The sequence below is a fragment of the Sphaeramia orbicularis genome, chromosome 13 (genome assembly GCF_902148855.1).
Source record: "Sphaeramia orbicularis chromosome 13, fSphaOr1.1, whole genome shotgun sequence".
Classification (NCBI taxonomy): Eukaryota; Metazoa; Chordata; class Actinopteri; order Kurtiformes; family Apogonidae; genus Sphaeramia; species Sphaeramia orbicularis.
Window position 1 is genome coordinate 45,588,444 of NC_043969.1, and position 129,775 is coordinate 45,718,218.

Below are 129,775 nucleotides of genomic sequence, written 5' to 3' on the forward strand. Positions count from 1 at the left end.
TCAGCAAATCACACACTCTTTGACGTTTGCTTTCCTGATTACTCATATGGGCAAAAGTTTCTGAAAAGGTATGGATAATAGTGTTAGGTATGATTATGACATCAATATACGTTTGGTTTCAAAACAATGACGTAGTGCCTGGTGAGAAAAAAACAACTAAATGTTCATTGTAAATTTTGCTTCCCCACCCTGTATAGAAATAATTTATTTTATATTCATAGTTTTTACTTCAAAAAAGCATCTGAAGCAGCATTTCAAAGGGTTGTAATAGAAAATAATCTAATTCGGTGACCTCACAGAGTAAATGAAACTATTTTACATAAAGCAAGTGACATTTCCTTCATATTCTACTGGACTTTTATTTATCCCATTTTCACTTGTGTAATTTTGTTTATTTGATAGTTTTGTCTGGAATTTACGTACTGACATTAAAAAAATGAACAGATGTAAAACAGAGTAGAAGATGATGGATGGATGGATGGATGGATGGATGGATAGTTTGTTAGATACTTATGTTTGGTTGTATTTCCTCTTTTCCTTTGTGCCTGCGGTGATGAAGGGGTTAAACAGGCTTCGGTGTCAATGAAGAGCACGTGCACCAGGTGAAAATACACGTTCCTTAATTAAATATTCACGAGCGTCTCTGACACCTGGATCCGGTTTCTTTTTCAGTCTCACATGGAAGATGTCAGTTCCAACAAACATACACAGCAATTTATTTATTAGAGGTTTATTTCAATTTTCACCCTGTTTTCTCTTCTTCTTTTTCTCATCATCTTCTCTTCGTGACTGTACCACGAGCCTGTGGACTGGAGAGGCTGTTGCCATAGTAACAGCAGTACTGAGGGAAGATCAAGCCAATGAGGATTCGGCAATTTTTCATAAGTTATTACCGGAAACAGCTGGTGTCTCCTTCAAAATAAAAATCCAAAGTCGATGAATAAATCAACAAGTCAGATGAGTTGGATGTGTTGGATCGCAGCTGATTTTTTACCCCAAACATCAACAACCAAAAATATTGTGTTGCCTTTTTATTTTACTTCTTTGGAAATCCCCTTTATTTCTTTTGGTTGAATATTATATATCCCCTTAAATGCTGTGGGTAACATTTAGTAACATCTAGTAACAGAGATGAAAAATAACATCCATAATTATGTTTTATTAGTGTATAATAACAAAAAAATAAGTACTGTTGTCTAAAATGAGTCCTTTATATGTATATTATTAGCCTACATAACTTTTTCTCCTTCTTTTAACGTCTTATACCAGTAATATCCAGTATAAACTCACAAAGACCGAAAGCATCTACTGATGTAAAATGTTTAATAACTGCTGATCCAGTAATAGGACCTAGCAAGTATGAAAACCTGGATATTATGGCTAAAAAATGTACATAAAATTTGACCTGTTGGTAAGTTTAAACAGACATAGGCTAATTTATTTTAGTTAGGTTGTGTATTTTTGAAATAATTCTATTTATCTTTTTAATGCATTTTTGTTTTTGATAAACTATGATGATGATGATGATGATGATGATGATGATTATATTGGTAGTAGTAGTAGTAGTACTACTACTAGTAGTAGTAGTAGCAGCAGCAGCTACTAGTAGTGGTAGTAGTTGGTAGTAGTAGAAGTAGGCTGGTAGTAGTTTTATATCTCAAAATTTCTTGTTGAATTTGACACTGTATTGGTTTTACTTTACAGTTGTGGTATTGTTGCAACTATAAGACACAATTATTCAGGGTAAATGTTTTAAAAATGTAATGTCTTCATATTTGGTCTCAGGAGGACATTGTCATCCCATATATTTATAATTTTTCAATTTTTTTCCCTATTATTTCTGATCCTTGGACCATCCAATGATCTGTACATTTAATTTAGTTTAATCTAATCTAATTTGATTTCATTTTTAACATATATTTTATTGTTTCATTTTTGAAATTTTTACTACACAAACATTTAGAACATAGTGTCCATTGTCGTTCTGTATATTATCCACTTTTTCTATTGATCTTCACGTTATTTATTTATTTATTTATTTTTAATTTAATTTAATTGTAATATTTTTGATTTGGTTTAATTTGATTTAATCTTTTAAGTGAATTAAATTTTATTGTATTATCTTTTTAATTGAATTGAACTGAACTGAACTGAATTGAACTGGATTGAATTGAATTTTTAGCCCTTCGCGTTTTATTGTGAAAGCGGAAGTGGTTCTGGTTACGTCCACCTTGACGCACACAGCAGGTCGGGAGCGGGAGAGCGGCTCGTGTCCGAGGCAGGTAAAGGTGTGTGTTGATGAATGAGGGGCAGAGCAGACGGAGTGGGGGTCTGAAGGACGAACGCAGAGCGGGTCGGAGGATCGGACGGAGCGGGGACCTGGAGCGGAGTCGGACCGTCGGGATGTCGGAGCGCATCGCGTCGTGCGGGAGTCTGTACGACAGCACCAACCTGCTGCTCCAGTACTGCAACAACGGTGAGCCACTGATCTGCACACTGACCCCACATGACCCACAACACCAGGAATATAGGAAAAAAACACATCCACAGCACAACACTGAACCCCAGACTGTGGAAAAGGAGAGGAGACGCACAGAAAATACGCACGAATGAGGTTTCAAACTGGATCTGAGGCTTTATCCGAGGAATTCAATTATATTTTTTAATTGTTTTTTCCCCAAAATTGATCGTTGAAGGCGTCATAAAAATATACTGTTGTTCATTTTGGTTTGAATTATGCTTTAAATAATAAAACTAAGCCTCTAAAATGAGTTTTCAGTCAGTGAATTAGTGGATGTTTGGGAAGAAAAGACTCAGATGTTCAACAGATACATGGGAATTCTGGGTAAATATAACTTGTTTTATTCTCCTTTTTTCCCTTATGGCTGATTTTTCTTGGCGCTTTTTGTAGAGATTTTTTTTTATTTTTTTTAACAATTAGCATTAACAGTATATGTACATAATAGTAAACAAACAAGGGTAGAAAGTTTCATAATTCACATAATCTTTTACATTACAAATATATAGAAATACATGTAAGTAAAAACATTAGGAAAGAGAAAAATAATAATAATAATAATAATAATAATAATAATAATAAAGAATATATAATAAAAATTAAAAAAAAAATTGTTGGAGGTATAAATAGAAATTATACAAATTAAATAAGATTATACATTTGACTTTTTTTTTTTTGGTTTTATTTGCTTTAGAATTTATGCACTTTTAGTAGAGATGGGAGATACAGACAAAACTGTTGTATCATAACCGTTTTCTTATAAGTCCATACTGATAATTATCATAAAAATGTCAAATCATTAGTTCTTTAATGGTTGAACAGTGATTTTTTTTATTTTTTTTTTAATAACCTGACAGAATGATGAAGAAACTGGGCAGTGAGATGGGGTTTGAAAAAAATAAACACCAAAAAAGAAAGAAGCATCATCAGCAAAGTAAATATATGAAAATGTTAAAGATATAAAAAGACTAAAAATTATCCATAAATATATTAAAAGATTAAAACAATGTCAAAGGTGTCAAAAGATAAAACGTAAAAAGGTGTAAAAAGACAAAAATGCTTTGAAAGTCTTAACAGAAACAGATGAGGACACTGATTTTATGATTCAACCCTCGTTTTATTGATGCATGAATATGTGATCTGAATTGTTTTGCAGATTTCAGTTTATTTGTGTTTTTTTTTTTTTTTGACTATTCTTCAGAAAAGTCAAACAACAGCTGAACATTCATAAATCTGAAGGTCGACCGTTCTAAACAATTATGATAAAATATTCATATTAAAATACAGATGAGTGAAACTACACATTAAACAAGACCAAGTTGTATGTTCTGGTGTAAAAACTCATCTCAATAACTATAATAATCATTTTTTAATCACCCAGCTCTACTTTACAGTTAAATATATTTGTATTTTTTCATTAAATGTCTGTTCTCAACCTGTCCACGGTGGTATGATGGCAGATGGGAGAGTTTGTCTGTTTGTTTTTTTAGTTTTGTCTTTTGGTTTTGATCACTTCCTGATGTGAGTCCATGTTGGTCTGTGGTTCTGGGGTTGGATTTGTGTCTCCGGTCCCTCCTCCCTTCTGGATCTCTGAGTTTCATCCTGATTTACATATTTAATGCAAATGTTCTGCTGCTGCTGGATTAGATAAAAACTGACAAAGGTGGACTCAGGTGGACTCAGGTGGATTCAGGTAGACTCGGGTAGATTCAGGTGGACTCATGTGGACTCATGTAGACTCAGGTGGATTAAGGTAGACTCAAATGGACTCAGGTGGACTCTGGTTGATTCAGGTAGACTCAGGTGGATTCATGTAGACTCAGGTGGACTCAGGTGGATTCAGGTGGACTCTGGTGGATTAAGGTAGACTCAGGTGGATTAAGGTAGACTCAAATGGACTCAGGTGGACTCAAGTGGATTAAGGTAGACTCAGGTGGATTAAGGTAGACTCAAATGGACTCAGGTGGACTCTGGTTGATTCAGGTAGACTCAGGTGGATTCATGTAGACTCAGGTAGATTCAGGTGGACTCATGTAGACTCAGGTGGATTAAGGTAGACTCAAATGGACTCAGGTGGACTCTGGTTGATTCAGGTAGACTCAGGTGGATTCATGTAGACTCAGGTGGACTCAGGTGGATTCAGGTGGACTCTGGTGGATTAAGGTAGACTCAGGTGGATTAAGGTAGACTCAAATGGACTCAGGTGGACTCTGGTTGATTCAGGTAGACTCAGGTGGATTCATGTAGACTCAGGTGGATTCACGTAGACTCAGGTGGATTCAGGTGGACTCAGGTGGATTAAGGTAGACTCAGGTGGATTCAGGTGGATTAAGGTAGACTGGTTGATTCAGGTAGACTCAGGTGGATTCATGTCGACTCAGGTGGATTCAGGTGGACTCTGGTGGATTAAGGTAGACTCAGGTGGATTAAGGTAGACTCAGGTGGATTCAGGTGGACTCAGGTGGATTAAGGTAGACTCAGGTGGATTCAGGTAGACTCTGGTGGATTAAGGTAGACTCAGGTGGATTAAGGTGGACTCAGGTGGATTAAGGTAGACTCAGGTGGACTCTGGTGAATTAAGGTAGACTCTGGTGGATTAAGGTAGACTCAGGTGGACTCTGGTGAATTAAGGTAGACTCAGATGGATTAAGTTAGACTCAGGTGGATTCAGGTGGATTCAGGTGGACTCAGGTGGATTAATGTAGACTCAGGTGGATTAAGGTAGACTCAAATGGACTCAGGTGGACTCTGGTTGATTCAGGTAGACTCAGGTGGATTCATGTAGACTCAGGTGGATTCACGTAGACTCAGGTGGATTCAGGTGGACTCAGGTGGATTAAGGTAGACTCAGGTGGATTCAGGTGGATTAAGGTAGACTCAGGTGGATTCAGGTAGACTCAGGTGGATTCATGTAGACTCAGGTGGATTCAGGTGGACTCTGGTGGATTAAGGTAGACTCAGGTGGATTAAGGTAGACTCAGGTGGATTCAGGTGGACTCAGGTGGATTAAGGTAGACTCGGGTGGATTCAGGTGGATTCAGGTGGATTAAGGTAGACTCTGGTGGATTCAGGTGGATTCAGGTGGATTAAGGTAGACTCTGGTGGATTAAGGTAGACTCAGGTGGATTAAGGTGGACTCAGGTGGATTAAGGTAGACTCAGGTGGACTCTGGTGAATTAAGGTAGACTCTGGTGGATTAAGGTAGACTCAGGTGGACTCTGGTGAATTAAGGTAGACTCAGATGGATTAAGGTAGACTCAGGTGGATTCAGGTGGATTCAGGTGGACTCAGGTGGATTAATGTAGACTCAGGTGGATTAAGGTAGACTCAAATGGACTCAGGTGGACTCTGGTTGATTCAGGTAGACTCAGGTGGATTCATGTAGACTCAGGTGGATTCACGTAGACTCAGGTGGATTCAGGTGGACTCAGGTGGATTAAGGTAGACTCAGGTGGATTCAGGTGGATTAAGGTAGACTGGTTGATTCAGGTAGACTCAGGTGGATTCATGTAGACTCAGGTGGATTCAGGTGGACTCTGGTGGATTAAGGTAGACTCAGGTGGATTAAGGTAGACTCAGGTGGATTCAGGTGGACTCAGGTGGATTAAGGTAGACTCAGGTGGATTCAGGTGGATTCAGGTGGATTAAGGTAGACTCTGGTGGATTAAGGTAGACTCAGGTGGATTAAGGTGGACTCAGGTGGATTAAAGTAGACTCAGGTGGACTCTGGTGAATTAAGGTAGACTCTGGTGGATTAAGGTAGACTCAGGTGGACTCTGGTGAATTAAGGTAGACTCAGATGGATTAAGGTAGACTCAGGTGGATTCAGGTGGATTCAGGTGGACTCAGGTGGATTAAGGTAGACTCAGGTGGACTCTGGTGAATTAAGGTAGACTCTGGTGGATTAAGGTAGACTCAGATGGATTAAGGTAGACTCAGGTGGATTCAGGTGGACTCAGGTGGATTAATGTAGGCTCAGGTGGATTAAGGTAGACTCAGGTGGATTAAGGCAGACTCAGGTGGATTCAGGTGGACTCAGGTGGATTCAGGTGGACTCAGGTGGACTCTGGTGAATTAAGGTAGACTCTGGTGGATTAAGGTAGACTCAGATGGATTAAGGTAGACTCAGGTGGATTCAGGTGGACTCAGGTGGATTAATGTAGGCTCAGGTGGATTAAGGTAGACTCAGGTGGATTAAGGCAGACTCAGGTGGATTAAGGCAGACTCAGGTGGATTCAGGTGGACTCAGGTGGACTCTGGTGAATTAAGGTAGACTCAGGTGGATTAAGGTAGACTCTGGTGGATTAAGGTAGACTCAGGTGGACTCTGGTGAATTAAGGTAGGCTCAGGTGGATTAAGGTAGACTCTGGTGGATTAAGGTAGACTCAGGTGGACTCTGGTGAATTAAGGTAGGCTCAGGTGGATTAAGGTAGACTCAGGTGGATTAAGGTAGACTCTGGTGGATTAAGGCAGACTCAGGTGGATTAAGGTAGACTCTGGTGGATTAAGGCAGACTCAGGTGGATTAAGGCAGACTCTGGTGGATTAAGGCAGACTCAGGTGGATTAAGGCAGACTCAGGTGGACTTGGGTGTTTCTTTTAGATGAATGAGTTTAGGAAGTTGGTTCTTTAACTCCGGTTTATGGGTGGTTTTTTTTTTGGTGTTAAATGTCTTTTAGTGTTAAGTGTTAAATGTTTGTTTTTTTTTTCTTTTTTTACGATATTTACAACCTACAAATATTAACATTATATTCAAATGTATTTTGCATAGATGTATGCACTTATTAATTTTAAAAACTGTGTTTAGAATATGACATAAATAATATCATAGTCAAATATCAATGTATTTGGAATAAATGTCGTTTATTTATAGTTTATAAAATGAAAACAGACTGACGGCACAAAACTGTCACTTTCCAAACATTCACACTCAGAAAACTCCTCTAATTTTTTTCTCATTTCAAAATACATTTTCCTAAAAATATAAGTAATTACCTACCCAAAAATATAAGTTTGGTTTAGATTATTGTAGTTTACTTTTTTCGACCGGATGTTAACCTTCCCCTGACTTCGCCTCATTATCTCTGTGTTCGGTCCTCAGGGGGTTTTCCCAGCTATTCATTTATGAAGGGAAAAAAATTGCACACCTTTAAATATATGCAGTGAAGTTTTAAAAATAAATAAATCAGAGGTATTAAGTGCCTGTTTCGGATATTGTTTTTTAATCAAGTGGTGTCTGTGTTTACTGGACCGACTCCAGGTCCATACAGTCTACTAAACATCTCAGACAGACGGACATATTGAGCGGCAGGTGCAGGAACAGTGAGGGGTCATGGGAGTCTTATCATGTTTGTGATCCAGAACCTCCTGCAGCTCCTCAAATTAGAATGATTTCAGTTGAATTGCAAAAAAGAGCCCAAACATTGCCCTTTACACAGCCTTAACTAATGTGACTGACTGTGAGATAAACTATGATATCAAAGAACAATATATCAAAAATAAGTATCTTTATTGTCTTAACTAAACGTCACAGTTAAAGGTCTTCACAAAAAGGGAAACAGGCGAGGGTTTGTTTGCTGACATTTCCTTATGTTGATGCTCAAAAGGGTAAAAGCTGCCCTCTTCCACTCAGAGGTCAGAGGTCAAGTGAACTCCATCTGCTGCAGCACAAACGGAAAGACAACAGAGGAGTTGGACTAAAGCATCGTACAAAACAGAGGTTATGTGTAGTGTTTCTACTTTCAAATATTAAAAAATGATCTGTAATTATCATCAGTGTTTAAAGAGCTGTGAAGTTCTGCCAAAGATGACAATGTACTGGACTGTAGAGATATGAACTGATATGAGTGGGATTTATGTGACCACTACAGGGAGTAGTGAGTCACTCTGCCAGACCAGATGGGATGAGAACCTTTAAGAAACAAGTGTTCACAGAAACCTCCGCCAAGCACCCCGAACAGTGTGCATGTGTGGATCGACTATTTCTTCTTAAATTAAACAGTTTCCAGGTTGTTCCATACAGCAGAAAAAGTTGAGGCTCGGTACCAGTCATGTGTATGTTAAATTATATTAAATTCCAAACAATATTTGTCGGGTTATAATGAAAAATGTGTCGTAAATGGGATTTTCAATGTTAAATTGAAACGTCCACAGAGTCCACATTCCACTGTGGGTGTGGACAATTTTGTGCCAGATACAAGAAATTGTTATAAGCTACGAGTGTATCAAATTTGAGGCTAATTGGAGTCGTTTTGAATTTTTTTTATTCATTTTCAAAAATTGCTCAATGATGAGAGCCAGGAAAATTTGAGATTTTGTGACCTTGCTGTGACCTTGAACTTTGGCCTACTTGGCCCAAAATTTAATGTGTTGGTCCCAGGGCCTAGGCCTATCTGTGGGTATGATTTGGTAAAGATGGTTGGAATAGTTTTCCCGTAAAGTTGCTAACAAACAAACAAACAAACACACAAACAAACAAACACACAAAGCAAAGTGATCACAATACCTCCTGGTGGAGGTAACAACCATTAGCATCAAAGAAAAGAAGTGATGGGGTTATGTGCATTTAAAGGGCCAGCGCTCCAAACACCTTTCCAGTGTCATTACTCAGAAATAGGGTTGAAGATGGACCTGTGGAGTTGAATTAATGAAGAATTCAGACCCAAACATTGCATTTATAGTTTATGTAGACCACAGGGAAATGTTTGAAAATGCAGAATTCCATTTAAAAAAAGCAAAATATCACTGCTTTAAACCTAATTTTTAGTCCTGTGTAGATGGTTGTTTGTGGTTTTAACTTTTATTATGGTCAGAACTTCAGAAATCACGATGTAAAAGAGTTAAAATGATCAAATGTTTGTTGAACATCGACAGTTTGGAGTGTCAGTATTACACAGGACCACTTTAAACTGACATGTAACATAATAGAAAATTGATAATAGATAATGAAACATGATAGAAGATTCAAGGACATAAAAGAGAAACAGATATGAATCAATAATTAAAAGGGGTCAAATAATAATAGAATAAAGCAGATTTAGAAAATAGATAAATTGTTCGTGTAAATATTACTTGTGGTCGTTGAAACTCGATGTTGAGGTGTGAACTGTGAACGCCGTTCACCGGCTGCCGAGGTGTTTTCTTTCTGGTTCTCGTTAACCATCAGTCGACGACACCGGACCAGGTTTGGTTAACATGATGTGACCCCCCCCCCACCCCCTTCATCTTTCCGGTCGGTCTGTCAGCCTCTTCCTCTGCCATCTGTCCTCAGACGAAACCAGATCCTCAGAGTTCACCAGATCTGCTGCCCTCGGCCACCTGCTCACGGTCGCTTCACTTTTATAGTTTTACTGCATTTTCAGAAAGTCTACGGGGTTAAGGCGACGCAATGTGACGACGGTTTACAGAGCAAACAGCAATAAAAATCAGATCAGATGGACTTTCACTGCTTTCACTCTTGACAGTAGAAACAGAAACTTAAATTCATTCTAGTTCAGGGGCCGCATACACCTCAATATATGATCTAAAGTGGGCCGGATCAGTAAAATAATAACATAATAACCTATAAATAATGAGAACTCCAAACTTTTCTCTTTGACAGTGAAAAAAGTAAAATTACATTATGACAATGTTTACATCTACAAACTATTCTTTAAAAAATTAGATTAACATGAACAACCTGAAATATATTAAGAAAAAAGTGCAATTTTAACAATATTATGCCTCAGTTTATCATTTACACATGTACATTACCACTTAGAGATCACAGTGAATCTACAAATACATAAACATTTAGTATAACAGGTATGATATTGATAAAACCGCATTTATTTTTCTTAAAACATTTCAGGGTATACATGGTTGTTCATGTTGTTCCATTTTATGTGAGAATATAGTTTATAAATGTAAACATTCATGTAATTTTCCTTTTTTTTTACACTAAAACAAAGACAGAAATTTGGTGTTGTCATCATTTATAAGTTATTATAATAGTATTTAACTGGTCTGACCTTCTTTAGATTGAACTGGTCTGTAAGTGGGCCCTGAACTAAAATGATTTTGACATCATTGATTGTTTAAGGAGTGATATTTTGCTTTTTAAAATAGAATTCTTCATTTTCAGACATTTCCCTGTGGTCTACATAAACTGTAAATCAGGGGTCTCAAACTCATTTTCTTTCAGGGGCCACATTCAGCCTGATTTAATCTCCAGTGGGCCGGACCAGTAAAATAATAACACAATAACCGATAAATAATGACATCTCCAAATTTTTGTCTTTGTTTTAGTGCAAAAAAAAAAACCCCAATTGAATTATGAAAATACTTATTTTTATGAACTATCCAAACAAAAAGGATGTGAATAACCTGAAAAAACTGAAATTTCTTAAGAAAAATAAGTGCAATTTTAACAATATCATGCCTCAACTTATCATTTTTACATGTGCATTACGGATCAGATCTACAAAGACACTAAACACTTAGTAACAGGCAGAAAATTGTTAGAATTGTGCTTAATTTTCTTAAGACATTTCAGGTTGTTCATATTTGTTGAGGTTATTCACATTTTATTGTTACAGGATAGTTTGTAAATGTCAATATTTTCATAATTTAATGTGATTTTTTTTTGCACTAAAAGACAAAAATTTGAAATTGTCAATATCTGAAGGCATAATGTTTTTGTTTTTTTTTCACATCAAACTGAGAAGAAAATATGGAGTCATTATTTTTTTGTAGGTTCTTATGCTTTTATTTTACTGGAGACCATATTGGTCTCTATGTGGAACCTGAACTAAAATGAGTTCGACAGTCGTAACAGTGGAATTTTTCCACTTTGCAAATTCATCCCACAGGCCGGATTGGAACCTTTGGCGGGCCGCATGTTTGAGACCCCTGCTGTAAATGCTCTGCTTGGGTCTGAATTCTTCATTAATTCAACTCCACAGGTCCATCTTCAACCCTATTTCTGACCACTTGCGTTCGTTAATACAACCAACAACTGAACATTTTTGGTAATCGCCTCGAAGTTTGGACACATTTTCAGTTTTTACTACAACCGCTGCTGCTGATAAAAAAATTATGTCGTACTTGGAGAAATGTTTGTTGGAAATCTGGACTTTATATGTGCAAATATCGTGACGTAACTAGTTACAAAATGTAACAAATTAAACAGGAATTAAAACAGGTTGTAGAAATCCACTCGATTTTTGCCAGCACCTGGAGGGTTCAAATTCAAACTGTATGAACTATTAGGGTCCAAATACACAAATAAATGAACCAAAGACTAATAAAAGTGGGTTTACATAAATACGACCCCTTTAATATCTTGCATTTCACATATTCATCCCACGGTCCGTATGTTTGACACCCCTGCTCTAGAATGAGCCTTAAAACCAGCTGAGACCTGTACCATAAAGGAAGTTCTGCAGAGGCCGGCTGTCCTGGTGTTACCTTCGACCAAACCAAACATTCATTTATCACATGGAAAAGGCAGCCAATCACAGACCTGGACAGGTCTAGATCAGCCTCATGCATCCCATAAAAGTCACGAGGAATGAATGAATGAAAGTGTAATATATGCAACACATGCACTTTAGTCAAAGCCTGGAGGGAAACGGACGACAAACTGCACTGTGAGAATGTGTGAGTTTATTTTCTGATTAGTATCAAGAGTCTGACTAATTATAATGGTGCTTTTGTTAAATAAATGTGTCTTGTGGTGTTTTAGACAATTTGGGGCTTATTATATTTTTCAGTTCAATCCACTCAGAGGAAGTAAAGAAGTAAAGTTAAAACAGACCTGGAACTGTTAATTATTCACAAGTAAAACATTTTAATGACTGTTTTATTTGTATACCTATTTCCTTCCTCACAGTCAGTCGCTGTCTGCACCTGAACACAGTTAGTTTCTTTAATTTTACTGTTTTTCTGCTGAATCTTCTAGTTCAGGGGTGTCCACACTTTGTCGGCTTGTGAGCTACATGTCTACAGTCGTGGAAAAAATTATTAGACCACCCCTTGTTTTCTTCAATTTCTTGTTCATTTTAATGCCTGGTACAACTAAAGGTACATTTGTTTGGACAAATATAATGATAACAACAAAAATAGCTCATAGTAGTTTAATTTCAGGGCTGATATCTATCCATTTTCCATGTTTTCTTGAAAATAACCAAAATCACTTCAGTTCTTATATCAATATCTATGGCATTGTACTGACAAAAACAGTGCTTTTAGGCATTCCATGTTTTCTTTTCTGTCTGTTTTAGTCACATGATACACACAGGAGTTAGTACTTGATTGCATAACCATTGTTTTTGATGACTTTTGATGGTCTAATAATTTTTTCCGTGAATGTATATTATCTAGCTATGGTAAAATATATAAAATATTCACTATATAGACAAAAGTATGTGGACATGTTGAATTCAGGTGTTTCTTTTCTAACAGGGGTATGGGATACAAAACAATAATGACAAATGTCGTAATATAGTTTTATATTGAGATAAATATCATTGCATTGGTTAGTTTGGTTTAAATTCTTATCTTTGTTTCCAAAATGCCTCAGAGATGGTTTTTACTTAATTTCTCTCAATACAGATTTTTTTTTTTTTTATTCATTCCGCTAGTTTTAAATATTCTACCTCTAAATTTCTATAGTATTTTTCGTGCTCTGACTGTAAATGAGAATTTTCTACCACAACTAACCATCTATGTTCTTCACATCTCACTTAGGAGGAAAAATCTCCCATTACACTAAAAGGAAATGTATATAATTATAAACTATATCCCATAAAAACCCAGTGCGACTTTGGTGTCAGTTCCCAAATTAAATGTTCTCTCTATTTAACCTTTCTTAAGTGACTTATCACCATTTATTATAATATTATCTTCTGTATTTTGAATTTTATCAGTATACATCAGGTATTTTCCTATATTTAATTCACTGATCATGTAAATGTTCATACAAGCTCACATTAAAATTGATGGAGAAAACTGCAGAAAAACTGACTTTTTCAGTAAAATTTAACTTTAACTGAACATAAATCAAGTGTCTCCATCCATTGTCATTGATCCAACTCCATGGGTTTTGCTGATGAATCAGTGTTGTAGAAGATGACAGTGTTTTCATGGTAACTATGGAGCCTCTGAACGTCCAAATGGGTCATATCTGATGACCATGAAAAGATGACAAACTGTATTTTACACTAATTATTTACATGTATTGATAGGATTAGTGGATCAACAGCTATTAAACACTTTAGATCAGTAGATGGTTTTGGTTAAAGCTGGATGTTTGGGTCTTTATGGGATATGGACAAAAATATTGGGACACTTCATGGCTACAGTTCATCCTGTTCATGCTGATTTGACATATAAACATCAATATTTTCTTCCCTCTACTTTCAATATTTCAATAGGCAAAGTGTGCATAATATACTCACCTGAATACAAGAAGGTTAAATGACCTGAGAGTAAAACATAAGCTGTTACTACACAGGTTTGGTTTGGTCTGAACATCACAACAGAATAAAGGCAGACACAGAGTTAGATGAACCACCAACTCATTATTCCAACAGTGAAATTGATCTCTAACATTGAAATCACTAGAGAATTCACCTGGTCCTTGGTTTGCATTAAATGAGTGCGATCCTCTGAATGCGTCCGTAAATCTACAGTCCAGACAGGACCAGGGTGAACTGTCTGAATGTGAAGGACCAGATGGACTCAGCTCAGACCTGCCGTCGTCTTAGTGTCAACATTACGCTGCTGTTGTCCATCAGTTCTCTGACCGTTTCTCCTTCAGATCTAATTGAATTCATCAGGGTGTGGAGAGCACTTCTCACATCCAGAATCTAATTTAGACAAGAAGAGGCACAAATTAGTTTTACTTTGGGCCGCTCTTCTCCTGCACACATATTTTATAATTCAGCCAGAAAAACCTCAAATACAAGCCTCAGTACAGGACAAGAGGATTAGATTAATGGAGTTTTTGCTGCTTTTGAATCTGAAAAATGTCTAAATCACTAAATACAGGTAGTTCCTCTGTAGATCTGTCTTTCTCAACAAAAACTCAAAACATAACCTGTTGGTATCTTGTTATATAATCACTGTTTTAGGAAAGAAAACTATATTTGAATCACAAATTAATGTTTCTCCACATTTAATCTTTCCTAAGTCTTTTATCACCATTTGTTATAATTAGGGCTGTCAAAATTAATGCATTAACACAGATTAATCCATTATCATGATTAATCTGATTAAAAATTTTAACGCAATTAATCCATCTGCAGCACAGAATGACTCTGAACGTCTGCCAACACATTTGGGTCAGTCTATCCAAGTAGAGTTAGCGCCGTCCATGAACAAACGGGCAGCAGAGCCAACCCATAAAGATGGAAGATGCTAAACAGCACGTTGGCCCTTTGGATAGAAATATGAGGACAAAAAAACCAAGACGGAACAGTCGACCGACAAAGTATTATACACACTCTGCAGGAAGGAGTCGGGGATTCTGCTAGTACTTACGCTATTTTTTTCCGTATAAAAGTCAGGTGTTTTCCTATAATATCCTTTACTTTACTGATTATGTAGATGTTCATAAAAACCCAGAAAAAAATCTAAAAGTTATTATACCAAAACAGAGAAAACTCAAGAAAAATTGACTTTTTTTAGCAAAATATATCAATAATTGAACATAAACCCAGAGTCTCCATCCACTGTCATTGATCCAACTCCAGGGGTTTAACTGGTGTTTACATGACCATAAAAGTCGGATATCTGGGGGTAATCGGATAACGGTAATAATCAGATCTAACACATTTTCATGCACTTAAGAAATTCGATAATCGAAAAACCCTGGTTTAGATGCCGCAGTCCATTATCAGATTTCTTTTGGAGTATGTACATACATATGTAGTGATGGTAGAGTTAAACTTCCTGTTACTATCTTCCACTCATGTTTGACTATATAACTTCTGTTCTCTACTATTCTTAATTGTTTGCACATGCGCAGATATAAAAGAACGAAATACATCAGATTAACCTGTATACATATGTGGAGACATCGGAGTATTAGGGAGAAATCTAGATGTGTTAATCTGATTTCTCATAATCAGATTACTGCTGTTATCGGATAAAGACAATCAGATTATCCTGATTACATGATCACTTGAATAATCTGAAAACTCCAGAAATCGGATAATGTGCGGAGTATTGTTGTGCATGTAAACAGGCTCACTATTGTAGAAGACAGTGTTTCCATGGTAACTAAGGTGCTTCTGAACATCCAGTTTGGTCATATTTGATGACCATGAAAAGATGACAAACTGCATTTTATCTGAATTATTTATGTATTGATGGGATTAGTGGATCAGATGTTATTGAATACCTTAGATCAGTAGGTGCTTTTGTCAGTGACTGTTGGTCTTTGAGGGTTAAAAATACACACATCCACACAGTGAATGTGACATTAACACTTCACTGTCGGTGTGAATAGAAGGTGTGCATCCTGCAGAGTTTTATAAAGATGTTGTAGTGCATGCTGGGAGATCTGAAATGAAATGACTGACTGCTGAAGTGGTGGTTGGAGTGTAACGGTGATAGGAGTCATGACTGCTTCAATGAGCTGAGATTTGCCTGGATTATGTCTAGAATGTAAAAGTGTAAAAATGTTGTTTATTTCGCAGGTTTTAAGAGAATTGCAGATTTGTAGTAATTGTAGATTTGAGGACAGGAAATAAAATCAGAGCTGTTCTGTAAAAGTTACCAGTGTTTTCAGTCGTGTCCACTGTATCCATGTCTGGTCCATCTGGACAAAGGATCACATGATGATCTTTAAAGGCGGCTTCAAATTGTAGGATGTGAATCATTGTTTTCTCACCTCTTATAAAATGAAACAGACATGAGGTCAGTTTCTGGAGGTTTAGTCTCTACGTGATGCTCTTTGTTGTTATATAAGACTAAAAACACTGCATTTTTGCATAATTTCTACACATTTTTGCTGCAGTGTTTTAACAAAACTCCAAACTGTAAATACATAATGGATGTTGCGGTGTTTTATTAATTACACTGACTGCAACGGCCTAATGTGTCCCAATGGAGGTTTTTAATTTTGATTGCTTTTTCATAAAGACCCAAACAGCCACTGGTAACCAAAACCATCTACTGATCTAAAACGTTTAATAACTTCTGAACCACTAAACCTATCAATATGTTGAAATAATTGGTGTTAAATACAGTTTGTCATCTTTTCATGGTCATCAGATGTGACCCATTTGGACGTTCAGAGGCTCCGTAGTTACCATGGAAACACTGTCATCTTCTACAACATTAATTCACCAGTAAAACCCATGGAGTTGGATCAATGACAGTGGATGGACACACTGGATTTATGTTCAGTTAACGATAGAGTTCGTTGAAAAAGTCACTTTTTCTTCAGTTTTCTCTCTTTCTGATATAATAACCCTAAACTTTAATCTGGGCTTTTATAAACATCTACATGATCAGTGAATTAAATATAGGAAAATACCAGATTTTCACTGAAAAAATGCAAAATACAGAGGATAATATAATAATAAATGCTGATAAATCACTTAAAAAAGGTTAAATATAGAGGAAAAATCAACTTGGGAACTGACACAAAAGTAGCGCTGGGTCTGTATGGGTTAAAATTTGCTTATGTACTATGTACTGTAATTTCCGGGCCATTGAGTGCACCCAAATATAAGCAACACACTGCCGTCTCCAACGTCTCACCATCGATTCATTGATGCCAAGCTTACGTGCAGCAGCTCTATTTCCTTCTTCGACAGCCGGATCGATCCCCTTTAACTTGAAAGCTGCCTCATAAGCATTGCCTCGTGTGTTTTCCATGATGACAGTGTGTGCATGATGCGCAAAATGACTGATCTGAAGAATTTAGTGTGAGTGCGTTTGATTTTACAGTGATTCGAAGGGTTTCATTGGTCCACTGTGACCTGTTCGGTAATTTCATTGGTCTGGTGTGACGAGCCTAAATGTATTGGCGGCATGAAGCTCGTTGGCCTGCAAAACATGAATTAACTGCATCATTGTTTAAGCTGCAGGGTTCAAAGCGTGTGAAAAAAGTAGCGGCTTATAGTCCGGAAATTATATATTATGTTAGAGCTGCAACCGATTAATCGATTAGGTGCTTGAAGCGAATGCAAAAATTCACAATTTGATTAATCGACTCAAATTGATTGAAGGGAAATATTTTATTGCAGTTTTCCTGAATTGAAGCTTCTTTGTGCGTCACAATAAGCATCCATGTGAAACACAACAGTGGAACCAATGTTTAACAGCAGAGAAATGAAGGAAACAAAGCTTTGATTCAGGAGAATTGTGGCTGAATGATTTTTTTGGATCACTTTGAGTTGATTAATCGGTAGCAGCTCTATATTATGTACATGCACGCAGTGAAATCAGGCTAAATATGACCTTTAATGTGATGGCAGATTATCTTGTTTTGCTCCTTCCTATAGTTTGGACAGACTTTTTATTATTTATTAGACATTGAAGAAAAATGCATTTGCAGTTATAGATGAAAAACAAGTGGTACCAGACACAACAAACCACACCTCTCGCACGTATTGTAGCTTATTTTGGCATCAATCCATCTGATATCATCACATCTATGTGTGTGCTGATGTCATCATATCAGTTGCCTCTATATATGTGCTAAGTTTGAAGTAAATTGAAACTAAATAGATGTTTTTATCGATTTTTCAAATTTCACCCATTATTAGTAAATGGAAAAAAAAAAGATTGTAAAAATTCATAAAAAATTGGAACTTTTACCTACTTTTCCCAAAATGTAACCACATCTATTCTGGGTCACTGGCAATCTATAAACCAAATTTGGTGCAAATTCAACCGATAGTTTTGCTGCTTAAGTGTTAACAAACAAACAAGCAAACTGAACCAAAAACAATACCTCTTGCCTTTGGGGTGTGGGGTAATAATCAACGATGAGCAGAACTTGTTACAGATGAGTGTCTAACCAGAGTTTAATCAGTACTAATCTGACATATGTGGACACTTCCTTGGATGATGTGTGTTTTACTTGTGTGTAGATGTAGATGTGAGGCCGTATGAGTCACGTGGTGGTCATTGATCCCAGCGTCCAGCTCTGCAGCATCTCTTCCTGGCGGTGCCTGGTCGTCCAGATGCTGATGCGGTGCAGTGTGTGTGCGTTCGTGTGTGGCCATGAGCCAGGCTCCGCCCCCTCAGCCTCCTCGCCAGTGGATAAAGAGCTGAAGGGGAGGGAGGGAAAAGATGATAGTAAAGGCTGGAAGGGAAACGAGGGAGTGGTCCAGGAAGTGAGGGAGGACGTGGAGGTGGAGGGGGGAGTGGCTCAGAGGATGGGAGAGGAGTTTATGGGAGGAAAAAAAAAAAAAATAGAGGAGCGAGTGATCGAGCAGTGGCTGCAGACGGGGAGGGGAGGGGAGTTGGCGTCGGGAAGCCTCGAGGGGTAGAAGAGTGGGAGCGAGTGGACGACCTGACGGACTGTTAGCGTTACGGACAGACTGACTGACGGACGGGAGGAGTGACCAGACGTCAGCGTGAAACAATGACAGGTAGGAGACACCGGCTCCTCCTTCATCAACTCCTCACTTCACTGCACCATGAATATTTCAGCGGTTTTCCCAGTGCCCTTTGTCGACCTCCTCATTGTCCTGCATCACACACACGTTACTCCTCGTTTCATTTTCCATCCTCCTTCTGTCTGTCTTGCATCCAGCTCCTCCTCCTCCTCCCCCTCCCCCTCCCCCTCCTCTTCAGCATCTGTCTGCTCTGTGGTCATTTGTCATGTTTCCTGACAGAAGCCATGTGTGTGCATCAGCTGGTTTTTAACTAACACTTACTCAGATTGAAAAGCGAAGGGATCTTATGATGCTGTGTGTGTGTGTGTGTGTGTGTGTGTGTGTGTCTGTTCTGTATTAAATCTGCAGCCTCTAGTTTTATTGGGAGGTGATGGATCCCGCTGAGGTAGAACCTGTCATATGAGGTGTGTGTTTGTGTGTGTGTTTGTGTTAATCCAAGGGTGAATTGCAAAGTGTCAGGGTTTTAACAGGTGTTCTGAGGAGACGAAGGTGAACCGTTTGTCTTTGCTCTCGTCTCATTATTCATCTGCTGTTTCCACTCACTGCGTAAAATTTAGCATCTGTAGTCTCACGCTAAGAAACAGGGATGAACTGATCCGACTTCATCAGGTCTGATTCCAGCTCCCAGACTTAAATTATCTGCCAACGCCAAGAACAGATCAGATTTAATATACTGTAAAAGTAACAATTCAGGGATGGTTTCATGTATAAAACAACATCAGGATTCACTTTCACCTTTCAAAATTTATTCTAGTTTTTATTACTCTTATTCTGAAAATCACCAAAAATCATAGATAGATAGATAGATAGATATTAAACACTCTTAAGACACAATTTGTACAATATGTACTAGACAATATATTATCATTATGATAATTAAAAGAAATATACATAAGTGTGCAAAACTATTGTACACTTATTAATGTATATTTCTTTAGTTCAATATAATTGTTTAATGATTTAATCAATCATTAAGTTCTTCAATGCTGATTCTGATGATACTCTAAGAACATACAGTCATGGAAAAAATTATTAGACCATCAAGTCATCAAAAACAATGGTTATACAATCAAGTACTCACTCCTGTGTGTATCATGTGACCAAAACAGACAAAAGAAAACATAGAATGCCTAAAAGCACTGTTTTTGTCAGTACAATGCCATAGATACTGATGTAAGAACTGAAGTCATTTTGGTTATTATCAAGAAAACCATGGAAAATGGATAGATATCAGCTCTGAAATGAAATTACTATGAGCTATTTTTGTTGTTATCATTATATTTGTCCGAACAAATGTACCTTTAGTTGTACCAGGCATTAAAATGAACAAGAAATTGAAGAAAACAAGGGTGGTCTAGTAGGTAGGTAGGTAGGTAGGTAGGTAGGTAGGTAGGTAGGTAGGTAGATAGATAGATAGATAGATAGATAGATAGATAGATAGATAGATAGATAGATAGATAGATAGATAGATAGATAGATAGATAGATAGATAGATAGATAGATAGATAGATAGATAGATAGATAGATAGATAGATAGATAGAAGTGCATATCAGATTTAATGTACTGTAAGTAACAATTCAGTATCTTATTATGTAAGAGTGAGATGGTTTCATGTATAAAACAACAGGATTCACTTTCACTATTCAACATTTATTCCAGTTTTTATTACACCAAACTCCAAACACCTAAATTCCTAATAAGTTGTTTCAGAGATGAATGAAAGTGAATATTCTTCTAATTTTCCTGTTTATATGTAGTAATAAAAAAGTGTTTTTCAGACAAAAAAAATGCACCTGTGGGATGAGTAGAACCTTCTCCAGAATCCAAAGAATCCTCTGATTAAGACACATCTTAATCAGAAAATGCGCATTTCATAAAAAGGCCTGATCCAGAATATGTCAAATTCCAAATATAGTCATTTTCAGAATAATAATACTAAGTACAGATTTCATGTACTGTGAGTAATAAAACATCCAGTTGTTATTATGTGCGATGATTTTGTGAATAAAACATCTGGTTCACCGTCACCATTGATGACATTTATTCCCGGTTTTTCTCTTATTCTGAAAAATGCAAGTTGTTTCTAAGATGAATGAAAATAAATATTCCTCTAATATTCCTGTTTATATGCAGCCATACATCTCCCATTAAAAATAGTGTTTTTTCAAAGTTTTCCACTGGTTTCAGACGTTCCACTGTTCTATTTTGTTCCTTCAAACACCTTCTAAAAATGTGCAGCTTTTCGATATTGACTCATATCTATAAACCTGTTGATTCCCAGTATAATTGTATACTGTATTTTCTGTATAATGTTCAACAGTAGGTGTGTTTCTCGTTTTAGAGAGTTCTCATTGTCTTTATTCTATCTGAGCGTGTGTCACAAACTGCAGTAAAACCTGCAAACTAGATGTGTTTTCTGATGCACCATATAGATTTTAATGATTCAAGTTTTCAAGGAGACTATTGTCATTCCGTACAGGTACATGATACATGAGAGGAATGAAATTAGTTCCTCAGATCCATGGAGAAAAAAAAAGAAAAGGCAAAGCCACAATAAAGAAAGTATAAGCAATAAAAACAGAATTTAGATAAAGTGCATAGAAACAGTCTGGATAATAAAGGTGTAGTTAAAATGTAACATGTGCCAGTGTAAGAGACTGCACTTACTCAGGAACATAAAAACAGATAGAATAACATCAGATGGCAGCAGTAGATCATTTACAGTCCAAGAAGTCTTTAACCTGGATTTTCAGTTTGTATGGAATGAGTGGGATCTTCACAAGAATCTATAGAACTGTAATAATATCCTCATAACCCACACATCTTAATCATGAAATGCACAATTTGGAAAAAGGCCTAATCCAGAATAATATCTAAACTAGACATCAGATTCTAAATACTGGCATTTTCAGAATATGCTTTGTAGATTTTAACTCATAAAGACTCAGTGGAACTTTTGTGGTGGTTCCAAACGATATTTTTCTCTATATTTAACTTTTATTAATCACCATTTATTATAGTATTATCCTCTGTATTTTGTGTTTTGTTTTTTTTCAGTAAAGTCAAGTTGAGTAAAGTCAAAGGTTACTCTATCAAAACAGAGAAAACTGAGGAGAAAGTGACTTTTCAGTCAAATATATCATTAACTGAATATAAGTTTCATTTTCGACTTCCGCCATTTCCTCTACTTGTTGCACAGGGTAAAGGATGCTGAAAAGCCAGGCTAGCTGTGAGCCAATGAGAGTCAAGCAGATGAACATGTTGACTATTCATGAGAATTGGCACAAATCGAGCTGAGTCTTCCAGCAGCCTTTCCATACCACATTAGAATGGCTTGCAACTTGGTAACCAAGGCACTTTTTTCCACAAAAAATGTTACAGACTCCATGGTAGAACTTCAGACATTACTACAAAAGTAATGAAATACAGTCACGGAAAAAATTCTTAGACCACCCCTTGTTTTCATCAATTTCTTGTTCATTTTAATGCTTGGTACAACTAAAGGTACATTTATTTGTTTGGACAAATATAATGATAACAACATAAATAGCGCATAGCAGTTTAATTTCAGAGCTGATGTCTATCCATTTTCCATGTTTTCTTGATAATAACCAAAATCACTTCAGTTCTTACATCAGTATCTATGGCATTGTACTGACAAAAACAGAGCTTTTAGGGATTCCATGTTTTCTTTTCTGTCTGTTTTAGTCACATGATACACACAGGAGTCAGTGCTTGATTGCATAACCATTGTTTTTGATGACTTTTGATGGTCTAATATTTTTTTCCACAACTATACATGTGGCAGGGCCCTTTCAAAAGAGAGAAGCATCATATTTGTATCTGACGGCCCAGTTCAGACAGGATCCTTATCAACACCAGAATCTGCCTGATCCGTTAAGGAAATCCAGTGACTGACAGATGGAGCTTTAGAGCTGAACTTAACCTCACACTTCACACAGATAATCAGGTCAGAGGTTCCAGACAGTCTCTTCCAGTTGTTTAGCAGAAGAGCTGCTCATGGGTCCTGTTTGGAGAAGTGAAGGACGATGCGATGACGCTAACAATGGCTAAACTGGGACAAAAACCAATGTGACTATGGACATGGATCCAGTAGATCTCAGGTAGATCACTGATAAAAAAAAGTATTGGAAAAGTTTTGGACTTTGTTTTGAAACGCTGTCTCTCGTCTCATCTTTTCTTTGTTTCTTCTGCTTCTCTGTTTCATACATTTTGCAGCCGTTGTAGATAAACTGGATGATTTCAGTTTAGAGTGAATCACGTCTCAGCATCTACTCCCACCTGCAATCTGTCCGTTTCTACTTCCATCATTCGCCGTTTATCTCCTGTTTCTGGACATTTTCTTATTTTCACTTATTAATAAACTCGTCAGATTTGATACAGATGTACGTAAGAGATCGTGGTTGATTTCAGGATTTAATTTGATTATTACGATTGGATTCAGGAGCTGTTTTATCAGGTAAAGCATTAAGTAATAAACATGTTCAGGCAGAGTTTTGTCACATAATCCTTCATTTATCACATAATTTGTGTTATTCTATCATGAAATATCCTTGAGCATAAGCCTGAGATTGAAATGAGCCTTTCATTATTAATTTTCATCGTCTGGATTGTAATTTACTGAGATGCTTTTAGAAGTTGGCAGTTCTTTAATAAGAGCAGACTATCCATCTCACGGTGGAAACTTCCTCATGTCAAACCAGGTTTAAAGGAATTATTAATAATAAGAAGCTTCCTGTAAATGAAGTCCAGCTGAAACATTTTCCACAGTCCCAGTAGCCAAAGCAGAACACAACTTCAGTTTTTTGGTTGATTTATGATGTTCAATGTGGGTATTTATGGAGTTAATGTGGTTTTGTGACTAGAGATGATGATGATGATGAGATAGGAAGAGAAGAAGATGAGATACAGAAGAAATGTAGAAAAATCTATTGGCAGAAAAGTAGTTTTTTTTGTAGAAAATCTGAGATGTTTTGACAGAAAAGTGGAGCTGGTTTTGCAGAAAAGAAAGGATGTTTAGAGAAAAGGAAAAAAGGAGAGATACTACAAAGACGATGTTTTTAGCAAAGAAGTGCAGATTTTTCTTTTCTTTTTTTTTTTTTTCAGAAAATTAGACATGTTTTAGCAAATGGTAAATAGAGCTGGTTTTGTAGAAAAGGATGGATGTTTGTAGAAAAGAAGATACTTTTAGTGAAAAAGAAGATTTCTTAGATGGATTGGCAAAACAGAGGAGATATTTCAACAGAAGAGATCATTTATTAAAAAAAAAAAAAAAAAAGAGACATGGTTTTGCTGAAAAATGTAGATGTTTCTGCAGAAAAGAACTGAAAGAAAATTAAATAAGGTGTGTTTTATCTGAAAGTGGAGATGTTCTGCAGTGAAGTTCACATGTGCTGACTGAGGCCGAAGCTGAGGCTGAAGCTGAATCTGAAGCTAAACCTGAGGCTGCTGCTGTAGCTGAAGTTGAAGCTGTGGCTAAAGCTGAAGCTGAGGCTGAAGCTGCCTCTTTGTGCAGTGTTTCAGTTAATCTCTCGTGCTGGACTTGTGTATGTAAATCTGCAGCTTGATTTCCCTGCGGCCTGTTTCCGTCTCATTTGACTGTGAGATGTGATACAGTAACAGTAACACAACTCCAATGTCCACCGCCTCTTCTGACTGATGCATGATGGGAGCAGAACGGTGGCTTTAAAAGGGCCCTGACCTGCAGCTGCAAGAGTTAACCTTGTAGTAATATCTGTGGTGTAAAACCTCATTAATATAAACATTTATTTTCATTATTGATCTATCTGTTGATTATATTTAACAGTTAATTTTCTGTAAAAAGTCAGAATAAATTGTTTAATTTCCTATAATTGTTCATTTAGCCTCACGTAAAACCCAAACAGTAGTTGGGTTTCCATCCAAATATCACATATTTAACTGAGCTGGTAGAAAATGGGCAGAAGAAAATGTGAATTGAAGCAGGTTTCCTTCTATTACTGTTATGCAAATGTTATGAAAATATTATATCACCATGATCTAAATCTTTGGCAGTTACATGTAGTGTTTCTGTTCAAGATCTGACGCCTTCTGCTCATATTATGGTGTTCCAGTATTTCCATCACACTCATCTTATCAAAAAACCTTAAACCTCTCTATAGCTTTAAAACTTTGATGTTGTTCTTATTAATTCATGTTTTATTTTGAAAGGATAGTTTCTAAATGTAAATATTTTCATAGTGTAATAACTACTAAACAACTTTGACATATTCTCAGTGCATTTTTTTGCACTGATGGGACAGACTGGACCATGTGGTGGGCCGGTTTTGGCCTACGGGCCGTATGTTTGACACCTCTGGTCTAGTGGCTCCAAAATACTGGAAAAAGAAGAAGAATCTGCAGATGTATGAAGCAGTGTTTCAACCCTGCAGGGTCGTCATCCCTGAGTTTATGTGGATCCGATCAAGTGGTAACACATGGACACATTTGGTGTTCAACAGTCTCTGTCATGTAATCAGAGTAACTTATATACATGTATTATACATATTTGAGTAGGTATTTATGAGCACTTTAACATTATGTATAAAAAATTTGGGGAGATAAAAGTTTTAGGTGAAAAATGTCAAATTACTGCTCAGTTACACGTGGACTTGAAACAGACAGCAGTTTTTTAAGCTTTACGCAAACATTCAAAACATGCCGTTCTCGACAGAAATTGATATGAAGTAGGACAAAACCTTTTAGATATTATGGTCAACTATGCTGAAAATAAATTTTGGAGTAAAATATTGACAAGTCTTAGTTTTATTGATAGAATGTGGTCAGACGTGGACACATTGCCATAGTAACACGTGGGCAACTCTGTACCATTGTATGTGTCACCCAAATGTATCAAAAGGTCATTACTTTATGAAAGTTTCACTCAAATATCTGAATTAATAGTAACTTGAAAATAAAAAAAATGGTATTTTTGTGGCAACACATGGACAGGGCCTTTTAAGCAACTCACAAATCTTCAGACTCACAACATTCATGAAATAAGTGACAAATCTAATACATGAAACTTAACAATCATCTATATAATCAACAGATTGAATACATTTTCTGATTTTTTTAGATTAAATTTTTTGCATCAAATTCGAGCTACATTATGAAGGAATGAGCGCTATTATAGGATTGTTATGTTTCTCTATGACTGATATTATACTGCTGTAATTTGGTAAAAACAAATATTTATTTTCCATGTGATTTCCCTTTACGGCATTTCTATTATATTCCATTTACTTCTGACTTAATTCCTACATAGTCCTATGTCAGAGAATGTTCTGTTTTGCGGATAATTGAAAATATCTAAATAAAAAGTTTAAAAAATAATAATAATTTGAGCTATATTTTTATGTTTGAGGCATGGCTATGGTGTAAAAAGTACAATTGATAAAATCCGTTGAAACTTTTTTTTCTACAAGTGGTATTTTAAAAAGGATAACAGCTCCATAAAATAGAGATCTTTAGCTAAAAAATGAGCCCACTTGATAAATGATGTGTGGAAATTTACTTTTTCATGTTGATGTTCACTTTTCCTTGATCCATATATTTATAAAAACTAAGACACTGAACCTGAATTTAAAAGAAAAGGAGGAAAGCACTGGAGTCGAGATGTTCTGCCCAAACACAAACTAGTTTGCGACTTTATCATCTGATAATCTGTTAATGTGGGCCACAGATTGATAATCCGTTCTGGACAGTTTGCCTTCGATAATCTGACCTCAGTGTCGACGGAGGACGATTAGTCTGGAAACCGTTCAACATCAGAGTATTAACAGGGATGTCAAACAGTCGCATGGACGAAGGATGGAGAAGAAGTATTTACTGTGATTTCCTTGTGGAAGGTGGATATTTACCACTTTTCCATCTGTGAAATGACAGTGTCTCCTGTGAATCATAATACAGTGACAATACCGGAGCCGTCTAATAATGGAATTTCCCCTTGTGGGACTAATGAAGGCTTATGTTATGTTATGTTATGTTATGTTATCAATGATATCTTTATAAATGGGATAGAAACATTACCTTTTGAAGGAGTTGTATGTAGTGTTTCTACTTTCAGATATTTAAAAAATGATCTGTAATTAACGTCAGTGTTTAGAGTAAAGAGCTGTGAAGTTCTGCCAATGTACTGGATTGTAGAGATATGAACTGATATGAACAGGATTTATGTGACCACTAGAGGGAGAAGTGAGTCACATAGTACCAGACCAGATGGGATGAGAACCTTTAAGAAACAATTTTAGGGTCAAAGAAAAGAAGTGATTAAAAATTGAAGCCACTGGACACAGCTGTAAATGAAAAGAATGGAGTTTGATGGTGAAATGTCAGCGTTTTATTCTACACAAGTGAGTTTGATTCTGAGGCTTATGAAAGTATAAAGTTATTATGGGATATTATCTTTGCTAAGTTGCTGTTGGTTGATCCACGGTTCAGGCTAAACTGTGACAGTTCTGACCTTGTTTGTTGGATTCCAAACAGATCTTTAGTTCAGCTACTGACAACACGACTTGAACAGAAAACAGAGATGATTAGTGGTTTTACTGTGGCTGTTTTCTGCCTAAAAACAGAGCTAAGCTAACAGAGCTACAATGTAAACTATCAGCTGATGCAGCACATGAAGATTGTATAACAGTGTTATTTTGAGCGACTGTTAAAGTAAACATCTATGAGTATAGTTTGAAGAAGAAAATGTGATGATACCATAATACAGATGTGTGGAAACAGTGAGTTGTATTCTTTATTCAGTGACTGATACAGTCTGTGGATACATAGGGGTGATTCCTTGGTGGTTCTGGTAGTTTTAAGTGTGTTCTGGTTCCAAACTGCCCCCTGGTGGACAGTGTTTGGAACAATACTACATAGGAGGATGGTTTTTAGTCCAAAGTGACAGTTTAAGGAACCAGATGGTTGTTTGTTGTTTTAACTTTTTTATGGTCAGAAATTCAGAAATCTAGACATAAAAAATTTAAAATGATCAAATGTTTGACATTGAAATGTACATGACCAAAATCTAGTAAACAAACAAGATAATAAACATTTTGTGTTTTCATTGTGTTTTTTAAAACCATATGTTTTGTCATTTATGTTACTTTTTGGTCAGTAAATAAATAAAATAAAACTGAAGTCTAAGAAACATTTCCATTCATAAAACCCTAGAAAACCCAATTTTCTTAATTTCATTCATTTTAGCAAATAATATCACTTCCATCTCTTTCATCACTGGTAAAATAACGACTAATTATTTACTTGGCAACTACTGAAATAATCAACATCTCCTTGGTTTGAGGGAGTATTTAAGATATCTCCAAATTCTCTGTTTTCAGCTTCTTAGATGTCAGTATTTTCTGGTTTCTTTCCATCCCTGTGATTCTGTAAACTGAATGTTTGTGGATCAGATATTTGAGGTTGACATCCCAGGCTCTGAAATACTTTTTAATCATTGTCTTTGAGACCCAGTCATTCATTGATGAGTTAATTATTAGTTGCTGTCAGCTTTTATCAGATCAGAGAGAACAGAACTTGTTTTTCTTCTCCATCCTCTCTCCTTTTCCTCTCCCATGTCGTCTGAACAGAACATGCTCACTCTGCTGCTGTTTTTCCTCTAGATCTAAATTATTCACATCCGTCATGTGTTGCTGTACGATACTGTATTGTCCTGGTAGAAACATAAAACCACGACTGACCAAGCATCAGCGCATGAGCTTGTCACATGACGCTTCTGAACATCAGCAGAAATATTCAGCTTTGTCCAATATGTTTTATGCATTTTTAGGAATATTTGTTGTTTTGATTTGCACTAATTTAACCTTTTGACTGAACTCTATGAGATTAATACAAGAAACAACACGAGAGGAAAAAAGTATCCAAAAAAATATAATATACACAGAGTGGTGCAGATTATTTTGATTAATGTGACATTTACTTACAGATTTATGTCCCTTAAAAGCTTCTCACTCAGAACCTGATTCAATCAGAAAAACATCTACGTCCAGATTTATCCTTTTCCATTCATTTAAAATGACTTTGAATGTATTTACAGAGACCAGATCCTTCAGTTTTATCTCCTTCTGTAGGTTGTTCCAGGCAGTGGGAGCAGAACATTTAAAAACTTTGTTTCCCAGTTTGGTTCTGACTTTTTTAGATTAGATTAGATTAGATTAGATTAGATTAGATAGAACTTTATCGATCCCTTAGGAACAAAATAGTGATACAAAAATATTTTTTAAAAAAAGTTATAATAAAATAATAGTTATAATAAAGTGCTAATAATAAGAACAAATAACTATCACGCAATTTTTGGAACATGTAGGGTTAACAGATCCTGGGAATGGAGATTGTAATTATTAAAGTTATTTCAACAGATGTAGATCATTAAATATGATGGAAACAGACCTAACATAAATTTATAAATAAAAGATAAATAAAAGAATATCAGTGTATTAGTCTGCGTATAAAAAGATCTGTCCATCCAACTTGAGTGTATATAAAATGCAGTGATGGGTGCAGAGATCTGATCTGACCTCTGCTGGACCTCAGTCTGACCTTTGACCTCTGACCTCCAGATGACACGGTGTCGGCGAGCAGTAACATGGACATGGAGGACCGGGTTTCCCACCTGGAGCAGCGTCTGCAGCTGCAGGAGGATGAGATCCAGCTGCTGAAGGCGGCGCTGGCCGACGCCCTGCGCCGACTCGGATACTGTGAGGAGCAGAGTCTGGGGGTGCCGCCAGGGGGGGTCCACGGTGGGAGAAGGCCCCTGGCCGCCACTGCTCCAGCGCCGTCCACTAAAGGTAAGAAAGGAGATGGTACTTCATGGACTGAAATCATGTGGGTTTTTCCACTGCCTCTATCCAGGGTGTCTATAGAACGCAAAAATTTCTAAATTCTAAATTAAGGGTCTTCATCAGTGGCAGCTCGTCAATAGAAGGCGCTAGGGCTCCGCCCACCTGTCTCACATGAAGAAGATGATAGGAATCACCTAAAATAATTTTACAAAATCATTAATATATAATAAACAAGCTATACATGATGCATATTATTTTAGCCTTTATTATACAATCCTAGTCTGTTTCCATCCATATGATCCTCTTAACACTTCAGATTGTCCCCAGGAGATGAACATCTTTTCCATTTAACTCCATTAGTACAGATTAGTAACATTTAGAGACCAGTCTGATTCTCTAGTGTCTCAACAGAGAATCTGTCATCTCACTTTTATATCTATGTGGTCATGCACTGGAAGATAAATAAAGTCTTTCAGTATCAAATGAATTGTTGATGTAGAAATTATACAAACTGGTACTAACTATAACATTAGATTAGATTAGATTAGATTAGATTAGATTGAACTTTGATGATCCCTTGGACAGAACCACTGGGAAATTAAGGTTCCAGTAGCAGCACAACAATGAATGTAGACATATAAGAAATATTAGAAGACAAAAGGAAAGAAAATTGTAATAACAGTCACTATAAAAACAGAAGTGAAAACAGGCAGTTGCACATTAGAAGTATGAGTAGTGATAAATAATAAAATAGAAATAATAATAATAGTAATAATAATAATAGGAGCTGATGTACCTGAAGAATACATCCCTATATTCCTGTTCTCCTCATGGTTTTTACGGAAAAACCAACAGCTACAAACTGACCAAACCTTCTACATGTTGAATACCAGTTCATCTCCTGGTTTTACTATCTCCACCCAGTTTCCTCCTGCAGGATCAAGTTTTACCACATGGACAAAGACCAGACTATCACCGCCTGTGGGTTTCTTGAGCGTACATACATCCTGGTTTAGAAACTTTAAATAAATAAGTAAATATACTTGACAGGTGGTTTTAGAGTCGGGTTATCCATTCAGGAAACGTTCATCCTGCAGATGGACTGTAAGAAACTCTGCTTTTATGAATCCACATCAATCCAACTCTAATCTGTGATTATCAGGGACGATGCACAGGTTACTAATATGGTGAAAAATGTTGTAGCAATAAATAAAAATATGACCAGGCATAAAATAATACAATTATTTATTGTTAATTCAGGGATGTACCGATAGCAAATTTCCTGATGCTGATACTGATAATTTTTTCTATTTCTTTATCTTATTTTTGTAGTTATTTATCCTCTTTTAACAAAGAAATCTTCATTATAAATATAAAATAGTTGCTATTTTACAGTTTTTCAGTTGTTCATCACTTTATATTTGAATGAGCAAATAAAAATATCTGTAAAATCCTGTGATATAACAGATATATGACACATAAGACCATATTTCTCACTAGTAAAAATCCCTGTTTTGTAAATTCCTGTTGGACATTCAGTATCTGATCATAATGTTTGTGATTTCAGTGCGTCAGCTGCTGCAGGCTCTTCCATCCAGACCTCTGAGTAATGGCTACGTCCAACAGAAACGCCTGCTGTCGTCCCCCTCGTCCCCCAAAAAAGAGGTGCTGCAGTCCATTAAGAGGTACAACAAATACCAAGGAACAACTAAAAAACACAGAAAAACCTAAAAATAAAACTTGCTCTTCATGTTAATTGTGTTTTAAAGGGATCATATTTTGTCAAACCCACTTTTAGTAGTCTTTGGTTCATTTATTTGTGTATTTGGACCCTAATAGTTCAGAAGTTTGAATTTGAACCTTCCAGGTGCTGCAAAGCTATCTTTATATTAATTCCGGCAACATTTAGTGGATTTCTACAACCTGTTTTAATTCCTGCTTAATTTGTTACGTTGTATAGTTACGTCATGACGTGCACATATAAGGTCCAGACTTCAGACGAACATTTCTTGGAGTACGCCATAATTGTTTGTCAGCAGCAGCGGTTGTAGTAAAAACTGAAAGTATGTCCAGATTTCGAGCTGATTACCTAAAATGTTCAGTTATTGGTTGTATTAACGAACACAAGTGGCTGAACGGGACAGAAAGCACAGTCAACAACCTGGAGGGGTTGGGGTATGAAGTGGTTCATTTGCATTTAAAGGGCCAGCGCTCAAAACCACCTTTATGGTGTCATTACTAATGAATAGGGTTGAAGATGGACCTGTGGAGTTGAATTAATGAAGAATTCAGACCCACGCAGAGCATTTACAGTTTATGCAGACCACAGGGAAATGTTTGAAAATGCATAATTCCATTTAAAAAAGCAAAATATCACTTCTTTAACTCAATTTCATTCTTTTACATCTTTTACGTCAAATTTTTTGTTTTTATTTTGTTGCGTCTTTTGCGTCAGTTTCATCTTGTTGCGTTTTTTTTTTTTTTTTTTTTACATTTTTTCTATCTTTTGCATCAATTCCATCCTTTTATGACTTTTTATCTTTATTCTCTTTTTATCTTTTATCACAGCAATGCGTAAGTTAAATGAAAATATGAGTAGAAAGTACCGATACTGGTGTTAACATGTAGGGAGTAAAAGTAGAGTAGCATTTACAGTTTATGTAGAGAACAAGGAAAAGTTTTAAAATGCATAATTCCATTTAAAAAAGCAAAATATCACTTCTTTAACTCAATTTCATTATTTTACATTTTTTACGTCAAATTTTATGTTGTTTTTATTTTGTTGCGTCAGTTTCATCTTGTTGCATTTTTATCACTTTTTTCTGTCTTTTGCATCAATGCCATCCTTTTATCACTTTTTATCTGTATTCGCTTTTTATCTTTTATCACAGCAATAAGTAAGTTGCATGAAAATATGAGTAGAAAGTACTGAAACTGGTGTTAACATGTAGGGAGTAAAAGTAGAACAGCATTTACAGGTTGTGTAGACCACAGGGAAATGATTTAAATGCTTAATTCCATTTTAAAAAAAGCAAAATATCACTCCTTTAATTAGGCCTGGGTGCTGGTGGGGAAACCATCTTAATGATATTATAGTGAACAGATATGGTGCTGGGTGATGAGGAGTATAATACTTTTTCTAGTGATGGGACTGAGGAGGAGAAATAAAAAGAAGTAATCATTTTTAAACTAATTCCACTTTATTCTTCCTCCTCCTCCTCAGGAAGAGCATGTCCACGGAGCGCCTAACCCTGATCAGGAGGGAACTGGGAGCAGAGAGTCGGAGTCGGACCACCTCCTCCAGCAGCTCCTCTGGAGGAAAAAGGTAACGAGAAAATGATTTAACCCATAAAGACTCAATGTTACTTTTGTGTCAGTTCAAAAATATTTTGTTCTCTATATTTAACTTAAGTGATTTATCACAATTTATTATGACATAATCCTCAGTATTTTGTGTTTTTTTTTAGTGAACATCAGGTATTTTCCTGTATTTGATTTCCTGATCATGTAGATGTTCATTAAAAGCTCAGATTAAAGTTGAGGATTACACTGGGTTACAAAAAAATGTTTTTTGCAAGTTGTCTAGGTTTTTTCAACTGAATTACGACCATTTTGCACCGCTAAATCCAAAAATGACATCTGTTTTTCTCAATCAGGTCAGGTTTTTTTGCTAATTTGATTTTGAAAAATTTGATCTTCTCACAAAATTGATTACATTTTTGTGACTTTATCAGTTCATTTTTTTTATATAGTTCTCACCCAAAATAGGTTTTAAGAGAAAAAAAATCATTTTCACAAGCACACTTTATGAAACTTGTGACTTGATTCCTGTTAGGTACAATGGTGTATTCACCGCAGATGTAGCAGAATACGTCAGACTTATTTTTGCAAGATCTTCCTGTCGAAGCCATTTCATTCACCTGTAATATTAAAAAAAACATTAATCATAAATTGGCAAAAGTAAAATCTTCAGAACTCGTTTATTGCAAGAAATATGAAAGAATTTTGTATCATATGATGTGAAAATGCCCATAAATGTAAGCAAAAATGTTAAAAAGCCAATATGTAGCATAGTTCAGAAAGTTGACCTGATTGAGCAAAATTAATGTGATTTTTGGATTCAGCACACCAAAATTATCCTAAATCAGCTCAAAAAACTTAATAAATTTGTTGTTGACCAGTGTTATTATGTCAACAACAGAGAAAACTGAAGGAAAAGTTACTTTTTCAGCAAAATCTCATTAACTGCACATAAAAACAAGTATTTCCATCTACTGTCATTGATCCAACTCCATGGGTTTTACTGGTGAATCAATGTTGTAGAAGATGACAGTGTTTCCATGGTAACTACAGATCCTGTGAACATCCAAATGGGTCATATCTGATGACCATGAAAAAATTAATAACTGTATTTTACACCAACTATTTACATGTATTGATAGGATTAGTGAGATCAACAGGTACATTTTAGATCAGTAGATGGTTTTGGTTGTCGGTGACTTTTTGGGTCTTTATGGGTTAAATTGACATGTGGACACTGAAAAACTATGACGTGAAACAGTACATCTATCGCTGCAACTGATGAGTAATTTCATGACTTAACAGTTATTTGTTTGGGCATTAAAATGTAATTAAAAATAGGTGCATATAGTTTAATTCCCCTGACCACAGTGCTGATGACCATCTGGACTTATCCTGCCTTCACATGCTATGGAAATTATAGAAAATACTCGTTCCAAACTCAAAAACTGCACATGATGTCGTATTTTCCACTGGAGAACTGAGAAAAAATTTGGATACGCAAGCTGCCGAGATGAAAATAACCTTTGACCTTTTCAAAATGGCAGCTCAAGTTAAAATGTGTTTGATATTGTAGGACTACAGTGACTGGAAAATAGAACTAAACATATTCACTGTAATGCTTATGATAATTTTCTTTAGGTTAAAATCAGAAATAGGTGACAAAACAAGTCTGATTTCAAAGTTGCTGCGATGGTTGAAAGTTTGTGAAGTTTAAAAGCGACTCGACAGCAGTGAGTTAAAAGAGGAAACTCAGCACAGAGAAAGTCTGGACATCATCACCTTCATCGTCTGCTGTGTTCCATCATCATCATCATCGTCATCACAGAGCTGTTATTCTGTCACCGTCAGCGCTTCCTGTTCGCCTGCAGTAAATCAGACGTCAACCTGAATCAGGTTCTTCAGTTAATGGGCTGTCGGTCCGAGTAAGGTCTGATGTGAGACTGACGGACAGTGAATGCAACACGAGGACAGTGAATGCAACACGAGGGTCACTCATCAGGAGCTGTTAGTTTTCATACAAATAATTATCAACAGTTATTCTTGTCTATTCTATTTACTTCATGTGACCTATGTGCAGATCTAATAGTTTAATTACAAAGTATCAGAAAATGACAAAACGACTGGTCATGTATTTTCTGATGACCCTGAAAATATTAAAGAAGACCACAAGCTCAAATACACAGGTCTAAATTCAGAGTTTAACAAAGTCCTGAAACAACAAAACAGAATATTTTAATGAGTTTTTTTTTGCTGAAAATGTGAACAAAATCAACCCCAAATATTGACGACATTATTGGAGTAATTATTATTATTCATATTTGTCATATTATTCCATATTTACACTGGTATTTAATATTTAGTATATCAGTATTTATGGTCTGTTTCTACGCCTGGGAACACATACCAGGTACTAAACCGGGCTAATGTATCAAAATATTAATGATCAAAAAGTCCTGCATTAATTTTTATTGTTAAAAATCATGAATTAAAGACTATTTTCTTGCTTCTTAGGTCAAAACTATGCTGTTAAAGTTTCCTTCTAACAAAATCAATATTTTATGTTAATAATGCCACAAATTGAAAAAACAGTGTGAAAGAACTGTAAACCTAACCCTACCCTGAGAAAAAACCGATGAGAATAATGTTAACATACTATTGAGAGAGCATTAAGTTTAACTTTATTCATATTATCGTCTGCAACTGTATTTTTAGATATTTTCTGCTCTTTTTTTTGTTTTTTTACATTATTTGATACTGAAAATCTGCACACAATTTATAATATATAACCAATAATATATAAAAGGAGAAAAAAAACCAAAAGCATTTTATTTGTTGAATATAAAACTCAAAATGTAAAAATAAATTGAATATCTATTCATGTAATTTATAAAAAATATTACCCTCTTCACTTCTCATATTCATATCCTTGTGTTTTTATTAATTTTTTTATTTTCATTTAAAAAAAAAAAATCCATCTTCCTCCTCCTCTTCCTCTGTCCGTCTTTCTGCTGACGGTATCGAATTCCCATCAGGGGTGTATTCTCAGTCTGAGGGGGTGGGCACAGGGGAGGGGCCTGGGAATGAGGAAGTGCGTTCTGATTGGATGCTCGACTCCTCGGGTTGGACTAAAAGTTAGCAGAGTGAGGAGGAAGTTGTTGTAGTGGAGATCAGGACAGGACGGGAGCAGCTGTGACTCTAACTGCTACGTATTCTAACGGGAACTGTCGCCATGAAGAGGTCTTTAAGGTAATTCATGGAGACTGGGTTTACTGGGATTACTGGGTTTACTGGGGGAAATGAAGGGAGGGTTTCTATGATAGTTTTTGTAACTTTAATCCTCAGTTGTTGCTTCTCATGTGTGATTTTTCTGCCTGATTCATAGTTTCATTTGTCTTTAAGCTGATGATAGATTTAACTGCACCAGGTTTCACAGTGTCATGTTGTGTGTTTGTTGTCACACTGTTGTGGGTCCGTCTGTCTGTCTGAGGAAGTTGGTGTTGTATGAAACTGTTGTCACGCAAACTGTGATGCGGTTCAGTTTCACCGTCTGCAGGGCTGTGGGGAGGGGCAGCAGGGCAACATGAATACAGAAACACAGGACGCACAACGAGAGCCAAGAGCTGCACGTACAGGGATTTCAATGAGGGCTTAGGTTCTGTTTGGGTTCCTGCATGTTTCAGAAGTTTTATAAACACTTAAGTGCATATACAGTGGAAAACAGCGGTGCTTATTTCAGTAAAAATGTGCAATGCCATGGAATTTTGGAAAAGCTGCAACACATTAAAGATAAACCAAAATAATAAGGTAAAAACTTGCAGAAGAAATAATTTAATTAGATTTATTTTACCTGAATCTGGTTTAAATAATGCATAAAATGGCTTTAATAATTAACAAAACCCTGCACATAGTACATTCAACTTGAAAGACATAGGAAAAATGCTGACTGAATAAATAATACCACATGAAAAAGGAAAATATGAGAAGAGAAAGTGTAAAAAAAAAAAAAGACGTATAAAAAACATGCACAAAACTAGTGGGATGAAAGCCACCAAAGTTAAACAATACTGCCAAAAAGTGCAAAAATAATCAAGTTTCTTGCATAAATGGAACAAATACTGTGTAAACGAGTTGATTTACTCTTAAACCCCTGAAAATTTTTGCATCAAAATTGAGTTTTCGTCTCATATATCAGAGCAAAGTACAAATATCTAGTTATATACAGTTTTATTAAATAACATTTTTATTGTAATTAAATGATTTTCATTCATTGTATAGAGCTTTATTTCCTAAAGTGAGCTGTTTGTATTGGTTCAGAAAATATCTAACTAGAACTAGTGTAAAAGTGTGTGCATTACTGTGATAGTGTGTGTATTTTGTACAGTTTGTATCTTTAAAAACCTGCGTATGATTGGTGGTTGGTGGCAGTAATCTATGCTATATACATGTTTCTATACAAATAAATAGTGAGTGATACTATTTGTGACGTAGATTCATTGATTGTAGAATACATGAAAAATCTTAAATTTCTAAGTGACATGGGGATAGGTCTAATGTAAAACAAGAAAAAAGCAACGTAAAAAAGGTAAAAATGACGTTTAAGATGTTACAAGACAAATTATGCAAAGAAAAATGAAAGATTACAGTAACATAAAAGGTGCAACATAGCAAAGATGATGTAAAGACACAAAAACTGATATAAAATCAGCCTTTCACAGTGTAAATCTTTTGTAATTCATGGCGTCTTTTCATAACTCTGCGTCTTCTTATGCGTCTGGAGCTGAAGCCCATGTCAATTAAAGAGGGAAACGCCTCTGAGTGCCTGCAGCATCAGGGGGCGGAGGCAGCCGTGGGACCGATGTTACGAGTACTCACTCCGCTCGGCTTGCAGGAACATGTATCGATCCACTCCTGCTTTACATGCAGCAACATAAAGACCTGATTGATTCAAGCCGGTGGCAGTAGTAAATTAAGGTTTTTGATGTATTAAACCTGCTGATTTCACCATATTTTTGTCCAGCATTAAACAGAAACTTAAAATAACATTGTTCTTTTAACCCATAAAGACCCAGTGTTACTTTTGTGGCAGTTCCCAAGTTTTTTCTCTAGATTTCACCTTTCTTAAATGATTTATCACCATTTATTATAATATTATCCTCTGTGTTGTGTTTTTTCAATGAAAACCATGTATTTTCTTGTATTTAATTCACTGATCATGTAGATGTTCTTTGAAGGTCAGATTAAAGTTGAGGGTTATCATATCAGAAACAGAGAAAACTGAAGAAAAAGTTACTTTTTCAGCAAAGATATAAATAACTGAACGTAAAAACAAGTGTCTCCATCCACTGTCATTGATCCAACTCCACGGGTTTTACTGGGGAATCAATGTTGTAGAAGATGACGGTGTTTCCATGGTAACTACTGAGCCTCTGAATGTCCAAATGGGTCATATCTGATGATCATGAAAAGATGAATAACTGCATTTTACACCAATTATTTACATGACTTGATAGAATTAATGGTTCAGAAGTTATTAAATACTTTAGATCAGTAGATGGTTTTGGTCGCCAGTTGCTGTTTAGGCCTTTATGGGTTAAACATCAGCTCTGATTGCATGTAAAAACAAGAAATAACTAAAAGATCCAGTTGTCCTCATGCAGAGTGATTCAGTTTTTACCTGATATAACCTTTGTAGAGTAAAACAGGTTTAGCAGTTTGAATAAACCCAAATTCACCTGAAGGAAATAAAGCTGATAAGATACTGATCTTTTTTTTTTCTTTTTTAGTCTGACAGATCAGATCTGCAAGAGATTTTTCTGGCGTACAGTGAAACAATGCTCAGCTTTACTGTTGATAATGATCAGATATTAAATGTATCTGAATCACTGCAGTCTTTTACCCATAATGCATCAGGAAATGGACACACACGGGCCATCAGAGACCACAGCATCCATCAGCATCAGCATAGAAACAGAGATTTACCAGAACATCCATCATTGCAGCGATTCCATGACTCTTTAACCCCTGAGACGTTATTTCAATGAAAATAAAAAATTAGCGTCTGTTTCAGTGTTAAAAGCAGCTGTGAGTATGTGCTTGTGTTCTTTTCTTCAGTGGTTTTGTTTTACTGTGTATTTTAGGGTAAAAACAGGTGGAATAACCAAAAAAGACAAAGAAGAATTGAAGTTCGACAGGTTTTTACTAAATAAGGCACTCAGAATGTGCATCAATAAGAGATTTAGGATGTTGAACATGAACACACTGAACAACAAGTATTTTACCCCCCCCCCCATTCCACAGGCAGTGGGGGGGTACACTGTGCTTGTTCAGATGTCTATGGAAAGGACAAAATCTATTCTGTCAGCACGTTCTGACATTTTTTCTATTCAGCAAACGGTTGAATTTATATGATTATTTTAAATAAATCATACAATCGGAACGCTCACTACTGACACGTCAGGAGCTAAAGGGTTAAAATGTGATTATAATGATCAGGAAAGTTGTATTTGTAGAGTCGTAGCAGAAGAAAACACGCTGATGTTTTCCAGACGCTCATTATCCTCTGCGTTCTCACAAAAGGCGTAATCATTATCTGAAAAGTGCCCATTACTGAGACCATTAAGATGACTCGAGGAAACGTCTGAGTCTTAAGAGGAAGGTCAGACGCATCAGGAGGGAAACCAGTGGGGGCTGAACTGGATAATGATATAGCTATGATGTGTCTCAATATTTTTGTCCATATATTTTCTAAACATCAATATTTCCTTAAAGTTAAATGGGAGATTTTTTGACACGTGAGATGAGAAGAAAGTAGATGGTTAGTTGTGGTAGAAAATTATTATTTACAGTTAGAAATTTAGAGGTAGAACATTTAAAATCATAAAACAAATCTATGTCAAGAGAAATTAAATAAAAACCATCTCTGAGACATTTTGGAAGCAAAGATAACAATTTAAACCAAACTAACCAATGCAATGATATTTATAACAATATAAAACTATATTATAACATTTGTCATTATTGTTTTGTATCCCAGACCCCTGTTAGAAAAGAAACACCTGAATTCAGCGTGTCCACATACTTTTGTCCTTATAGTGTATGACTTAGGCCATTATGCTACAAGGCTAACGATTTGCACAAGAGGATTAAACACTAATGCACCGACCACGTTCTGTTACATTAAAAACCACAGACGAATTTCAGCACTGTGATAAATATTAACACATACAGAGTCTTATGTAACTGTAATGTCGACCTGAAATAAGAAATAATCACACATTCAAATACCAAACTAATCTGAGCATTGACTGATGTAGATACATTAGTTAATGATGTACTTAAACCTGGTTAACTTCATCAAACATTAACATGAACTCATAAAGACCCAAACATCTACTGATCTAAAATATTTAATACCTGTTGATCCACTAACCCTATCAATACATGTAATAAATTGGTGTAAAATACAGTTTGTCATCTTTTCATGGTCATCAGATATGACCCATTTGGACGTTCAGAGGCTCCATAGTTACCGTGGAAACACCGTCATCTTCTACAACACTGACTCACCAGTAAATCCCATGGAGTTGGATCAGTGACAGTGGATGGACACATTTGGTTTATGTTTAGTTATTGATATATTTTACTTAAAAGGCGCTTTTTCTTCAGTTTTCTCTGTTTTGATATAATAACCTTTGAATTTACTCTGAGTTTTCATGAACATCTACATGATCAGTTAATTAAATACAGGGAAAAATAGATGATTTACACTGAAAAATGCAAAAGACGGGATAATATTACACTAAATAAGCAACTTTTACGTTACTGTAATCTTTCATTTTTCTTTGCATAATTTGTGCAGTGTAACATCTTATACATCATTTTAACCTTTTACGTTGTTTTTTTTAAATCTGTTTTGAATTTAAATAAGTGATAAATCAAAAGCAAAAGAAACGGTGTACTAGAACAGGTTGCATGACTCAAACATGATATAAAAAATATCAGGGCTGTCCAACAATTTAAAAGTTTTAATCAGATTAATCACAGGGTTGCTGCGGATTAATTTCAAATAATCACAATTAATTATTAATTGTGATATTTAATTAATATCATTCATTTTTAATCTATATTAATGGCGTTTCATTTTGCATGAACAGACTTAAGAAAGAAGGGAATATATATGCACTTAACATGTTTGCTGCAAGCTGGGTGATGCGTTAGCCGAGGTGCTAGCAGAATCCCTGACTAACGTATGCTTCATATTAATGTGGTATTTCAAGCTGGAAGTGCTTCGGTGAAAAGAAAACTCCTTCCTGCAGAGTGTGTATTATACTTTATGATGGTCGACTGTTCCATCTTGTTTTTTTTTTTTGTCCTCACATTTCCATCCAGAGGGCCAACGTACTGTTTAGTGTCTTCCATCTTTATGGGTTGGTTCTGCTGCCTGTCACTACTGGATCAGCTGACCATTTGTTCATGCATGACGCTAACTCTACTTGGACAAACTGACCCAAATGCGTTGGCAGAGATGTTCACAGTCATTCTGTGCTGCAGACGGGTTAATTGCGTTAAAATTTTTAGTCAGATTAATCACAATGGATTAATCTGCATTAATGTATTAATTTTGACAGCCCTATAAAAATTTATACAGTTTGTCAAATCTTAAATATAGTTTTAGTTTAGTTTAGTTTACTTTATTTCGAATGTGCAACAAGACAAAGTAAGCTAATCTTAGTCCTTAGAAATAAATATAAAATATAAATAAATATAATAAATAATAATAAATATACATAATAAATATAAAAAGTGCTGTGTGCATCCTGTTAAAAATGTGTTTTAAAAGTCTAACTGTTTCAAGGACTTTTGATACTTCAGCACCAGGTTCTCCTCCTACTTTTTAAAAAAATCTTTTTGTCTTTTCTTTGATTTCTCTTCATCTTTTTGACACCTGAGTCAGATGCTTAAAACTCTGAGGGCTCTTTTTACAAAGCCTTGATGGTTCTCAACCCAATGTTGGCTTTTCTCTTCATCATGTTTTCAGAGAGCGATTGGGCAGAAAATGCCACCGCCGCCGTCTGAATGAAAGCCCTGTTTGTGCGCCGTGTCTCTGTGGAAACCCGGTGACTGGCCTTCAGCCACATGGGCTTTTAGTTCCACAGTCATTTTCCCCGACCGGCCCTGTCCCACTGCCAGCTACCCAGCATGCACTGCACTAATTACTGGCTCCGAATCAATCTGTTCCTCTCATTGGTTAGAAACTGTCCACTCCTCCTCCTCCTCATCCTCCTCTTCTTCATGGCAGACCACACAGACACACAACACAATTGAAGAGACAAACAGGCCTTTATGTGGTTAGTTTAGAGGCGACACCCTGCCCAGAAACACAACACAACACACACACACACACACACAGTCAGCTCTTCAGATCAGTCGCCTGTTTGCATCTTTAATCTCCTTCAGATGCAGAACATTATGATCAAACGCACATGAAAGGTCGCATCCCTCTTCTCTGATCTTCATTCATTATTCATGTCTCTCATTCATACTGAGCACATTGTGGTTTTATTGAAAAACCCTCTGAAATACTTTGACTTGATCTAACGTAGACATGTGTTTCCAGGTTAACTCCCTGTTAAACAAATGTCAGGATGAGTCGACACACACCGGATCATCCTGTTACGCACCTGGTTCTTACTAACATGTCTTTGCAATGAGTAAATATTGGGATTGTTGTCCTTTAAAACCTCTATTTATGAAGTAACTGTACTTAAGTTCAAGTAATTTTCATGCATCTGTACTTTACTGAGTACATACTTTCTACTTTTACTCCCCACATGGTAACACCAGTATCAGTACTATCTACTCATATTTTCATTTAACTGACTTGTTGCTGTGATAAAAGATAAAAAGTGAATAAAGATAAAACAAGAAAAGTGCTCAGAGAGCGCAGACCTCCACCAAGACAGATCTGCCCATCCCGATCACCACCAAAATTTGATAATTTGTTCCTTGTGCCAGTATCAACATTTCCTGAAATTTCATGAAAATCTGTCCATAACTTTTTGAGTTATCTTGCTAACAAACAAACACGCAAACACACAACGCAAAGTGATCACAATACCTCCTGGCGGAGGTAAAAAGTGATATAAGGGGATGGAAATGACGCAAAAGGAAAGAATGTAAAAAACGCAACAAGATGAAACTGATGCAAAAGATGGAACAAGATAAAAATGACATGAAATGCGATGTAAGAATGACATTGAGTTAAGACACAAGATATGCAAACAATGGAGAAAAAGATGCAACTAGATGAAATTGATGCAATAAAATACGTAAAAGATGTAACAAAAAATGACATAGAAGAAACAAAGTGGAAATAGCATAAAAGGAAAAAAATAAACTATATAGGACAAAAATTATGTACAAGATGAAAACATGACATAATAAAGTCTACATTTACTTTTCTATTTTTACACCAGATACTTTTTCACATCAGTATCTGCACTTTTACTGGAGTAAAGAATGTGGATTTTAACGGCTGGTCTTTAATGACCCATTACAAAATAGTGAAAAATCTTTCATTAATTCTTTATTATGGAATAGTTTAAATAGTAACAGGTCATCATTTTTCTGTACATGTAGATAGAATCAGAAAAGTATAAAACAGATTAAATCTAAAATAAAAACCAGTAGAAATGGGTAAAAAAAACCACCAAACTTTAAAAATTTTTTTTTTCTTTTTTTTCCCAGCTCTTTAGCTTTATAACAGTAGAAACATTTAATTCTAAGGTTTAGCTTGTTTCTGGTTACGTGGCAGGAAATCACCTTTATATCTTTTTAAAACCATCTTTTCGTCTTACATTTTTCTTCATCATAAACCATGCTTTAGCTTTTAATTATGCTGTAGAAACCTTTAAAATCAGCTCAATATAAGCCTCTTCTTAAACCTCAGTTCATTTTTACTCTAAATATCAACTGGTTTTATTACTTAAAGAGGAAGAACAGTCTGTACTTTTATACTCTTTACACCTACCAGGTCAGTTACAGAGCATTAATCCATTAAAAATATCTCTTATTTTATTCATTTAAACCTGTCTCTTTAACTTTGCTTCATAATAAATACACTTAGATTCAATAAACTTGGATTTATTAACCTGATATTAGTCTTAACTGTGCAATGAGCTCCTGTTTTAACCTGGTTATTAAAGTCTGATTAGCTGCGATCTTCAGTTCGTCCTCTGTTCATATCCTCATGCATTTTCCTGTGACGTCTGCTTTGGCTGTTTGCAGTTTTGTTGTAAATTTGCAAACGGAGGGTAAATATTTGCTCCAGTCCAGTAAACTCCCCCTGAAGTCAAAGCCGTCATCCCTGTTGCTGAGCAGGAGACGCTGATCCTTCACTTTCCTCATATCTTATCTTATCTTCCCTCACTTTTACTACTTTACTGCTGTTGCCGTGGCGACATGCACCGCGGCCTCAGGCAGCCCGTCAGCATCCTGCCATTCCGATTGGCTGTCGGCGTCCTGTCACGGCAGACTGTCGAGTGTGCAGCTGAAAACTGTCTGAGGCTGTGATTGGTTGACAGATGGCTGATTCAGAGGAGATGGAAAGTGATGAAGCAGCGACACATGGAACCAGTGGACTCATCGTTTGTCAGTTCACCTCCATGGTCTCTTTTGTTTCTGTTTTGTCAGTGTGTGACACTTCGGTTTACACCAGCAACTCGTGGATTTATCCGTTTGCTTTCTGTCCATTCGATAAAAGACTCTGTCAACACGAGTCAATTATAGAGTCTGCACTGTTTCACCAAGAAAAACCTGATCATGTGTTTTGATGTCAACTGATGGAGATTCAAAGGTTTTTTTTTTTTTGTTTTTTTTTTTGTACTGTATATTCACTAGATACACAGGACATACAGAAAACTGGGATACCGTTTCTCGCTCATCTTGTTATTAAAGGCCATGCACTTTTTAAAACGGGTAAAAATGGAACAAGAATTAATTAAGTTCTATAAAGATTAAACTACTGTCATGGAAAAAATTATTAGACCATCAAAAGTCTCCAGAAACAATGGTTTTGCAATAAAGCACTAACTCCTGTGTAAATCATGTGATTAAAACAGACAGAAAAGAAAACATGGAATGCCTAAAAGCACTGTTTTTGTCAGTACGATGCCATAGGTATTGATGCAAGAACTGAAGTGATTTTGGTTATTATCAAGAAAAACATGGAAAATGAATAGATATCAGCTCTGAAATTAATCTCTTATGAGCTATTTTTATTGTCCAATATGTGATATTTGTCCGAACAAATGTACCTTTAGTTGTAACAGGCATTAAAATGAGCAAGAAATTGAAGAAAACAAGGGTGGTCTAATATTTTTTTTCCGCGACTATATAATAGAATATAAAGTGTATACATGAGTCTATTTACAGTGGCAGTGGTAGTGCAAAACAGTAACGGTTATGAGATGAGGTGGTGAATAATGGATCAAAACGGGAGCAGATATGACAGTTATAAAGGTTTTAAAGGCAGATAAAACCATAACCACAGAAACTAGATAATCTACAACTGAACAGCAACGGAAAAAATAATAATTCAGTTAAAGTTTAACTGAACATTGAGCTTTAGAGATGTTGTTTTTCTTCAAAGTCAGTATTTCCTGGTTTGCAGCCTCTATTATCCATCAGTGATGGCACAGGCAGATACTTACAGTTTGTAAAACAAGTTATCAGATAGGGATGTAGTATTTGAGATCTCAGAAAAAGAAGACTCAAGATGCAACACGATGAAAATGTCATAGCACATAAAATATGACATAAAAGTTGCAAAAAGATGCAAATGGTGAAAAAGTTGCAACAAGATGCAAATGATGTAAAAAAACAAAAAAAAAAAAAACACATGCAAATGTATAAAAAAAGAAACAAAATGCAAATTATGTAAAAGACGCAACAAGATACAAATGATATAAAAAAATGAAACAAAATGCAAATTATGTAAAAGACGCAACAAGATGCAAATGATCTATTTAAAAAATTCAACAAGATACAAATGTTGCAGCAATATGAAAATTACATAAAAAATGCAACAAGATAAAAATTGAGTAAAAAAAGTAACAAGATGCAAATGATATAAAAGGAGCAACAGGATAAAAATGATATAAAAAATGAAACAAAATGCAAATTATGTAAAAGACGCAGCAAGATGCAAATGATCTTTTTAAAAAAATGCAACAAGATACAAATGTTGCAGCAATATGAAAATTACATAAAAAATGCAACAAGATAAAAACTGAGTAAAAAAAGTAACAAGATGCAAATGATATAAAAGGAGCAACAGGATAAAAATGATATAAAAAATAAAAAACATAAGATGAAAATGAGATAAAAAATGCCACAAAATGCAAATGATACAAGATAAACGCAACAAGATGCAAATGATGTAAAAGCTGCAACAAGATTTTATTAAGGCCGCAACTGCATGCAAATATTGTAATGTTGCCTCTGAAATGAAGCAACAAGATGTGATTGAAATGTGGACTGTTTGGATAAAAATATTACGTTAACCTTTTAGGAATTACGACCATTTTAAAAAAGGTCAATTCATTTTCAGAGGATCAGAAGTAATAGGACAAACTAAGATTATTATAGAAGTGAGGAATGTTTTTAATACTTGGATGAAAAAATGATGCTTTTCCAGGTTTTTACTACAGCCGCTGTTCAGTCGTTGCTCTTTTGTGGATTTTTCTGCCTCCAGTTTAGTCAAAACGACCAAATTTGTGTCACCGTCCTGAATGTACATGTTTTTTATCGATGATGATGCTTCTACACATTAAACTTCCCAGAAATAATTAATAACCTTTGTCTTTTCTGTTTCAGCAAATCCAAAGAATGCAGCTTTAATGCAGGTAAAACCTTCTTTCGTGCTTTACGTTTTTCTCTAATCTTTATGTCTTAATATTGTATTTTTTTTCCTCTGATGTGCATTAAGATTCCACTTGGATTCCAGTTTTAGTCTTTTTAATGTTTTTATCACTAAGATACCCAGCAGCCATTAAAAGAAGCCCATTAAACTGAAGATCCATCTGCAGTTAGATTTACTAATGGATATTCTGACCATTATATGAAAAACCAAACATTTAACTTGGTTTTATTTTCTCTTCATTTCTTGCTTTTAATGGACGATGCATGAAAATAAGGAATATGTTAAACCCACTCTCCCAAATACACAATCTAATTTAAGAATGTAGAAAGTACGGAGTTAAAATGGAAAAATCCATCATGATAATTTAAAGTATTTCTTGTTCTTATCAGTCTGTATCAACATAAAGGTAGTCAAGCTAAGTGTATTGTCTTATGTTTATCTCTAAATATCCTGTTTTTGTCATTTTCATTTAAATTTTTGTTACAAAATTATAGTTTTTGTCTTAACTATAGTAATTCTGATTAGAAAACTACAACCCCCGCTTTGTTCACATTTGTTAAAATTTGGCCTCATACATAACTTCTGCTTTAAAGTATTTCATTTGAATAGAGTTGGAATTAATCAAATAAAGATACCAGATATTCCATACATTCATATCTGCGAATAAAATGAATGTGCAGATCAAGAGCCGGATCTAAAATTACTTAGCAAATGATTTTCATCAGACTAATCCATTAGATCGACCTTTCATAACCTTAGAGTGCAGACTTAAAATGGGTCATAGATGTGTTCGGATCACCAATTATCAGGTTAAAATACATGACAGTAATATATGTATATCTCCACTTGTAAATGTTGAAGCCAGGCCTCAGTTAAAAGACGTAATGAGACAAAAATTATGTAAAAAGGTAAAAATGATGTAAAAGACACAAGTTGAAAATGATGTAGAAAAAGTAAAAAATTTACATAAAAAAACAGACTTACAGACGCAGTTTGGGTCTTGAGGAGACACTGAATTTCTCTTTTTACTAGGTTTTATGAGTGGATGTCAGAACAATGCAGTCATTTTGCTGTGGTTTTTGTTGATTGTTTACTCTTAATGTTATTTTCTTGTGTCTCCTCCAGATGACGGCTATGTGAGGATGTTCCTCCGAGGTCGTCCCGTCACCATGCACCTCCCCGATGACCAGAGGGAGAGTTACAGCCTCGACCACAAGGTGGCGCTGCCCGACCGCAAGCTCAAACTGCAGTGGGTGTATCCTTCACAAAACTGTCTTTGTCAGCTCTGGACTGGTAGATTTAACCTAAATGTTGCTAAAAATCCATCCATTTACTTATTTAGAAGTGAAACAAACCTTCACTCCTTTGGAACCAGTGTCATTATAGATGTTAAATGTTGTTACCTGCTGGTCGTCTCCATCGTCAGCCATATTGTTCCCTAACGTACACATGCACCAGGTATGGTTACCGTGGTCGCGACTGCCGCTCCAACCTCTACCTGCTGCCGACTGGAGAGATCGTGTACTTCAACGCCTCCGTGGTGGTTCTGTACAACATCGAAGAGCAGCAGCAGAGACATTACCTGGGCCACAATGATGATGTCAAATGGTCAGATAACAAATCATTATATTTTACATTTCACATCAACAGTGAAAGATACCAGTGCACTGTATTAAAGAGATATCTACAAGGGATAGCATGCTAACCAGCTAGCCTCACACTATTCTGTTCATACCACTAGAGGGAGTAGTGAGTCAGTGTAGCCTCAAGGCTGCCCTCATATAGGATGAAGAGCAAGTAGATTCAAGAGGTTTTATTGTCATATTCACAGGAATAAGTATGAATAGACGAGGTGTATTAACAATAACTGGGAAAGAACACTATATAGGTACAGTATGTCTACAGCAGTGACTGATGGTCAGTGCCCTATGCATATGTTGTATCATTGCAAATGTACAGTATATTATATTGCATTGGCAACGCTAAGTAGTGTTGCTTTTTGGGTTGATGTCATCAGGTATTTGGAGAGGTAATACAGCCATGATTGGTGTCGACTGGATCAGGAACATGCTCTCCTCAGCTCTGATTATATTTTTCACTTCACATTATACATTGTGCCATATACGTCACAGTGCCATAGAAGTAATTTCTAGGTCTAAACAGTCTGTGACAGTGGAACCTAAATACTCATTTACTGTGAGTTCTCTCTTAAATAAGGAACCAATTAGAATTCAGAATGAGCTAAATTAATTTATTTAATTCAAAATACGATTAGTTTCTGCAGTCAGTGTTTTTACCTGAAATAGGCCGTGACTGTAATTGTCTTAAATACTGTTTCAGCTCCTGAACCATTTTACAGCACAGTATAGCTTCACTTCCTGCTCAGCTGTGTGTTGATACACAGTAAATCATGACTTTATTTACTTTTATCTGAACTGGACAGAACAGATAAAGGTCTGGCAATTGAAACATTAAGTATGAACATGTAAAACACTTCATAAAACTCTTATTCTATATCAGGGAAATCAATAAAGATCCATAATGTCAGCCTCATAGCATAATTGCCAAAGTCATATTTTTTCAGGTTATAGCCAATGATGAAAAGCAGTGTTAGGAGAGTAAAGTTATGCAGATATTACAGTTTGGTCAAAAATATTACTTAGGCAACTATGCTATGAGGCTAATAATAAGCTAACTAACATTACCTTATATGTTAATGTTATCAAGCACCAAACTGTGTTTTTTTTTTTTACCTTCAATCAGCCTTGTAGCTTTATTTTCCATCTTCATCCACTTCCTGTGCTTTCAATCATTTAATGTATAAAGTGGAGAGTAGAGTTATGCTATGAGGCTAACGATAAGCTAGCTAACATTAGCTAACATTACCAAGCACCAAACTTTTTTTTTTTTTTTTACCTTCAGTCAAGACTTGTAACTTTATTTTCCATCTTCATTCACTTCCTCTCCTTTTTATTATTTAATATAAAGTTGCATATAGTGGAGAGTAAAGTTATGCAGATATCACAGTTGGGCCAAAAATATGACTTTGGCAATTATGCTATTAGGCTAGCAACAAGCTAACTAACATTAGCTAATATGCTAATGTTATCAAACACCAAACTTTTTTTTTTTTACCTTCAATCAAGACTTGTAATTTTATTTTCCATCTTCATCCACTTCCTCTGCTTTTTATTATTTAGTATAAAGTCGTATATAGTGGAGAGACAATAAAGTTATGCAGATATCACAGTTTGTCCAAAAATATGACTTTGGCAATTATGCTATGAAGCTAACAAAAAGCTAAATAACATTAGCTAATATGCTAACATTATCAAGCACCAAACTTTGTCCTTTTTTTTTTTTTTTTTTTTTTTTTTTACCTTCAGTCAAGACTTGTAACTTTATTTTCCATCTTTATCCACTTCCTCAGCTTTTTATCATTTCATATGAAGTGGTAAAAAAACAACTGAATGTGTTTCATGGAGTCATAAACACAGAACTGCAACATACTGAGTACACAAATGAACAGAAGTGGACTGATAACAGGAAGTGACATCATGACATAGCCTCTCATTTTAACACATTATATTTTGATGAAGCAGAACAAATATTAACACAGACACATTTACCTTCTTCAGGATGTAAAATGTCTGTTTTATGATTAAATGGTGTTGTGTTAAGCTCTCAGCAAAGTGAACAGACTCATTTGACAAAAACAAATGTAATCTCCAGGTTTAGTTTAACTCTTGCTTTTGCTCCATGTATTTACTGTCATTTTTACTGAATACTGACTTGTAAATAATAGTCAGCCCTTTCATAAACAGGCTGTTTTAAGTCAGAAAAAGCCCCAGGCCTGGACTTAACCCTGAACCAGATCTTTGTTCTTGTTCTGTCTCTGATTACACTTTTATGACACACCTCACCCTCCCACAGGGAACCGAAAACATCTGAAAGCTGAAGAGACATGCTTCATGAAACGGTTTAGAGAAGAGGAATCCAACTAAATATATAATTATTGGTCACATCTTTAAATAATGAAGGCATGTGGGCCCTAAGAATAGATTTTAGAAACAATGAATCATGATTTCATCCTGATTTATGTCCTTTTTATCCAGATCCTGCCCACTGCTTTTTTTTTTTTTTTTTTTTTTGCCACTTACTTAAATAATTAAATTAAACTTTCAGCTCTTAATCCCATTTCTTTGTAATTTCATTTCCCACATTGAACAAAACAAAAACTGGATGCAGCCGACAGTGTTTGTCACTTCTTTTTCTTAGTTTACTTAATGCGTCGACTTCTTGAATGGGCTGTTGAGATGTAAACAAACTGAAGCCCAGATGCATGCTGGGAAAGCCACTCATCTCCACAGGGAACATTTGGGTTCTCCTTTCCCATGCTGTCATGTTATTATCCTTGTCTTCCTGCGATGAAAAGGCTCCTCTTTCAACCATTCTCTATTTTAGACTCAAAGTTGTCCTCTAAAACCGTTTTGGACGATAAATGCTCTGATCTTGTCTGTTTAAAGTCTTAAACGTCCTCTAATCTAATCACATTTGTAAACGTTAAGTCCTCAGCGGCGCTTTAATCTGGGGTTTTATGCTCTTTAAAAACATGAGGGGAAAGAGTTGAAGATGTAATAACATGATCATGTTTCTCTCATCGTAGCCTGACTGTGCATCCTGACATGGTTACCATAGCAACGGGGCAAGTGGCTGGAAACTCTAAAGATGGAAAGGTGATGCAAAAACCACACTTACATCCTCCCACAGAGGAAAAAAAAGTACCTCGAATTATAAAATGTTTAATTACTACAGAAGAAACCAGGTCTTTAATTGTATTAGATTTAGATTGTGTTTTGTCATTTTTGTTCTGTGTGCGGTGTTTTTCTGACCCTCTGTTGTCCTCCTCTTCAGCTTCTGGCTCCTCATATCCGGGTTTGGGACTCGGTGAGTCTCAACACGCTGCATGTGATTGGGATGGGAGTGTTCGACCGAGCCGTCACCTGCGTGGCCTTCTCCAAGTCGGTAAGAAACTCCACCCACCACGTCCTACACAGTTTACAAGGGTTCGAAGGTTCATCAAGGAGTTAGTAGTGGTTTAATCTGCACTTAATGTTGAATGAAAACATGATGATGGTGATGATGAGGATGATAATGTCATCCCAGGATTTTAATTTCTTTATACAGTACAGGCCAAAAGTTTGGACACACCTTCTCATTCTTCGCATTTTCTTTATTTTCATGACTATTTACATTGTAGATTCTCACTGAAGGCATCAAAACTATGAATGAACACATGTGGAATTATGTACTTAACAAAAAAGTGTGAAATAACTGAAAACATCTCTTATATTCTAGTTTCTTCAAAGTAGCCACCCTTAGCTCTGATGACTGCCTTGCACACCCTTGGCATTCTCTTGATGAGCATCAAGAGGTAGTCACCTGAAATGGTTTTCACTTCATAGCTGTGCCTTGTCAGGGTTACTTAGTGGAATTTCTTGCCTTATTGATGGGGTTGGGACCATCAGTTGTGTTGTGCAGAAGTCAGGTTGATGCACAGCTGACAGCCCTATTGGACAACTGTTAGAATACATATTATGGCGAGAACCAATCAGCTAAGTAAAGACAAACGAGTGGCCATCATTACTTTAAGAAATGAAGGTCAGTCAGTCTAGAAAATTTCAAAAACTTTGAATGTGTCCCCAAGTGCAGTCGCAAAAACCATCAAGCGCTCCAACGAAACTGGCTCACATGAGGACCGCCCCAGGAAAGGAAGACCAAGAGTCACCTCTGATGCTGAAGATAAGTTCATCTGAGTCACCAGCCTCAGAAATCGCAAATCAACAGCAGCTCAGAGTAGAGACCAGATGAATACCACACAGAGCTCTAGCAGCAGACACATCTCTATAACAACTGTTAAGAGGAGACTGCGTGAATCAGGCCTTCATGGTCAAATAGCTGCTAGGAAACCACTGCTCAGAAGAGGCAACAAACAGAAGAGATTTATTTGGGCCAAGAAACCCAAGGAATGGACATTAGACCAGTGGAAATCTGTGCTTTGGTCTGATGAGTCCAAATTTGAGATCTTTGGATCCAACCGCCGTGTCTTTGTGCGACGCAGAAAAGGTGAACGGATGGATGCTACATGCCTGGTTCCCACCATGAAGCATGGAGGGGGAGGTGTGATGGTGTGGGGGTGCTTTGCTGGTGACGCTGTTGGGGATTTATTCAAGATTGAAGGCAACCTGAATCAGCATGGCTACCACAGCATCCTGAAGTGACATGCCATTCCATCCGGTTTGCGTTTAGTTGGACCATCATTTATGTTTCAACAGGACAATGACCCCAAACACACCTCCAGGCTGTGTGAGGGATATTTGACCAAGAAGGAGAGTGATGGAGTGCTGCGCCAGATGACCTGGCCTCCACAGTCACCGGACCTGAACCCAATCGAGATGGTTTGGGGTGAGCTGGACCGCAGAGTGAAGGCAAAAGGACCAACAAGTGCTAAGCATCTCTGGGAACTTCTTCAAGACTGTTAGGAAACCATTTCAGGTGACTACCTCTGGAAGCTCATCAAGAGAATGCCAAGAGTGTGCAGAACAGTCATCAGAGCTAAGGGTGGCTACTTTGAAGAAACTAGAATATAAGAGATGTTTTCAGTTATTTCACACTTTTTTGTTAAGTACATAATTCCACATGTGTTCATTCATAGTTTTGATGCCTTCAGTGAGAATCTACAATGTAAATAGTCATGAAAATAAAGAAAATGCAAAGAATGAGAAGGTGTGTCCAAACTTTTGGCCTGTACTGTATATATTTTACCTTTTCCAATACTACTACTACTATTTCTTCTTCTTCTTCTTCTGCTTCTTCTTCTTCTGCTTCTTCTTCATCTTCTTCTGCTTCTGCTTCTGCTTCTGCTTCTCCTTCTCCTTCTCCTTCGTCGTCTTCTTCTTCTCTTCCTCCTCCTTTTTCTTCTTCTTCTTGTCCGTCTTCTCCTTCTCCTCCTTCCTCTTCTTTTTCTTCTTCTCCCTGTTCTTTTTCTTCTTCTCCTTTTTCTCCTCCTACTCATTGTACTTTCTTCTGAACATGCACTTATTCTTTTGTCATGTGTAAAAGCTCTTCATTTGTTCTGTCTTTTTAATTGTTGTAAATCTTTAATTTCAGAGATTTCACTTAGTTATGCAAAGGTTAAATGACATTCTTTGCTGATGTATGTAATTTATTGTTCATTAGGTTCAATTCTGTTCATGGATCATAGTAAAAGTTTTTCACAGCATGTTCTGTGTTTAGTTTTATGTGAAAATAAATTAGAATTAGAAATGGACTTAAAGTTATCATCCTCATATCATACTCATGTCAAACATTTTAACCTAATATAGTTCTAATTAAAATGTGACGTTCATTTGTGTTCTCTCCTCAGAACGGTGGTGCTTTCCTCTGTGCTGTGGACGACGCCAACGATCACATCCTGTCGGTCTGGAACTGGCAGAAGGAGAAGCAGCTGGCTGATGTGAAGGTACCTGAGAACATACAGAAAAACACTATTAGTTACTAAACTACAGCTTAAATAATGAATGAGTCCACACTAAGCAGAAGCTGTATTATACTTTTGCTTCTGCTCACTGTAGGATTGAGAAAAGTGTAGAAAAATAACTGAAGAGTGGAAGGTGACAGGTTTATTTCAGGGACCTCCCCTGGCTTTGTAATCACAACACAGTTATTCCTCTGGAAGCATTTCTTGCTTGATAAAAATCTAAATATAAATTGGTTATTTCTAGAAATATATTCATATAACGTGTTAATATGTGTATATGGCAAAGTTAAACAGTTTTGGAATCATATTTTGTCTTAAGTTTCATGTAAATGGGAAAAAAGTCATGAATTGTCTCCATGAATCTGTGTTAGGCTGAGATTTTTGTTGCATTTATCACCTGAAAAAAGTCTCTCTGGGGCGGTCGTGGTGGGTCATCCAATAACTGAAGGGTTGGCAGTTCAAATCTCGCTCTGTCCCTAGTCATATGCTGTTGTGTACTTGGGCAAGACACTTCCCCCACCTTGCCTCTAGTGCTGCTACTCACACTGGAGCATGTTGTGAATGTTAGGTGGTGGTCAGAGGGGCAGTTTGGCAGCTACACTTCCTGCTCTAGGGCAGCTGTGGCAACAAATGTAGTTTACCACCACCAGTCAGTCAGTGTGAACGTGTGAGTGAATGAATAATGAATCTGCTGTACGCGCTTTGAGTGTGTGTTAATAGAAAAGCACTATATAAATCCAATCTAATTATAAAACCTCGTGTAAGTGGGGAATGGGAAACTGAACTGAATCCAGCAGACTCCAATGATAAAAGCAGGAGTTTCATTTCACAGAAGCATCACCTCCATTGGTTTAATTGTAGTTTTGTGCTGTTTTTTGACGATTCAGTTCAGATTCTAATTGAGGAACGATATAACTGATTGAGGCAGTGTTTCTTTAAGGTAAAAGTACAGATTTTGTTAAAGGACACTGGTGGTTCTGTTAAGTTCACTTCCCCGAGTCCAACTATAGGACAATGAGAACCACACCTCTTATTATTAGACACTGTTTACATGGATTTTTGGTCGCCTCTGCATCAGCACCAGTCTGGTAGTGTACAGGAGCTCATGTTTTACCACCAGCATGACTCAAAAACATACTTTAATATGTTAAACTTCTAAACCTGTGAACCTCCTTCTGCTCTATGTTCATGCAGTGCTCCAACGAGTCTGTCCTGGGCGCCGTGTTCCATCCCATGGACGCCAACCTGATCGTCACCTGTGGAAAATCTCACATCAACTTCTGGACCATGGACGGAAACACCCTGACCAAGAGACAGGGCCTGTTCGAGGTAGGACAGGCATTTATTTCAGAATGAGAATACTTTATTAATCCCAGGGGGAAGTTATGGTGTGTTACAGTGGCTCCATTCAAGTAGAATGAAAAGTAGTAGGAAAGAAATTATTTAGATAGATAGATAGATAGATAGATAGATAGATAGATAGATAGATAGATAGATAGATAGATAGATAGATAGATAGATAGATAGATAGATAGATAGATAGATAGATAGATAGATAGATAGATAGATAGATAGATAGATAGATAGATATTAAAAGACTCTTAAGACAGTTTGTACAATATGTACTAGACACTTTATTATCAATATGATAATTAAAAGAAATATACATAAATAAGTGTACAAAACTATTGTACACTTATTAATGTATATTTCTTTAATTCAATACAATTAATTAATAATTTAATCAATCATTAAGTTATTTAATGCTGATTCTAATGATACTCTAATCTAAGAACATCACGGGGGTCCCCCAAGGCTCTGTGTTGGGCCCCCTCCTTTTTGCCATATACACCACCTCACTCGGTCAGATCATCCACTCACACGGCTTCTCATATCATTGCTATGCTGATGATACCCAGCTCTATCTGTCATTCCCACCTGATGACTCCACAGTCTCAGTGCGGATCTCAGATTGTCTCTCTGACATATCTGCATGGATGAAAGCCCATCACCTTCAGCTGAACCTGTCCAAAACTGAACTGCTGGTCTTCCCAGCTAAGCCAACCATACAGCAGGACATCTCCATCACTACTGACTCCATACCTCTGGCTCCTACCAGTGTAGTACGTAACTTGGGAGTCATGATTGATAATCAGTTGACCTTCACGGATCACGTTGCCTCTGTCACCCGATCATGCCGTTTCACTCTGTTCAACCTAAGAAAGATCAGGCCATACCTAACCGAACAGGCCACCCAGCTCCTGGTGCAGACTATGGTTATCTCCCGCCTTGACTACTGCAATGCTCTTCTAACGGGCCTCCCAGCTTGTGTTGTCAAACCACTACAGATGGTCCAGAATGCAGCAGCGCGTCTGGTCTTCAATCAGCCTAAAAGGGCATATGTCACCCCCTTACTCATTGAGTTACACTGGCTACCCATAGCTGCCCGCATCAAATTCAAATCTTTAATCCTAGCCTACAAAATTCTCCGTGGGTCTGCTCCTGTCTACTTAGGTGCACTAATAAAAGCTTATGTCGCCCCACGACCACTCCGCTCATCTGGGGAACGTAGTCTGGTGGTCCCCAGACCTTGTACAAGACAATCCAGGCTCTTTTCATGGGTCGTTCCACGTTGGTGGAACGCTCTACCAAGTGCTACAAGAACAGAGTCATCCCTGCCTATCTTCAAAAAGCTCCTGAAGACCCAGCTCTTCCGAGAGCACCTCCTGTCCTAGCACTTTCAAACATTCCATTTTAAATATTCTAATAAGGTTTTTCCCAGGACAACCACAGATTCTTTCACGATTATCTCTGGACCTGCTGCGGTGGTCCGGCCTCTTCCCTGCCCTCATCATCACCACTCACTTATCCTCAACCGCCTCCATGTGTCTCCCCCTACTCCCCCCTTCTCCCCCTCTCCCCCAGTCCCTATCTCTATCGCTCTCTCTTTTTCCCCTTCTCTACTCTCTCTCTTTAACCCCAACTGGTCAAGGCAGACGGCCATCCTCCAGGAGTCTGGGTCTGCTCCAGGTTTCTGCTGTTAAAGGGAAGTTTTTCCTCGCCACTGTCACCAGTCACAAGTGTTTGCTCCAGGAGGATTCTGTTGGGTTTCTGTAGAATTGACTTAGAGTCTGGTTTTGACCAACTCTATATATAAAATGTCAAGAGATAACTTTTTTGTGATCTGGCGCTATATAAATAAAATTTGATTGATTGAGTGATTTAATTGGTTTTCCCCTGTAAGTCGCTTTGGAAAAAAGCGTCTGCCAAATGCGTAAACATAAGAACATACAGTCACAGAAAATACTAGAAAAGCACTCGGAGAGCGCAGACCTCCAGCAAGGCAGTTCAGTCCCCCCGACCTCACCCCACTGATCACCACTCAAATTTAATCATTGGTTCCTTATACCAGTATCAACATTTCCTGAAAATTTCATCAAAATCCGTCCCTAACTTTTTCAGTTATGTTGCTAACTAACCAACAAACAATCAAATAAACCCTGGCAAAAACCATAACCTCCTTAGCGGAGGTAATTATTAGATATCAAAAGTCATCAAAAACAATGGTTATGCAATCAAGTACTAACTCCTGTGTGTATCATGTGACTAAAACAGACAGGAAAGAAAACATGGAATGCCTAAAAGCACTGTTTTTGTCAGTACAATGCCATAGATATTGATGGAGGAACTGAAGGGATTTTGGTTATTATCAAGAAAACATGGAAAATGGATAGATATCAGCTCTGAAATTAAACTAATATGAGCTATTTTTGGTGTTGTCATTATATTTGTCCAAACCAATGTACCTTTAGTTGTACCAGGCATTAAAATGAACAAGAAATTGAAGAAAAAAAGGGTGGTCTAATAATTTTTTCCGCGACTGTTTTATCTTCAGTTATCCCCTGTGTGAAGGTGAATGTGATGAATTCTGCCTTCATTAAGGTTATGATGTTAAGCGTACATTTAAACAGTGTTGGTTTGTGTCGTTAACGTTTGTTTAATTCTCTCTAGAAACACGAGAAACCGAAGTACGTGTTGTGTGTGGCGTTTGCTGAGAATGGAGACGCCATCACTGGAGATTCCAGCGGAAACATCTACATCTGGGCCAAAGGTAAATCTGAACATCTCACACACATCTCCAAACCTTTAGTTACTGGTATTAAGTTCTCAGTCAGTTTGGACCAGAAACATAGAAATGAAACAGTTCTAGTTTATTGCTTTTGTATTTTCAAGACTCTTCTCAATCTAGTTTAAATACAAAAATACAAATATTAGAAGTGCATTAAAAGTATTTCTCCTCTTTGCCTCAGGTTTTCTTTTACTGGAAGCTTAAAGTATTACATATATTATTGATAATATACTGTCAAATCAATCAAATAGATGTGATTCTCACTGAAGCGCATTGATACTATCCATCATAATGCTGACCTCCAGGAGGTTGATGGTATCTGTAATTATCACATGAATGTAACTGACACTAATGTAAAACCCCACTAACCTTCTGTGTGCTCTGATTGGCTGTGCTCTGTGATTGACAGGTGGTAACCGTATCAGTCAGGTGGTTTCCGGAGCCCACGAGGGAGGGATTTTCTCGGTGTGTGTCCTGAAGGACGGCACCATGGTGTCGGGAGGAGGGAAGGACCGGAAGGTGGTGCTGTGGGACCGAGACTACAGGAAACAGTCTGAGATGGAGGTGAGAGGACGTGGACTCTAAAACCAAGAGAGTTTACATCGTGTAGATTCATACTGAGTGTTAAGTGTGTTGTGTGCAGGTGGGGGAGTCCTTTGGTCCTGTTCGGGCTCTGGCTGAAGGGAAACAAGGAGAACTCTTCGTAGGAACCACCAAGAATGCGATCATTAAAGCATCTTTCCCTGATACGCTCACTGCTATTGTACAGGTGCAGACACAACACACAACACACAATGGTTTTTATGGAAGTCATTTGAAGCTGCAGTTCTTTTTTGGTGCTACTGAGCAAATATCAATGTGCACACCATGTCTATGTGCATCCATACTGTAAATATGTATAAATTATTTAAATTTAAAGCAAAATTTATATAAATATTCATATAAATAGCAGATTTTTTTTCTTTTTCTCTTTATATTTTTCATGTTTCGCTCTATATTTTCAACTGATCTTATCTTAAATACACCCTAATGTAATCAACAACAGTAAAATTAAAACTATCCAACGAAATATTAATTAAAATTGACCCTATCTTTACTTGCTAAAACTTTCATTTCTGCATAAATTTCAGGGTAATGACTCTTGTATTTACTTTAATATTTACTTGTTATTAAATGCACATTAAAGGTGGTTTATCATATTTACAACTATAGAAACACTTAATTTCTATGCTTGTCAAGAATTATCTTATCTTATCTTAAATACACCCTAATGTAATCAACAGTAAAATTAAAACTATCCAACGAAATATTAATTAAAATTGACCCTATCTTTATTTGCTAAAACTTTCAATTCTGCATACATTTCAGGACGATGACTCTTGTATTTACTTTAATATTTACTTATTATTAAATGCACATTAAAGGTGGTTTATCATATTTACAACTACAGTAACACTTCATTTCTATGCTTTTCAAGAATTATCTTATCTTAGCTTAGCTTAGCTTAGCTTAGTTTAGCTTAGCTACACCCTAATGTAATCAACAACAGCAAAATTAAAACTACCCAACAAAATATAAATGAAAATTGACCCTATCTTTACTAGCTAGAACTTTCATTTCTACATAAATTTCAGGGTAATGACTCTTGTATTTACTTTAATATTTACTTATTATTAAATGCACATTAAAGGTGGCGTATCATATTTACAACTATAGTAACACTTCATTTCTAGGCTTTTCAAGAAGTATCTTATCTTAGCTTATCTTAGCTTAGCTTAGCTTAGCTTAACTTAAATACACCCTAATGTAATCAACAACTGCAAAATTAAAACTACCCAACAAAATATAAATGTAAATTGACCTTATGTTTACTCACTAGAACTTTCATTTCTACATAAATTTCAGGATAATGTCTTTTGGTGCTTCAGTCTTAGTGATTTACATATCATTAAATGCACATTAAAGGTGGTTTATCACATTTACAACTACAGTAACACTTCATTTCTATGCTTCTCAAGAATTATCTTATCTTTTCTTATCTTATCTTATCTTATCCCTTAATTCCTTTTCATCATATTGTAAATTAAAAAAACAAGATTTCTGCACCCACCCTATGCAGGATTTAGTCCCATCAAAAGTCCATTAGGGGGTTAAATAGTATGTGACTGACAGCTGTGACTACCAGTCAGTGATCAGGCTCAGTCATAGACACTAACCCAGTCCATGTGATGTGTTCCAGGGTCACACCGATGAGCTGTGGGGTCTGGACGTCCATCCCACCATGGAGCAGTTCGTCACCTGCTCTCAGGATCGACACGTTCACCTCTGGGACACCAACTCCCATCAGCCCCTCTGGACCAAAACCATTGAGGTGAACAGTGCAGGAGTTAAACATTATATAATACTGACCTGAAATGGTGACTTCTGAAACTAATGAAAACCCTCTGTGCTCCAGGATCCAGGCAGGTCTGCAGGTTTCCATCCTAGTGGGTCTGTTCTGGCTGTGGGGACCATGACTGGACGGTGAGATGTCAAAGATTTCACTCTTCAAAGTCACCAAACAGTGGACTTCCTGTTGGGTTTAGTGTATGGGTCCTGGATGGTTTTTATAGGTCTGGACCTGATACATGAGTCCATCAAATCTGATTCCAAACGTCTTGGTGATATTTCAAGTAGGGGCGTCATTATTTATTATGGTGAAAATACTGGTTGGACTCATTTCAAATTTTTTATGTAGCCTCCTTGGGACAATGTCTACAAAGTTCGTTCACAGTTTTCACATATTTTGATATTTGTATTTTTGATGAATTTTTGAATTATTAATGGTTTGCTTATAATGGCCCATATTTTGGTGTCTTATAGCACGGAAATGGTTACAGATATCAATTTAGTTACTATTGAGCACTGCTAGGAAGTCATATATGGACTTTAATTTAGATCCATGATGTTTGACCTTCGGTGACCTTGAAGGGTCAAATGTAAGGTCCCTCAACGTCTACGTTTCAACAGTCTTCTCTGAAACTACTGGTTAGATTCATTTCAATTTTTTTATGTAGCTTTCTTGGGACAATGTCTACAAAGTTTGGTCACAGTTTTCAAAAATATTGATATTTGAATTTCTGACGAATTTCTTGAAATATTAAAAATTGGCCTTCACTTATAATGGTCCATATTTTGATGGCTTATAGCACGGAAATGGTTACAGATATCAATATAGTTACTATTGAGCACTGGTAGGAAGTCATATATGGACTTTCATTTGGATCCATGATGTTTACCTTGAGTGACCTTGAAGGGTCAAACTCAAGGTCCCCCAGTGTCTAGATTTCACCAATCTTGTCTGAAACTACTAGTTGGATTCATTTCATATGTTTTATGTGTTGTCCTCAGGACAATGTCTTCAAAGTTTGGTCATAGTTTTCAAAAATCCTGATGTTTGAATTTCTGACGAATTTTTTGAAATATTAAAAAATGGCCTTTACTTATAATGGTCCATATTTTGATGGCTTATAGCACGGAAATGGTAACAGATATCAATATAGTTACTGCTGAGTACTGATAGGAAGTCATATATTGACTTTAATTTTGTTCGTGAGTGATCTTGAAGGATCAAATTCAAGGTCCTCCAATGTCTAGATTTCAACAAGCTTCTCCGAAACTACTAGTCGGACTCATTTCAAATTTTTTATTTATCTTCTTTGGGACAATGTCTACAAAGTTTGGTCACAGTTTTCAAAAAACTTAATGTTTGAATTTCTAACTAATTTTTGAAATATTCGCCTTTACTTACAATGTCTGTATTTTGGCGGCTTATAGCACAGAAGTGGTTACAGATATCAATATAGTTACTGTTGAGCATTGATAGGAAGTCATATATGGACTTTCATTTGGATCCATGATCTTTGACCTTGAGTGACTTTGAAGTGTCAAACTCAACGTCCCCCAATGTCTAGATTTCAACAATCTTCTCTGAAACTACTAGTTGGATTCATTTCATTTGTTTTATGTGTCTTCCTTGGGACAATGTCTACGAAGTTTGGTCACAGTTTTCAGAAATGTTGATGTTCTAATTTTTTTTTTTTTTTTTTTTTTTTACGAATTTTTGAAACATTAGAAATTGGCCTTTACTTATAATGGTCCAAATTTTGATGGCTTATAACATGTAAATGATTACAGATATTAATATAGTTACTGCTGAGCACTGATAGAAGTCATATATAGACTTTGATTGAATTAGTTGCATCATCCTCCAGTGAAAGTACTGCCCACTTCTATTGAGAGATTGATCTCCTGTATCAACACCACAGGACTCTAACATAGAACCTGACAACCTCACAAAATCAACTTGTTATTGATTCTTGATAGAACATGCCGGTTTTTGTAGAGGAGCCATTTTTGGATATTCATGCCCAAGATGCTTTAAATACAAACATTTTCTGCCCCTTTTTAGAGTTTTTGACTGGCATTAGCATCTCAAAATGTAATTCTTAAGAATAATAAAAGTCTTTATAGATAGCACAGAACATTAAAGAACATGAATAAGTAATGAAAACACCCTGCGTCCAAACATTAGATGGTGAAATCCCTGTGATAAGGCGGACCGTTCTGTTTTGCAGGTGGTTGGTGCTGGACACTGACACTCGGGATCTTGTTTCTATGCACACCGACGGCAATGAGATCATCTCCAACATCAAGTACTCTCCAGGTATAACACTCCACCTCTGTCTAAAGCACTTAAACACACCACTGTCTGAACACGAGTCTGAAACATGAGCTCCCTGTGTCTTTAGATGGAAACTTCCTGGCTGTTGCTTCACACGACAACTTTGTTTACATCTACGCTGTGACGGAGAACGGACGGAAGTACAGCCGCGTGGGCAAATGCACCGTAAGCATCCGTTATGTCAGACGTATTTACAGGAACCACAGAGTCACATTTCTGTTTGTCTAAGCTTGATTGTGTTGAATGAATGAAGCCCACATTTACCTTATTGTGGTCTGTTCTTCAGGGCCACTCCAGCTTCGTCACCCATCTGGACTGGTCCAGTGACAGCCAGCATCTGGTCACCAACTCAGGAGACTACGAGATCCTCTTTTGTAGGTCTTTTCTGTTTCCTCTGGTCTGATAGAGCAGCAGGTCCCTCATGTTTTCTGCACATGTAGAGAGTTAGGATGAAGACAGGAAAGCTAATGAAAATCAACGCCACACATGAAAACAGGTTTTTATCTCACTAGCTACTGTGAAGGCGCTGTGTCCGGGGACGTCTTCGTTAGCAGTTTCTTCAAATGTCTTCTCTAACGAAACTACTAGTCAGATTCATTTCAAATTTTTTATGTAGTTTCCTTGTGTCAATGTCTACAAAGGTCATTGACAGTTTTGAGAAATTTTGATTTTGAATTTCTGATAAATTTTTGAAATACAGAAAAAATTGCCTTTACTTATAATGGTCCATATATTGATGGTTTATAACATGGAAATGGTTAGAGATATCAATATAGTTACTATTGAACACTGATAGGAAGTAATATATGGACTTTGATTTGGGGTCATGACCTTTAACCTTGAGTGACCTTGAAGGGTAAAACTCAAAGTCACCAATGTGTAGATTTCATCAATCTTGTTCCTTGAAACTACTGGTTGGGTTCAAATTTTATATGTTTATATGTGGCTTATTTGAGACAATGTCTACAAAGTTTGTTCACAGTTTTGAGAAATTTTGATTTTTGAATATTTGACAAATTTTTTTAAATATTAAAATTTTGCATTTACTTGTAATGGTCCATATTTTGATGGTTTATAACATATAAATGGTTAGAGATATCAATATAGTTCCTATTGATCACTGATAGAAGTCAAATATAGACTTTGACTGAATTAGTTGAGTTCTCCTCCAGTGAAAGTACAGCCCACTTCTACTGGGAGATTGATCTCCTGCATCAGGACCACAGGACTCTAACATAGCAGTAGAACCTGACAACCTCACAAACTCAAAAGTATTGATTCTTAATAGAACATCCCAGTCAAATACAGGGACATTGGTCCTATTTTCAATACTGTAGTGCACTTAAAGGTTGGGTCATTGTTATTAGAAATACCAGTGCCAGTTATAAGACGTTATAACTGTTTGTGAATTCCAGGGACATCCAGTGGTAAACATGTGACCAACATGGACACCGTCCGTAACATTGAATGGGCCACGTCCACCTGCACTCTGGGCTTCAATACCTTTGGTAGGTTTTAAATTCTTCTACAGATGTGAATGTTTTCATGTTCACTGTATGGACAAAAGGGGGAGGGGGAATGTGAGAGCGAATGAATAATGGGTCAATAATGTAAAGTGCTTTGGGTGCCTAGAAATAAAAAGCACTATAGAAATCCAATCCATTATTATTATTTTTATTATTATTATTATTATTATTATTATTATTATTATTATTATTATTGGGATGTGTTGAACTCAGGTGTTACTTTTCTAACAGGGGTCTGGGATACAAAACAATAATGACAAATGTCATAATCTACTTTTATTTTAGGATAAATATCATTGCATTGGTTAGTTTGGTTTAAATTGTTATCTTTGCTTCCAAAATGTCTCAGAGATGGTTTTTCCTTCATTTCTTTTCACACTGATTTTTTTTTTTATCCATGACTATGATTTAAAGTGTTCAACCTCTAAATTTTTAAAACATTTTCATGCTCTGACTGTAAATAATAATTTTCTACCACAAGTAACCATCTACTTTCTTCACATCTTTCCTAAGAAGAAAAATCTCCCATTAAACTTTAAGGGAATATTAATGTTTTTATCTCAAATCAGCAAGAGCAGGACGTCTTATGAGCTTTAAAATCATAGTTATGGATAAAAAAACAAAACAAAATCAATGTTGAGAGAAATCTCTGAGACATTTTGGAAGCAAAGACAACAATTTAAAGCAAACTAACTGATAGAAAAATTCTGTGATATACTCTGAGACAAAAGACGGAGTCACTGGATTCAGGAATTAGAATTACTCGCAAGGAGTCAAGTACATACTTTGAGATGCAGCAGTTGACTGACTGTCAACAGGAAGTGTAAGATCTTATGAAAGAACATGAGTATTACAATCATTGGACCAAGTGTACAAATATTATGACGATCAAGTTCACCATTGGCCTAGGTATTCAAAACACGGTGATGCATGGGTTCAGTGACCGCGTTTGTACTCTTCCCCCACCTGCCCCATGGCCTGGTCTTCTCAAGGGCAGCAGCCCACTCTGGACCCAAACTGGATGGACAACAAGTACGCTCTGGTCCCAAACTAGAACAAAACAAACAGATAGCAAAGAAATGGTAGACATATCCTGAGTGGATATGTCCGGGCATTCTTGCAAAATGTCATCATAACCCATCCATGACTCGTGCTCTGGACACCTGGTATTTACAGGATATAGTCTAATAGTCTAATTTTTCTAACACTAAGCAATGTAATGATATTCATCCCCAGATAAAACTAATTTCTGACATTTGTCATTATTGTTTTGTATCCCAGACCCCTGTTACAAAAGGAACACCTGAATTCAACGAGTCCACATACTTTTGTCCATATAGTGTACATTTGATCATAACATGAGCTGGTCTAGTATTAATCCATCCTTGAGTCTTTCTCTGAGTCTCCATGTCCTCTGTCCTTCTCAGGAATCTGGCCCGACGGAGCCGACGGCACAGACATCAACGGCGTGTGCAGGTCACATGACGGGGCTCTGCTGGCCTCTGCTGACGACTTCGGCAAAGTGCACTTGTTCTCGTTCCCCTGTTCTCAACCAAGGGTCAGTTTCACCTCCGTTCTGTGTTTTCATGCATCTGTGAGCTGATGTATCACATCAACACAGACTTCACACACTTTGCAACTCAACACTTTACATGAAGGGTTAGTTTTTAATGTAATTTTATTTGACTTTTTGTCTTTAATTTCAGTTTAATTTGCCTTAGTGTAAAAACACGTTTGCAGATTTTTTTGTTTTTCAAGGTTAGTTTTAATTATCTTTTTGTAACGTGGTGTATTCAGATCTTAACTGGAACGCCAATGCTTTCATCATGTGGACTGATAATAGAAAGGTGATGCACTTTTAATTTCGCTCTAATATCATTATCATCATCATATCATAGAATTTTTTTCTGAGTATAAACTCTAATTCTGTTCACAAATTATTTTAAATCTGTCAGTGAGCACATTTGTAGTAAGTAATTTCATTTATCTTTTCATTAATAAGTAAAGTAAAATGATATTACTGTAAATGTTAAATATTTTTAATAATTTTACTTCATGAGATATGTAAATGCACAAGTTAGCATGCTAGCTGAGACATCAGAATTTTAATGCAAATTAATGCTAAAATGACCTGATGTAGCTAACTTATGCTAACAGGCCTGGCGTTGTAATAAAGTACTGGTAAACTTCATGACAGAATTAAGACAAATGTTATAGTTAGTGTTTGAAAAGTGTGACTCAGTAGGTGAAGCAAGCTGTCAATCAAAGCCCACACAGAACTCACCTGTCAGTCTGAAGCCACACCTTTAACCTCCCCAGACGCCATTTTGTTTTGAATATGTTAAAGTTTCTACAATAATACATATGTCAATACAGGCATCATATACCTTGTTAGAAAGCTTAGGTTCTCCACAGCTAAGTCTCTATGTTTATTGTACAGTATTCCTGAACACCAAAACATAATTAGCCAAAGAATGACCTGAGTAGCAATTGAAGCTAATGAGGTTAGCATTTGTAGTTCAGGCTGTATTTAAGGAACATATGAATGGAAATTTTCTGAAACTACATGTTACTACCTTTCAAATGAGATGTCATCGATCCATTTTGTTCTTGTGGTTCTCCAACTATAACAGGGGTGTCAAACTCATTTTAGTTCAGGGGCCACATTAAGCCCAAATTGATCTTAAGTGGGCCGGACCAGTAAAACAGTGGCATTATAGCCTGTAAATAATGACGACTCCAAATTTTTCCTCTTTGTTTTAGTGCAATCAAAATTAAATTATAAAAATATGTACATTTGCAAACTATCCAAATAAAAATGATGTGAATAACCTGAAAAAAACTGAAATTTCTTGAGAAAATAAGTGTAATTTTAACAATATTTCACCTCAACTTACCATTTATACATGCATATTACAGATTGGGTCTACAAAGGCACAAAATATTTAATGACAGGAAGAATAATGTTTAAATTTTACTTTCAAAATTTCAGGTTTTTCGCATTTTATTGTTAAAGGATAGTTTGTAAATGCTAATATTTTCATCATTTACTGTAAGTTTTCACACTAAAACAAAGAGAAAATTTGGAGTTGTCATTACTTATTTATAGAGGGTGGGGAAGCAAAATTTACAATGAACATTTAGTTGTTTTTTCTCAGCAGGCACTACGTCAATTGTTTTGAAACCAAACGTATATTGATGTCATAATCATACCTAACACTATTATCCATACCTTTTCAGAAACTTTTGCCCATATGAGTAATCAGGAAAGCAAACGTCAAAGAGTGTGTGATTTGCTGAATGCACTCGTCACACCAAAGGAGATTTCAAAAATAGTTGGAGTGTCCATAAAGACTGTTTATAATGGAAAGAAGAGAATGACTATGAGCAAAACTATTACGAGAAAGTCTGGAAGATACTATTAAAGAAGAATGGGAGAAGTTGTCACCCGAATATTTGAGGAACACTTGCGCAAGTTTCAGGAAGCGTGTGAAGGCAGTTATTGAGAAAGAAGGAGGACACATAGAATAAAAACATTTTCTATTATGTACATTTTCTTGTGGCAAATAAATTCTCATGACTTTCAATAAACTAATTGGTCATACACTGTCTTTCAATCCCTGCCTCAAAATATTGTAAATTTTGCTTCCCCACCCTGTAGATGTAATGTAATATTATGTTTTTCACATTAAACTAAGAAAATTTGGAGTCATTATTTATAGGTTATTATGCTATTATTTTAGATGAGCTCACATTGGTCTGTATGTGGAACCTGAACTAAAATGACTTCGACATCCTTGATTGTTAATATCTTCAGTGTAGTTTTTGCACTTTGCAAATTCATCCCGTGGGCCAGATTGGACCCTTTGGCGGGCCGGTTTTGGCCCCCGGGCCACATGTTTGACGCCTGTGAACTATAAGCTTTTGAACTTGGTAAATAGGAGAAAATTTACAAATCTGGTGGAAGGAATGGGTTAATTTTGCATGGTTAAGGACATTAACATGACGTCTGATGGGATCATAGACACTATATAATTTTAGGGTGAAGAAACCATGATGGTTATAGTCTGTGATTTGACGGCCACTGTTTTGGAGCCACATTTGGATAAAAGGGGCGGAGCTATGGGGGCCCAATGGGTTATAGTCAACTAATGCTAACTGTTAGCATATTGACTGTGTAAAATGGTAAATTTCATCAAACATTGTGTAATAAAGTCATTTTACAGTCTTGTTAGTGGAACGTATGAAGCACAACTACAGTGTCTGTCAGGAAAGAATGTAAAAAACTAAATATTTTCCTCCGTCGTCTTCTTCGTGTTCCAGGCTCAGAGCCACGAGTACAGTGGCCACAGCAGTCATGTGACCAACGTTGCCTTCCTGCACGACGACAGTCACCTCATCTCCACCGGCGGGAAAGACACCAGCATCCTACAGTGGGTGGTTGCCTAGGTAACGCGCTGCCACACCCCCCCACACACACCCCGTCACCTCCTCACTGTTCCCCCTCCAGACCACCAGGGGGCAGCACCTCCTCTGTGCCTACCAGACGACCCGCAGATGTCACACGGAGGAGAGAACTGTGTTACTGTCATAAATGAAATAACGTTCAGTGTCCTGTTTGTCCTAGAATGTACGAAATAGAAAGTAAAATCCTTTTTTCCCAAATGGAACAGAAAACCTGGCTGAATGCTGCAAGCGTCGACCACGTTAGACCCCTTTTCCACCGAGGCTGGTTCGGAGCCGGAACCTGGACTCGTTTGTGCTTAAATAGTCGTCTAAAGCGGCGGTCTAAAGCCCAGATTAGATGAAAGATTCACAACGAGATGAGCTGGAAATGTAATGAGACAGGGTGGTGTACCGTTTCCATAGTAACGACTCCAACTTATCACTGGATATACTTTACTTTATGTTGGATTATTTATTACAGGTATTTATTTACACTATTGATGAAATGGTGAAAACGTTACAAAAATAAGAGGGTTCTGTTCTGGTATTTAGGGGAGTTGTTAACAGGTCTAATAAGGGAACAGAAGATATTGAGACACAATTTACTGGGAAATCAGATGAAAATAACACTGCACTGTATGGAAACAGCATCCATAAACACTGGGAGAACACACTGAAAAACTTCACGTCGTTGTATCCTTTACCTCTGACATTATAAACTGGTTTCTATCGTCATGAATCTCTGATCGAACTGGGCTTTAAACCACAAACTGTTTATATCAGAGGCAGGGGGCGGGGCTAGGGGCAGGGTTAAATGACAAAACGAGACCAACCACAACTCTGTGACGTCCACAGAGCTAAAGTCACCTCTAATTTGAAGATGAAAAAGCAGATTCAGTTTAGATTTAAAATCAAAGCAGCAGGTAAACCGTCTATGTACAATATAATTTAACAAATATTTAACCAGCATTCGTTTCCATGAGTCTGTTCTCAGTAAAATGACTTTATTTATGTCAGTCGTTGTTGAAACATAGACGGTAGCAACTAGCAGATCTACACATCTTCAAAATCTTGCAAATTTTTAATCTGACTCCATCTTAATAAATCAACAAAATTTAGATGTTTATAGAAAATTACCACCCAACAACAGAAGTATTTCCAGATTAACTCCTTGCGTATTTCTGATCTTCGAGTCCACGTCTTGAACCGGTACCGGGTCTGTCCTGGTGGAGAATGGGTCAGACTGGACCTGTGATCTTAGCGTTAGTACTAACTGTGCCTATACTGTAGACTCTCTAAACCCCCTTTAACGGGAGTTCCACCGATTTTAACGGACAGTGTTGATTGTACGTTTAACTCCTTATTTACAAACCAACGCATATGTTTACACAGATCAACATGGGAAATGTACTGATGAGCTCTGTAGTCGGTTACAAAACATGTTTAATGTACTAAAGCATGAAAATCTATTAATAGTTTGACTTAGTTTGCAAAATGCTGCTCATACACTACTGTTAAACCAGGGCTGGGCAACATGGACCATAAATGATCATGTTATTGTGGATGAACTTCAGGTAAAACTTCTTTATTAGAGCATATGTCTCATTATTTTGAGAAGATTTATCATTATTTTAAGTAAGTTTATTACACTGGTCAACAACAAATTTATTGTTTAAGTTTTCTGAGCTGATTTAGGATAATTTTGGTGTGCTGAATCCAAAAATCACATTAATTTTGCTCAGTCAGGTCAACTTTCTGAACTATGCTACATATTGGCTTTTTAACATTTTTGCTTACATTTATGGGCATTTTCACATCATATGATACAAAATTCTTTCATATTTCTTGCAATAAACGAGTTCTGAAGATTTACTTTTGCCAATTTATGATTGTTTTTTTTAATATTGCAGGTGAATGAAATGGCTTCGACTAGAAGATCTTGCAAAAATAAGCCTGACATATTCTGCTACATCTGCGGTGAATACACCATTGTACCTAACAGGAATCAAGTTACAAATTTCATAAAGTGTGCTTACCAATCTTATTTTGGTATTAATTATTATATTTTGTGAGAAGATCAAATTTTTCAAAATCAAATTAGCAAAAAAACCTGACCTGATTGAGAAAAACAGATGTCATTTTTGGATTTAGCGGTGCAAAATGGTCCTAATTCAGTTGAAAAAACCTAGAGAACTTGCAAAAAACATTTTTTTGTAACCCAGTGTTATTATTTAGAGGGTATTTCTCACTCTTTCAAGGAAGTTTCTCATTATTTTGATAATGTTTAGCAATATTTTATATAATTATTTTGACTTAAAAGTGTTTTTCATCAGTTATTCGTTTAAAAAGTAAGAATAATTTAAAATAAAGTAATGACTGGAGAAACATTAAAACTACATCGCAGGAGCAGATTTTGACCCCTAGAGGAACTGTTTCTGCATTTTTCGCATTGATTAAAAGCAAAAACTCACATTAATTCCACATATTGCCCAGCCCTGAATGAAAGTGAAGTGTTTTAAAGTCCAATCACCTCACGCTTTAGGAAACGCATGCTTGTGAATCTAACTTCTGTGACTTGGCGGACTCTTAAAATGGGTGGTATTCCCCTTTAAACTCTGAACTCTGACCCCACTGCCTTCTTCTGTTACCCATCATCCTCGTCTAAAGACCCTGAGGTGCAGATTGTGAGCTTGGGCCTCTAAAACGGTACTGATTTCCCATCTTCCCCCTGGGCTGCTGTGTTTCTGATTGTACTACTGTAACTGTAACTGCGCTCAGATGGCACTAGATGGCGCCACAATGCAAAAGAATGAGCATGACTGAGGCTGCCCTCCTCCTGTAGATGCTGTTAATGTTGCAAAGGTCTATACTATAGAGTAAATATTATATATATATACAGTATAATATTATGCAGTATATCCGAGTGGCTGTGTTATTTTAATATTTAACTGTAACTGATGGATGTTCTCCTTTAGCGATCGACAGAAGGGTGATGTCGCCTCCTGTGCTGTAGAAGTCAGCTTCAACTGTGCTTTGCCTTCTTCTGTTTTGTTAATAAAGTTTTTACTCCAGCACATTTTCTTCTGAGGTTTTTTTTCTCCACTGTAATGCTCAAATCTCAAGTAAAAATGTCTGATTGGAATTCATTAACTGTAGAGCATGACAGGGCTTTAGGGTAAAAAATAAAAGAACAAACAAACATAACTTTTTTTTTTGTGCTTTTTTATTCTTCTGTATGATACAGTTTTTAATTGTACAGCTGTTTTATGTCTTTATTCTTGTATTTTATTCTATCAATTAGCTTTTTTATTCTTCTGTACAATACTGTTTTTAATTGTACAGCTGTTTTTATGTCTTTAATTTATTCTAGTATTTTATTCTTTTATTTTGGTTTTTATTCATTCTTCTGTACAGCACTTGGGTCCACTGTGGTTGTTTTAAGGTGCTTTACAAAAGAAGTAGAAAGAGAGATCTTAATTAATCTCCTCTTGTAAGTCGCTTTGGAAAAAAGCGTCCACCAAATGCATGAATGTAAATGTTAATAACCAATTATATACACTACGATATTCTGAGAGATTCTGAGAAAATGAAAATGACAATATTTTTAGGTTATAAGATCAAAAATTTGCAAGAAAAAGTACATTCCCTGATCTTAAAATGGTAAATTTAAAAGACAAATAAATCATCCCAAATTTCCAGTGAATAAAATCAGATTAAAGTCATATATTTGCAAGAAAAATACTCATTCTCTGATGTTCTCTGACATTTATGAGAAAATTAAGTCAATTACCTGAGGAAAAACTTGTAGATAATGTGAGATTAACTCCTCAGATTAACCCTATAACGCCAAACATATCAAATTTGTTTTGAGTTTTGAAGCCCTCTACATGATCAATGTGATATTTTTTTTTCTTGAAAAACCTGATGTATACAATTAGATACATGGAATACCCAGATTATCCACCAGGGGGAGGAATTCACTCACCAGAGGCCTTTCCAGTCACACTACAAGACTGTCAATAATGAGGAAGGAGGAAGAACTGGGACCATTTTGAAAAGGAATTACTAATTTGTTAGACATGTTTGTGTTACGTTTTTGTTTGTTCACAAATAATATATGAGGCCCGATGTATCAAATATGATACAAAATTGAAACTCAAATATGGAAATTGATATTTGAAAAAAGATTGTGGGGTTGTTCAGAAGGATCAATAAAGGCTCCAGTTTCAAAGAACTGGAATTTTCTGTCAGTGATTTAATGGTTCAGGCTTTACAGGGTTCAAGTTGTAAATTTAAGAACGCCCGACAGCGACGACATGTAGTTTGGAACAAAATCACAGTTAAAATGATCAGAAAATGTTTTATTTTCTTATTTCACAGCTGTCATTACTCACTCTCTCCATTCAGTCTCAACAGTTTAATTGTAAAGTGATAAATGTTAAATACTTTGACTTTAGCGTTCGGACAGATTGATCTCAGTGCAACTTATGATTTAGTTTTGCCTCAGCAGCTTTTTCATGAACTTAATTAACAGAAAGACAAAATATCATCATCATGGGGGCGGGTTCATGGAGGCCACATCAGCAGCAGCAGCTCATTCACTACACATATGTACATTAAACTGTTTTGTGATTGGCTGATTTTATTCCACTGAACCGACTCCCACAACCAAAAACAGAAATAAAAGCATCATTTATAAGATACTATCAGTGGAAAAAAAAAAAGACTGTTTTAACCCAACCCTTAGGTTTCAGCTTCACAATCATACCCAAATAGTTGTTTTTCTGTTATTTCTTAAAAAAAAAAAAAAAAAAAAAGATATGACAATTTTCATGGCTTTTCAATGACTTTCACACAACAAACAATACAGGACTATGAGAAGTTCTTGGCAAAAATACAGCTTTGGAAATCATTTTTTTTTACACCACCTGTGATTTTTCTATACAAATTCAATGTAACAGCCATCATCCATTTAATGTTTTATTATTTTTATCCTTAAAGCTGCAGTTTTTGATCTTCTTGAGAGGAAACAACACTACTACCCCCTTCTCTGGACTCTGTTTTCAGTCTGTAGAAAATCTACGATAAATGATGTCTAATCTGAGGTGTTTTCCGTCAGGTAGGAGGGTCAACAGGTGATTGACAGCTGTAACTACCAGTCACAGTTGACATCAGTACAGATTCAGTCAGATGCGACTCTACAGCTCTTGACTGTGGCTTTTCTTTTCCAAAGTGACCGCATCAGGTTCATCCATCTTTTATTTTTTTTTTTCTCAAGTTTTTTTGTTTTAATTGAATTTTTATCTTGTAACAATCATAACTGTAATACTGAATGTAAATAAAATATAATAATCTTTATATTTTTTATTATTTTAATTGGATGAAAAGAAGCTGCCGAAGGAAAGTGTGTATTTTTTTTCCCCAGATCAGATGTTCGAATGTCTTTTTTGCTATGATGACATCTTATATTTTTTAAAGTATTTCATGTAAATTTTTTGTGTTATGTTCCCACATCAGCTGACAATTTCTTTACAGTCGAGTTAATGATGAATGTTGACTTTTAGTGCTTTATCAGCGGGACAACAGTTAATTCTTTCCAAAGTTGTACCACAAAATTACAGATAATTAACAGAGATCACATGCAGACAATTTGCCAGTAAAACTCCTTTAGTTCTAGGTTTTTTGTGTGTTTTTAATATTGTGCACATATTTCCTGTATTTTCCAGTTCTGTGCTAATAAAGAGACTAAGACATGAATTAAATTGAAGCTAACATGTTTTGGCAGTGACACAAATGGTGTTTCACAAGCTCTGCGGCTTTAGTTGAGATGTTCTTTTCTAATTTTGTTTCTGAGATACTTTAAGAAACAATTAGGGATTTTATAGTGGTGGGTAAAATCATTAGAATATGTGACAGTTTTGAAAATATTGACTTTTTTTTTTCCTCTTAAAACATGATTTCATTTCATAATGTTGATGAAACGGGCAGATGTATCCTCTGAACACAACAAATGTTAGATGAGGCGAGTCCTACTGTTTTTGTCCACTTTTAACTTTAATATTTCCTTAATAAACAGGATACAGTCATGGAAAACAATATTAGACCACCCCTTGTTTTCATCAATTTCTTGTTCATTATAATACCTGGTGCAAATAAAGGTTGTTGTTTGGACAAATATAATGATAAGAACAAAAATAGCTCATAGTAGTTTAATTTCAGAGCTGATATCTATCCATTTCCCATGTTTTCTTGATAATAGCCAAAATCACTTCAGTTCTTACATCAATATCTATGGCATTGTACTGACAAAAACAGTGCTTTTAGGCATTCCATGTTTTCTTTTCTGTCTGTTTTAGTCACACGATACACACAAGAGTTAGTACTTGACTGCATAAGCATTGTTTTTGATGACTTTTGATGGTCTAATAATTTCTTCCGTGACTGTAGTCCTTGTACATTCAACAGAATCACACAGCTGTGGCCAAAAACTCACCATCAGCATCAGTTTAACCACAAACACACCTGACAGTGATTCACAAGGAATTTGGATTCTTCTGTCAAGGAACATGATTGTGTCACATTGACAGTAAAATACTGTAGGTCTAGTTTGATTTTTGTTAAATGACCTAAATCTTCATATGTTGGTTATATTCTATGGTTTATAGAGTAGAATGATGACTTTGTAGGTATTTCATTCATTGAAACTTCTTAACCCATAAAGACCCAAACAGCTACTGTCGACCAAAAGCATCTACTGATCTAAACTGTTTAATACCTGTTGATCCATTAATCCTGTCAATACGTTGAAATAATTGGTGTAAAATTCAGTTTGTCATCTTTTCATGGTCATCAGATATGACCCATTTGGACGTTCAGAGGCTCCATAGTTACCGTGGAAACACCATCATCTTCTACAACATTGATTCACTGGTAGTAAAACCCATGGAGTTGGATCAATGACAGTGGATGGACACACTTGTTAATGATTTTGCTGAAAAAGTAACTTTTTCTTCAGTTTTCTCCATTTCTGATATAATAACCCTCAGCTTAATCTGAGCTGTTATGAACAGCTACATCATCAGTGAATTAAATATGGAAAAATACATGATTTAGACTGAAAAAAAAAGCAAATTGCAGAGGACAGTAATATAATAAATGGTGATGAGAGAAAAATTGATCTGGGAAGTAGCATTGGGTCTTCATGAGTTAAATATGCCAAGGATTTCTAATAATTTGGCCACTTCTGTTTTGTCACATTCATTGAAAGAATCCATTTGTGTCACTGCCACCGCTTTGTGTGTTAAACAGACCTGACTATACATTAGCCGATGGATTAATATTGGATATTTTTTCCGTAACAGACCTTTTCCATTTTGACTGACCTGCATTTTTTGGTTTAAACATTCATCAAACAGTGCCAGTGATTAACTTTTGCACACTTTAGGTCAAACTTGCTGTTTTCACATTCAGCAGCAGCAAAAACACTGCAAATAACTGGAATTGAATGACTTTACCTCAAGTGAAAATTGAGGAAAATACACTTTTTTCTTACCTATGTATGCTTTTGTCAGGGTTGTAACAGTTTTGGTGTAACTTTGGAGGCTGATCCAGGTCCAGTTTGACTAAATCTGATATGAATTATGGGTTTGAGTTTCAGTAAAATACAGTTAGATCATTATGACTGCAATGTTTTGATGTCTTGATATTGTGTAACAGTTGACACGTTCTCTTCACTGACAAGTTGTGTAAAACCTAAAAAAAACACTCTTCCTTCTTTGACATTAATTTGTAATTAATGTTAAAGACAATAACAGATCTATTAATGGTGGGAACTGTATGTAAAAGGTAAAGAGGTAATGAAGTCTGGTTTTTGTGTTGTACTTTAAACAATAATTCTGGTCACATTCACGTTGCTTATGGATGCATTCAGCTGGTTTTTAATCCCACCATGCTCAGACTTGTTTCTTTTTTTTTCTTTTTTCTGTTTGACACATGAAATAAATACTGCATTCTGACAATTCCCTCGGCCCGTCCAGATGAAAACCTGTTCAGATAAATAGAAAACTTAAATATCAGCATTATTGAATTGGTCTTAATGATCTACGCCCGGTCCGACTCCTCGGACACGAGCACAAACTATGTGACAGATTCCTCCACTGAACCCAAAAGAAACGACAAAAAAATAATAATAATATATAGAGCAGCATGCTGTTCAGAGTGCACACACATACACACACATCTAAAAGACCAGATACACACCATGCACGCGTACAATCACACATCCACACCCACACACACACACACACACACACACACACACACACAAGATTTGGCAAAAATACTCCTCGGTAGTTTTCAGCAGTCTTTCCATCTGCGCTTTCAGTCGCAGCTTTTTTTTTTTTTTTTGCATTTTCCAGACAAATGTAGAACAGGACGCAAAGTTTCTGCTGCAACGAGTGAAAGCAAAGGATTGAAATCCGCGACTTCCCTCCTCATCCTCGTCTTCTTCATCTTCTTCTGTAGTCCATCCTGATGAAAGTAAGGCAGGAAGTATTGAATTTATTCATGTCACTATTTTTTTTTTTTTTCCGCTAAACTGCTGGCAGGCGGCGCTCGTTCCCGACTTCCTCCGCTCGGACCGCCGCTAGAGGGCAGCAGAGAGACAAACCATCCGTTAACGCTACGTCTGAAATGACACTCGGATGACAGGCGGCCGTCACACGAACACAAAAAAATAACCATCCACATTCCAGCCGGAAAAAGGCTCCCCCGTCCACGTGGCTCCATCTCCTTTTCCTCTACGTACGTTTCCTCCCCTCGCAGCCTTTTAAAGCGCCGATCGCAGGCTGGAAGTTTCAAAACACTGGTTTCCCACCGCGCTTTTATGCCATGTAGATGAAGGTGTTGATGTCGGCCTCGTCTCTCTTTATGTACTTGTGCTCGATGAGCCACTCGATCTGCTCCTTGATCATCTTCTTCTGCGGCAGGAACATGTTCTTGAGGATCTCCACCAGCTCCGTCTGCAGCTGGGCGTTGCTGATCCGCTTCCGCATCTTCATTATTTGGATGATGGCCTCCTGAACAGGCATACAAGTCACATCAACGTTATCGAGCCTATTTAATATAAACTATACGGACGAAAGTATGTGGACTTGTTGAATTCAGGTGTTTCTTTTCTAACAGGGGTCTGGGGTACGAAACAATAATGTAATAATATAGTTTTATATTGGGATAAATATTGCATTGGTTAGTTTTATTTATGCTGGTGGTTTTTACTTATTCTCAACATTGATTTTTTAATTTTTTTTATCCATGACAGTGATTTTAATGTTCTACCTCTAAATTTCTAAAATATTTTTCATGTTCTGACTGTAAATAATAAGTTTCTACCATAACTAACCATCTACTTTCTTTTTCTTTTTTTCTTAAATCTTCCATGAAACTTTAAGGAAATATTGATGTTTATGTAGTATATGGACAAAAATATTGGAACACATCATGTCTACAGCTGTTAGATGTCCTGTTCATGCTGGTTTGAGATAAAAAAAAAAATATATATATATATATATTTCCTTAAAGTTTAATGGAAGATTTTTCTTCCTAAGTGAGATGTGAAGAAAGTAGATGGTTAGTTGTGGCAGAAAATTATTATTTATAGTCAGAGCATGAAAAATATTTTAGAAATTTAGAGGTAGAACATTTAAAATCATAATGACAACAACAAAAATCAAATCTACTTCTTTTTTTTTTTACCTGTTTATTTTACCCTAAACCTACTTATTTTACCTGCTTTTATTTGTATTTTTATAGTTACCATGACAATACAGATATTCTATTCTAGTCTATTCTATTCTATTCTATTCTATTCTATTCTATTCTATGTTCGTACCTGAGTTCTGAGTATCCTGAGCTGGACGATTCCTTCGTTCTCCTCTTCTCTCATTCGCTCTGTAGTCAACTGGAGCCGACCAATCAGATTGATCTTCCCCCGCTTCTGGACTTTAGAGTTTTTGCTGTAAAAATAAAAAGCACAAAAGATGCCAATGATCAACTCTGAAGATATTTAAAGTATAAAAATCAGACAGATTAGTTAAAATTTAAGCACAGAAAGAAATTCGTTTTAGGACTGACTTGTTAAAAAAACAGATAAACATTGAAAAACTGAGTAAAATAAATAGTATGTATAGTTTTTTTATTACTATTTTTATTTTTTAATATTGTTTGTTTTTTGCACATCTTTTTTCTGTATTCTGTTGCTGCCTTGAACGTTGAATTTCCCTGTTGTGGGATCAATTAAGTCTAATCTAATCTGATGTAATGTAATCTAAAATAGCGACATACATGAGAGAGAACTCCTGGTTGACGTAGAAGAGCGTTGAATCGGTGAAGTCTTTGGGCGAGTTGACTGGAGGGTCATAGGACAACACTTGTCTCTTCAGTTTGGGAAAAGCAACCAGAGACTGAACAGAGGAAAGAAAAAGGACAGACAACATCAAGATCTGAAAATACCTCAGTCAGAAACAGTGAAAATCAACAGGATGGATGTCTGTGTCAGTGGAAACACTGTATAAAAGCTGTGCACAGATTTTATTCATTTCTACTGGTTGTGAAACGTATAAATGCAGTGAACTGTGTCCTGGTTCTGACCCAGAGTGTGCGTCGGAGCTCTGCATCAGGCAGCTCTGTGGCCAGTTTCAGGTTCTCAAAGCTGATTCTTTCTCTGGGTCTCTGGTTCCAGGCGAACAACACAGCCAGTTGGAACGTGGTCACCTCCAGGTCGTACTGACCCACCTCGTTCTTAAAGGTGATCTGAGAAGAAACAGAGAACATGAAAGGAGGAAAGACGGACAGAGAATATGAAGAGACAGGCTTTTAATGGACAGAACAAATGTCTGATGCTGCACCAGTGGGACAGTGAAGGTTAGGGTGTGCAATGTTTGTTTGTTGTTAACTTATTTAGTTTTTCCTATTGCTTATAATTTTAACATTATTACTATTATTACTACTAACATACTTATATTACCTATTACATATATATCATTGTTACGACTACTACTAACTTTTGTGTGTGGTTTTCTTTAATATACTGTTTATGTTGTTTTTATATTGATTTTTTTTATTCTTGACTGTTTTTATAATTGATGTGTGTATTTTACTTTGAGCACCTTACAGAACATAAAACCAAATTTTGTTGCGCTGTACAATGGTATTTTGCAATGACAATAAAGCTTATTCTATTCTACTCATCACTTTATTATAATTATTAGTTCTGTTATTATTAAATATATATATATATATATAGAGAGAGAGAGAGAGAGTGAGAGACAGGGAGAGAGAGACTAATTTCTATATATATATTTTAATGTGCAGTTGCCTGTATTTTACTACTGTTCTTATATCTATTGTTACCTCCGCCAAGGAGGTTATGTTTTTGCCAGGGTTTGTTTGTCTGTTTGTTTGTTTGTTTGTTTGTTTGTTTGTTTGTTTGTTTGTTTGTTTGTCTGTCCGTTAGTGTGCAACATAACTCAAAAAGTTATGGACAGATTTGGATGAAATTTTCAGGGTTTGTTGGAAATGGGATAAGGAAGAAATGATTAAATTTTGGTGGTGATCGGGGGTGGGGGGGCCCATGGGGGGGGGCCACTGATCAGCCTTGGCGGAGGTCTGCGCTCTCCGAGTGCTTCTAGTTCTTACTATTTTCTTTCCTTTTTGTCTTGTAATATTTCTTATATGTGGACATTGTGTTGCTGTTGGAACCTTAACTGCCTGAGGGCTCTGTCCATGGGATCAATAAAATTCTGTCTAATCTCTCTGTAACTCTGTGTATACTCACTATTCCGTTGGACATGAGGTGATGCCAGTGGAGTTTGCGTCCGCTGTGGTTCCTCTTGTAGAAGTCTTCTACCTCAGGAATCAGATCTTCCAGCTCCGTTGGTAATGACACAAAAACCTTCTCACTGCTCCGGGACCAGGCGCCAGCGTTCAGGATCTTTATATTCACACTGTCAGCTGCAAAAAACAAAATAAAATAAAATTACGCAAGTTAGAATAGTTTTTAAAATGTCCAGAAGTGGTTTAATGCTAATGTCCTTCAGGCTCGGTTTGTTGTTTTGTGTTATTGTGTGATATATGTGTGATTTACCACATTAGTTCAGATACAAATGAGCAAACTACTGGATCTGATCAAGACTACAGTAAATTGTTCTTTGGAATATTTCTCCAAACTTTAAAAAATAAAGACAGTTTAAAGCTGAATACTGATATGACACATACAAGCACTCACTGAATAAATACAACTATTTAAAGTGTTAATATGATATGATATGATATGATATGATATATGATATGATATGATATATGATATGATATATGATATGATATGTGATATGATATGATATGATATGACGTGATATGACGTGATATGACATGATATGATATGATGTCATCACTTCCAGTAGGTTCATGTAAAGTGAATGCGTAGGACTGAGGTACCTGGTAACGCCAGCTTGTTGTGTTTGTGCATCTCCTTGAAGACCTGGTTCAGGTCCTCAGAGACCTTTATGTCCTGGAACATCCTGGCCAGTTTGTTCACGTAGTCGGCAGGCATTCCAACCTCCTACAATCACGCAACACAAACACAGTAGACACACAGTGATAAGTGGACACTTTTCAACACTTTTATCTTCCCCTCATGCTGACCAGTGACTCCCATTTTAAATACTGTTTTTAAGGCCCACTCTTTGTTGTATCCCCAAAAAAAGGGCCCTGTTTTGGTTTTACCTCCTTTCATGGTTTTTGTGCAGTTTGTTTTGTTGCTTTCCCAATTTGCCACCCCTGTCCATGAGTTGTTGTTTTTTGTTTTTTGTAACATGGCCTAGTAATGCCTTCAAAGTAAACTGAGTATCAGCATTTAAGTCATGTCAACAGTATTAAAGTATACTGATGTTCACTCTTAGAGGAGAATAATATGATATATGTTATGAATAATATGTTTGTTGATGAAATAAATAAACTAATTAAAAAATAAAGTCATATTTAATCATTTAAAGGTCTAGTGTGTAAAATAATATCGGCAAATTGTTTATTTGGTTGCCAACTGGCAGAGTAAAGCAGTGCTAAGATGTGTGAATTCATTTTCCACGTTAAATGGAGAAGGAGTGGAGAGTCGTGGCCAAAAGTTTTGGCAATGGCACATATTTTGTTTTTGCAAGTTCTGCTGCTTCACCTTTCTAAGGATTGTTTCCCCAAGTGGTTCTGATATGCAGTGAAGAAAAATTATAAGCATTTTTATAAGTTTTAAAGAGTTTCATGGGTTGACATTCAGGTGTGGCAGTCGATGTCTGTTCTATATTTTTGTACCTCATGCTGTGCATCATTCTGTCTGTCTAAAATGTTCAAAATGTTCAAGAAATAAAGTTAAAAAAAAACAAACATAAACAAAGAGACTAAGGGAATAAATATGTAAACTCATTAAAACCCTGAAAACACAAAACTAAAGGTGACCTGAGGTGGAGACTTTTACACATATTGTATTTAATTCATGGTTTGTTGTGTTCTTCATCAGTCGTTTATAAATATACATGTTAGGATGTTCACTACAGATCACTGTTTTTGGTTTGGGGCTGATTCACTTCAGGAAACCCTGGTCTAGAGGGTTCCGGTCTGGACCATTTCTGTGGTGTTACTCACTCTCAGCCACTCCACCATGTTCTCCTCAATCTCGCTGTCGGCTGAAATGTCCAGGATGAGGCGCCTGGTCAGGTGGGCTTTGTGGTAACGCATGAACACGTCTTTGTTCTGGACGTACTTCAACACCAAAAGCTGCAATAAGACGAGACGAAAGCAGAAATGTGGGTGAGTTAGTCCTGGTTTAGTAAAGCCCACGCCAGTAACTGGATGCAGACTCTCACCACTTCTTTGAGTTTGAGCTCAATCTCCTCTGACGTGAGCTTCTTACTCAAAGGAGTTTTCCTCAGCAACATGTCGCAGTAGTTTGCCAACAGCTCCGGACACTTGGACTCGGGCTGCGTTTTCATCCCGACGCTGGTTCAAACAATGACAAACCCAAACATTTAACAGAGTAATTAGTCTTAATCATGCAAGACTTTCAGCAAATCAGCAATATGTCACTTCACGTCTCCATGGCGTGTTTCTCACCCTTTCTGTTTCATAGGCAGCTCCAGTTTGAAGATTGTCGCATCATTGACAACAGCCTTGTAGGCCTGAAATGACAGAACATGTGGTGAGCAGCGAGATCAGAGGGAAAGATATGATGGAAAGAGACTGAGGACAGATGCAATTATGTAGATGATTAATAAGTGAATCATTTCGGAAAAAAAATTATTTAGAAACAATGTCCCAAAAGTCAAGTTGACCTCATTAACTTGGAAAGCTGGAATCCCAAGGTGACTTATTGGTGCCGGTCGGTCCGTATCATCAGGGTATAGAGCAGGGGTGTTAAACTCATTTTAAATCAGGGGCCACATTCAGTCCAATATGATCTCAAATGGGCCGGACCAGCAAAATAAAACCACTGAAAAAAGTTAAATTACAATATGAAATTGTTTACATCTACAAAGTTTTGATAAAAATCTGAGTAACTTGAACAACCTGAAATGTCTTAAGAAAAATAAGTGCAATTTTAACAATATTATGCCCCAATTTATCATTTATACATGTGCATTACACACAATGTTACACAAATATTTGGTAAGAGGCATAATATTGTTAAAATTTTGGAATTAAAATAAGAACAATATCTACAATATTACAATATCAGCTTATTATTAACACGATTTACGGATCACAGTGGATCTACAAATACAAAAAACATTTAGTAACAGGCAGAATATTGGTAAAATTGTACTTACTTGTCTTAAGACATTTCAGATTGTTCATATTTACCTCTGCCAGGAGGTACTGTGATCACTTTGCTTTGTGTGTTTGTTTGTTAGCAGGATAACTCAAAAAGTTACGGATGGATTTTCATGAAATTTTCAGGAAATGTTGATACTGGCACAAGGAAGAAATGATTAAATTTTGGTGGTGATTGAGGGGGGGCACAGATCTGTCTTGGCGGAGGTCTGTGCTCTCCGAGTGTTTTTCTTGTATTTCATGTTATTCCCATTTTTTGTAAAAGGATAGTTTGTAAATGTAAACATTTTCAAGTAATTTTACTTTTTTACACCAAAAAAAAGAGAAACATTTGCGGGTGTCACTATTTATAGTTTATCATGATAGTATTTTACTGGTCTGATCCACTTGAGATCATATTGGTCTGTATGTGAAACCTGAACTGAAATGATTTTGACATCCTTGATTTTTAATATCGTCATTGTAATTTTTTGTATTTCACAAATTCATCCCACGGGCCGGACTGGACCCTTTGGTGGGTCGGTTTTGGCCCATGGGCCATATGTTTGACACCTGTGTGAGTTTATAAAGTCACATGTGATGAGTTTACATTTGTGATTAAACTAATATGAAATGAGCAGCTCTACTCTGACCTCAGCTCAGCTTCAGCGTCCCAGGGTTTGGAAATGAGAGTAAACAAACCTTATCTCTGGCTGTGAGGAAACGTGGGTCGTCTTGAAAGGCCTCTTTCACCAGTTTACTGAAGCGGTTAAACAGGGTCAACAACTGCTCCACATACTTCTCAGAGTCCTGCATGAACACACAGACATGCAATGGCACTTAAGGTTTGAGTAAAGTTAATACACAGTACTTCATTGTGGAGTCAACTCTGCTTTATCTGCTCTTAAACCCTGTGCATTGTGTCATCTGTGGGGTTAAACTTTGTTTATATCCCTCTTCCACCACACCTGATTCAAATGACAAGCATCAAGCTCTGCAGAAGCCTGATAACAACTGTCAGGTGGACTGGAAGAGGGATACATCTGAAACATGCAGGATACCAGCCCTCAAGGACCAGGATTGGACACCCCTGGGGTAGGAGAAAGAAAAATAAACATTAAAAATAAATAAATAAATAAAACCTAATAAATAATAATAATAATAATAATCTGAGCAGGAATAATATATCCATTTTCGTGGCAACCACATATTTGGCCTTATTTGAAAGGTCTCGAGGTCCCCCACGTCGCTGTAAGATCCAATGTCACGTGCCGTGCACTTACAGTCACATGACTGACCTTTACTGAGCGTGGCCCATTGACTCTCATTCATTCCAAGCAGATTTAAATATGTGGTTTGTGTCCATGACATGTACATGCTCAGATAGGGCTCACTGTTGTGAATATGAATATGAGTGACAGTGGCGACAGTCGTCAAAGGCGACCACATCATGGCCGTTTTCGTCCTCATGCCCCCACTGCGGATTCAATAGACCCTGCGCCAGCTTTACTCGGCTCCGGCCTAACAAGGTGCATGGGTGTGATTATTGCATTGTCCATTAGATTAGGGGTGGGGGTTATTCAGTCAGTTGGGGGGGTACATTTGACCACTTGTGGGTAAAAACTGTACTTGAGTCTGTTTTTGTTGTAAGAGTCCTGAATCTTTGTGTACATACAGTAGTGATGGTCTCAGCAGCAGCCACCATGTCTGCCAGTCCAGCGTTGATGATGTGATCCTCCAGGTCCTTCAGCATGGGCTCGATCCCACTGGGAACTTTGTCCATCAAAGAGAACATCAGGTGGAGCTCTGGTCAGGGAAAAGGAAACAGAACCACATCTCAATGCTCTTTCAGACTCTCAGATGGTGTTACATGATGGAAACTTGTACGACTCCACTGGCCTCACTGGCAGGACACCAACAACACTGGGACAAACTGTTTCTATTTATAAAGATGAGCAGCTGATGCAATAGTGGATGTGAATTGCCACCGTGACTATGATATGATTTATTTATCAGTTCAATTCAGTTTATTTCGAATATGCAAAAAAAAAACCAAAACAAAATAATCCTACTGTAGTCCTTAGAAATAAAACAGATGCACGGAAACATGAAAAACTTATACATATACATGAAATAAAAATATGACTTTATTCACATATTTGAAAAGGAGGAGGAGGACGTAGAACTTATTTAATCCCACCCTCTCTCATCCCTTGTAACCACATAATTATAATTATACACATATTTATGTATATTTCTTTAATTATTATATTGATAACACAGTCACGGAAAAAAATATTAGACCACCCCTTGTTTTCTTCCATTTCTTGTTCATTTTAATGCCTGGTACAACTAAAGGTACATTTGTTTGGACAAATATAATGATAACAACAAAAATAGCTCATAATAGTTTAATTTCAGAGCTGATATCTATCCATTTTCCATGTTTTCTTGATAATAAGCAAAATCATTTCAGTTCTTTCATCAATATCTATGCCATTGTACTGACAAAAACAGTGCTTTTAGGCATTCCACGTTTTCTTTTCTGTCTGTTTTAGTCACATGATACACACAGGAGTTAGTACTGGATTGCATAAGCATTGTTTTTGATGACTTTTGATGGTCTAATAATTTTTAATATTGTCTGGTACATGTGTACAACTTGCTGTTCTAATTTTGTGTCTTAATAAAGTGTTTTAATATGTATTTGGTGTGTGTGAGTGTACATATGTGTGTGTGTGTGTGTGTGTGTGTGTGTTTGTATATTTAGAGCTATATCTGTATTTATATTTACATATTTGTCTTTTTCTGTTGTATTTATTTCTTTCCTGCTAGTTTTTATTATACTTAAATAGAGCGACTGTAACACACAACAATTTCCCCCTGGTTTTAATAAAGTATCCTGTTTCTGATGATTCTCCACATGATAGTCTATCCTTTACCTTGCTGTCATCATAAGGTTGTACGAAAAATCAGTTCTGTTGGATCTTTTGTAAATAGTTAATCCCACTTGTCATGGTTGACATTTAAAGATAAAACAGAATCGAAAGGATGACACAAGTGCAAACGTCTACAGACTAAACCTCATTATTTTATAGTTTTTTTTTGTAGACACTCACTGTCCGTCTCGTTGTGTTTGATCATCCCTGGACATTCAGCGAGAATCGTCTCTTTGAACAACGTCACCAGAGCGTTCACACAACATTCCATAAGCTGGAGACGAACAAACAAACAGTGAAAAGGAATCATTAAACACACAATGCATGCATTTACTGAGATGCCTGAAAGGGAAAATAACATTTACTGTGGAGCTAATTTGGTAAAATGTGTTTTACAAGTGACCAATGATTAACAGTCACAGTGCACTTCGCAAATCCAAAACATGATGCAAACAAACTAATGGATTTTGTTTTGGAAATTAAAAAAAATACATCAAACAAATCCACAACAATTGACACATGATGCTTCAGAAATCCTATATCCCAATGGTTCACAACCTTTTTTGGCTTGTGACCCCATTTTAATATTACAAATTTCTAGTGACCCCAGATATTCAAAATGGAGACTTTTTTTTTTTTTGCTAAAATTAATCTGTTTTTGATCATGTAATCGTTTACTATACTATGTCACAAATAAACATTAATTTTAGATGACATTTAGTCTTTATAATATATATTATTATTACATTACTCAGAAATAGGGTTGAAGATGGACCTGTGGAGTTGAATTAATGAAGAATTCAGACCCAAGCAGAGCATTTACAGTTTATGTAGACCACAGGGAAATGTTTGAAAATGCATAATTTCATTTAAAAAAATAAAATATCACTCCTTTAAACCCTAATACTAGGTCATGATACTGGGTTTGTAAAATGTCCAATCAACCCAGATTCAGTGGTTAAACTTATTAATTCCTCTACCTATAGCTTAAACCGTCTTAAACAAATAAATAAATAATATATAATGTTTTGTGTGTGCCAGACAAATTGCATCAGTTTGTTGTCCGTGCTTTATATTCCCAAACCAAACATTATTCGTGGATCGCAGAGGTTTTGTTTGTTTGTTCAGCTTTGGCAGGAAATCAGTGCCATGTTTCCCAGTAAATGTTCCTGTAATTCTCCAGAATCCACTGAGGACAAGGCGCTGTAACACCCTCTGACTTCTGGAGGTTTTATTTAGTCTGATGAGAGGGTGTGAAATGAAGGAAACCTGTCAGATGGAGACACTCACTGCTTGAACAGAGTTACATTCACGTCTCGTCTCTAGATATCTTAGTGCTCTTTTCTCCTCTTCCCTCAGTTTTGCATCCGCCTGTGGAAAAACAAACATCAACAGAAACACTGAGAGGAAAACCACACCAAGGACAACTAAGAAGATAATTACGCTTTTCGATTTATGATCATTATAAACCCATAACACAACAAACATAAAGGTGGCCTCAGACGTTTAAGACTTCATAATCAAATACAGTATATGGACAAAAGTATGTGGACACGGTGAATTCAGGTGTTTCTTTTCTAACAGGGGTCTGGGATACAAAACAATAACAAAAAATGTTATAATACAGTTTTATATTGGGATAAATATCATTGTATTAGTTAGTTTGGTTTAAATTGTTATCTTTGCTTCCAAAATGCCTCAGAGAAGGTTTTTACTTAATTTCTCTCATCGTTCTTTTTTTTTTTAAATCCATGACTATGATTTTAAATGTTCTACCTCTAAATTTATAAAATATTGTTCAAGCTCTGACTGTAAATAATAATTTTCTACCACAACTAACCATCTACTTTCTTCACATCTCACTTAGAGGAAGAAAAATCTCCCATTAAATGTTAAGGAAATATTAATGTTTATAAACTATATGGACAAAAGTATTGAGACACATCATGTCTACAGCTGTAAGATGTCCTGTTCATGCTGATTTGAGATAAAAACATTAATATTTCCTTAAAGTTTAATGAGAGATTTTTCGTCCTAAGTGAGACGTGAAGAAAGTAGATGATTCGTTTTGGTAGAAAATTATTATTTACAGTCAGAGCATGGATTAAAAAAACCAAACAAAACAAAATCAATGTTGAGAGAAATTAAATAAAAAGGCATTGGAAGCAAATTTTGGAAGCAAATCTAATAATTTCAACCAAACTAACCAATGCAATGATATTTATCCCAATATAAAACTATATTATGACATTAGTCATTATTGTTTTGCATCCCAGACCCCTGTTAGAAAAGAAACACCTGAATTCAACGTGTCCACATACTTTTGTCCCTATAGTGTAGAAGAACTAGATGCAGGTTTTTCTCTCCTCAGGTCTTTCGCCCGAATTACTCGACTATAATCTGGACCTACGTATTTCATGTAGTTCTGGACGCCGTTCTGTTGCAGGTACGATGGCGCCTGTGTGCGGTAAAACCTCTCTGTGGAGTCCAGGTAGGCTTTCTCAAAATTGTCCCTGTAGATCTGGAGTTTGTCCTCGGGGTTGGAACACAGGTTCACTGGACGGAAAGAAGAACACAGGTTTAGACACAAAGACGATGACTGACAGATCTATGATGTGCACAGTTATTTACACATTTATTCCAACATATGATGATGATGATGATCTCGGATTTTATTCCAAGTTCATGTGTGTAAATCATACCTTTCCTCATGATTCCTAAAAAACAAAAACTAAGACTAGAAGTGAATAGAAACACTACTTAGCTACAGCTTACACTACAGCTCTAAATTATAGTTCTCCTTTTCCTCTCTATATTATTTTATTGATTTGACAAGTATCTGTTGACCCTTTTGTTCTCCATTATCCACCTGTTTCTACTGGTCTCATGTAAACATTTAACTGATTAAAACACACAACTTCTACTTTAAACTCTGACCTGTGGGGTTTTTAAGTTCTTCCCTGTTCTCCAACCAAGCTGGGGTCGTATCAACATATTATTTCACTGGTAGACTCCAACAGAAAGCCAGCAAGAGACTCTGTTAACAGCTAGCTTTTTGTATATTTTAGTAGTATTTAGCAGTATTTTTTTTTTACTTAAGTTTTTATTGAAATTTTATAAACACAGTAGTAGTAGTAGTAGTAGTAGTAGTAGTAATTTATTCATCCATTTAACAGAACATGATATATACATACACACAGTTTGGATTTCTAACTTAAACATGGGTGAAAAGGTGTAGGCTGAAGCAACAGCTTATTCATGCCTATCCTATTTACACGAAGGAAAGTTGCAGAAACAAAGCAAGATAACAAGATGGCACAGTTTTAAACAATAATATAAATAAAACAATATAATATAATCTAAGTAAAATCTTAGATTCATACTAATAATTGGCTTACTTTATCTTAATATTTTATATTTACTGAATACCTTAGTTGTAAACATCCTTTTAAATGTGGCGACTGATGTGCATGTTTTTAATTCTTTATCAAGGTTATTCTATAATTTTACTCCAATTACAGATATGCATTTGCCTTTTGTGTTGGTCCTTGCCATTGATTTCTTGAACATACTGGTCCCTCTAAGGTTGTACTGGGACTCTCTGACTGAGAACTCTCCGATAGTCACCAAAAACAAACAATCAAACAAACCTTGCTTGGGTACACTACACGACACTACATTCACATTATTCAGTCCTTCCACCATTCCAGGTTCTGTAAGCAGTCCATTTATTCTCTTTTTTGTCTATTTGTGCTTCTTGTAGTAGCAGTTTGTGAGTTATTTTTTCCATTGTATATAGTATATATTCCGTCAATAATTGGTGGGTCTGTCTTTCCCCAGTTCCTTGTAATAAGTATTTAGCAGTATTTTAGTAGGATATGTACATTTAATATTTTATCTTGGAGTTTTTGTTCAGAGTTTATTGCCTATATTTTTCAGTATTTTGTGATATTTTTAAACAGTCTTTTTGCACTTGCACAGATTTTCATTGTTCCTGTAACAGTGACAATAAAGACCTATTCTATTCTATTCACTTTTTCCTTCTCAGTTGTCTCTTACCGTACGACTCTCGGACTCCGATAACCAGCTGTGAGTCAAATGCCTCCCCGAGCCTCTCGGCGTGGACCAGCTTCATGGCGCTGTCCTGGAGTCGACTCTTAATGTTAGAAAAGATCGACTCGTTCCATGTGTCCAGCATCAGCTAGTTAAAAAACGACAAAGTATTATATACAGTCCACTGAAAATTAACCCATAAAGACCCGGTGCTACTTTTGTGGCAGTTCTCGAATGAATTTTTCTCCATATTTAAACTTTCTTAAGCGAGTTATCACCATTTATTTTAATATTATCTTCTATTTTTGGCATTTCTTTAGTGATTTCAAGAACAAAATGAATGATTTGCAGAGTAGATTCCTATCATTTCAGCTTCACTAAGTTCTTTAAGTGTTGAAATATAGATGCGTTTCACTACAGGTCTTCATCCTGCCTCCTCATCATCACTGTTTACTGTTATTACTGTTATTTATCATCTCTGTAGACTTAATCCAAAACCCATTTCTCCTTTTATTCAGCTATGAATCATGTTGTGCATCATTTAATGATATAAAACCAGAATCTTTACTCTGTTTTAATCCTTACAGACCTGCATTTATCAATGAAAATCAGGTATTTTTCTATATTTAATTCACTGACCATATAGATGTTCATAACAGCTCAGAGTAAATTCAAAGGTTGTTATATCAGAAACAGAGAAAACTGAAGAAAAACAGACTTTTTTAGTAAAATCTATCATTAACTGAACATAAACCCAGTGTGTCCATCCACTGTCATTGATCCAACTCCATGGGTTTTACTGGTGAATCAATGTTGTAGAAGATGACGGTGTTTCCACAGTAACTACGGAGCCCCTGAACATCTAAATGGGTCATATCTGATGACCATGAAAAGATGACAAAACTGCATTTTACACCAATTATTTACATGTATTGATAGGATTAATGGATCAACAGGTATTACATATTTTAGATCAGTAGATGGTTTTGGTCAACGATGGATGTTTGGGTCTTTCTTATCTTCCATCTCACTGCTTGTTCTGATGTTCTTTGTTGTTTTTATCTCACCTTTCGTACGATGCTGTCCTCCATGTTGGTTTTCTTGTTGCTGCCCTGTTTGCCCATCAGAGTGATCTCCAGCTGACAGAAGGGTTTGGGCAGGATGTCACACTGGGTGAAGAACTTCCTCCATTCGACGATGTAGGCCTTGAGCAGCGCTGTGTCATCCTGATGGCTCAGCACCCGCTGCCATGGCAACAAATGTCGCACTGATGAACAACTATCAAACATCCTGGCACTTTTATTCACTTTTGAAGGCTCTTTCTCAAGTGTTTTTTATTGCATGTAAAACCATGGTCTGGACAACAATGATTAAAACACTACATTCATCTGTTTTGATTTCAACCTATTCTACACACCTGGAATTAACATGTGTTTTAACCCTGTAAAGCCTGAACTGTTGACTCATTGACAGAAAATTCCAGTGCTTTGAAACTGGAGCCTTTTTTGGTCCTTCTGAACAACCCCAAAATTTTTTTTCAAACATCAATTTCTGTGTATGAGTTTCAACTTTGTGTAATATTTGATACATCGGGTCTCAAAACTCAAATATTATTATTTTTTAACAATTTTTTAAAAAGTAAAAGTAATTCCTTCTCAAAATCGGCAAAGTTCTGCCCCCTTCCTCATTAATGACAGTCTTGTAGGGTCACTGGAAAGGCCCCTGATGAATGAATTCCTCCCCCCTGGTGGATTATCTGTGTATTGCATGTATCTAATTGTATACATCTGGTTTTACATGAAAAAAATATCAACCTGATCATGTAGAGGGCTTCAAAACTCATGCATCAAACATGATACGTTTGGTGTTATAGGGTTAATGGATCTGAAAAGGACTTGTGTCTCATGTAAACGTATCTACTTACAGCCTGTGCTTGTTTGATGAAGTCTAAGATGTCCTCTTTCAGGGCTTGGTGGATTTTGGCAGGTCCTTTATCATCCCATAAACAAACAGCATGGACGTCTCTGAAAGCAACACAAACATATATGAGATGTAACTTACTGCCTCATACCTATGTCATATTTTTTTTTCATGTAATAGCCAATGATACAAAATGAAGCAGCAGTATTAGGAGAGTAAAGTTACACAAATATCACAATTTGGCCAAAAATATGACTTGGGCAATTATTCTGTGAGGCTACTGACATGGTATTTAATTATACTTTTAACAGATTACAATAAGTATGGGTAAGTAAACTGTATAAATCATTAAAATATTCAGTAAATCACAGTATAAATGACGATTAAGGTGATGGTGAAGCATTATCAGATGTTTCTAATACGTCCAGTTTTCAGTCAACTTGTGACATGTCTCACAAGTTGTCGTTCAGATTCAGCTGAATATTCTTCAACTTCCTGTTCACGTTGTGTTATCCAACAACAGCATTCAACCCCTGTGTGGCAGGTTGTTGAAAACATCAGGCCGAAAAATAATGAAAAAAAAAACAAACAAATAAAATCACAGGTTTTTTTGGGCAATATTTCATCCTTCTGTTAAACTTCGACAGAAAAAGATTAGATTAGATTAGATTAGACTTTACTGATCCCACAACGGGGAAATTCTACGGTCAAGGCAGCAACAGCATAAAGTGCAAGAAAAAGTGAGTAGAGTAAGTATAAAGATAGTGTATAAAACACTATAAAATAAAAATAGCAGTAAAAAAAAAAAAAAAAAAAAAAAAAAAAAAAATATATATATATATATATATATATATATATATATATATATATATATATATATATATATATATATATATATATATATATATATATATATATATATATATGTACAGGGTGGGGAAGCAAAATTTACAATGAACATTTAGTTGTTTTTTCTCAGCAGGCACTACGTCAATTGTTTTGAAACCAAACATATATTGATGTCATAATCATACCTAACACTATTATCCATACCTTTTCAGAAACTTTTGCCCATATGAGTAATCAGGAAAGCAAACGTCAAAGAGTGTGTGATTTGCTGAATGCACTCGTCACACCAAAGGAGATTTCAAAAATAGTTGGAGTGTCCATAAAGACTGTTTCTAATGTAAAGAAGAGAATGACTATGAGCAAAACTATTACGAAAAAGTCCAGAAGATACTATTGAAGAAGAATGGGAGAAGTTGTCAGCTGAATATTCGAGGAACACTTGCGCAAGTTTCAGGAAGCGTGTGAAGGCAGTTATTGAGAAAGAAGGAGGACACATAGAATAAAAACATTTTCTGTTATGTAAATTTTCTTGTGCCAAATAAATTCTCATGACTTTCAATAAACTCTAATTGGTCATACACTGTCTTTCAATCCCTGCCTCAAAATATTGTAAATTTTGCTTCCCCACCCTGTATGTACATGTGTATATACATATATATATATATATATATATATATATATATATATATATATATATATATATACATATACATACACACACACACACACACACACACACATTCGCAACAGAGTGGAATTGCAAAATGTCATACTGTACAGATGACACACATACAGGACAGGGTTATACGATTATGTTGTACACAAATAAAGGTTAAAAAAAAAGGTAACTTCAATTCATTTTTATCAGTTTTACCTTAAACACTAAGGAGTTTTCCTGTTCCTTTGTTAAATTACAGGTTTTTCTTGATTGACCTCATTTTGCTCCATAATAGTGTTTGTTTGCAAAGTATCACAGTACAGTACAGGTATCTTGGATAATTGAGCTGAACACTGCTGGACATTAATATAAGTTCAGAATGCTGAATGTTGTCCAGGGTAATATGATGATGTTTTATGCATCTTTTATACTTCCAGTGACACTTTTCTATGCTGCTATTTTAGATATTTATGCCGTCAGGGTTTTTCTTTTATATTTCAATTTGTATACTCTTTCATATACATTATTTACACTTTTATGGCACCTAAAGACGATTGCAGGTTTTAATTTTATTGTACCTGTACAATGACAATAAAGGCATTCTTCTTCTGCTTCTCTTCTTCTTTTTGTTAAAGTCATAATTGGCATTTTCTTCAATTATGTATTTCTTATACCTCTTCAAATATGTTGCTTGCAGTAGGTATTTGCTTTAAAATGTTGAAGGCAGAGTACACATGATCAGGACTGTACTGCCTCAGCTTCTTTTTAAGCCAAGAAAAAACCCTGACACAGGTGAAAATTCATGTCAGAGCTGGAATTAATTAGCATTTTTATTAATAACCATCCTCTCAGTGTTTACTTAATGTGAAGCCACAGCTCACCCCACAGCAGACTCAGCTATAAACACGAGGCCTTTGCAGGGATTATTTGAGGTACAGCACCTGTTAGTCAAAGTCTGAATGCACTAAAATAGCCTGCAGTGATGTGTGGAGGCCTGTTGTTTCATTGTGTTCACAATCTGGTTTTGAGGATGTGCGGTTTTGGAGGGAGCGCTAACAGCTGTGCTAATCCTTCCGAGGCCAGACGACATCCTCTAATAAGGCCGACAGAAGCCAAGAGCAGAGCAGAGAGTGTGTCTTACGAGAACAAGTCGAACCACTGTTGCTTGGTGACGGCCTCCTGTCTGAGCAGCTTGAGAACGATGGGTCGCATCAGATCCCACTTGTCCTCAAACTGCAGGGAACCCTTGTTCTGGAGAACAGATACAAAGTGGGTGGAGAAGAAGGAGGAGGAGGGGGAGGAGGAGGGAAAACAGAGATGTGGTTAAAGAATAAACAGAAGCAGAGATGTAGAGTTTCACCAACTATCTACATAAATATTGTAACTGTACTGCGATAGAAGAACTGTGAATGATGCTTTTAGTTTTTAAGTTCTTCAAAGCTCATCAGTTACAAGTCAGGATAATTAAAGGAGTGATATTTTGCTTTTTTAAATGGAATGATGCATTTTAAAACATTTCTCTGTGGTCTACATAAACTGTAAATGCTCTGCTTGGATCTAAATTCTTCATTAATTCAACTCCACAGGTCCATCTTCAACCCTATTTCTGAGTAATGACACCAGAAAAGTGGATTTGAGCGCTGGCCCTTTAAATGCACATGACCCCACCCCCTTCCTGGTTGTTGATGACTGTTTTCTGTCCCATGCAGCCACTTGTGTTCATTAATACAACCAACAACTGAACATTTTAGGTAATCGGCTTGAAGTTTGGACATATTTTCAGTATGGACTACAACCGCTGCTGCTGACAAACAGTTATGGTGTACTGGAGAAACGTTTGTTGGAAGTCTTGACTCTATCTGTGCAAATGTTGTGATGTAACTAGTGATAAAACGTAACAAATTAAGAAGGAATTAAAACAGGTTGTAGAAATCCACTCGATATTTGCCGGAATGAATGTAAAGATAGCTTTGCAGCACCTGGAGGGTTCAAATTCAAACTGTATGAACTATTAGGGTCCAAATACACAAATAAATGAACCAAAGACTAATAAAAGAAGGTTTAGTAAAATATGACCCCTTTAAAGTTGGCAGTAAAATAATTAATTGGGGTTCCCATTCTTTCCCTGAACTAATTTTCCAGGACATTTTCAGCCGCTACAGAGACAAGTTATCATGTCATACACTAATCCATTCCCATCCACCTCATTCTTTGGAAGTGTTATTTTCTACAGTTGTAACTTGCACTTACCCAGATTGTTTCTATGTTTATTACTCAGACATTTGATGTGTAGTCTATGGCTAGAATTTATCTATGATAAATGTATCATAGAATAATGCAATAATGTAGCACTTCATTAGCATGACAAACTGGAGTTACAATGTTCAACTGGACAACTCCCAACTCTACTTCCTCTTCTCTTATACTTTCTCGCCTGCACTTCCTCTACAAATATTTGAATATTTTAAAGAAATCACTGAAAAACAATTCCCTTTGTTTCATCTCAGTTTAGGCTCACAAGGTCATAAAGGTAGGGGGAGGATAAATAATTTTCCTGGATAACTTAACCGTTTACAGGACATTTGACCTTTTTCCTCATTTTCCATATGTTTTCCATGACTGGAAAATTGGTCAGTCATTTTCCAGGCTTTCCAGGTTTTCCAGGACGCATGGGAGCTCTGTTAATTCTATTCAGTTCAGTTTTATTTGTAGAGCCCTAAATCACAACAAGGTTGGCTCACACGGCTTTACAGAATTAGTTAGATATGAAAACAAACAACAGTCAAATAAACAGTAGATTGAGGAAATGGATTAATTAGTACTCAGCAAAAATCTCTTTCAGAACTGTCCAATAACCAGGCATCAAAGATGGCCAAATCCATCATGTCCGACAGCGCTCACCCTCTGCACTCTGAATGTAAGTTCATTTTCTTCAGACGACCATCAGCCAAAACCAATAGATACAAAATGTGCTTCATACCCTCACTCATCTCTGTGCTCAACTCTGTACAGCACAGGCAGCGTCAGCCACAGTCATGATATAAACAAATCAGAGTGCATGTGGTTTGTTCTGTTCACTATTGCTATGTTCACATTGCAGGTTTTTAATGCTCAATTCAGACTTTTTTTTTTTTCTGAAATCTTATTTTTTATGTGTGGTTGTTGGTTGTTCATAGTCTAATTTAAATGGGATGCCATCAGACTCATGTGTCATCAGTCTATGGTCCTGAAGTAACCTATATGCACAGGAGAAGACGTGATGTCTCACTGTGTTTACAGAATCTTTCCTGGTCCTACCTCCTCCAGCGCAGAACTCTAATATCTGTTGCATTTCAAAGAGGTAAATGACTGTTCAGACTGAAGTTACATTACAAAACATCAGATAAATGTCTGATTTCGGACCATATGAAAGTGGTCTGGGTCTAATTTGACAAAACTGGATTTGTGCTGGTCAGACTGTCAAAAAAAAAAAAAAAAACAGATATGGGTCACACATGGGCCAAAAGTCAGATTGTGGACACTTTTACCTGCAGTGTGAACGCAGCCACAGTCATGTTATACGCAGATCAGAGTCCAATATGAGTGAACAGTTCCGGTTTGAGTCACAGTGTAAACACAACCACACAGGTTAGCGGGTCAGAGCAGGTTATCTCCTGTTAGCTGAGGGTAGATAACTCTAAAACTAACCTCCTGACAGACAGGAAAGCCGTAAACTGATCTGCTCTTACAGAGACGCTGTTTAACTCGGCCTTACGGATAAAGGTGGTATTTTTAGCCGGTTCTCCTGAAGAGGAGCTCCGTGTGCCGGTGCATGTGCTAGTAGCAAAACACGGTAAAGTTAGCATGATAGTTAGCTACACAACCAGTGAAAATAGATGTAAAACGAGCTGGCGGACCTAAAATGTCTGCGTCCAAGTTTATTTTTCCCTCCAAAGCCGCTTCCATCCCCAGGAGCCGGGGTGAAGGTTCGGTTACAGCCCCGGTCCGGCTCCGGGTCCCTGACAACCCAGATGACTGCACCGGGTAACGGTCACGGACCACTGGTAGACCCGGGGTAACGGAGGGTGACAGTCATGGGTTCGGTTAGAGTTCGGGTTTGGTTTTAACCAGGAGGAAGCGGACGGATCTGGAAACAAACCCCAGAGTCCAAAAACGGCAACGGTGGAAACAAACTGAGTTCAGACGCCCCTATTTGTGCATTTACTCTTGTTTATTTGCACCGCGAGTCCGTGTTTATATCAGCGATGAAACCGGAAATGTACACATGCTGTTGTCAGATGAATATGTGAAAGCACAGAGTGTAAATCCGCTCATAAGTGTTGGGAATATCATATTAATCTAGTGCTTCTTACCTTTAACAAATTAGACGACGCCATGTTTCTTCAACTTATCACCTCGCGGAATCTCGCGAGACAGGTGGTCCAGCTGGCAGGATTAGGTAATGGTTAACCCTGCACTCCGAAAGTTAAACTTAATTTAACAAGACAACAAAACTAACTTCACAGGAGGCTTCCACAGCTAAAAACAGCCTACAGAGGTATATGTTAATCAGTGAGGTCATATTTGCAGTTTGTTGTTTGGTGTGTATTTTATTCATGCTTCAGTATCACTCTGTTTGTGTTATTTATTCTACTTTAAAATGGATTATTTAGCTTTTTTCTCCAACAGTTTTCTGCACAATTCACAATAATGCATATAATCTAAAGGACCTCCAAACATAATCTGTAAAGTGTCCGTACATGAAGAAGCGATGCCAGATGGTATAACTATTACTATTTTTTAATAAAAATATGAATTCAGTTACATTTCTACAACAATGCACAAGGTTGCACATAAAGTTGAAATAATCTTGTTTTCAGACACATTTTTCTTTATTTTATCCCAATTTATAAACTTCAGTAATCATCTTTGACCAGGTTCAATGAGCCATGGCTATATTTTATTCATGAAGAATAAATCACATTGTCATAATCATTTAATCAGCAGAGGTAAAAAAAAATATATTTTATTCTAACTTCATGAAGCAATGTGATTTCTTCTAACAATTTGTCAAAGATTATTTAGAAAACATCACATGCTCCTCTCAATATTACGTAGAAACATATATGTTTATATGCAGACATAATATTTATAAAATATATCCTCAAGTGAAGTTTTAAAATGAAGTAGTTATTTATATGAGTACAGTTAGAGCCACTCTATATGTATGAAATGTTTCATATTTATTATTTTGGGTTCAGGTGGGGTTTTTTATACTGCATTACTGTTTTTCATACTGTACAGTTTTGTGAAAAAAGCCTGTTTTTACCATATACTTTTTACTTCTATATTTCTATACATATATTTAATCAATAGTACATGAAAGCTAAGGATAAATCAGAGTCAAAATTCCTTATTTGTGTGCACAAACTTTGCCAATAAAGCTGATTGTGATTCGGAATAGTCGAACACTTAATAAAACAAAAGTGTTTAATGAACAAGTTAACTTTTTAATCAGTTATACATCTGAATATGTGGTTGAAAACTGTTTCCTACAAAGCAAAGATAAGTTAACAGCAGAGAGGAAAGATACAATGTTCACATTTAAGAAGTTGCAATGAAAGAATTAAAAAAAAAAAAAAAAGACTTAAGCTGATTGACTTTTAAAATAATTCTCAATGAATTTAATATTGAATTGTCATAGCGCCAAATACAGCACAGTCTTCTTAACAGATGGTTGAGTATTTAATAGGAATCTTTTTTTATGTTCATGTGTTGCCCTCTAGTGGTCATAATGTTATACCAAATTGTGGATTTTGTCTGGACCGTTGTGCCTTATTGTCCAGATCTGGGGACCAAAAGCATCTGTTGATCTAACATGTTAACTACCTGTTGATCCATTAATCCTATTAATACATGTAAATAACTGAGGTAAATTACAGTTTGTCATTTTTTCGTGGACATCAGATATGACTCATTTGGACTTTCAGAGGCTCCGTAGTGAACTTGGAAACACCGTCATCATCTACAACAGGGGTCTCCAAACCTGGTCCTCGAGGGCCGGTATCCTGCATGTTTTCGATATTTCCCTCTTCCATCACACCTGGTTCAGTTAATGATCAGCTCATCAAGCTCTGCACAAGCCTGATAATGATGTAATGGCTTCCAGGTGTGATGGAAGAGGGAAACATCTAAAACATGCAGGATACCAGCCCTCGAGGACCAGATTTGGACATGCCTGTTCTACAACATTGATTCACCACTAAAACACATGTAGTTTGATAAATGACAAATATTTTTATGTTCAGTTAATGATTTATTTTGAAGAAAAAGTCACTTTTTCTTCAGTTTTCTCTGTTTTGATCAAATAACCTTTGAATTAACTTTGAGCTTTTATGAACATCAACATGATCAGTAAATTAAATATAGGAAAGTACATGATTTTCACTGAAAAATTCTAAATGCAGAGGATAATAATATTTTAATAAATGGTGATTAATCACTTAAGACAGGTTTAATAGAGATTAAAAAAAAAAAAACATTTGGGAACTGGCACAAAAGCACTTGGTCTTAATAGTTTAAGTTAAACACCTGAAATCTTCCTCTTCCTGTTCTGTTTTTTTTTCCCATTTTGAGGTTATTTTGAGATCATTTTGACCATTTTTAGGTTGTATTTAGGTTGTAAATGCAAAAATCATTATCTCCATTTATATCTATTTATTTAGGAAAGTTTCAGCGTAAAGAAAAAGTCATGTGGAAGTCAGTGCAAAAATTGTTTAGTGTGTTAAGTAGGCCATTCGTTTGCCCTTTACTTCATTGTGACTCTTTCTCCTCTGAATACAATTTGAAGCTAAATAATTTTGTGTTTTTTACATCATCTGTGCAGCTATTGTCATTTACAATTAGGAAACCGTAAAACCTCACTTTTCATTCCTGTATCCACACATCATAAACACAATCAAACCCTGCATATCTGCGAATTAAAACACTTTAATTCATACATTTGTGCTACTACATAAGTTCTTTTCAGACGTAAATTACTTCTTACACAGTGTTTTTTACTCTGCAGCTAGAAGTGGAAATGTTTTGTGACCACGTGACCATAAAAAAACAGAAGATGAGGTACTTTTGCTCCTTTATCTCATCAACAGTTTGACACTTAAACAGGAGGAAGCCCTGACAACTTGTTCAGCAGCGTCTTTCATCATCTGCTTATCTCTAAGTGCTGCTGACTGTCGTGAACATATTATGCACATGCACACAGGGATGTCAAACAGTAATCTTTGTCCTCTGAGTGAGTTAATCATTCAGCGTTCTAGGGCTGAGGAAGTGGAGGAGTTAAAAGCTCAGCCACAACCTCGGGGAGAAGTTAGAGTCAGACAAACATGTCAACCAAGGAGCCGGACGATGCATTGAGGGAGATGGGCTACAATGAGAGCAGCCGACTGTTGAGGATCAGGAAGTTCAGCCTGAGGGGAGTTTTCACCCGGTGAGTAAAACTACATGGACTATGGACAGGTTCAAAGTCTGTTTACATGTACGAAGAGGCTGGAGTGTTCTTGAAAAGCACAGAAATTAAATGTTGCTGTAGTTATAAATGTGATAAACCATCTTTAATGTGCATTTAATAATATGAAAATCACAAAGAACGACGCACCAAAAGTCATTATCTAGAAATTTATGCAGAAATGAAAATTTTAGCAAATAAAGATACAATCAATTTGAATTAATACATTGTTGGGTAGTTTTAATTTTGCTGTTGTTGATTACATTAGGGTGTATATTGATCATTTAAGATACGATAAAATAGATTACAAATACAAAAATAAAGTGCAAAAAAAGATATAAAACAGAAGATATATACTTGTGAAACAAAATATAAAGAGAAAAAATAAGTATTTACATAAATTTAGTTTTAAATTTGAATATTGTATGCATACTTATAATGTATTTGCACAAACGGCAAAGTTTGTTCATATGTAGAAAGAGGTTTGATTATTCTTGAAAAGCATAGAAATGAAGTTTTACTGTAGTTATAAATGTGATAAACCACCTTTAATGTGCATTTAATAATATGTAAAACAAAGAAAATGGAACTAAAAGTCATTATCTAGAAATGTATGCACAAATGAAAGTTTTAGCAGGTAAAGATATGATCAGTTTTATTGTTGGGTAGTTTTAATTTTGCTGTTGTTAATTCCATTAGGGTGTATTGAAGATAAGATAAGATAAGATAAGATAAGATAAGATAAGAATAGAATCTTTATTGTCATTATGCGAGGCACAGCGAAATTTCGTCCAGCAGCTCTTGGCATTAAGGCACACATATTTACACATATAATATAAAAGGCACATCTAAGATATATATATATATATATATATATATATATAAATTGAAAAATAGAATAAAATAAAGTGACACAAGTAAGTAAGATAAGATAAGATAAGATAGACTTTCTAATTTCTCAGTTGATAGCAACAAATACAAAAATAAAGTGCAAAAAAGACAGAAAACAGAAGATGTACTCTTGTGAAACATAAAATATAAAGAAGAAAAGCACTCAGAGCGCAGACCTCCACCAAGACAGACCTGCGCCCCCCCCCCCCCCCCCCCCCCCCCCACAATCACCACCAAAATTTAATCACTTCTTCATTGTGCCAATATAAACATTTCCTGAAAATTTTATGAAAATCCATCCATAACTTTTTGAGTTGTCTTGATAACAATCAATCAAACATGCACGCACACAAACACACAAAGCAAAGTGATCACAATACCTCCTAGTGGAGGTAAAAAGAACTGTGAAGATGGACCACAACACTTCAGGGTCCAAATATGACAATTTAGACCAGAATGACTCCTGGAAAAACAGTTATTGCCTTCGTATTTTCAGATGGACATTCAGTCTAAGTTTATGAGAACGGGGGCTTTTTTGGGTCAGCATCTAGTGGCTGTCAGAAGTACATGTTAAGATACTCCTGTTTAATTTTGGAGCTGAGGTCGTCAGCCCTCAATAAAAACATATTTATTTACTGACAAACAGCTCATCAATCACCCATTGTATGGCTATGGCTCTGCCCTTTTTGCCCAAATATGGTCACTTCTGCCTCCAAAATGCCAAAAAAACATTCCAAAATGGTGACTCTGTTCACATCTTATATACAGCTGATATATGTTTCCTGTAGAAACCTGAACATAGGGAGGCCAGAAAAGGCTGTGATTGGTCAACTCCATATGAGGATCAACACATACAGTAACACAGAATTTGAATTCATCAGATGTTAAAAATCCAACTTCCTCATCTTTCAGGCACTTGTTGAAGACCCTGGCCATGGGTCAGGGCCTAGCTGGACTCATCTGTGGGACGGCCATCACTTCCCAGTACCTGGCCACAGAGTTCCACGTGGACACGCCGATGCTGCAGAGCTTCCTGAACTACATCCTGCTGTGTGTCACCTACACCCCCATACTGCTGTGCCGAACAGGTAACAACCAGCAGTTTACAAAGCAACTCTTTCAGATTTCATTTTTAACGTGTATCATTTATGGGTGATTTTTATTCTGTCTGCCTCTGAATATTTGTAAGGACCTGAAGCTTCTAGAGTAGAGGTGTCAAACATACGGCCTGTGGGCCAAAACCAGCCCGAAAAAGGGTCCAATCCGGCCCGCGGGATGAATTTGCAAAGAGCACAAATTACCCTGAAAATATTGAACGTCAGAAAAATAACCCACAAATGATGACAACTCCAAATTTTCTGCATGGTTTAATAAAAAAGTAAAATTACACAGTGAAAATGTTTATATTTACAAACTGTCCTTTCACAATAAAATGTAAATTAATTATTTACATATGGACTGCAAAGTGCCAAAACTACACTGAAGACATTAAACGTCACTAGTGTTGAACTCATTTTACTTCAGGGTCTATTACAAACCGATGTGATCTCTAGTGAAATAACAGCATAATCACCTTTAAATAGTGACAACTCTAAATTTCCTCTTGGTTTAATGTGAAAAAAGTGAAATTCCTTTATGCAAATATTTATTTTTATGAACTAGCCTTTCACAATAAAATGTGAATAATCTGCACAAATATGAAATAAATGAAATGTGTTAAGAAAGATAAGTACAATTTTAACAATTTTATGCCTGTTACTAAATATTTTGTGCATTTGTAGATCCACTGTAAGTTGTGTTGATAATATTGTTGAAATTGTACTTATTTTTCTTGAGAAATTTCAGGTTATGCATGATTGTTCAGGTTATTCAATTTTTCATAGTGTAATTTAACTTTTTTTAAGCTAAAACGAAGAAAAATGTTGATTATTAAATGTTATTATTCTATTTTATAACTGGTCTGGTCCACTTGAGATCACAGTGAACTAATACACGTTTGTCAGCCATGTTCTAGACCCACTTATAGAGTCAAACTGGTGACTTTGGTCACATTAGTATTGTACAGTGCCAGTTGTTAATATATGGCAACAACTCACAGCCACGAGACAATAATAAAGCTTGGGAAGTAGATAATGAAATGATGGTCTTAGTAACATGTGACCACGAGACGCTGAATCTGGTCTTTATATGTTGTCAAACACTGGGTTATTGTTGTACTTTCAGCGTCGTTGCAGCGGTTTTAATATAATGATGTAACTGACTCTAACACTGTTAAAATAAGAGCATTGTCTGACGGCGTGTAATAGTAGGTCTCAGCTTAAAGAAGGCAGAGACTGTGACCTTATTAGCGGAGGATTCACTGCGTTTTTTCTCAGTAGAACATTATAAAGTCTTCACCTTAACCTTAAATGGGTCAAAATTATCCGGTGAGGTTGTTTTCTTGCAATGTCTTTGTCATGAAAAGTTGATATTATTTCATATTCCAGGTATTCCTCAAAAATCATATTACTGACATCATGCATTTTAAATTTTTAAGTCATCTTTTATAGATTTTATTAAATTGTAGTTTTTATGTTACTACTCTTTGATTCCATACATAGGTCAAAATGACCCACATTCATTTTCAGTGGGATTTCATCTGAACCTTTGATTCATTCTACAGCAAAAACCAACGGATGCTAACATTGTTCTACTGCTGTTATATATTATATATTACATACTATATATGCTTTGCTTTTCACATTTTCAAACATTCAAATATTTTAAAAATGTTGGAAATGTTACAAAAATGAAAAATAAAAAATGTGTCAAACATTAAATAATTCTTTTGTGGCCCAAAATATAATAAAAGGATTATTTTCAACATGAAAAAAATGACAAAAGTGGCATAAAAACACACATAAAAAAAAAAACATTTTTTACCTATTTATGGATTTTTACCTCTGCCAGGAGGTATTGTGATCGCTTTGCTTTGTGTGTTTGCATGCGAGTTTGTTTGTTTGTTTGCGTGTTTGTTTGTTAGCAAGATAACTAAAAAAGTTATGGACGGATTTTCATGAAATTTTCAGGAAATGTTGATACTGGCACAAGGAAGAAATGATTAAATTTTGGTGGTGATGGGGGATGGGGGGGCAGATCTGTCTTGGCGGAGGTCTGCACTCTCTGAGTGCACCAATCACAAGTGTTTGCTCCTGAAGGATTCTGTTGGGTCTCTGTAAACGTAATTTGATTCTGATTTGAATGATAAAGCACTTTGTGACTCTGTCTGTGAAAAGTGCTCTATAAATAAAATTTACTTACTTACTTTTCTTGTTAAGAGTTCATTTGTAAAGTGCCCTGACATAATTGGCACGATGTAAATAAAACTGGATTGAAATGGATGCAGTGTCTGTCCTCACATTTACTGGTGAAACAAACACATATAAACACTGAAGTTCAGGGCGTTCCCCTTTAAAACGTAGGGGATGGAAATATTTTACAGATCCTGAGGAGCCGTGGGTGGAAGTACCTCCTGCTGGGTCTGGTGGACGTGGAGGCCAACTACGCCGTGGTTAAAGCGTACCAGTTCACCACCCTCACCAGTGTCCAGGTGGGTTCACATGGGCTTTAGAATCACAGGTTTAGATTTAGAGGCCGGATGTCGTGTATGTACTTATATTTACACAGATATCAATGACATCACAACATATCAGTAATGAGAAATAATTACAGGTGCTTCATGTCCCACTTCTATATATGGTCACAACAATGTAATTCCATCAGAGTGAGTCTCATTAAGAACGTCACCTTTTCTTTGCAGGTTTTATTCTTACAGTTACACCACACTGATGTTTCATCAATCCCCAAATATTCTCTCAAACTGCTCAAAACCACCAATAATCCCCTGTCAGATCATATCACTAACCCTTCCTTGTGTGTCCGGTTCCAGCTGTTGGACTGCTTCATAATCCCGGTCCTGATGATCCTGTCCTGGTGGTTTCTGAAGACGCGCTACAAGCCGGTCCACTATGTCGCCGTCTGTATCTGTATCCTGGGTGTGGGGGCCATGGTGGGGGCTGACCTGTTGGCTGGACGAGACCAGGGATCCAGTGAGATTTTACATTTATATTCATTAATGCTGAGGTTATGGTCCTGTTGGATCACAAACACATCTGGTGTGATCTGAACAGATCCTCTTCTGTTACATCTCATACTGTCATGGAAAAAATTGTTAGACCACCCCTTGTTTTCTTCAGTTTCTTGTTCACTTTAATGCCTGGTACAACTAAAAGTACATTTGTTTGGACAAATATAATAATAACAACAAAAATAGCTCATAGTAGTTTAATTTCAGAGCTGATATCTATCCATTTTCCATGTTTTCTTGTTAATAACCAAAATCACTTCAGTTCTTCCATCAGTATCTATGGCATTGTTCTGACAAAAACAGTGCTTTTAGGCATTCCATGTTTTCTTTTCTGTCTGTTTTAGCCACATGATACACACAGGAGTTAGTACTGGGTTGCATAACTATTGTTTTTGATGACTTTTAATGGTCTAATAATTTTTTCTGCCACTGTATATACTTGGTCTGGTTAGTTTTGCTTTCACATGTTTGGAGGTCATACATGTAAATGAAATCTTTACCCCAGAGGGTCTATGTAAGGGGTTTCCAACATGTGGCCTATGAGCCAAAACCGGCCTGCCAAAGGTTCCAATCCGGCCCGCAGGATGAATTTGCAAAGTGCAAAAATTACATTGAAGATATTAACAGTCAAGCATGTTGACCTGGTTTTAGTTCAGGGGTCACATACAAGTGTGATCTCAAATAAAATAACAGCATAATAACCTATAAATAATGACTCCAAATTTTCTTCTTGGTTTAATGTGAAAAAAATATTACACTATGCCTATAAATAATGACAACTCCAAATTTGTCTCTGTTTTAGTGCAAAAAAAACCATTAAGGCAAGGCAGATTTATTAGTATAGCACAATTCATACACAGGGCAATTCACAGTGCTTTACAAAAATGGAAAAGAGACGGGTTAAAAACACACAGTTACAATTAAAACATAATCAATAAAACATAAATAAATCAATTAAAACAAAGTAAAAGAGAAGAGAGCAGATAGAACTCTTTCAGTTGTTCTATGCACAGTTGAACAGAGCTGTTTTCAGCCTGGACTTAAACATTGTCAGAGTACAGGTCTATATAACGTCATCAGGAAGACTGTTCCAGAGTTTAGCTGCATAGAACTGAAATGCAGCTTAAAATTCAATTGAAATTAAATTATAAAAATACTTACATTTACAAACCACCCTTTAACAAAATAATGTGAGTAACCTGAACAAATATGAACAACCTGAAATATCTAAAGTATTAGTGCAATTTTAACAATATCTACCTGTTACTAAATGTTTTGTTCCTTTTTAGATCTGATCTGTAATACATAGTCGCGGAAAAAATTATTAGACCATCAAAAGCCATCAAAAACAATAGTTATGCAATCCAGTACTAACTCCTGTGTGCATCATGTGACTAAAACAAACAGAAAATTAAACATGGAATGCCTAAAAGCACTGTTTTTGTCAGAACAATGCCATAGATACTGATGGAAGAACTGAAGTGATTTTGGTTATTATCAAAAAAAAAACATGGAAAATGGATAGATATCAGCTCTGAAATTAAACTACTATGAGCTATTTTTGTTGTTATCATTATATTTGTCCAAACAAATGTACCTTTAGTTGTACCAGGCATTAAAATGAACAAGAAATTGAAGAAAACAAGGGTGGTCTAATAATTTTTTCCACATCTATATGTATAAATGATAAGTTGAGGCGCACTTAAAATTGCCCTTTTTCAGGTTATTTCCCATCTTTTTTTGTTTGGATAGTTTGTAAATGCAAATATTTTCACAATTTAATGTTATTTTTTTTGCACTAAATTTGTAATTGTCATTATTTATAGGCTATTATGTTGTTATTTTACTGGTCCAGTCCACTTTAGATCAAATAAGGCTGAATGTGGCCCCTGAACTAAAATAACTTTGACACCCCTGGTCGTATATGATTTACTGATGTATTAACGTGTGTCTCGCTGTCGTCTTTAGCGTCCAACATCTTACTGGGTGACGGTCTGGTGCTGCTCAGTGCTACGTTGTACGCCGTGTCCAATGTGTGTCAGGAGTATACGGTGAAGAACCTCAGCAGGGTGGAGTTCCTGGGCATGGTGGGCCTGTTCGGGTCCATCATCAGCACCGTGCAGATGTAAGTTTACCTCAAAGCCTCACATTTACCAGGCTGTGATAAATAAAAGTGTCTGATGGGGTATTTGTTCTGTTTTTACAGGGTGATCCTGGAGCGGAACCAAATCGCAGCCGTCCGGTGGAGTTGGGAAGTCGGTCAGTGCTGATTCTGCATAAAAATAGAATAGAATAGAATAGAATAGAATAGAATAGAATAGAATAGAATAGAATAGAATAACCTTTAATGTCATTGTGTGTACAATGAAATTAGGAGTGCAACAATATGAATTAAACCAAAAAGTCAGAAAATAAGTATAGAGATTATAAAATTTTACAAAAAATTAAATAAGAAAAAAACTAAAAGTGGAATACAATAAAAAAAAAATGGACATAAAACATGAATAGACTCAATATTTTGTATTTTGGGAAATTTAGTTTATTAGGTTAAACCCCTTAACATACACCAAAAAACAATGATGGAATGATAAAGTAAAGAGCAGGTAAACTGAAGACAAACAGAAAGGAGAAATAAAATAAAAAATCAAACTTCTGCATTTAAAACTTCTGTTGTTTCTATATTATTTGACTAACAAATGACACTTTAAACAGTTTTAATGTTAAATGGACAGTGTTTCAACAGTTTCACTGTTAGATGAACTGACAGTGTGTCGCGTTGTGTTTGTTGTGTTGTGTTTGTCATGTTGTGTTGTGTTTGTCGTGTCGTGTTTGTTGTGTTGTGTTTGTCGTGTTGTGTTTGTCGTGTTGTGTTTGTTGGGTTGTGTTTGTCATGTTGTGTCGTATTGCGTTTGTTGTGTTGTGTTCGTTGTGTCATGTTGTGTTTCTCATGTCATGTTTGTTGTGTCGTGTCGTGTTTGTTGTGTCGTGTTGTGTTTGTTGTGTCGTGTTGTGTTTGTCGTGCTGTGTCGTCTTGTCGTGTTGTGTTTGTTGTGTTGTGTCGTGTCATGTTGTATTGTGTTTGTTGTGTTGTGTCATGTTGTGTTTATTGTTTTGTGTTGTTTTTGTCATATTGTGTCGTGTCATGTTGTGTTGTGTTTGTTGTGTCGTGTCATGTCATATTGTGTTTCTTGTGTTGTTTCATGTTGTGTTTGTCATGTCGTGTTGTGTCTGTCGTGTTGTGTTTGCTGTGTCGTGTTGTCTTTGTTGTGCTGTATCGACTTGTTGTGTTGTGTTTGTTGTGTCATGTTGTGTTTGTCGTGTTGTGTCGTATTGTGTTTGTTGTGTTGTGTTTGTCGTGTCATGTTGTGTTTGTTGTGTTTGTTGTGTTGTGTTTGTTGTGTCGTGTCATGTCATATTGTGTTTCTTGTGTTGTTTCATGTTGTGTTTGTCATGTCATGTCGTGTTGTGTTTGTTGTTTTGTGTCGTGTCATGTTTGTTGTGTCGTGTTGTGTTTGTCGTGTCGTGTTGTGTTTGTGGTGTTGTGTTTGTGGTCAGTCCTCCTGTTCTCCGGCTTCGCCTTGTGTCTCTACACTCTGTACAGCTGTATGCCCATCGTGGTCAACCTGAGCAGCGCCACCTCCGTTAACCTGTCGCTGCTCACCGCCGACCTCTTCAGCCTCTTCTGCGGCATCTTCCTCTTCCACTACGACGTGAGTAGAAACACGAACATGCACTATGAACTGAAAAACCAGAGGGTAAAACAAGAAACAGTCGTCAGTGTTCAGAAAGAAAAACAAGTCTGAGGTAAAAAATATACATTTGGTTTCAAAATCAATAAATCCTTAATATCTCTATCAGTTCTCTGGACTTTACCTGGTCTCACTGGTCGTCATCCTCATCGGCTTCATTACCTTCAACGCCGTGCCCACGCCCACCAACGCCACAGACCACGCCCCCTCCTCCTCCTCCTCCTCCATCTGTGAGGACGGTTGCTATGACAACCCCGTGGCCACCCAGAGTGACATCATCAAACAGGAAGTGGCAGTAACGATCACGACTGATGAAGAGGAGGAGGAAGAGCGGGATGGAGAGAGGAGGAAGAGGAGGAGGAAGAAGAAGAAGAGCAGGAGGAAGAGAGAGTCGGGAAGAGGATGGAGGGAGGAAGAGGAGGAGGAGGAGGAGGAGGAGGATGGAGGACTCAGCACCAAACTGTGAAAACAACATCACAACTAGTTTTATATATTAAAAAAAAAAAAGAAAAAAGACCTGATTCAGTCACAATCAGTCTGTAAATAGCAATGACTGGAAAAACATCTATTTATTTTAAGAAATGCTGTTATTTTTAGACTCTGTTGAAAGTTTGAGGAGTATTTCATTTTTCTAAGGAGGTTTTTCATAGTTCTAAAAAGGCGTTTCATTATTTTGAGGATGTTTTCATAATTCTGAGAATTTTTTCATAATTTTGACTGAGGAGGTTTTTCATTATTTTGAGGATTTTTTTCATAACTCTGAGGAGGTTTTTCATTATTTTGAGGATTTTTTTCATAACTCTGAGGAGGTTTTTCATTATTTTGAGAATTTTTTTCATAATTCTGAGATTTTTCATTATTTTGAGATTTTTTTCAGAATTCTGTGACGGTTTTTCATTATTTTGACGATTTTTTCATTATTCTGAGGATTTTTTCATAATTCTGAGGAGGGTTTTTTTGTATTATTTTGAGGATTTTTTTATAATTCTATGATGGTTTTTCCTTATTCTGAGATTATTCTTAGTTGTTATTTTGAGATAAGTCTTTAGTTTGAGTTGGTGTCTCACTATTCTGAAGAAATTATCCACATTTTTTAAATATTAAATTAATGGCCGTTATTTTTGAAATACTGGATTTTTTTTTTTTTTTATATACAATAGCAGTTTTCAAATGTAGTTTTGAAGCAGTTTTATTTATTTATTCCCACTTTTATACTTTAAACATACTGTATATACTGTTAATTTACAGGGTTGAAATAAAAAAGAACAGAAGAATCACTGAATAAAAGTCAGTATAAAAAACCAAATTGTTGCTACATGTGTCATTTTTGTACAAAGATTAAGGAAACACTGAAGATTAAAATCAACAATGGAGCTGATTCACCAGTAAAACCCATGTAGTTTGACAAATGATAGTGGTTGTAGATGCTTGTTTTATGTTTAGTTAATTATATATTTTGCTTAAAAAGGCAGTTTTCTTCAGTTTTCTCTGTTTTGATGTAGTAACCTTTGAATTTATGAATTTGAATTTCATGAACATCTAAATTAAATATAGGAAATTTAATATAGGAACAGTGAAAAAATGCTAAGTTTTTATGAACATTTTAATGATCAGTGAATTAAATATAGAAAAATACATGATTTTGATTGTAAATGCAAAATACAGATGACTATATAATAATAAATCACTCAGGAAAGGGTAAATGTAGGCAAAAATTCACTTGGAAGTTACCACAAAAATATTTCTATATCTTTAAGGGTTAATTTTATTACTTCTATTTGCATTTATTTGTACTTACTAGGTCTGAGCCCAGTAACCCCAGCGCAGGGCCTGTTGAGTCCGCAGTGGGGGCACGGGGACTAAAATGCCCATTACGCGGTGGCCTTTGACAACTGTTGCCACTCTCACTCATATTCATATTCACGACAGTGAGGCCTATCCGAACATGTCCATGACATGTACACAAACCACCTATGTACATCTGTTGGAATGAATGGGAGTCAATGGGCAATGCCCAGTAGGGGTCAGTCATGTGAGTGTAAGTGCACGGCACGAGACACTGGACCTCACAGCGACGTGGGGGACCTCGAGAGCTTTCAAATAAGGCCAAATATGTGGTTGCCATGGAAAAGAATATATTGTTCCCCAAATCAAAATTTAGACAAATTTTTTGGGATAGGTGTCATTATTTTTGTACAAGAAGGTCGCAAAGTCTGCAAAGTTTTTCGGAAATTTACCTTTCCAAATTTGCTTCAGTTTGGACATGCAAACACCAGTTTGGCTCAAATGTGAATCAGTGTTGAAACTCCCAGTCCTACACCAATTTGTCAGAAAAAATGTAAATTTTGCACTATAGCGCCCCCGACAAATTTACATTTACAAAAATTGTATCAGTTCAGACATACCATCACCAATTTGGCTCAAACTTGACTCACACATCTATCTCCCAGGCCTACACCTATTTAACAGAAGAAAAAAAGAAATGTTTGCACTATAGCACCCCCTAAAACTTTACCTTTGTAAAAAATTGCATCAGTTTGGACATATGAACACTAATCTGGCTCAAATTTGAATCTGTTGTTAATGTCCCAGGCCTACACCCATTCATCAGAAAACATTAAAATCTGATGCTAGAGCGCCACCTGCTGAATGATGGACGTACTTGTACTGGACATGCCCTTGGCAAGGGTTTTTCAGTGCCACTGGCAGCTTTAATTTATATATGTTGCTTCATTTTTAATTAATTCGGACTGATTTAACATGCTATATATTATGTTTCTATTTTATTTGTATTTCTAAACTGAAAACAGAACCTGCTCAGTTCATGTATCTAATATTTTCTGCACACAGTACACATGCACATAAAAAAACATGTTTTCCCTCCTGTTACATCAATTCATTGCTGATTATTCAGCTCTGTAGTTTCTCCAATAGAACTGATGATGGCGCTGTAGGTCTGAAACATCTCAACAAACATCTCAACAGTCAAAGTGAGTGCTTTTCTAGAAGAGTAACAAGAGTTTGTTCAGCCACATGTGGAACATTTGATCACTTATGGAGAATATGCCATTAAATATGAGCTTTATGAGCTATTTTATGCTTTTATGTAAGTTGTGGTCATGGTTAATGTTAGGGTTTGTGTTGGTTTTATGCTCATAAACACATATAAACACTACATTTGTGAGTGTATGTTTGCAGAGTTGTGTCTAATTACATCCTTGTTGGTGTCGTACCTCATCACCCCCCACTGACCCTCCCCCCCCATGTGTCAGCCTCTGTAACAGGGATCAGTGGCAGTGAATGAGCAGCTTGTGGAGTCACTGTTAACACCGATAATAAACAGGGAGGAGGAGGAGGAGGGAGCTGTTCACTTCTTATACACCGACCCAAAAGAGGCATAAGAAGGAGAAAAGACCAGCTCAGCAGAGGAGGGAAGAGAAACAAAGAAAAAAGCAGAAAAAAATAGAAAGAATCATAAGAGGAGAAAGAAGAGGAGGAATAAGAAAGTGGTGGCATTTATGCAAAGTGGGGGAAAGTCTGAGCAGGAAACAGGAGAAAATAAAGGTGTCAATCTCCGTCTGCTGTGGGATTAACAGATTTATTTACACTTTTTACTTCCTGATGAAAGGCTGTACTGTTTGTTCCTCGGCATCTGAGGAAGCAGGACAGGAGTAGGTAGAAGAAGGAGCCAGAACCAAAAGAACAAAAGTAGAAGAAGGAGGACAGAGGACGAGACGAGAGAGGAGTCCAGGTCTGTCATGTGAAGGGTAAGGACGATAAAACAGACAGAAACACGTTGGCTTCATAATCTCATTCTTCATGTGAGTGTATTTGTGTATTTCTTTCTATCTTGTTTCACCATTAGAGTATGATGTATGGTCTCTGTTTTTGCTGTGTTAACCCATAAAGACCCAAACAGCCCCTGGAGACACAAACCATCTACAGATATAAACTATTAAATACCTGTTGATCCACTAATTCTGTCAATACATGTAAATAATTGTTGTAAAATACAGTTTGTCATCTTTTCATGGTCATCAGATATGACCCATTTGGACGTTCTGAGGCTCTGTAGTTGCCGTGGAAACACCATTAACTTCTACAACATTGATTCACCAGTAAAACCCATGGAGTTGTTTATTTTTTTTTATTTTCATTTTTTAAATTTTATTTCGAACATGCAAAGAAAATAAGACAAAACAAATCAAATTAAGACATGAACAAAATAACATTTAAGTGGACAGAATCTATCTTCAAGCACATACAAGTCTGAATTTTGCATGGTCGAAAAGGAGTAGGAAGAAGTATAAACTAACTAAGTTGGATTAATGACAGCGGATAGACACACTTGTTTGTACATTCAGTTAGCAATATCTTTGCTGAAAAAGTCACTTTTTATTTTTTATTTTTTTTGTTTTGATATAATTAACTTTGAGACTGGAAACTGTCTGAACTGATCTCCCTGAATGCTTTTAAATCCAAACTCAAAGTGCTGGAGAACAACTCAGCGACTTGCACGTGTTTTTCATAGGTTGAATTGTCCTGTAAATTATTGTTTGTTGTAACTGTATGAAGTAATTGTATGTTGTGACTACGTGTTGCGTTTCATGCTGTCTCTTGGCTGGGACTCCCTTGAAAAAGAAGTTCTTAATCTCAATGGGATCTTTTTCCTGGTTAAATAAAGGTTAAAAAAAAAAAAAAAACAACAACTTTGAGTTTACTTAGAGTTTACATGAACATCTACATGATCTGCAAATTAGATATAGGAAAATGCATGATTTACACCCAAAAAAGCAAAATACAGAGGATAATTTTTATTTATTTATTTTTTTTAAATGGCGATAAATCAGTAAAGAAAGGTTAAAAAATAGAGAAAAATTAATTTGGGAACTGCCACAAAAGTAGCACTATAATATTTATAATAATTATAATATTGCCCTATTTATTTTGCATTTTTTCCACTGTTTCTATTTTTAATTTCCTATATTCAGTTTAGATTTTCATGAAAACTTAGAGTAAATTCAAAGGTTATTATATCAAAACAGAGAAAACTGAAGAAAAAGTGACTTTTTCAGCAAATGTATCAATGACTGAACATAAAAACAAGCGTGTCCATCCACTGTCATTGATCAAACTGTGGGTTTTACTGGTGAATCAATGTTGTAGAAGATGACAGTGTTTCCATGGTAACTACAGAGCCTCTGAACATCCAAATGGGTCATATCTGATGACCATGAAAAGATGATAAACTGCATTTTACACCAATTATTTACATGTATTGATAGGATTAGTGGATCAGCAGACATTAAACATTGCAGATCAGTAGATGTTTTTGGTTGCTGGCTAGTGTTAAGATGTTTGAAGGTCGAAGACAATCCTGATCATGTCAATAACTCAATTAAAATGAGACTGTGTAGGCAGATTTTAACGACTAATATTAAGTATCACTAAGTAATCAAACTACTGTACATTTGGTATAACTGGTCAAAGACTAAGAGACAGTACTCATCCAAATACAATAATAATGCTATATTTGGCGAGTTTTCAGTATATTAGCATTAGCTTGGTCAGTTTTATCCTGTGCTCCTCCCTTGCTCCACCCTCATGTTCAAATATGGTCACTTCCATCTTAAATTAACCAAGATGGTGGGGACTAAAGTCTTAAAACCAGCACTTCACAAACCAATGGGTGATGTTGCTGTAGCTCCATCCACTTATTATAAACACTCTACGATGTAAAAACATAAATGAAAGGGCAGTTAGTCTGCATCAAACTAAGAAATGAGCTGAAGTTTTGTATTATTATTGTTATTATTATTATTATTATTATTATTGTTGTTGTTATTATTACACTGGGTTACAAAAGACTGTTTTTTGCAAGTTGTCTAGGTTTTTTCAACTGAATTAGGACCATTTTGCACCGCTAAATCCAAAAATGACATCTGTTTTTCTCAGTCAGGTCAGGTTTTTTTGCTAATTTGATTTTGAAAAATTTGATCTTCTCACAAAATATAATAATTGATACCAAAATAAGGTTGGTAAGCACACTTTATGAAACTTGTGACTTGATTCCTGTTAGGTACAACGGTGTATTCACCGCAGATGTAGCAGAATACATCAGGCTTATTTTTTGCAAGATCTTCTAGTCGAAGCCATTTCATTCACCTGTAATATTAAAAAAAAACATGAATCATAAATTGGCAAAAGTAAAATCTTCAGAACTCATTTATTGCAAGAAATATGAAAGAATTTTGTATCATATGATGTGAAAATGCCCATAAATGTAAGCAAAAATGTTAAAAAGCCAATATGTAGCATAGTTCAGAAAGTTGACCTGACTGAGCAAAATGAATGTGATTTTTGGATTCAGCACACCAAAATTATCCTAAATCAGCTCAAAAAAACTTAAACAATAAATTTGTTGTTGACCAGTGTTACTATAGCAGGTGTAGCCTTCTGTATGACTCATAATTAACCATTTTGAAGAATAACATGCCACACCATCACCAAATCATCTATAAAATAACTGTAATTTCCTTTTTTGCATCACATACTTTACTTTAAATCTCAATTCTGCTTGTTTCTGTTCTTAAGCTTTGCAGTCAATGTGGTTCAGCTTTAAACGTTTATCCACTGAACACTTTTGTTGCCGTGTGAATTCAGTTCGACTGGACCCTCCCTGGTTTTTCTCAGACCTTTTATTCTCTTATCTTCATCTATTGTACAAATTACGATATCACTCACTCTAAACTGGGTGTAACTGAGATAATTCCCACATTCATGTTTCAACACATTCTGCAAACAAAATACCTCTTGTGTGACTAGTTTTGGTCTATTCAGCGCTGTTTCACATCACAACTTTATGAATTATATGATTATAAGGTGTCTTTTAGCAGTTTATATCAGCTTCTGAGGAAAATACATTATATGGACAGAAGTATTGGGACACGTTGAATTCAGGTGTTTCTTTTCTAACAGGTTTGGGATGCAAAACAACAATGACTAATGTTATAATATAGTTTTATCTTGGGATAAATATCATTGCACTGATTACTTTGTTTAACACCTCAAGATGTTTTTTACTTAATTTCTTTCAACATTTAATTGTTTTTTTGTTTTTTTTAAATTCCTGACTGTGATTTTAAATGTCCTACCTCTAAATTGTAATTTTGTTTGTTTGTTTGTTTTTGCTCTGACTGTAAACTTTAAGCAAATATTGATGTTTTTATCTCAAATCATCACGAACAGGACATCTTACAGCTGTAGCCATAATGAGTCCCAGTATTTATGTCCATATAGTTTATAAACATCAATATTTCCTTAAATTTAAAAGGGAGAATTTTCTTCCTAAACAAACCAATGCAATGATATTTATCCTAATATAAAACTACATTCTGACACTAGTCATTATTGTTTTGTATCCCAGACCCCTGTTAGAAAAGAAATGCTTGAATTCAACGTGTCCCAATACTTTTGTCTATATAGTGTATGATGCATATTTTTACATGACTATGATTTTAACCCTTAGGTCCCCATCGGGCATTTTTGTCCATTTTTCTCTTTTTTCATTTTTTATTTGTTGATCATTTTGGCTGTGTTGTAGCTTTTGGCATGAAATTTGGCAGAAATGTTTCTTTTTAGTTTTATTTTTGAAATCCAGCGTCCTTTACTCTTAGATGCATGCTCTGGTCACCCTCGTGGACAAAAATGTCCATGCACAAAAAACTACTATAAAATCACCCTACATCAACATTTTTTCTTGCTTTTTTCCTCCCTGCTCAAAACTACCAAACATTAAACATTTTTCAGGATTTTAACCCTGTAAGTGCCAGTTTAATAATTTGAATTCTGAGTGATTTAGTACAAAAAAAACCCCACACACACACATAAAATGGAATATTTTCCATAAAATAAATAGTAGATGAATGAAACATTGATGGTACATTTTTGTCCACGGGGATGACCAGAGGTATTTTTTTGAGGGAGGCATAAAGGAGGATTAAATGTTCTACCTCTAAATTTAAAAAAATATATAATTTTCATGCTCTGACTGTAAATAATAATTTCCTACCACAACTAACCATCTACTCTCTTTTCATCTCACTTAGGAAGAAAAATCTTCCATTAATCTTCAACAGAATATCAGTGTTTTTATCTCAAATCATCACGAACAGGACATCTTATAGCTGTAGACATGATGTGTCCCAATACTTTTGTCCATATAGTTTATAAACATCAACACCTGTTAGAAAAGAAACACCTGAATTCATGTGTATGTGTCTTTTTTTTAGCTGGTGTTGAAACATATTTCTGTCAGAAGGGCTTTTGAAGTGTGCGGTTCTGTCGCTTTTTGCTCCAGTCCATCAGACATGAATGGTCGTGTTGTTCTCACAGTGGAACATGAGTTACAGTCCGATAAAAACCTCGCTGAACTCCTGACGTCACATCTCTGTTGGTCTCGGAGGTGGTCAGTTCGTCGTCTGGAATTTCAGACACATTCTCAGATGAACATAGACAAGGCGAAGGCAACAGAAGCAGAACAGAACGACGTGAAGGGTCTTACATTTACCTTTCACTGTTACACTTTCTTTACATTAGCACCTGTCGTTTGTCTTTACTCTTTGTCTTCTCCTCTCGTTCCCTCTTGCCTGTTATACTTAACCATTAGTTTCTACTATAATTTATTTCTCTTGTTGTTTTATCGTCACTTTTCTGCCTTTCTGGAGATGCAGGGATGATATATTCTAACGTGGTAACATCACTCTACTTCAGGGGTGTCGAACTCATTTTAGTTCAGGGGCCACATTCAGCCCAGTATGATCTCAAGTGGGCCGAACCAGTAAAATAACTGGAAAAAAGTACAATTAAATCATGATAATGTTAATATCTACAAAAATCTGAATAACATGAACAACTGGAAACAGCTTAAGAAAAACAAGTGCAATTTTAAAAATATACAATTATTATTATTAGATTTTTTTTTTGTTTTGCTTAATTCAATTTTTTTTTTTTTTTTTTTTTGCTTAATTCAAGATTTTTTTGGCTTATTTCAAGATTTTTTTTGACTTAATTCAAGATTTTTTTTTTTTTTTTGCATAATTCAAGATTTTTTTTTTTGCTCAATTCAAGAATTTTTTTGCTCAATTCAAGATTTTTTTTTTTTGTGCTTAATTCAAGATTTTTTTTGCTTAATTCAAGATTTTTTTGGCTTAATTCAAGATTTTTATTTTGCTTCATTCAAGATTTTTTTTTGCTTAATTCAAGATTTTTCTTTTTGCTTAATTCAAGATTTTTTTATTTTGCTTAATTCAAGATTTTTTTTTTTTTTTTTGCTTGATTCAAGATTTTTTATTTATTTTTTTGCTTAGTTCAAGATTTTTTTTTTTTTTTTTCTTTATTCATGAATTTTATTTTTGTAACATCTACAAAAATCTGAATAACATAAACAACTGGAAACATCTTAAGAAAACCCAGTCCAATTTTAACAATATTATGCCTCAGTTTATCAGTTTAATCATTTACACATGTGCATTACAACTTACAGTTACAAATGCAAGAAACATTTAATAACAAGCAGAATATTGGTAAAACTGCATTTATTTATCTTAAGACATTGCAGGTTTTTCACATTTTTTGTGAAATAACAGTTTTTAATATAAACATTTTCATGTAATTTTACTTTTTATTTACACTAAAACAAAGATAAAATTGGCTGTTTTCATTATTTATAGGTTTAATATGATAGTAATTTACTGGTTCTGACCCACTTGAGATCTAATTGGTCTGTATGTGGAATCTGATTTTGACATCCTTGATTGTTAATATCTTCAGTGTAATTTTTGTATTTCACAAATTCATCCCATGGGCCAGATTGGATCCTTTGGCGGGCCAGATTTGGCCCCCGGGCCGCATGTTTGACACCTGTGCTCTACTTCCAACTTAAAAAATCAAATAGGACTTTTACACTGGCTTTTGGATTATTTGATTATTTGATTGTTTGATATTTGAAGCGTTACGCCAGTGCTGATAGTAAAACTCTATCATTAGCCATTAAATAAACTACATCGTCATCTATATTGTAAAAGCCAAGTGGCCTCTGTATGTGTGTGTGTTTCTGGGGATTCACACTAAATCCATATAGAGCTGACTGCTGTAGTTTGTCATACTTATGTACTTTTGGTTAAGGAGCAGACTAGCAAAAACAGCAAGTTGGTAGGACCAATATTCTGGGAGATATTAGTAATTTTGGAATACAATAGCTTTACTATCACGTTGGTATACCTAGAATGCTTTGGCGGTGACTGCTGGACAAATGCGGTACAGCGTGCACGAATACACAACAGCATAAAAACTACCACATACTAGAACCCATAGATCCCAACGGGTCAACTCCATAGTAGTTATATAATGATAATGATAATGAAAATAAAAAACTTAATTTCGAACATAAGTAAGAATAACATACGAAGGTGAACAAAAGGCAAAGAGAAACCATAAATTTAAACAAAACACTCCAGAATATTAAAGGCAACAAGCCAACTTATGACATAAATATGTCTAATAATTGCACATATGAATTTAACCCTTTCATGCACAGTGGTCACTACAGTGGACAGTTCTTCTCCAGCTGTTCTCTTGTATATTCATGGGTTTTGTTGTTTTAGTTCCATATCAGCCAACACAGTGGACACTTATGCACCATCCCATAATAATACACTGACATTCAGACCATTACTGTAACTGTACTGTTCTAGATAAACCTGATCTGCACTAACATGTTTGAATGGAAATCAATTGTTATCTGTTAGAAAAAAAAGTTTGTCTTTTTTTTTTTTGCATATTATCTCCATGAAAAGAGTAATAACTAGCATTAGAATATGTTAAAATGTGAGAAAACATCAGATTTTATTTTATTTCATTGTTTTCGTATCGCTTTCTGATACTGGGTTTTAAACATGTTTCTTTACTTCAAAAATTAAATGCATGGACATTTTTGTAACTCCATGAAAAAAACAAAAACAAAACCTTAATCACATTGTTTTATTCATGCCTATGGAGGAATAAAAACACTCAAGAAAAAAATCTTAACTAAGGTTCTCATAATTAATGCATGAAAGGGTTAATACCAACATTGACCTTTCAACTTGTACATTGATGTCACATGCTTTACTTTTACTAAAATCCTCACTTCATCCAATATAAAACCCAGTGAGGCTCTAAATGCAACATTTTGAGTTCCGCTTGAATTGTATGACAAATACAAGTTAATAAAGACAAAAAAGCTTCATGAAGTATTTACTTTCATATTTTATGTCACAGGCTTTATTCGTCATCTAAATTCAGCTGCAACTGTTTCAATAAAACAATAAAAGTAAGAATAAGCTTCTTTGTGCTTTACTTTATGACAAAATTACTTATTTTTAGTGCTTTTGATGAAAGTCTTCTTACTGCAAGTGATATAAATAATAGTTGAGATATAAATTCTGAAAGTCCGATCAATGAAGAATCAAAGTATTAAGTTTCATTAAAATATGTCCTGTTGTTGTAAACTTTTTTTACTACTAGAAAATCTTCATTAAAGTGTACATTTTTTAAGTAAGCAAAACAAAATCTCTAAATCAGCATCAAAACAGAACTCTCATTTGAGTCAACAATTATTACGTAACAGTGTTTATTTGCTTGTAACACTGGTCTACAATTTTTTAGAAATGATTTGCTTCAGACATTAAATGTGCTAAATGTTATGTATTTTAATAAGATTAATTGGAAAATAAATGACAAAAGTGCCGGTTTGCTGATGTTTTTGAGGTATATGATTAAGTGTTATTACACATATATATTGGTTGATGTACATTTATATAATAGTTTTATAAATCTTCCACTAAATAGAACCTGTAAAGTGAATGTATTCTAATGTGCAGACAGTGTTTTGAAGTAGATCTTGTAGCTCTGAGACAAATATTCCTTTTGAGTCAAACCCATTCTCTCGTTAATTCTTGAGTTTCACATTTTGACCCGAGGCTGTATCTTGGAAAGTTCAGCCAACCAGCATTTTTGACTTGATTTTTCTTTATCAGTGACTCTCATGTGGTAAAATTTCATTACTTTTATTCTGGAAGCATTTTCCTTGTAGACCAGTGTAATAAGCAAAAAAAAAAAATCCATAAAATTTTGACTTTTTTTGTACTAGTTTCAAACCTTAAAGTGGTTGGATTTATAAGATAGTTGACAGCAGATTTTTCTGAACCCACTGGCAGATTTTTTGAGTATTTGGTTTATTTCTAGTAGGGTTGTTTTTGCTGTATATATTTCAGTTCATGTGAACATTTCTGAAACCAAATATGTCAACACTTTTCTGTTTAATTCACTAATTCACTGTTTATTTCACATGGAAACTGAATCACAGGTGATTTTCTTCTGGTCTTTGTTGCAAAAATGAAAATGTATTTCTATGGATATGAGGCAGATAATCTACATAGTGCATTATTTAACCCTTTCCCAAACCGCCGTCTGAGGCCGACAGAGCAGATCTACAGTTTGTCCAAACAGCGATAGAAAGCCGTGCACATGCAAACTGGCCGTGGCTGCACAGAACCTTTGTGCAGAGCTCTGCAGGGGTAATTAGATGGTGAAATATTGATGGGAACTGAGTGTGTTAGTGTCACTCAGAGGCTTTTCTGGTCCGGTCCATCCACCAGGTCCATCAAGAAACCCATCATTTCCACAGGTTTTAGATCATGAGGACTGATGTGATCTGAGCAACAACCTCTACTCATGCACATGGGGACGGTTATTTTGTTGGATATTTTTAAAATATTTAATTTACTGAAGGATTATCAAATGTCAGTCAGTACAAGAAACAAAGTGAGAGTGGGAAAGACACATTACACAACTACAGAGGCAGATCCAGACCAATGGTTCAGTTGATTTTTCTCAAAAACAACACCAGGAGTATTAACCCTTTGTAGTTCACTCACAGAAATACTCTAAAATTCAAAATTTTCAATCTTAGTGTGTTATTGGACATCGTCATCTACTCCCGCATTGGTTGCCGTGGAAACAATCTCCCTCCTCTTGCCATAAAACAGTAGTACTTGCGAAAAAGTAAACACGTGCAACTGTTATAAGGTCATAAATGGAAAAAATTCACTCATATTCATTATTTACAGCTTCAAAACTTCTATAAAATCTCTCTGAATCACTGTATAGTTTTATAAAAAAAAAAAAAAAAACATGTTTCTGGACCTCACTGAGGCACGGGATTGGCCCCATATTTAATGTTTGCGGAAATTACCAAAAATAGTCACTTACCCGATAAAAGGGTTAAAATGAAAGATAAAACATGAAATTTAAGATAAAATTATGCTTTATTAGTCCCACAGCAGGAAAATGTGTTATGTTACAGTATATATATATATATGTATATATATATATATATATATATATATATATATATATATATATATATATATATATATATATATATATATATATATATATATATAAGTGACAATATGGTTAAAATCTGAGTTTAAAAAAAGTGTTAAATACTTCATGAATTAATAAATAATACTGTTAAAAATAGAAATAAACAAAACAACACTTAGTAACAGCTGTAATATTAGAAAATATGCACAGAATTTTTTTTTTTTTTTTGAGATTTTCATTATATTGACTATAAATACAGTAATTGTAGTCATTATACAGTTTGTATTGTTCCTGCATCAAAATACCTAATAAAAATATGGCTTTATTTAGATTATATCAAATCATTCCAGTGATTTTCACAGAAATTTGCAGTTTATTCACTGAAAACCACAAAGATAAAGGTGGAATAAGACGGTTACACAGTACTATATTTTCTTATTGTTTTGAGAAAACACACATGATGCGATTCAAGTTAGATTCATATATTTGTTAAATTAATTTTTTAGCTAAACTTTTGCCCTGGTTTTGTCTTATTATTTTGCGTGTTGTCGGCCACTGACAGTCGACTTGAACACATAAACGCTGACACTGGTGCAGTTCGTCTGATCTCCAGGTTTAATAAGGATCCTTTTGTGCGTCCTCTGACCCTGTGAAACCCTCGGGGGTTTTACCTGGTTCGGGTTTTGCTGTAGAACGACAGCTGTCACAGGAGTCAAGGATCAAACGGTACAAACAAACCTGGGTAATGACACCGTGAATTATTTACTGTGGTTAATTATCATGAGCACAGGTTTGTCACACTGTTGACTGAAATGTGTGTTAAACTCACTGGAATTATTTAATTTCTTGGTTGTTGTAAATGATCTTTATTCATTTATGTGGTTGAACACACTGTAAATCTCTTTATTATGCTTTATTATCAGTGAAAAATGTCAACTAAATTGTTTGTAAAGAGAAAAAATGAACATATGTTTTTCGTTAAAGTGTCAGCATCTAGAATATTGACTATTAACCCTTTAGGTGCTTTTTTATATTCAATTTTTACATCAAAATTTCAAAAAGCTGTCTGTTTCATTCAGTTATGTTGCTTGTTGCAAAATTGAGACTTTGTCACTTAAAGGGTTAACCCTCAGACTATTTTTGTGTTGACTTTCAAATAATTTTTTCTCTGCATTTAGCCTTTCTGAAGTCATTTATCACCATTCATTATTATATTATTCTCTGTATTTTACATTTTTCATCAAAAATCATGTATTTTCCTACATTTAATTTACTGATCATGTAGGTGTTCATTAAAGCTCGGAGTAAAGTTAATGGTTATTATATCAAAACAGAAAAAAATTAAGAAAATTTGACTTTTTCAGCCAAATATATCATTAACTGAACATAAAAACGTGTCTCCATCCACTGTCATTTAATCTTTCTTAAGTGATTTATCACCATTTATTGTAATATCCTCTGTGTTTTGCATTTTTCACCATAAATCGTTTATTTCATTTCCTATATTTATTTTAGATGTTCATGAAAACTCAGTCCATTTAAAAAAAACCATTTGATCCATTTGAAAACTTGTCCATTTAACCCTTTCATGCACACTGGTCCCTACAGTGGACAGCTGTTCAAAAGTATTCTTTTATATATTCATGGATTTGGTTGTTTTAGTTCCATATCAGCCAACACAGTGGACACTTATGCACCATCCCATACACTGACATTCATACCATTACTGTAACTTTGCTGGTCTAGATAAACCTGATCTGCAGTGACATGTTTGAGAGTAAAAAAAACTGCTAATTGTTATTAGACTGTAATTAACGAGTTTTTTTTTTTTGTTTTTTTTTTGCATATTATCTCCATGCAGGTAAGTTAAAATGTGAGAAAACATCAGATTAGCAGCATTAAAAATGTTTTTATTTCATAGTTTTGACACAGAGTATCAGTAAATACATGTTTCTTTGGTTCTAAAACTAAATGCATGGTGTCCAGCTGAGTGGACATTTTTGTAACTCCATAAAAATAGGCTAACAAAAATCAATAGAATTACTATTTTTATGCCTAAAGAGGGATAGAAACACTCAGGAAAAAAATTGTGATTAAGGTTCTCATAATTCATGCATGAAGGGGTTAAAGGTTATTATATCAAAACAGAGAAAACTGAAGAAAAAGTCACGTTTTCAGCCAAATATATCAATAACTGAACATAAAAACAAGTGTGTCCATCCACTGTCATTGATCCAATTCCATAGGTTTTACTGGTGAATCAATGTTGTAGAAAATGACGGCGTTTCTATAGTAACTACCAAGCCTCTGAACGTCCAAATGGGTCATATCTGATGACCATGAAAAGATGAATAACTGTATTTTACAGCAATTATTTACATGTACTGATAGGATTAGAGGTTCAGAAGTTATCCAACATGTTAGATCAGTGGATGCTTTTTTTATTTAAGTCTTTGAGGGTTAAAGTATTTGACATTATTACTGAATGTTACCTGTATGTAACCGGCTGCTGATTAAAATAAGTCTGAACAAAGTGCTCGTTGGGGTTGAGCTCCCACAGCTGCCATGTGTCAAAACGTCAAAGGGTTAACGTAACACCAAATGAAGACAGGATGAATAATTTACCATCACTAATACACACAACCACAAAGCATGTTCAATTACATTCATCACAGCAACGTGAAATCTGTCCCTACTGAAAAACACACTAAACTACCTGCATTCACACAAATTATCTCCAATTATGTCTTTTATTATTCATGCATGGTTTTCTTTTCTTATCACTGTAAACAGTCGCTGCAAATTTAGTGCCAAATCCCAACAGACATACACTGTATTCATGCAAAATGTACTAGTGCTGTTGTTAGCAATGCATTGTGGGTGAGTTCATTTGACTGAAGCTTTTAGCACTATGCTGCTGTTTTAAATAACAGTACATTACATTTGCAGTGCATTTGATAAAAACATCAGCCCAGTTTTTCAGTCCTATGACTCAGTTATGTAAAATGACAGCGTTCCTCCTGGTACTATTATACACTGCAAAAAAGGGGTGTCTAAACACAAGATAAAAACTCTGAATCTGAGGAAAAGGGTTCTCAAAACAAGTGAAATATCTGTCCATGCGGCAAAATAACTTCACTTGACAAGATTTATTGAATTACAATTGTTAAGTCTAGAAATAAGCATGTCTACAGATGTATGAACAAGATGAGAGTAAACTACTGGTGTCTCTTCTGCTGCCAGATCTTTACACTTATTTTATGGAGAATTATTTATAGTGTATCATATTAAGATAAGATAAGGTAGGATAAGCTAAAATAAGCTAAGCCAAGCTAAACTAAGCCAAGCTAAGATAAGATAAGATAAGATAAGATAAGATAAGATAAGATAAGATAAGATAAGATAAGATAAGATAAGATAAGACTTCAGTGGGAAATTACAGCATTTACACTAGCAAAAAAAATGTGCTTAACATAACGGTGGCCAGAATCTGCAGCTTCACCACTAGATGTCACTAAATATCATACAATGAACCTTAATGTGTGCAGCGAATGTGTTTTATTTCTGTTATATCAAATGGTCACATATGAAATAATATTAATCAGCTCTCAGTTTCAGCTTTATGGTACAACACTGCCCCCTTCTGCTGATAGTATGAGTTAATTTTTGAATTTGAACCCTTTTTCGTCATGATATTTAATCTTTCTTAAGTAATTTATCACCATTTATTATTATGTCATAGATAGATAGATAGATAGATAGATAGATAGATAGATAGATAGATAGATAGATAGATAGATAGATAGATAGATAGATAGATAGATAGATAGACACACACACACAGACACACACACACAGACACACACATACATACATACATACATACATACATACATAGATTTATTGATCCCCAAAACTGGGAAATTGTAGATCATGCCATTTATTTTCTTTTATTTAATGTTCTGATTATGAAGATGTTTATAAAAGCTCAGAGTAAATTCAAAACTTAATATATTATCATTATTATTATTATTATTATTATTATTATTACTACTACTACTACTACTACTACTAATAATAATAATAATAATAATAATAATAATAATAATAATAATAATAATAATAATATCAAAACATACAAAGTGACTTTTTCTGCAAAATATGTCATTTACTGAACATCACAATTATGATTATGATGATGATGATGATGATGATGATGATGATGATGATTATTATTATTATTATTATTATTATTAATAATAATAATCATCATCATCATCATCATCATAATCATAATCGTGATAATAATATCAAAACATACAAAGTGACTTTTTCAGCAAAATATGTCATTTACTGAACATCACAAGTCATATCTGATGACCATAAAAACATACCAACCAGCATTTTACCTCCATTATTTACACGTATTGACAAGATTAGTGGTTTTATATCAGTAGATGCTTTTAGTCACTGGAGCCTGTTTAGGTCTTTAAGGGTTAATCTGATAAATTATACCTTTATAAGTGAACAGTTTGCCTGCATCAGAAGTGTTCTAGTAATAATAATAAAATGACTACAGATTGATTTTTACTGACATATTCTCTTTTTTCCTTCTGTATTTGCTGTCAGGTCTACAGATGACTTCTGATGTCCGATCATAAAGACCCAAACCAGGACCATGGTCATTCTACAGCAGGTGAACGCGAACACTGTGGTTTTATATACAGTCGTGGAAAAAATTATTTGACCACCCCTTGTTTTCTTCAATTTCTTGTTCATTTTAATGCCTGGTACAACTAAAGGTACATTTGTTTGGACAAATATAATGACAACAACAAAAATATCTCATAGTAGTTTTATTTCAGAGCTGATATCTATCCATTTTCCATGTTTTCTTGATAATAACCAAAATCACTTCAGTTCTTCCATCAATATCTATGGCATTGTACTGACAAAAACAGTGCTTTTAGACATTCCATGTTTTCTTTTCTGTCTGTTTTAGTCACATGATACACACAGGAGTTAGTACTGAAATGCATAACTGTTGTTTTTGATGACTTTTGATGGTCTAATAATTTTTTTCTGCGACTGTATCTGTATATCTGTTTGCATTGTGTTCATGCTTTGTGTGTTGTTGTTGCAGTGAAGTCACAGTAACTCTCATTAAGGATCAGCTCCTCATTAGGACGCACTGTTTCCTCTGAAGCCAACGCAAACACATGCATATTTCTACGTCTATAACTCACAGATAAAGACATGCATCTAT

At 35.8% G+C, this 129,775-nt stretch overlaps 3 protein-coding genes across 4 annotated transcripts; 2 read left to right on the forward strand and 1 right to left on the reverse strand.

Moving 5' to 3' along the window:
- Positions 1–2,283: 2,283 nt before the first annotated feature.
- eml2 (EMAP like 2) lies at positions 2,284–70,073 on the forward strand. 2 transcript variants are annotated; one of them, XM_030151949.1, is made up of 22 exons: positions 2,284–2,476; positions 29,748–29,975; positions 31,537–31,654; positions 33,193–33,294; positions 47,148–47,176; positions 48,319–48,448; positions 48,652–48,801; positions 51,860–51,929; positions 52,108–52,218; positions 54,620–54,715; positions 55,928–56,062; positions 58,745–58,844; positions 59,272–59,426; positions 59,506–59,631; positions 61,102–61,233; positions 61,318–61,385; positions 63,479–63,567; positions 63,653–63,750; positions 63,872–63,959; positions 65,001–65,093; positions 66,539–66,669; positions 69,435–70,073. In XM_030151949.1, exons 1-22 carry the CDS (start codon positions 2,299–2,301, stop codon positions 69,558–69,560), a joined length of 2,553 nt encoding a protein of 850 aa, XP_030007809.1. In that variant the 5' UTR covers positions 2,284–2,298; the 3' UTR covers positions 69,561–70,073. The 2 variants fall into 2 exon arrangements, with proteins under 2 accessions (XP_030007809.1, XP_030007810.1); XM_030151950.1 differs by lacking the exon at positions 2,284–2,476 and adding an exon at positions 18,974–19,109.
- A 7,038-nt stretch (positions 70,074–77,111) lies between these two features.
- Positions 77,112–99,205, reverse strand: LOC115432084 (cullin-5-like). The gene is made up of 19 exons (XM_030152888.1): positions 99,182–99,205; positions 95,971–96,080; positions 93,327–93,426; positions 92,470–92,646; positions 91,409–91,550; positions 89,760–89,905; positions 88,640–88,720; positions 87,530–87,623; positions 86,086–86,216; positions 85,113–85,220; positions 83,715–83,779; positions 83,468–83,600; positions 83,247–83,378; positions 82,050–82,173; positions 81,391–81,566; positions 80,205–80,366; positions 79,899–80,017; positions 79,447–79,570; positions 77,112–78,634 (listed from the first exon to the last, which is right to left on the reverse strand). Exons 1-19 carry the CDS (start codon positions 99,203–99,205, stop codon positions 78,440–78,442), a joined length of 2,343 nt encoding a protein of 780 aa, XP_030008748.1. The 3' UTR covers positions 77,112–78,439.
- Positions 99,206–101,614: 2,409 nt separating this feature from the next.
- LOC115431914 (solute carrier family 35 member F2-like) lies at positions 101,615–111,572 on the forward strand. The gene is made up of 8 exons (XM_030152629.1): positions 101,615–102,297; positions 104,119–104,294; positions 106,668–106,795; positions 107,135–107,294; positions 109,301–109,457; positions 109,539–109,591; positions 110,888–111,042; positions 111,191–111,572. The coding sequence occupies exons 1-8, from the start codon at positions 102,194–102,196 to the stop codon at positions 111,545–111,547; spliced, it is 1,290 nt and encodes a 429-aa protein (XP_030008489.1). The 5' UTR covers positions 101,615–102,193; the 3' UTR covers positions 111,548–111,572.
- Positions 111,573–129,775: the final 18,203 nt, after the last annotated feature.

What these genes read in the sequence shown, in the direction of transcription:
- eml2 (XM_030151949.1), top strand. Translation starts at nt 2,299, where the DNA reads ATGAATGAGGGGCAGAGCAGACGGAGTGGGGGTCTGAAGGACGAACGC. An exon ending in AGCTCCTCTGGAGGAAAAAG is followed by an intron (nt 33,295 to 47,147) that starts GTAACGAGAAAA and finishes TTTCTGTTTCAG; the next exon opens with CAAATCCAAAGAATGCAGCT. An exon ending in CGCTCACTGCTATTGTACAG is followed by an intron (nt 59,632 to 61,101) that starts GTGCAGACACAA and finishes GATGTGTTCCAG; the next exon opens with GGTCACACCGATGAGCTGTG.
- LOC115432084 (XM_030152888.1), bottom strand. Translation starts at nt 99,205, where the DNA reads ATGGCGTCGTCTAATTTGTTAAAG. An exon ending in CTGCCTATGAAACAGAAAGG is followed by an intron (nt 83,601 to 83,714) that starts GTGAGAAACACG and finishes TGTTTGAACCAG; the next exon opens with CGTCGGGATGAAAACGCAGC. An exon ending in ACATGGTGGAGTGGCTGAGA is followed by an intron (nt 82,174 to 83,246) that starts GTGAGTAACACC and finishes GCGTGATTGTAG; the next exon opens with GAGGTTGGAATGCCTGCCGA.
- LOC115431914 (XM_030152629.1), top strand. Translation starts at nt 102,194, where the DNA reads ATGTCAACCAAGGAGCCGGACGATGCATTGAGGGAGATGGGCTACAAT. An exon ending in TGGACGAGACCAGGGATCCA is followed by an intron (nt 107,295 to 109,300) that starts GTGAGATTTTAC and finishes TGTCGTCTTTAG; the next exon opens with CGTCCAACATCTTACTGGGT. An exon ending in ATCATCAGCACCGTGCAGAT is followed by an intron (nt 109,458 to 109,538) that starts GTAAGTTTACCT and finishes CTGTTTTTACAG; the next exon opens with GGTGATCCTGGAGCGGAACC.